Raw genomic sequence first — 114,971 nt, forward strand, 5'->3', positions numbered from 1 at the left:
CCCCAAAATTCTAAGGGCCTTCTGGTGCACTTGTGCCGTATGTTCGGTGGCGATGTGGTGGAAGGTGCATGAATCAGGTCAGAACCCAGATATGATGGGTCCTGGCCTAGATTGCTAATTCCTATGTTGTCTTGTTTGGGGCGGAACCTCCTCAGCCGCAGCCTGGGGGGAGTCAATCAGGCAGTTGATATGCCAGGTAGATGGAGGTCTGGTGGCCTCCTAACTGGTAGATTTGGTGCCCACTTGGGGATCCAGGCCTGGGTCCTGTCCTAGATCCCCAAACAACACAGTCAGCATAGGGGTGGATGCAACCCCCTTTACAATGGTGCTGCTGACCACCTTTAAGCTTGTCCAATGAAGAAAGATTGGGTAGAATGGGCCTATAGTCTCTGGAGTTTAGAAGAATGAGAGATGATCTCAATAAAACATGAAAGATTCTGAAGGGGCTTGACAGGGTAGATGCTGAGAGGTTGTTTCCCCTGGCTGGAGAGTCTAGAATTAGGGGGCATTGTCGCAGGATATGGAGTTGGCTATTAAAGACTGAGATGAGGAGGAATTTCTTCACTCAGAGGGTTGTGAATCTTTGGAATTCTTTACCCCAGAGGGCTGTGGATGCTGTGTCATTGAACATGTTCAAGGCTGAGATAGACAGATTTTTGGACTCTAGGGTAATCAAGGGACATGGGGATCAGGCAGGAAAGTGGAGTTGAGGTCAAAGATAAGCCATGATCTTATTGAATGGCGGAGCAGGCACGAGGGGCCCTATGGCCTACTCCTGCTCCTATTTCTTATGTTCTTAAAATTGCACTGCTGTAAGCATAAAGAGCAGCTAGCCACTATCGCTGGGTAGATCTCCCATTTGTGAGGAAATATTACTGACTTAACTTTTGGTGATCTGTTGTGTTCTCCATCCTGGTTAAATGCTGTGCTAAAAGTAACATTCTGGTCAAAGTTCCAAAGGCAGTTAGTACTGAAACAGAGACTTAGAATGGGTCCTACTCTGTTCGTTCAGGTACTAGACTACTGTGGTTATGCCTGAGGCAAGAATTGGGGGAGCGCAGAGATCTCGGAGGGTTGTAGGACTGGAGGGGCGAGGTCATGGAGGGATTTGAAAACAAGGATGAGAATTTTAAAATCAAGGCATTCCCGGACCGGGAGCCAATGTCGGTCTGCAAGCACAGGAGTGATGGGAGAACGGGACCTGGTGCAAGTTAGGATACCGGCAGCAGAGTTTTGGATGAGCTCAAGTTTATGGAGGGTGGAAGATGGAGGCCGGAAGATGGAGGCCAGCCAGGAGACCATTGGTATAGTCCAGTCTGGAGGTAACAAAGGCATTTATGAGGGTTTCAGCAGATGAGCTGAGGAAGGGGCAGAGACGGGCGATGTTATGAAGGTGGAAGTAGGCGGTCTTGATGATGAAGCGGATATGTGGTCGGAAGCTCATCTCAGGGTCAAATAGGATGCCAAGGTTGCAAACGGTCTGGTTCATCCTTAGACAGCATCCAGGAAGAGGGATGGAGTCAGTGGCTAAGGAACGGAGTTTGCGGCGGGGACCAAAGACAAAGGCTTCGGTCTTCCCAATATTTAGTTGGAGGAAATTTTTGCTCTTCCAGTCGGACAAACGACGTGACAAATGAGAGACAGTGGAGGGGTCGAGGGAGGTGCCTGTGAGGTAGAGCTGGGTGTCGCAGCATACATGTGGAATCTGACACTATGTCTTCGGATGATGTCACTGAGGGGCAGCATGTAAGTGAGAAATAGGAGGGGGCCCAGCATAGATCCAGCACAGGGGACTCCAGCGGTAACGTTGCGGGAATGGGAAGAGAAGCCATTGCAGGTGATTCTCTGGCTACGAGTGGATAGATGAGAATGGAACCAGGCGAGTGCAGTCCCACCCAGCTGGACAACGGAGAGGCGGTGGAGGAGGATGGTGTGGTCAACCGTGTCAAAGGCTGCAGACAGGTCGAGAAGGATGAGAAGGGATAGTTTACCATCATCACAGTCACACAGAATGTCATTTGTGACTTTGATAAGGGCCGTTTCAGTATTATGACAGGGGCGATAACCTGATTGGAGGGATTCAAACATGCAGTTGCGAGAAAGATGGGCACAGATTTGGGAGGCGACAACACCCTAAAGGACTTTGGACAGGAAAGGGAGGTTGGAGATGGGGTGGTAGCTTGCAAGGACAGAGGGGTCAAGGGTAGGTTTTTTGAGGTGTGATGACAGCATTTGATGGGGAGGGGGACAGTACCTGAAGAGAGGGAACCGTTAACAATATCGGCTAACACGGGGGCCAGAAAGGGACGTTGGATGGTCAGCAGTTTAGTGGGAATAGGGTTGAGGGAGCAGGAGGTGGGTCTCATGGTCAAGATGAACATAGACAGACGAAGTGAGTGTGCAAAACAGTAGCGTTTGGAGTTCAGTGTGGAGAAGTGTGAAGTCATCAACTTTGGAGCCAAGAAAGTCAGATCAGAATATTTTCTTAATAGATCGAATCGGGCCAGGACCTACTCCGTTAATGGTAGGGCGTTGGGGAGAGTTATAGAACAAAGAGATCTAGGAGTACAGGTTCATAGCTCCTTGAAAGTGGAGTCACAGGTGGATAGGGTGGTGAAGAAGGCATTCAGCATGCTTGGTTTCATTGGTCAGAACATTGGATACAGGAGTTGGGATGTCTTGTTGAAGTTGTACAAGACATTAGTAAGGCCACACTTGGAATACTGTGTACAGTTCTGGTCACCCTATTATAGAAAGGATATTATTAAACTAGAAAGAGTGCAGAAAAGATTTACTAGGATGCTACCGGGACTTGATGGTTTGACTTATAGGGAGAGGTTGGATAGACTGAGACTTTTTTCCCTGGAGAGTAGGAGGTTTAGGGGTGATCTTATAGAAGTCTATAAAATAATGAGGGGCATAGATAAGGTAGGGGAGTCTATAACGAGGGGACATAGATTTAAGGTGAGAGGGGAGAGATACAAAAGGGTCCAGAGGGGCAATTTTTTCACTCAAAGGGTGGTGAGTGTCTGGAACGAGCTGCCAGAGGCAGTAGTAGAGGTGGGTACAATTTTGTCTTTTAAAAAGCCTTTGGACAGTTACATGGGTAAGATGGGTATAGAGGGATATGGGCCAAGTGCAGGCAATTGGGACTAGCTTAGTGGTATAAACTGGGCGACATGGACATGTTGGGCCGAAGGGCCTGTTTCCATGTTGTAAACTTCTATGATTCTATGTGACAGATTAGGAGTAGTGGAGGAGCAAAGGAAATTTTGTACATAATTTTTTGTATATTAAAAAGCAAACAAAAACTTCACTCAGCAACAGCTAGAAAGAGTATGTATAGGACACACAAGGTTGGTGTGCCATCTGCATATGTCAATCGTTAATGCTTGTGGCAACAAACTAGTGGTTTATTTCCCATAAACAACTTTTATTTGACTACATTTCATACAACATTTTACAAGGCTGAATACAGTATAACATCTTAAGAATTAAAGAAAAATGCTCAAGGCTCAGAAGTTTTTTTTTATTATGCTGTGAAGAATTCTGTGATTTTTTTTCAGTGGCAATCAGCAGTCATCACTTTTACTTCCAGTACAAAAAATTGATCAAACGTTTCACTATCTTTTGACTGGATTATTCGACGCAGAACGCACAACGCAGAATCTACCCCTCTAACTTCAGGAATTTCCAGCTCTGGCACAATTACATTCTCTGCAGCCTGTTGCTGAGTCTTTCAGAGAAGAAACAATTTCTGCACTAGTCTTCTCTCTGCAGATATCAAGGTCATCATCCATCGAAACAAAAAGATCGAACTCCGCCTCAATCAAACCTTTCCATGCCGAGTTCTTTGGCAAGCTCATTAGCTTTAGCTTTCAACAGGTGGGATTTTCTGAGCTCGTGTGATTAAACCTCCTAAGCAGCGCTTCATCAACATCGGCCATCTTACTTTCACATGTCCCTTTCCTATCCAAGTTCTCATTTCTTTCCCAGTCCTTCGAGACCTCCGCTTTTCTTTTCAGAATTCTGGAAACCTGAGACTCAAACGACACGCTTCTCTGCGACTAGCTTTTGAATCCTAAATTCCTTCACTCTTCAAAACATCCACTTGCACCCGCAATGATAAACCCTAACCCTAACCCTAATGCTTTTTTTTTGCTTAGCCATCTGGAAAACGAACTTCCATTCCTCCCTCACCCACACAACACTACGAAACAGGTGGGAACCAGGTCGAACCGGTTCTTAGGTTTGACAACTGAACTCAATCAAATTGATAGGTCAAAGCCTCAGGTTTAAAGGTGACAAGTCTCGTTAAAGCAGGATTTCTGCACGCTATATTTGCATATAAGGGGGAATTGCAATAAAACAAACTTTTCACATCTGGAAGTATAGGGGGAAAAATGGGACTTTAGAAATGGTTGCGTTAAAATGGGAATTGCAATTAAGTGAGTTCCAAATAAATGGGCACGACTGCACGCAATTTTTGTTTTATTTCCTTTTGTGTCAGGTTCTAGCTAAAAAAAACGACCTAATTCTGGCCTCTTGCAAATCCCCGATTTTCATTGCTCCACCATTGGCAGCCATGCCTTCAGCTGCCTGGGCTCTAAGCTCTGGAATTCTCTCCCTAAACCTCTCCACCTCTCTCTCCTCCTTTAAGACGGTCCTTAAAACCTACCTCATTGATCAAGCTTTTGTTCACCCGTCCTATTATCACCTTATGTGGCTCGGTGTCAAATTTTGTTTGATAATGCTCCTGCGAAGTGCCTTGGGACGGGACATTTTACTACATTAAAGGGACTATATAAATGCAAGTAGTTGTTGCTATATCTGAATTCCCAGCTCAGGCCAAGATCGGCTTTCTATCAATCTCTGTTAGACCTGACCAATTCTTAACATGGGTTTTTCTCTTTTTCTTAACTCTGACTCTAGCAAGTGGAATCTCCACCTGGAAACCAGCTCAATCAGAACAGGTGTGAAGAAGTCACAAATGTCTAAATTAATTTTCATTGTCTGAAGCACGAGGGTTTAAATACCCCATCTGAATCCTAATCTACGACCCTTTTGTGCTGTGAATTAAACCCCTAGAGCCACATTTAACTCAATGGTAGCATTTTTAATCTGCATCAGACCAAAGATTCCCCCTCCCCTGTGGCAGCATAGTCAGAAATCTCAAAATGTGACACTGGCAAAGGAGTCCAGAAAAACCCAGATGGCATCTAGCTACATCACTGTCATGGCAGTTTGGGTAGGAGATGTCATGAAATGAGGTGCTGGTGAATTATTTATCTTTTTGTTGGTTTGCATTTCAAGAGCGTGAGACTGAGACGAGGGTCACAGATAGTGCAGCGCACAGAATCGTAGAACTTGTTCTGTTTTCCGCAGAGCAGGATATATTCAAAATATGTCAGAGTTAAATGAATGAGATTCATCAGATCCTGGAGCATGTAGAGAATAAATTGTTGATTGAAACGTTTTTCTGTGATTTTCTTTCCCCTCTCTTTCCTTTCTGGGACAGGTTTTAAGTCACTTATACCATTAATTAATGGAGCAGTAGCCACTCTTTACAAAAAAGCATTCTTGAAAATCCCTCTCTACAGCAGGAGACAGCAATTATGTTTATATATTCAGCAAAACTCAAATGTAGTGTAGAGTCTGAACTGGTTTAGTTGAACAATTTCCATATGAATTTTTATGTCTATGCAATACTACGCTGACATTACAAAATACTAAACTCACTTTCTATTCTCTTATCTCATAACTGGATTTGAGTTGGTTTGTGGGCGATTAGGCCAATTGAGTTGGTTTACATTAACTTCAGCCATACTAAAGAAAAAAGAAAGCCTTTCACGACCTCAGGACGTCCCTAGGTGCTTTACAGCCAACAAAGTACTTTCGAAGTGTAGTCACTGTTGTAATGTAGGAAACGCGGCAGCCAATTTGAGCACAGCAAGGTCCCAAAAACAGCAATGAGAGATAATGACCAGATCATCTGTTTTTAGGAGTTGGTTGAGGGATAAATATTGGCCAGGACACCAGGGAGAACGCCCCTGCTCTTCTTCGAAGTAGTGCCATGGGATCTTTTACACCCACCTGAGGGGACAGACGGGGCCTTGGTTTAATGTCTCATCCAAAAGACGGCACCTCTGGCAGCACAGCACTCCCTCAGTACAGGCACTGAGGTGTTGGCCTTGATTTTACACCCAAGTTCCCAAGTGTGACTTGAACCCACAACCTTCTGACTCAGAAGTGAGAGTGCTATCAACTGAGCCAAGGCTGACACCTGACACATACTGAGGTCTATGGGTATGGTATATAGTGTAGAGGATGAATTGATTGAGCTGAACAGTTTCCATGTGAATTTTTATTTAAAAATATAAATATGAACATAAGATAGTCACTAATAAATCCAATAGGGAATTCAGGAGAAACTTCTTTACCCAGAGTGTGGTTAGAATGTGGAACTTGCCACCACAAGGAGTAGTTGCGACGAATAGCATAGACGCATTTAAGGGGAAGCTAGATAAACACATGAAGGAAAGAAGAATAGGTTATGCTGATGGGGTTAGATGAAGTAAGGAGGAGACTCCTGTGGAGCATAAACAGCCGCATGGACCTGTTGGGCCGAATGCTGTAAATTCTTTGTAATGGCAGGGCAATACTATACCAACATTGCAGAATCTTGTGGGAAGGAGGGAGGGAGAGCCGCCATGTGTTCCGCAAGTCTGGTAGAGTTTAGTTCGGTCTAAATGCAAAATATTGGGTTAATTTTCTGTTTAAACGACCTTTGGGCCACAACAAATGTCCCAAAACCCTGGTAATATTTAGGAATGAACAGGGGAATTTCACAATGAACTGGACAACATACAAACTGCAAAGACCATGCAATAACTAAAGCATCAAGCAGAGTGCAAGGGAACGGCAGCACATCCCATTCAAGCCCACAACTGACTCCCTCTTCCTCACCTCCCCGATCTGGATTTAGTTCGTGTTTCATCACGTCTTCAAAACTCTATATAATTTTAAACGATCAATGGAAATGCTGCGAATTTCCACAGTTTTTAAAAACCCAACAACACGAGGGCGGTTGGCCGCGCGCGGGAAAAAAAAAAGCACATTCAAACCGCCTGACGGTCGCAGCGCGCGCGCATTCCCCAACCGTCGCTCAGCGAGGGGCCGGTAAAAAGACACCGCCGCTTCCCCTCACGGCGAGGGGCCGGTAAAAAGACACCGCCGCTTCCCCTCACGGCGAGGGGCCGGTAAAAAGACACCGCCGCTTCCCCTCACGGCGAGAGGCCGGTAAAAAGACACCGCCGCTTCCCCTCACGGCGAGAGGCCGGTAAAAAGACACCGCCGCTCCCCCTCACGGCGAGAGGCCGGTAAAAAGACACCGCCGCTTCCCCTCACAGCGAGAGGCCGGTAAAAAGACACCGCCGCTTCCCCTCACGGCGAGGGGCCGGTAAAAAGAAACCGCCGCTTCCCCTCACGGCGAGAGGCCGGTAAAAAGACACCGCCGCTTCCCCTCACGGCGAGGGGCCGGTAAAAAGACACCGCCGCTTCTCCTCACAGCGAGAGGCCGGTAAAAGACACCGCCGCTTCCCCTTCACGGCGAGGGGCCGGTAAAAGACACCGCCGCCTTTTCCCCACTGATCACCGACGCTGGCCTCCGACAGTCCGAGCGCAGTCACACTTAACTCGGGAGTTTCTCCTTCATCTAACCAGAATAGCCCTTTGATTTTTTTTTTTGCGGCGTAAAGGAGGAATCGGGTTATATAAAAGTTACCATAAAGTACACGTTAGTGGCTCCGGGGTTGACCGAGCTACGGTGGAGGTTGTGTTCGTCCACGCAGTCCCTAACAAATTTCCGGTTGGTGATGGGGATCGTTATCGCGTCGCCGGGCGAATAGAGGAAATGCAGCGATTGCAGCAAAAAGACTCGGATGGCTACCGCCGCCATGGCGGGCTGGCGTGGGCTGGAGCCGAGTGTTTGTGTGTGTGGGGGGGGGGGGTGGGGACACCGAGTGAGAGCGGCAGGGTCCTGGGTAACAGTACCGGCGCCGGCCAGTAGGAGGCGCAACAACCGCCAACTGGCCAACCTTGGCACATTGGGACTGCTTGACCAACCAAAAAAGACCATGGTCCACCTGCTCTGCCTTCCCACCATCCTGGTGATACAAGGATAATGGGAGTTGTTGACTAATCATAGCAATCAATCCGTTATCAGTTAGCCTACTTCAGACCCAGACAGGACTGGAGAGCTTTGGGAACATTGAAATGCATAACACTGTGACAGGGCTAGACAGACTGGATGCTGGGAGGATGTTTCCCCTGGCTGGCGGGCGGGCGGGTTTAGAACGAGGGGGTCACAGTCTCAGGATACGGGGTAGGACATTTAGGACTGAGATGAGGAGAAATTTCTTCACTCAAAAGGTGGAATTCTCTACCGCAGAAGGCTGTGGAGGACAACTCACTGAATATATTTAAGAAGGAGATAGATAGATTTCTAGACACAAAAGGCATCATGGGGAATGAGGAGAGAGCGGGAATATGGTATTGAAATAGAGGATCAGCCATGGTCATATTGAGTGGCGGAGAAGGCTCGAAGGGCCGAATGACCTACTCCTGCTCCTATTTTCTATATTAACAATAGGTCCAAAGTCACCTTTTCTCTCCCAAGCATACTACACTTGCCCCATGTCACATCTCAAATTACTCATACACTGTATCCCAAAATAATATTTTCTGAAAGAAATCGATCTGATTTGCATTTGAATGAATCAATACCAACTGCTTCCACCATCGCCCCAGGGAGCCTGTTCCATAGATTAATCAGTCGCTCACTGAATTTACCATTTTGATACCATTTACAATCTGACATGTACTCCCATAAGATCAGCTCTCAGCCACCTCCTTTTGAGGCTGGAAAGCCCAAGTTTCTCCAGTCTTTCTTCATAACTCAGATCTCTTAAGACTAGGAATCAGTACTGTAGCTCTTTGCACTGCCTCCAATACTTGAATGTCTCCCTTGTGTCTTGGTGACCAGAACAGGACATGTGATGTCAAAATGTGATCTGACTAGAACACTATATAGTTTGATCATAACTTCCTCGAACTTGTTTTGGCTATATAGTCCAACATTTTATTGACGTTACTCATTGCTGCTCTGCGTTGGTTGGACTGAGTCTACTAAGATGACAAGGTCTTTTGCAACCTCCTCCTCAAAGTTACAACACATTCATGAAGTGTGCGCTGCTCATTTTCCTTCTAGGTGCAGTATTTTACATTTGTCTGTATTCAATTTCATCTGCCATTTTACCCTCCTTGGTACATCCTAAGGAATATACCCGACGTCCTTTGCATTGCTTTTATATCCTTTATATAATAGTGTGCCCAAAACTATGCACAATACTGCAGCTGTGGCCTAACTGATCTGTATGACTCAGCTATTCACTGGAAAAACTCATTTAGCCATCGAGGAAGCTCGATTTCTTTTTCTGCAGTTTCCAGTAACTTCTCAAATTTGTCTTAGTAACCATGAATTTTTCATAGTTTGCATAAAACAACCACAATGCAGCTTGCAGTAATGTAATCATTAAATTAATATAATTTTTGATTGATATAATATAGCCTGAAATTTCCATATGACTATGGAACATATCTGCAGATAGCAAGAATGCAACATACAGGATACTGAAGTTACAGGATAAGTTTCCTTCTGCCTTTTATTTCTGGAGTACAGAGTATATTAAGGGGAAAGGGAAGCCACCTTGGGAACCTGTGTTATACTGCTGTATAGCATATGCTATGCTATTCGGCAGTCAAAATTTTAAGTAATGTTGGACGATATTCTTTTAGTAAACATGGATTCAATTGATATCAATATTGAGGAGCCAAGTATCCACACTAAAATTCATTCTTGGGATATGGGCGTCACTGGCAAGCCCAGCATTTATTGACCATCCCTAGTTGCCCTTGAAAAAGTGGTGGTGGGCCTTCTTCTTGAACAGCTGCAGCCCATGTAATGAAGGTACTCACACAATGCTGTTAGATAGGGAGTTCCAGGATTTTGACCCAGCCTCAGTGAACAAATGGCAATTTACGTACACGTTGACATGGTGTGTGACATGGAGGGGAGCTTAAAAAGTGACAGTGTTTCCATGCACCTGCTGCCCTTGTCCTTATAGCTAGTGGAACTCGAGGGGTTTAAGAGGTTATGCCGAAGAAGCTGTGGATCACGTAAAGAGTACACACTGCAGTCATGGTACCCCGTTGGTGGAGGGAGTGGATGTTTAAGTTGGATATGGTGTCGATGCAGCAAACTGCTCTGTCCTGAGTGGTGTTAAGCTTCTTGAGTGGTATTGCAGCTGCACTCATCCAGGCAACTGGAGAATATGCCATCACACTCCTGACTTGTGCCTTGTATGTGGTGGAGATGCTATAGGGAGTCAGGTGAGCCACTCCCTGCAGCCTCTGACCTGATCTAATAGCCATGGCATTTACGTAGCTGGCCCAGTTGAATTTTGGTCAATGGTGAACCACAAGATTTGGGGATTCAGTGATGGTAATGCAATTGAATGTCAAAGGGAGGTGGTTAGGTGCTCTCTTGTTGGAGATGGTCATTCCTGGCACTTGTGTAGCACAAATGTTACTTGCCATTCATGAACCTAAGTCTGGATGTTGTTCAGGTCTTCCTGGATCCGGGCATGGACCGCTTTATTATGAGGAATTACGAATGGTGCTGAACACTGTAATCATCAGTGAACAGAACCACTTTTGATATTGTGATGGAGGGAAGATCATTGATGAAGCAGCTGAATATAGTTGGGCCTAGGACGCCCTGAGGAACTGCAACATTATCTTGGGACTGAGATGATTTATCTCCAACAACCACAACTATTTTCCTGTGTGCCAGGTGTGACTCCAACTACTGCAGAGGTTTCCCCCTGATCCCCATTGATGCCATGATAAATCACTTGACGTACTAATAAGTGTTACTGTCGGTATCAACGACAAAGGAAAGAATAGGGAGGAGGTCCTGCTAAGGGAGTATCAGGAGTTAGGAACTAAATTGAAAAGCAGGACTTCCAGGGTAGTAATCTCAAGATTATTACCTGAGCCAAGTGCGAATTGACATAGGGACAAACAGATTAGGAAAGTAAACACATGACTGAAAGATTGGTGTGGGGAAGAGGGGTTCCTTTTCATGGGAAGCTGGCACCAGTACTGGGAAAGGAAGGATCTATACCATTGGGACGGGCTGAATCGGGCTGGGACCAAGGTTCTAGCGGAAAGGATAAATAAGGTGGTTAATACGACTTTAAACCCATGGTGGGGGGGGGGGGGGCAGGGTTCTAGCAAAAATTAGTAAAAAAGGTAAAACAAGAGTAAGAAAAGGGGACCAGAGTAAAGTCCAGGCCATAGTTGTAGAAACCAGAAATACTTCAGGTCTGGGAAACAATAAAATAAGTGAAATAAACGCAGCGGGAGTGATACATAAGAAAATGATAAGGTTAAAAAGTGTAAAAGTAAAAGGAACAACTATTAAAGACGATTTAAACTGCCCGTACAGCAACGTACAAAGCATCCGAAATACAATGGAGGAACTGGTGGCAATAACCCAAAGCGAGGAACCAGATGTAATAGGAATAACCAAAATATGGCTACATGAAGAACAGGACTGGCAACCAAATATTGCAGGTTATAACTTAATCAGAGAGGATAGGGAAGGAAGAAGGGGATGGAGTAGCTGTACTAATTAGGGATAACAATGGCAGTAGAAAAAAAGGACATAACTAACAGAAGGATAGAAACAGAATCCATATGGATTGAAATAAAAGATAAGGGATTGATCACACTAATAGGGTATACTACAGACCACCTAATGGTGGAAAGGAGGTAGAGGAAGAAATATGTAAGCAAATATGTGAAATGAGTAAAGGGCATGGAGTAATAATGGGAGATTTTATCTACCCCCAAATAAACTGGCAAGTGGTAGGTAAAGGGGTACAGGGAATAGAGTTTTTACAATGTGTGCAGGACCTAATTTCACCCAGTATATAAAAAGCCCAACAAGAGAGGAACCACTGCTGGATCTAGTAATGGAAAATGAACCAGAACAGATAAGAGAAGTAAGCAGAGGGGAACATTTAGGCAGTAGCGATCACAACTTAATATGGTTTAAGTTAAAGATTGAGAAGGACATCAAAGACCAAAGTAATAAATTGGAAAAAAGCTGATTGAGGGGATGAGAATGGAACTAGGAAAAAAAAACTGGAAAAATTTACTGACAAAGAAATAGAACACCGGTGGGAAACATTTAAAATGGTAATCAAGAGTGTCCAGGAGAAATATATCCCACTAAAAAGCAAGAACAAACTAGCAAGTATTGACACACCTTGGATGAATAAAGAAATAAGGGCAAAATTGAAATTAAGAAAAAGGCATACGCTAAGAACGTAGACAACAAAGGAGAGGATGACAAAATAAGTTTTTTTTTAAAAAAATTAGGAAGGCAAAAAGAAATCACAAAATTAAATTATGAAGGAATATCAAAAAAAAAGTTAAGTATTCTACAGACACATAAATAACAAAAGAAAAATCAGGATAGGGACAGGGCCACTAAAGGGTACACACGATAAACTCACAGGCAATGACGTGAAATGGCAGAAATATTAAATAATTACTTTGCTTCAGTATTGACCAGGGAGACTAATATGGTGGGCATGACATTAGATGAAGAGATCAAAAAAGATGTAAAGACATTTAAGATAGAAAGGGGAGAGATAATTGATAAACTAATCAAACTTAGAGAGGATAAAACCCCAGGTCCAGTTGGATTGCATCTGCACATACTAAAAGAGGTTAGGGAAGAGATAGCAGAGGCACTATTACATAGATATAAAAATTCATTAGAAAAGGGAGTAGTGCCAGAGGACTGGTGGACAGCTAATGTTATTCCTATATTTAAAAAGAGAGATAGAACAAGTCCAGAGAACTATCGGCCAATTAACTTAGCATTGGTGGTAGGAAAGATAATGGACACCACACTCAAAGATGTAATAAACACCTGGAAACCAAAAATATAACAAAGAATAGTCAGCATGGATTTCAAAAGGGAAGGTCATGCTTGACCAATCTTATTGAATTCTTTGAAGAAGTAACAAAGTGTGGACAATGGCAATGCATTAGGTGTAACCATAAGACCATAAGAAATAGTAGCAGGAGTAGGCCATTCGGCCCCTCGAGCCTGCTCCGCCATTTAATGAGATCATGGCTGATCTGATTTTTACCTCAACTCCACTTTCCTACCCTTTGACTCCCTTGCTGATCAAAAATTTGTCTAACTCAGCCTTGAATGTATTCAATGACTCAGCCTCCACAGCTTTTTGGGGTAAAGAATTCCAAAGATTCACGACCCTCTGGGAAAAGAAATTCCTCCTCATTTCTGTCTTAAACGGGCGACCCCTTATTCTGAGACTCTGCCCCCTAGTTTTAGATTCCCCCATGAGGGGTAACATCCTCTCAGCATCTACCCTATTGAGTCCCCTCAGAATCTTGTATGTTTCAATAAGATCTCCTCTCATTCTTCTAAACTCCAATGAGTATAGACCCAACCTGTTCATTCTTTCCTCATAAGACAACCCTTCCATAACCGAAATCAAACTAGGAAACCTTCTCTGAACTGCCTCCAATGCAAGTATGTCCTTCCTTAAATAAGGGCACCAGAAATGTACGCCGTACTCCAGGTGTGGTCTCACCAGCACCCTATACAGTTGTAGCATGACTTCCCTGCTTTTATACTCCATCCCCCTAGAAATAAAGGCCAATATTCCATTTGCCTTCCGGATTACCTGCTGCACTTGTATGCTGACATTTTGTGTTTCGTGTATGAGGACACCCAGATCCCTCTGTACCGCAGCATTTTGGATTTTCAAAAGGGCTTCGATAAAGTACCGATAGTTAACTCATGACTAAGGTCAGAGCATGTGGAGTCAGGGACAAATAGCAGAATGGATAGCAAGCTGGCTACAAAACAGAAAACAGAGAGTAGGAGTTAAAGGTAGTCACTCAAACTGGCAAAAGGTGTTCCACAAGGATTGGTGCTGGGACCACTGTTGTTCACCATAAACATGAAAGATTTGGACTCGGGACTCGGGAATCGGAAGTACAATTTCAAAATTTGTGGACGGCACCAAATTAGGGGAGGGTATAGTTAATTCCGAGGAGGACTGTGACAAAATACAGGAAGACATTAATAAACTTGCAGAATGAGTGTGTAATTGGCAAATTAATTTCAATATAGATAAATGTGAGGTGGTACATTTTGGTAGGAATAATGAGGCCACATAGTCCTTGGAAAATAAGCATCTAAATGGGTTAGAGGGGCGGAGGGATTTGGGGTACAGACACACAAATCGCTAAAAGTAGTGATGCAGGTTAATAAGACCATAAAAAAAACAAACCAAGCACTGGCGTTCATTTCTAGAGGGATAGAATTGAAAAGCAGAGAAGCTATGCTAAACTTGTACAGAACCTTGGTTAGGCCATACTTGGAGTACTGCGAACAGTCCTGGTCTCCACACTATAAAAGGGATATGAAGGCACTGGAGAAGGTGCAAAAAAAGATTTACTAGGATGATACCAGAAATGAGAGGTTATACCCATCAGGAAAGATTGAATAGACTGGGGTTCTTTTCTATAGAAAAGAGAAGACTGAAGGATGAACTGATAGAGGTCTTTCAGATTATGAAGGGGTTTGAAAGGGTAGACGTAGAGATGGTGTTTCCACTTGAGGGGGAGACCAGCACTAAGACAGTCACTAAAAAATCCAATAGGGAATTTGGGAGAAACTTCTTCACCTAGAGAGTAGTAAGAATGTGGAACTCGCTACCACAAGGAGAAGATGAGGCGACTTGTACAGATGCATTTAAGGGGAAGCTAGATAAACACATGAGGGAGAAGGGAATAGAAGGATATGTTGATAGGGCTAGATGAAGAAGGGTGGGAGAAGGCTCAAGTGGAGCATAAACACCAACATGGGCCTGTTTCTGTGCTGCACATTCTTTGTAATTATTAGGTGATAATCAATTGGAGACCTCAATGATTTGACACAACATCAGATGCATTATTAAACCTAAAAAAGTTTAATTGATATTAAATTGTACTTTTGATGGCATAACATGGTAATAATGTTATAGGTGTGATAACAGTACAATAAGAATCTAAATCTTGCATGTACAATAGCATCACAAAAATGTTAGTAATGTTTTCACAAAAGTGATCCTAACATTTTTGGATGACCCCGAGTGATTAATGGTTGATCAACGCAATCATGCATTTGTCTCATTAATTGTTTAAGAACCAAGCTCCAAGGACCCTGGTCTTTAGGTTGGTGTTCATTTTGTGTTAAGTTAATGCTTCTCAAAATGAATTTAATAGTCCTCAAATGCTATGATGCAAATTGACATTAAAAGCTATCAAACCTATTCTCAAGCTTCATTTCCTTTTTGTTTAGTCATTTCAAAAATCATTGTAATTCTTTCTGGATGCCTGTTTCAAATAAAAGAGTCTAAAAGTATTTTAAGAGTCCTATATAAAATGAATTTAGGCAGAGTTAATCCAGTCCTAGTGAGCGTGAGCCACATCACAAAATTGCCCCTAATTTGGCAATCTCAGAGAAGCTGGTTTGCAAAATGAAAAACACATCACACTGATTCAGTATGTGTGCTCATCTGAAGTTGGAGCTAAAGTGCATTATTTAAGCATAGAACAAGGAGCTTTGGACTGCATATAACTGTACAATGCTTGACCTGGAAATGCTTGACGCTGACACTGAATGTTTAAAATGGAAAGAATTCCATTCTTCTGTGCCAATATCCCTCATCTTAACAAGCAGAAAAATTCACAAGAAAAAGTCAAAATACAAAAAAGATCAAAGTATGTCTCCATAAAACCTGAATCATAAAAAAAAAACAAATCCAAGCATTTCTTAAAAGCAAAAGCTCAAAACTTAAGTAGCAATCAGTTGCTGGTTGGAAAGGGGAAGATTTGAATTCAGGGCTTTTCAGCCCTTCTTCATATATCTGTCCGGCTCTGGAATATTGTGGCAAGGTGCCAGCAATATTCCTCCTGGATCCCCCCTTCTGGGACAGCACCCCAGTTGAGTCGAAGTAGCACAGGCAGTCGCCTAACATATGGAGATTAGCCCGATCCTGAGAATTCTCACGGTGTTATCGTTGGGGCCATTGATGGAAGTTCTATCCCAATGCACTTCCATTGGCTCATCAGGAATTTTGAGGCTACTGTTTTTAAGAGTATGTCTACATATTTTGTGTTCGCTCAGGAAATTTGATGAAAGATAATTTCCATGTTGTCTAGTAAGAACTGAAAAATAAAGGAGAGATCACTTTGATAGGATTGTACTACAGACCCCCAAATAGTCAACGGGAAATTGAGGAGCAAATATGTAAGGAGATTACAGACAGCTGCAAGAAAAATAGGGTGGTAATAGTAGGGGACTTTAACTTTCCCAACATTGACTGGGACAGCCATAGCATTAGGGGCTTGGATGGAGAGAAATTTGTTGAGTGTATTCAGGAGGAATTTCTCATTCAGTATGTGGATGGCCCGACTAGAGAGGGGGCAAAACTTGACCTCCTCTTGGGAAATAAGGAAGGGCAGGTGACAGAAGTGTTAGTGAGGGATCACTTTGGGACCAGTGATCATAATTCCATTAGTTTTAAGATAGCTATGGAGAAGGATAGGTCTGGCCCAAAAGTTAAAATTCTAAATTGGGGAAAGGCCAATTTTGATGGTATTAGACAGGAACTTTCAGAAGTTGATTGGGAGAGTCTGTTGGCAGGCAAAGGGACGTCTGGTAAGTGGGAGGCTTTCAAAAGTGTGTTAACCAGGGTTCAGGGTAAGCACATTTCTTATAAAGTGAAGGGCAAGGCTGGTAGAAGTAGGGAACCTTGGATGACTCGGGAGATTGAGGCACTAGTCAAAAAGAAGAAGGAGGCATATGACATGCATAGGCAGCTGGGATCAAGTGGATCCCTTGAAGAGTATAGAGATTGCCGGAGTAGAGTTAAGAGAGAAATCAGGAGGGCAAAAAGGGGATATGAGATTGCTTTGGCAGATCAGGCAAAGGTGAATCCAAAGAGCTTCTACAAATACATAAAGGGCAAAAGGGTAACTAGGGAGAGAGTAGGGCCTCTTAAGGATCAACAAGGTCATCTATGTGCGGAACCACAAGAGATGGGTGAGATCCTGAATGAATATTTCACATCGGTATTTACGGTTGAGAAAGGCATGGATGTTAGGGAACTTGGGGAAATAAATAGTGATGTCTTGAGGAGTGTACATATTACAGAGAGGGAGGTGCTGGAAGTCTTAACGCGCATCAAGGTAGATAAATCTCCGGGACCTGATGAAATGTATCCCAGGACGTTATGGGAGGTTAGGGAGGAAATTGCGGGTCCCCTAGCAGAGATATTTGAATCATCCACCGCTACAGGTGAGGTGCCTGAAGATTGGAGGGTAGCAAATGTTGTGCCTTTGTTTAAGAAGGGCGGCAGGGAAAAGCCTGGGAACTACAGACCAGTGAGCCTGACATCTGTAGTAGGTAAGTTGTTAGAGGGTATTCTGAGGGACAGGATCTACAGGCATTTGGAGAGGCAGGGACTAATTAGGAACAGTCAGCATGGTTTTGTGAGAGGAAAATCATGTCTCACGAATTTGATTGAGTTTTTTGAAGGGGTAACCAAGAAGATAGATGAGGGCTGTGCAGTAGACGTGGTCTACATGGACTTCAGCAAAGCATTTGACAAGGTACCGCATGGTAGGTTGTTACATAAGGTTAAATCTCATGGGATCCAAGGTGAGGTAGCCAATTGGATACAAAATTGGCTTGACGACAGAAGACAGAGGGTGGTTGTAGAGGGTTGTTTTTCAAACTGGATGCCTGTGTCCAGCGGTGTGCCTCAGGGATCGGTGCTGGGTCCGCTGTTATTTGTTATTTATATTAATGATTTGGATGAGAATTTAGGAGGCATGGTTAGTAAGTTTGCAGATGACACCAAGATTGGTGGCATTGTGGACAGTGAAGAAGGTTATCTAGGATTGCAACGGGATCTTGATAAATTGGGCCAGTGGGCCGATGAATGGCAGATGGAGTTTAATTTAGATAAATGTGAGGTGATGCATTTTGGTAGATTGAATCGGGCCAGGACCTACTCCGTTAATGGTAGGGCGTTGGGGAGAGTTATAGAACAAAGAGATCTGGGAGTACAGATTCATAGCTCCTTGAAAGTGGAGTCACAGGTGGATAGGGTAGTGAAGAAGGCATTCAGCATGCTTGGTTTCATTGGTCAGAACATTGAATGCAGGAGTTGGGATGTCTTGTTGAAGTTGTACAGGGCATTGGTGAGGCCACACTTGGAGTACTGTGTACAGTTCTGGTCACCCTATTATAGAAAGGATATTATTAAACTAGAAAGAGTGCAGAAAAGATTTACTAGGATGCTACCGGGACTTGATGGTTTGACTTACAGGGAGAGGTTAGACAGACTGGGACTTTTTTCCCTGGAGAGCAGGAGGTTAAGGGGTGATCTTATCGAAGTCTATAAAATAATGAGGGGCATAGATAAGGTCGATAGTCAAAATCTTTTCCCAAAGGTAGGGGAGTCTATAACGAGGGGGCATAGATTTAAGGTGAGAGGGGAGAGATACAAAAGGGTCCAGAGGGGCAATTTTTTCACTCAAAGGGTGGTGAGTGTCTGGAACGAGCTGCCAGAGGCAGTAGTAGAGGCGGGTACAATTTTGTCTTTTAAAAAGCATTTGGACAGTTACATGGGTAAGATGGGTATAGAGGGATATGGGCCAAGTGCAGGCAATTGGGACTAGCTTAGTGGTATAAACTGGGCGACATGGACATGTTGGGCCGAAGGGCCTGTTTCCATGTTGTAACTTCTATGATTCTATGATTCTATAAACTATGCAACCAATTAATTTTTCCAGACATCAAAAAGCAGTTGTTTGATAAAGTGTCACCTCCTCCCCTCCTCTTTCCTCAACCACACAAAACCTTAATGTTTAGGGGAATGCAAATCTGAAATAAGCAGAATGATGGAAGAATGTGAATTACAGATAAGCAAACATGTCTGGATATTTTTGTTGTAGAACATACACTCCAATGACTAAAGCAATAAGAGACAATGGCCTTATTGCTAAAACAGCAATACAGTATTGGTCACATAAGGAATCTGAATCACCTGCCAAAAATAAAACAAACAGAAGTAAGTTTGTTAAGTAGACAGTTTGCCATTAAGACACTGAAATAAATCATTTATAGTTTTATATCAAAAACATACTCACTTGACATCTCAAGTGTCGTATTCCCTGGTAAAAGAAAAAATGTAAACAAATACATAATATTAGTGAAAGTGAAGAAGCTTTGTTTAGCGCCAGAATTACTGAGTTGACTTGTCGGTAATGCAAGTATGAAATATCACACTAAATTATACAAAGAGAATTAGGTGACTCAAACTTACTGCACAATTTATTTTCACACCGATCTTTAAAGCATTTACTACATTCTTTTCCTTTTAAATAAGGACGTGTTGGATAATTTCCGCTGCAAGAAAAAGAATGGTACATAGATATTAATAGATTATAAATATTAAAAGCCATCTAAAAAGAATCCAATATTAAGATACTTACGCTGGTCCATAATCACAAACAAAAATGGTTGAACCGGCAGCAGAAAAACCAGCAATTCCTGATGGACAGGTATGAGCTGCACAGCCAACTTTGTAACTTGATGCCCATACAAGCTTGAAATAAAAAAAGGGGAAAAAAAATCATGAGTTATGATATTCTGCTTTCAAACAAAACATGCTGAAATCATAGGGGCAATTTCAACCCTACCCAATTAAAATCGCCCAGCTTACTTATCAGCCTGAAACTCACCGTTCCGAATTTTAACCTGCTTTACTGAGCAGGTGGCAAGGACACACGCCTAAAGCCAGCAGGGTCCTTCTTTAAATCTGTGTGTCGGGTCCTGACTGCACTTTTAACTGGTGGCTTTCCCTCCAGATGAAGACACCGGGAAGAAGAGCCCGGGTCAGAAGAGGCCCAAACAGGTAAGTTTTTTTACTTTACTTGTGGGCCAGGAGGATCAGGAGTGCTCCTCCGGGCTCCACAAAGAAAACTTAGGACTCCCCTGCCCCTCCTTCCCGAATGCAAGACCCCAGCGAGATGGCCTCCAATGCCGATCCTGTCATCTACAGGTGAGGCTTCTTACATTTCCTTTACATCTCCACCACTATAACTTTGCAGGCCAGTCATTACACATCTGGCACCACATTTCCCAATGTTCAGTGCACCTCATGTTTCAAATGGGGCACATAGTTGTGAAGCCAATGATGTTGGCAGTTGGCTATCTTTAAAGAAAATTACAAAAGAGTAATAATCAGTAGCTGATAGGAAGTTCTTTCTTTTGGTTACTTCAGATTCCTTTAAATTTTAAATTCCACTGCTGTTCTCTTTGAAATCAAAGGTATAAGTACTGGTATTATATACAAACAAGCATATATTTAGAAAAAAATTATTAAATTGTAGTTTGGTTGGATATATGCAGATCATGTTATATTGATAAATACCTCAGCTTCATTGCAAACACAGTCTCTAAACAAGTCACCAACTTGGGGCTCTAAACTCAACACATTGATTAGTTTTACTTTCTATAACACGTGAAAAAGCATGGACAAAAAAGAGGAACAAACTGCAGTGGATATATGATAACCACATGATGCAAATATTGTATTGTGAATTATATCTGCCCAGCCTCTTAATGTATCTCTTGAATGTTGTAGATAGACTGGTATGCCCCTACAAAAGTTGTTTAAAAAACATAAATAGGTAGCCCAGAGTGAGCCACATGCAACACATAAATTTGGATGCAGAGTGCATGGGTAAGAGAACTTAATTCTGTAAGACCCAGATGCTTCAGGATATGACAAGATCAGCATGTCCAAAATAACACAGAAATACCTGCTTCTAACAATTTCAAATACATGGAAGTTAAAACATGGAAACTGGTCATTTGGTCCAACCAATCCAGGTCGGTGTTTACCATCCATGTGAGTAAATAGTCCTAATCACATTTACTCGCCCTGCACCCATATCCCCTTATAAAAGTTTTAATATTAGAGCTAGGCCATAAAGGAGTAAAATCATGAAGCACTTTTTAAACACAAACGGTAGTGGAAATCTGGAACTTGCTCCCCAAAAGGCTGTGAATGCTGAGGATTAATTGAAATTTCCAAGACTGAGATCAATAGATTTTTGTTAGGCAAGAGTACAAGAACATAACAGGAGCAAGAGTAGGCCATACGGCCCCTCCAGCCTCCTCCACCATTCAATAAGATCTTGGCTGATTTTCAAACTCAACTCCACTTTCCTGCCCCATCCCCATATCCCTTGATTCCCCTAGAGTCCAGAAATCTATCTATCTCAGCCTTGAATATACTCAACTCCAGAGTAGAGAATTCCAAAGAGTGAAGAAATTCCTCCTCATCTCTATCTTAAATGGCCGACCCCTTATCCTGCGACTATGCCCTCTCTAGTTCTCGACTCTCCAGCCAGGGCAAAACAACCTCTCAGCATCTACCCTGTCAAGCCCCCTCAGAATCTTGTATGTTTCAATGAGATCACCTCTCATTCTTCTAAACTCCAGAGAGTATAGGCCCATTCTACTCAACCTCTCCTCACAGGACAACCCTCTCATCCCAGGAATTAATCTAGTAAACCTCCGTTGCACTGCCTCTAAGGCATGTACATCCTTCCTTAGATAAGGAGACCAAAACTGCACACAGTACTCCAGGTGAGGTCTCACCAAACACCTGTACAATTGTAGTAAGACTTCCTTACTCTTGTACTCCAACCCCTTTGCAATAAAGGCTAACATGCCATTTGCTTTCCTAATTGCCTGCTGTACCTGCATGCTAACTTTTTGCATTTCTTGTACCAGGACACCCAAGTCTCTCTGTACACCAACATTCAATAGTTTCTCACCATTTAAAAAATATTCTGTATTTCTATTCTTCCTACCAAAGTGAATAACCTCACATTTCCCTTCATTATATTCCATCTGCCACCTTCTTGCCCACTCACTTAACCTGTCTATATCCCTTTGCAGACTCTTTGGGCTCTATTTTAGCACCTGCGATCGGGTGCGTTCCTAGCGGGGGGACTATGAAAATCGGGGATTCCCGGGGCGGGTCGGGAGCCCGGCTTCAACCCGCCCCATTTCCGGGTTCCCCGCTGACATGCGTGCGCAGCCCCCGCATGTGGGACTCCCGCCGGCAATTAAAGCCGGCGGGGTGCCACTTAAGGTATTTATTTTGGTATTTCAGGTCGTTTACAGACCTGATTAACGTGATATTTTAGGAGGGTTGGGATTTTACAAACAACTGGGACTGTTTCCCGTACTGAGGGAAACACTCCCAGTTCAAATGGACGTGTTGCAGCCATCAGCCTGTGGCAGCTGCAAAGGCCCATTTGACAGGTGGGGGGGGGGGGGGGAAGGGGGAGGGGGAGGGGGGTGGGGGGTGGGGTGGGTGGGGGTGGGAAAGAGACCCTCACTCATTGCAGGAGGTCACTCTGTCACTTTGGACAAAGTTTGGCCTCCACCACCCTCCTCCTAACAACAAAATTCACCAACTTGCACACTTACTCCGGGGTCCAGACACATGTACCGACCTTGCGGACCCCCTCAGATGTACATCGTCCAGATGGGGGCCGCCGTAGCTGCAGTCATGACCTCCTCGGAGGGCGAACAGCATCACCAGCCTCACCGTCCACCTCTGACACGTGGAGCTCCACAACACAGTGCTGTGACACATCCACCTGCACAGCAGGAGGGAGGGCAACCGCAGAGAGAGATGCGTCGCAGAGGGCACTACCCTCGCCACAGGGTCCACAGACCGAGGATCAGCTTCCTGGACCTCTCTGAGCAGCAGTGCACACGGAGGCTCAGAGTCACTCGACATGTAGTCGTGGACATCTGCAGCCTCCTTCATGCCAAGCTGCTCCCGGTTGGCCCGAGCACCATCTTCTTAACTGTCGCTGTCAAAGTCACCACTGCCCTCAACAACTTCTCCTCCGCATCCTTCCAGGGTGCCACCGGGGACATCGCCGACGTCTCTCAGTCGTCTGCACAAAAGAGCCCCGCAAATACACCTACACCCACTCTGCAGTGACACAATGGGTGGCATCAGGTGTGGGTCTTCATTGTAATCCTCAGGAAAGGGCATTATTGCACAAACCGGACAAGATTCGCAAAGACATGACAGTAGTGGTGCCAATATAATATGTAATGTGAGTTGCTCAGAAATTAAATATAAGTAAAAACCATGACAAACCCTCAAACACACTTGTGCATCCCCTTCATGCTCACGACACGTTTGCCTTACGCTGCCTACTGCACATATGTGATGCATGCCCTGTGGCTGCAGCACAGGTAGTGGCAGGTTGAGTGAGGCTGACTGTAAAAGTGGTGCATGAGAGGGTGAGTATGAGATAGAGCCACGAGATTGTATGAGGATTGGGTTGAGTGGTAGTGGCGGGATGAGTACTGGCGAGGTGAGTAAGTGCAGGTAAGATGAGGATGAGGTTTGAGTGGGTGTGAGGAGTGATGTGACAGAGTAGCGTTGGCTGTGAAGAAGGAGATGTGGGGTGGGGGCAGTGATGTGGCAGACGGAGTGTAGGGGAATGAGTAAGTGTACTCATTTTGGCTGACCTACTTAGGTCATTGCAGCGCCTCCTGCACTGTATGCAGGTGCGCGATATGTTGGTGGTGCAGGTGACCTCCTCTGCCACCTCGAGCCAGGCCTTCTTGGTAGCAGAGGCAGGCCGCTTCCTCCCACCCGCCAGGGGGAAGATCTCTGTCCTCCCCCTCCTCCTCACCCCATCCAATAAGAGCTGGAGTGAGGCATCATTAAACTGGGAGCAGCCTTCCCCCTGGGCTGCTCCATGCTGTAATTTTTCCTATTTCTTGCAGCATCAGTCAGTGGAGGACTGCCCCTTTAAATAGAGCTCCTCCAGCTGACAGACCTTACTGCGCATGCGCAGTCCGCCCGACGCGCAGATCAGCAGCGGGGAACCCGGAACAAGAGGTAAGTGGATCCAATCAGCCTGCGATTGCGCGCGGGGCAGACTGATTTCACCGGGCGCGTTACCCACGCGCCCAATCGCACCCCTGCCGCGAACCCGCGGCCATGGTAATATCGGGCCCTTTGTGTCCGCCTCACTGCTTACTTTCCCACCCAGCTTTGTATAGTCATCAAACTTGAATACAATACACTCGGTCCCTTCATCCAAGTCATTAATATAGATTGTAAATAGCTGAGGCCCAAGCACCAATCCCCACTAGTTTCAGCCAGCCAACCTGAAAATGATACGTTTATCCCTACTCTCTGTTTTGTGTCTGTTAACTAATCCAATATCAAGGCATGTGAAGCACGGGCAGGTAAGTGGAGTTGAGGTACAGATCATCCATGATCTAATTGAATGGCGGAACAGGTCTGATGTTCTTGCCACTTATAATCTAGCTAGAGAACATTATGTTCATTTATGGGGATGCTGAACCTTAAGAGAGAGTGAGGGAACAGACTAGCTGGATAGATTTTTTATGTTAACTACAAAAGCAGCCGTTTCACAAACAGACTTTTCGCACTGAATACAAGAGTTGTTCATTTTCTACGGTCCATATTCATCCTAACTTGTGCCTGACGCCTCCCAACATTTGGTACTTCTCCTTTGGCCAGATGGTGGTGGAGCTCAGCTCAGATCACCATTTCTCACTAGTGGAAGTAATGGCAGTCTGAGTCACTGACACTTCAGTATATGGTGTTGGGAGCATCATTGGCATGCAACTTATTCATGGTTTATATAATTGAATGCTAAAAGAACAACTGTATATCATATGCCTAAATAATTTATTGCTAAGAAACTAAACTGTTGTAGAATAATGCTACTATTTTTGATTATCATTTTGACCTGTGAAGTTATTCGTACAAAATAGATTACCTGGGTGTAATGGCCACATACACCTGTGCATCTACGTGAATCATACGCATAAGCATTTACTTCATTATACCAACTTGTTATTGCACTGTTGACCTTTAAAGTGGAACCTGTTGTGACATAGATATTTTCTCCAACAGGGGTGAATACTGGATGAAGTTTTCCTGGCACTTTCAGGGCGCTGTTGTGTTCGAACTTGCAGTTCTTGCTCCATTCAAGGGCTGCTTTAGCAAGAATCCTATCCCAGGACTAGAATCGAAAAGAAAAACATCAAGTAAATTAGAGAAATGTGGCCCAGATTTCAAAAACTGTGCAAGTTCTTTATTGGCTATTTACTCAAAGTTGCTCTTATACTCCCATTACATCGATTTGGACAATATTAACATTTAAATTAAGGAATAACAATGTAAATGGTTTAAGTGCACATAGTTTCCATCACTCCTAATACTTTAGAAGGATCAATAATGGAGGTCTCAAATGACTGAGCAAATTTGGTGCAGATAAACACAGAGCAATCCAGCTGATAGACTTCATTGCTTTATTTAGTATCATGTTAACAATTATTATGGATTTTTGGCAAGTCAAATTGTTAAAATGGTTTTAAACATGAATTTTAAACAGGATGAAGTAGTTAATAAATATGATTTGAAACAAAAATAGTGAAAAATAATGTAAAAGCAACATTAACCTATAATTTTAAGTTTAAATGCCAATTATTAATGCTAAATGAAATCACTGATCTATCAGTGAACATTTATATATGGGTAACAAAATGTACAGTTGGAATAAAATCTCATAAGCCTGGAAATTGGTATTGGCATTATAAAGAATGCTTGCACTATTCGTGGGCTAGACGACAGTAATTTCGGGAGTGCAGAGTATCGCGCACCCAATGCCTGTTATCGTATGCTACCAAATTACTGTTGGAAGTGGCTTGTTGGCACAATGGCACTGAAGACCTGCGTTAGACTTATTTAAGTTGCATCAAGAAGGTCACAGATGCATTATTCAGCAGGGCCAACAATGTCCTGCTGCCACCAACAACAGTATGATAGGGCAGCACAATTCTGCAGATCTGCTGGTTTTCCAGAAGTCCAGGAAGAATCATTGATTGTCTCCATGTTGCCATTAGGCCTCTGCGCACAATATGATGCTTTTAATCCATCAATGTGCAGCCAATACGTAGCTCCCAGCCAAGAATATGCAAATGCCTGCTCAGTTGGGAGCTTAATTTTAAGGCAATCATTTGTACCACCCATCTTTTCCTGTATTCCTTCTTTATTCCAACCATTGACCATAAATACTCAGCACAATGTTGCTGGCTGCATAATTTCACTGCCAGCCTGTCGAGATTGCGAAAGTAATAGACCTCTATGTGGTATGTATCCCAGTGGCTTGCATTTGAGTTAGCCACATGCAGTGCTGTTTTGGCTGTCTATCCCTGTACGCTTTCTGGCATATCTACTGTCACTTGCACAGGGATGGTTGATGGCCCAGATATAGATCAGGTGGTTAGCTCTCAGGATGGTAACTGTGACCACAATATGCATACCCTGCTACTGGGTACTCCAACACATCAGTGATCTGTCCCCCAGAGCAGAACTTTGCAAAGTTATGCTGTGAATCCCTTGCTTAAACATTCTTTGTAACCATTCTCCAAGTATTCTGGAGCTGCCACTGATGGTGTTAGGTGAGGAATTCCAGGATTTTGACCCAGCAACAATGAAGGAATGGCAATATATGTCCAAGTCAGGATAATGAGTGACTTGGAGGTGATGGTGTTCCCATGATTTTGTTTCTTGGTGATAGAGGTTAAAGGGTTGGTAGGTAATGTCGAAGTAACCTCGACGAGTTGCTGTGCATCCTGAAGATGATACATACTGCAGCCATAGTGTGCCAGTAGTGAAGGGCTTGGATAATGGGAGTAACAGGGGCACCAATCAAATGGATTACTTCATCCTGGACGGTGTCAAGCTTCGAGTATTTTTGCAGCTACACCCATCCAGGCGAGTGATAATATTCCATTAAACTCCTGACTTGAGCCTTTTAGATGGTGAAGAGGCTTTGAGGGGTCAGGAGGTGAGCCATTCACGGCAGAGTACCCAGCTACTGCTCTGCTCCTGTGTTGTGTTGAAAAGGCTGGTCCAGTTAAATTTCTAGTCAATGGTGATGCCCCCCGCCCCAAGACTGTCGATGCTGGTGATTCACGATGGTGGTGCTGTTGAAGCCAGGAGGAGGTAGTAGGGGCTTTTTGTGTTGGAGATGGTCATTGCATAGCAGTTACATGGCAAGAACACTACCTGCTATTTCTCAGCCCTCAGTCTGTGTTTCTTCCTCAACTTCACTATCTAGATCCCCCCAGAGTTTATATAGCTTTGCAGGGGTGCTGGTTGTTACACATGGTGCTGTGGGGTACAAGCTTGCTTGGTACATTGCCCCTGCCTTCAACCTGTCCTGCATTCCTGTGAAAAGGAAAACACAAAATCTCAACATGCTTCCTCAAGTACCCACACTGAAGCATTGCTTTCATTGTATGATGCACTGTGGTGTTACTTAGGTTGAATGTGCTCAGTGGAAGCCTCTGACTTCACCCTTCCCATTCCCTTATTACTTTCCCAACAATTTTGAGGGTGGTCTCCTTAAATAGAGTCAGAGTCTTGTAGGGGGTCCCAAACAGTACAAGTGCAACATTCCTCCCACTGGTTGAAGACCATTTTGTTTTGCAAGTAGAACAGTATTGAGATAATTGAAATACATAGAGCAGTGATATCTTCAGTGTCATATTTCAAGCATTCAAGAAGGACAAGGGCAGCAGGCGCATGGGAACAACACCACCTGCACGTTCCCCTCCAAGTCACACACCATCCCGACTTGGAAATATATCGCCGTTCCTTCATTGTCGCTGGGTCAAAATCCTGGAACTCCCTTCCTAACAGCACTGTGGGAGAACCGTCACCACACGGACTGCAGCGGTTCAAGAAGGCGGCTCACCACCACTTTCTCAAGGGCAATTAGGGATGGGCAATAAATGCCGGCCTTGCCAGCGACGCCCACATCCCGTGAACGAATTTTTAAAAATTTAAATTTTTTTTTTTATTTAACTAGAATTTCACCCTGTTATGCTGATGCCAGTATCGAACTGGTTATCATACTGATTTGCATGGGGAAGCAGGAAAAGATTAGAAATTTGGAAGGGCTGACATGTCCACTTCTGCCAGGTGCTTCTCAGGCATATTGTCCACTTACCTTAGCAGATTTCTTCAGATACACCATCTTATTTCTTACATCCTTCCAACTCCTGTTGGTTCTGGACATAGCATAGACCACCCCCACCCCACCTTTAAAAGATTTCCTCCCTTGCCTGCTGCACAGTTGCTTCGGGGCAGAGAGATGGCCACCCATTCCATAGACTGTACTCATCCTTTCTCACAATCCTTCAAGCACTGCAAAGTGTTTTTTTTTTCCATTTGCCGTTTACATTCCATATTGCTGAAACTCCCAGAATTAAAAACTGAACTGTCCTCCCATGCACTATTTTTATGGTTTAATTAGCTCCTGAACACTGTTTATAGGTCCTGATCCTCATTAGGGATCCCGCCTTCCACTGGATGACTTGCTGTAGGGGTTTTATAGATCACCAAAGCAATAAAAATGGGTAAGGACGCTGGAAAAATGTAAGAAAAAGCTCAATCATTCTCAGCACACAAAGCAATTTCTAGGCTATAAATTCCTTTGCTCCATCTGAACAGCTAAGATTTAATGACCTTGTACCGTTAGAATGGAAGTCAAGGTTATGATCTAATGCTAAAGGTCAAATCCTCTGCAAGACAAGTTAGCGGTTTTCCGTTTTGATAATGGGACTGCCATCGGAACAGTGGACTTCCTGTTTGCTGAGAAGTATCTCTCCCCGTCAGTGCTAAATATGGTTGCCAGTCTCCTTTGCTTGCACCGACAATTTCTAGTTTCTACATTTTTATGTTCAATCCTGATTTCCTCATTTACCGATGTTCCCACATTCAATGGATAATCTGGTGCAAATCTCCATACAATGATAACCACAAAGCCATGTAATCTGTGACACTACCGTGCGGTACTGAGAGAGCGTTGCACTCCGTGGCACTATTCAAAGAGCAGGAGAGTTCTCCCTGGTACCCTGGCCGATATTTATCCCTCAACCCCAACATCAATAAATGGATTATCTGGTCATTATCATATTGCTGTGCGCAAATTGGCTGCCACAATTCTTACAACAGTGACTACACTTCAAAAGTACTTCATTGGCTGTTATGTGCTTTGGGACGTCTTGAGGTCGTGAAAGGTATAAATGCAAGTTCTTTCTTTTATTTTTCTTTCCCATCAGGATTTGGACCATTGGCATTATGGAATAATGATTACCATAGTTCCTTCAGGCTTATCACTGCAAATAATAACTGAAGATAAACCAAAGCAAGGCAGAGAAAAGGCATGCACAGGTCACAGAAAACGTACTGCAAACCTACAATGAAAAAGCAAGGGAAGAATATCAAAACAAAAAGTAACGAAGGCGTGCTTATGGACACACCTAAATAGTTGAAATGAATTCTCTCTCAATACACGCACACTGATGGAAAACAAATCTAAACCGTTTCATTGCTTCCGAACTCTTGCATTTATAGAAGAAAACCACAATATTTACAGGAAATATGAAGTTAAGAAGTGTAGAAAAACTGTTACCCCGTTGTTAGAAATCAGGTTCGTAGCCAATGGGTGGAGCACCTAGCCCATATCTTTCAGTCTTGCACAGAGAGTAAAAGGAAATGAAATGACACTAATGTGATATCGTTTTGTTGTGCATTTACAAATAGTTTCATAGAATCAAAGAATCTTATGGCACAGGAGGCCACTCGGCCCGTCGTGCCTGTGCCAGCTCTTTGAAAGAGCTGTTCAATTTCGTGCCACACTCCAGCCTTTTCTCAATTACCCAGCATATTAGTTCTCTTCAAGAGTTAGTTTGAAGCTAATGCCTACAGTTCTACCCAGATAAACTACTTCAACAAAATTATTCTCGCTGAAACGTTCGCACAACAAAACGAGGAAAGACTCAATTCACAGGAAATATCACACCCCCAATCTGCCCATTTATTTGGCAATGATTTCAATTGCTATGAAAACATCACAGCATCGTAAAAACAATCTAAGATTAACTGGGCAATTTCTCCATACCATGTACAGCATGTTGCTGGCGGGTGGATTTACTCTCGAACGATAGAAATTATGAGCACTGACACACTCCTTGATGAAATCTTCATTATCAATGTCAATTGATGCTTCGACACCAAAAACAGCCGAGTAAAAAAACATGTTAAGTAAAACCCTGGCGAACAACCGCCTCCACGTTCGGACAACCATGTTCATAAGTTAAACTTCCGTAACTTTGAAACAGGAAGTTCCCCAATTTCAAGCCAAAATGTGCCGTGGGTTGTGTTGCGAAACTTGATTGCAAGAGAGACACACTTTTAAAATGAAATGAGGGCGGGGCATTTCACTTCTAACTTTCAGATGAAAAAAAATAGGTACTTACTCTCCTACGAAACCACGCCGTTTGGGCTGTGCACACAACCAATGTCTAGATACTTATTACACAGCCGTCTACCTCTGCTAAAACACCTTCACTCACTCACAATGATCTGGAGACGCCAAGCTGGGGAATACTCCCACTGGGTAGAAGGTGCTTTAAAATTATATACGTGCCAACCTCGAAAACTGGCAAAAGTTTTAAAAACAATTCGAACACCCGCCCCCCTCCAGATTTGTGAACATTCCTTCCAAATATGTCCACCAACTTGTGCTACGTTCTATAGGGTCTTGGAAAATTCTGAATTTTTGCATCGAAAATAGTGCATTCTAGTTAATTTTAAACATTTCTATACTTCACCATTTATAACTTTTATCCTTAAAAAAAAAAGGATAAATGAAGTGGCATTTGGATTTTTAACAGACCAACTAAATCATAATTTCCCCCAAAAGCTACCTTAACAGTGACTATCTTGTGTCCAACCCCACCCTTTCCCCAGTTCACAGAGGTACTCAACCCCCTCTGGCCCACAGAGACACTGTATTCTCCTAACTTCCCAGCCTGTTCACTGAGATACTTTCTCCTCTTGCAACCTTCCCAGTTCATGCTGGCACTCTACCTCTCCTCCATCATTCAAGCTGTCGCTCTTCCCCAACCCTCCCAGTTTAAGCTGCCACTCTCCTCCCTCCCTGATAACATTTACACTCTCCTTTTCTCCCTCCGAAGCATCACTCCTAACTTCTCCCCTCTTCCGGCCCCCATTCCCTTCTTCCCTCTACTTCCTTTTCCTAAGTGTCAGCTTGGTTCAGTGCTAGCACTTTTGCCTCTGGGTACAAGCTCCACTCCAGCACATAATCTAGGCTGATAGTTCAGTGCAGTACTAAGACAGTACTGCATTTTCAGGTTGAATAATTACCTGAAACTCCTTCTGCGAATGTAAGTGAACCCATGGCACTTTTTCAAAGAAGAGCAGGGAGTTCTCCCAGTGTCTGGCTAACATTTAACCCCTCAGTCAACATAATCAAAACAGATAAACTGGTCATTCATCTCATTGCTGTTTGTGGGACGTAACTGGGCATAAATTGGCTGCTACGGTTTCACTACAAAACAATAGTAACTGCACTTTAAAAGTAATTCATTGGCTGTGAAACATAGAAACATAGAAAATAGGAGCAAGAGTAGGCCATTCGGCCCTTCGGGCCTGCTCCGCCATTCAAAATGATCATGGCTGATCGTCTAACTCAGTCCCCTGTTCTCGCTTTTTCCCCATATCCCTTGATCCCTTTAGCATTAAGAAATATTTTGGGATATCCCGGAATATGTGAATGCAAGTTCTTTTTTTCCTCCCCAAGTGCTGCTAATACTTGAAGTGATGTTAATACTTGAAGTGATGTGGCTGCCCATACTGTGGGCAGAAATACCTATTCTGTTGTGAATTTCTGCCTATGCTGTGAAACAGCTGAGTCTCTCTTGAAATAACAGCATAACTGTAATTCTGTGCTACTATGAATAGTCGATGATTCTAAGTATTAAGAATACAAGCAAGATAATGTTACGGTATGAAAGTAAATCCTAAGATTGCAAGAAATCTGGCATTTAAAAATGACAGAAAGATTTCAAATTAAACATCTAGAAAAGAAAAGAAACAGTCTTCATAGCTCATTTGTTGATTAGAAAATGCTGCCAGGTACTTAAATGCTATTTGCAGACTTACTGGCCTTGTCATATCCTGAAGTGTCAACTTCCTCATAATTAGGTATTTCTCTTACCCTTAAACTCTACATCCAGTTTGTCTATTCTGCATGTCCCACTCTTGGCTCACACATTTATGTTTAATGGCCACTTTTACTCAAGGGCAATCCAATTGATTGACAACACTTTAGAGGTACACATAGAGATGAGGTGGATAGAATTCAAAATACAGATTGAACTATTTACATCACATGGCAATATTGAGAACACATTCAGGGTGTTTTTACCCCTTTTTGATTACGCTTTTTAGTAAGACCAATTGATAGCTCCGTGTAGCAGTGAAGAGTTACGCCCTGACCACGAGCCTCAAGAAAAGAAGTCATGTACCAGCCAACACCAGGAAAACCATAGTACTCATCAACTGCATGCCACTGACCACGACATCTCACTTCATCTGTTTGGGAAGTGTGCTTTCAAATTATGCACTCATTGATCACAAATTATAAGCACATATCAGGTCTACAAGCTCAACGTGCAAATATCTATCTGATTGTGTGTGGGCACACCATGGCATGACCTTGAAAACCAAGCTGAAGGTTTATATAGTAATAACACTTGTAATAACAGTTCCAACTCTCTTGTACAGCTGCGACGTGTGGATATGCTGCAGGCATATGTGAAGGAATTTGACAAATTACATATGCCTCACCTGTGATCAATATGATGTGGAGTTGCCGGTGATGGACTGGGGTTGACAATTGTAAACAATTTTACAACACCAAGTTATAGTCCAACAAATTTATTTTAAATTCCACAAGCTTTCGGAGGCTTCCTCCTTCCTCAGGTGAATGGTGTGGAAATGGAATTTTCGAATCCTTCGCATTTGAAAATCACAGAACAATGCCTGGTGATTACTGCCCGTTGCCAAGGCAATCACAGTGAGCAGACAGAAAGGTGTCACCTAAAAGGCCACCGAATATACAAACCCCCAAAAAAAAAGAGAGAGAGAAGGAAGACAGTCAATGACCCGTTATATTAAAAACAGATAACATTTGTTCGCTGGTGGGGTTACGTGTAGTGTGACATGAACCCAAGATCCCGGTTGAGGCCGTCCTCATGGGTGCGGAACTTGGCTATCAATTTCTGCTCGACGATTTTGCGTTGTTGTGTGTCTCGAAGGCCGCCTTGGAGTATGCTCACCCGAAGGTCGGTGGCTGAATGTCCATGACTGCTGAAGTGTTCCCCGACAGGGAGAGAACCCTCCTGTTTGGCGATTGTTGCGCGGTGTCCGTTCATCCGTTGTCGCAGCGTCTGCATGGTCTCGCCAATGTACCATACTCTGGGGCATCCTTTCCTGCAACGTATGAGGTAGACAATGTTGGCCGAGTCACAGGAGTATGAACCGTGCACCTGGTGGGTGGTGTCCTCTCGTGTGATGGTGGTATCTGTGTCGATGATCTGGCATGTCTTGCAGAGGTTACCGTGGCAGGGTTGTGTGGTGTCGTGGACGCTGTTCTCCTGAAAGCTGGGTAATTTGCTGCGAACGATAATCTGTTTGAGGTTGGGTGGCTGTTTAAAGGCGAGTAGTGGAGGTGTGTGGGTGGCCATAGCGAGGTGTTCGTCATCATTGATGACATGTTGAAGGCTGCGGAGAACATGGCGTAGTTTCTCCGCTCCGGGGAAGTACTGGACGACGAAGGGTACTCTGTTGGTTGCGTCCCGTGTTAGTCTTCTGAGGAGGTCTACGCGATTTTTCGCGTAGATTCATCGATCGATAGTTCCGACGGGCCACAGGAGGTCTACGCGATTTTTCGTGTAGATTCATCGATCGACAGTTCTGACGGGCCACAGCGAAAAATCGCGTAGACCTCCTCAGAAGACTAACACAGGACGCAACCAACAGAGTACCCTTCGTCGTCCAGTACTTCTCCGGAGCGGAGAAACTACGCCATGTTCTCCGCAGCCTTCAACATGTCATCAATGATGACGAACACCTCGCTATGGCCATCCCCACACCTCCACTACTCGCCTTTAAACAGCCACCCAACCTCAAACAAACCATCGTTCGCAGCAAATTACCCAGCTTTCAGGAGAACAGCGTCCACGACACCACACAACCCTGCCACGGTAACCTCTGCAAGACATGCCAGATCATCGACACAGATACCACCATCACACGAGAGGACACCACCCACCAGGTGCACGGTTCATACTCCTGTGACTCGGCCAACGTTGTCTACCTCACAATTGCCAAACAGGAGGGTTCTCTCCCTGTCGGGGAACACTTCAGCAGTCATGGACATTCAACCACCGACCTTCGGGTAAGCATACTCCAAGGCGGCCTTCGAGACACATGACAACGCAAAATCGTCGAGCAGAAATTGATAGCCAAGTTCCGCACCCATGAGGACGGCCTCAACCGGGATCTTGGGTTCATGTCACACTACACGTAACCCCACCAGCGAACAAATGTTATCTGTTTTTAATATAACGGGTCATTGACTGTCTTCCTTCTCTCTCTCTCTCTTTTCTTTTGGGGGTTTGTATATTCGGTGGCCTTTTAGGTGACACCTTTCTGTCTGCTCACTGTGATTGCCTTGGCAACGGGCAGTAATCACCAGGCATTGTTCTGTGATTTTCAAATGCGAAGGATTCGAAAATTCCATTTCCACACCATTCACCTGAGGAAGGAGGAAGTCTCCGAAAGCTTGTGGAATTTAAAATAAATTTGTTGGACGATAACTTGGTGTTGTAAAATTGTTTACAGTGATCAATATGCACAAAGAAAGAAATTGCATTTATATAACGCCTATCATGACCTCGGGACATCCCAAAGCGCTTAGTAGCCAATGAAGTACTTTAGAAGTGTAGTCACTGTTGTAACATAGGAAACATGGTAGCCAATTTGTGCACAGCAAGGTCCTACAAACAGCAATAAGATAATGACCAGATAATCCGTTTTAATGGTGTTAATTGAAGGATGAATATTGGCCAGGATAGCAGGAATAGCTCCCCTGCTCTTCTTCGAAATAGTGCCATAAGATCTTTTACGTCCACCTGAGAGGGCTGACGGGGCCTCAGTTTAACGTCTTATCCAAAAGATGGCACCTCTGACAGTGCAGCGCTCCCTCAGGACTGCACTGAAGTGACAGCCTAGATTTTATGCTCAAGTCCATGGAGTGGGACTTAAACCCACAACCTTCTCACTCAGAGGTGAGAGTCCTACCACTGAGCCACAGCTGGCACTTTAAGTCATGTTAAACTTTAGATTTTTTTTTGTTATTTTTCTTGTGTTGTATGCCAAGGGCCATTTTTCCTGCTAATGTGTAGTACCTTACATTTATCTGTATTGAATTTCATCTGCCATTGATTTACCCTTTTGCAGAATTTACCCAACTCCTTGTGTAACTCTATAGTTGCTTCATTGATCTTGATTAGCCCTGTTCCCCTCCACCTAGTTCATTGTCTTCACCATCAAAGCCACAGTTTCCAAATATCTTCCAGCCCTTGGACTAATTCTCTATAAATACCAGGTGAGGCTGGTCACAACTTTTTGAATTCCGACCCGAATGCTTCAAGTTTCAAGTCATAAGCAGTAAGAATTACTGTATCAGTTAATGTTTTACAGTATCACAGTACATACGAATTTTAAGTTCTACACACGATAAAGTTTTCCTACTGAGTAATGGCACTGGTGTCTCTGCCCAACAGTGCCATTTGTGCTGTCCTGTTAGCAACTCAAATGCCTGTGAAATTCATGTAATCGTTCAATTAAAATATTCCTGATTCATAACTGATATTTCATCTCTATTCGTGGTCTGCTGTATATCGACCAGCCTGGATTTTAACCCTGAAGGTAGTGTAATGCAAAGACAAAAATACACCATGGACAGAATATTGCATTTTTCACTGTGATCACCAACACTGCTTACAAACCAGTATGTGGAGATGCCGGTGATGGACAATTACAAACCAGTAGAACCATGATTAAAGTGAAGCTCAATAAAGCACAGATTTTTGGGTCAGTCATATTCAAATACTGCACTGTAGATATCTAGTGTTCGACTATAAGCTGAAAAACAGCAAGAATTCCCCTGTGGTCATAAGAGGCAGTAACCTGAAAAATACCCTCAAGTCATATAACCTCCCCACTGACAACTGTGAGGACAGGATACTGGAAAGGCTATGGTGCACAATGCAGTGTGTGCTGGTGTGTCTCATATTGAATCGAACGGAATTGAGCACGGTAGAAAACTTCAAAAACAGCAGTTGCAACAACCAATCCCAATCAGACCATCCTACTCTATTACTAGTCAACCACATAAGTGTATACATAAATCGGTATTCTGATTGCACTTTGTTCTCGTTTCAGATTTAAAGCTTATTTATATGTCTTTCTCTATTGTATTTTGTTTTCACATATTCTGTTTGTGTGGACCTCTCCTGTGAACCCCCCGCCCCGCCAATTTTCCCCATTTGTACATTCCTTTGTCATTTTTATACCTTTGTGTTATCTCACTGATGATCTTTCACGTCATTTCATAGCCTTCTATTAAGTCGTTTTAGGCCAGCTAACCCATCAAGTACCTCTATGAGATTGGTGTGGCTATTGATTGTCTCCCCTTCTCTTTTTATAACCTTACCCCTACCTTATATGGTTATGGAGAGGACAGCCCTGCCTGACTCCAGATTTGATCGGAAAGCTTTCTGATTCCCACCCGTTGATTTAAACGGCGCTACTGATGTCTGTGTAGAGCAGTTGGATCCAATTGCGGATTTCCTCCCCAAACCCCATTTTGGAGAGCACGTCCATCATGTACGTTTGGGATATTCTGTCAAAGGCCTTCTCCTGGTCCAGGCTGATCAGGCATGTGTTCATCCCCCCTGTTCTGTACGTAGGCGGTCGTATCCCTGAGTAGCACCAGGCTATCAGAGATCTTCCTGCCGGTCATCAAGCTGTGCGTAGACCCTCGGTACACAAACATAAAGTGTCACTACGTGCTGAGGTTCTATCTGTCCCCGGTGTTGAGAAGGATGGGCCTGGCCACGCTGCCACGGAACGCTCCGTCCAGTTGGACCGTTCCGCCCCACCTGTCCTTCGTCGAAAAGTTTAAGCAAGAAAACACCTTTGACCACAAGGCGATCAGCAAGTGGTCCGCACGTAACGTCCTCGAGACCCTGCGGGAAAAGGAGATGGTGGATCCTGTCGGTTGGTTCCCTGAGCAGACTGTCAATGTCATTTGGCAGAACGCCTCATCACCAGAGCTTTCAAACAAGCACCAAGACCTAACTTGGCTGGTGGTGAGAAGGGCCCTTCCCGTCAGATCCTTCATGCACTCCCAGAGTCTCAGCGCCACCGCGCGCTGTCCCTGAGGAGGCTGCGGTGGAGACGAGACCGTCATCCATCTCCTTCTGGAATGTGCCTTTGCAAAGAAGGTCTGGAGAGAGATGCAGTGGTATCTGTCCAGGTTCGTCCCGAGCAGTTCCGTAACACAGGATTCTGTGCTCTATGGGCTGTTCCCTGGGACGCACACCGAGACGGACATCAACTGCTGCTGGAAGACCATCAACTCGGTGAAAGACGCCCTTTGGTCTGCCCGAAACCTGCTGGTCTTCCAGTGCAAGGAGCTGTCCTCGACCGAGTGTTACAGACTGGCACATTCCAAGGTCCAGGACTACGTGCTCATGGACGCAATGAGGATGGGTGCGGCCGCCGCAAAGGCTCTGTGGGGAAAGGCAACCGTTTAGAGCCTTCCCGCCATTGTATACCGAGGGGCTGCAATCAGGGAAAAACCCCCCTCGGGCAGAATGTAAAATTCAAATTGATGTAATGTACCTGTAATGAATCTGCAACGTACCTGTAATCAATATTCTGTATTGAGTGTAATGCAATGAGGCACCCTAAAGTGCAACTGTATTGTTGGAATCATTTGAACTGTACTTGATGTAACCTGCAAATTGTATAATCTGTATTGTGTACGTTTGGAATGTGATATGACAACTGTATTGTCTGTATTGTTGCAAATTTTATGCATAAAATATATCTTTTGAAAAAAAATATGCAGCAACTATAATCCTTAAATACAATCTTTTGTATTTAAAATGGATTTAAAAATTGGATCCATAAACGTGCGTAGCATCAAATTGATTACGCGATGTGCTGCGACCCTGGACTACCTGTCCAGGGTCAAGCGGGACCTGCTGTTCTTGCAGGAGTGTGGGATTCCGCGCCTCAGCAACTACCAGCAGTGGTCACGCACGTGCACCCACAGGCAGTCGATCTGGTCAGGAGGCAACGATAGTCGTTCCTCGGGCCTGGGGTTTCTGCTGCGAGGAGGTCAATTCACCATCGCTGAGGTTAAGGAGGTGGTGGGGGGGCCGCCTGCTTGTAGCAGATATTCTGTACAAGAACGTCCCACTCCGACTGATCAATGTGTACATCCCGACCCTCTGGAACGAGCGGATGGAGGTCTTCCAGCATCTCCCAATACTCCTGGCGACCTGCAGGCCGGTCGTTCTCGCCGGAGACTTCAACTGCATCATCGATGCGGCTGGACGATCCAGCAGGGACAGCGATATACTAGACACCACGTCCAAACTCCTAATGGAGGCGGTGAAAGATGCAAAGCTTCACGACGTCGTCAGCAACCCTGCAGATGGAGTGCCGCAGAGTCCCCAATGCTCAAGGTCGGATCCGCCGACGTCCAGCCGGTGTTTTTCTCTGACCATTGGCCGACTGTCAATCGCAGGAGGACCAGAGGGTGGGCAGGGGGATATGGAAGCTGAACGGGAGATTATTGACCCCAGAAAACATCGAGGAACTAAAGAGGGATTACACAGGTTGCAGAACCGTGAAACCCCTCTTTGACTCCACGATGCACCGGTGGGAAGTGATCAAGGCCAACATCAAGAGGTTCTTCATCCTCAAAGGTGTTTAGAAGGCGAGAGAGAGACAGCAGGAAGTGTCACAACTCCAGAAAAGTATGCAGGATCTGCTCCAGCTGCAGTCAATGGGGGTCGATGTCGGGGAGGAACTCCGAGAGGTGAAGGGCCAGCAAACCTCGCTCTTCGCCTCCGAGGACTCAAAGATCATCTTCCGGTCCAGAGTCTGCTCCGTGGAGCAGGGCGAGAAGTGCTTGGGCTTCTTCTTCCAGAAGCTGCACAGGAGAACTCTGTGATCAGCAGCCTGAAGGAGGAAGACGGCTCGCTGACATCTTTGCAGGCCGGCATACTGAGTATCAGCAAATTCTTTTATGCCGGGCTGTATGACGTGAAGCCCGCAGACAGCATGGCCTCCCAGTCCTTCCTGTCCTCTATCAAGGAAGTCTTCGAGGACAGCGAGCGGGAGAGCATGGATCGGCCACTAACCTTGGACGAGCTGACAAAGGCCGTCCAGTCCTTTGAGAAGAGTAGAACTCCTGGAAGCGATGGCTTACTGGTTGAGTTGTATTTGGCTCTGTGGGACTGGATAGGCCCAGACCTACTGGAAGTGTACGGCGGTATGCTTCTGGCAGGCAGCATGTCAGAGTCCATGAGGAAAGGCATCATCACCCTCATCTACAAACGGAAGGGGAAGAGGGAAGCAATCATAAATTGGCGACCCATTTCCTTGCTAAATGTTGACGACCAAATTCTGTCTAGGGTCATCGCCAACAGGCTCAAGTCTGCTCTGGAGTGGATGTTTCACCCGGATCAGACCTGTATTGTACCGGGCAGGAAGATCTCTGATCGCCTTGCGCTGCTCAGGGATACGATCGCCTACATGCACATCAGGGGGGTGAACACCTGCCTCATCAGCCTGGACAATGAGAAGGCCTTTGACAGAATATCCCATACGTATATGATGGATACGCTCTCCAAAATGGGGTTTGGAGAGGGAATCCACGATTGGATCTGACTGCTCTACGCGGACATCTGTAGCGCAGTCCTAATCAACGGGTGGGAGTCAGAGAGCTTTCCAATCAGATCTGGAGTCAGGCAGGGCTGTCCTCTCTCTGCGGTCTTGTTCGTACGTTGTATTGAGCCGTTTGCCATGTCCATCATGAAGGACACAGGTATCGGGGTGGGGGGGTGACGATCCCAGGCAGTGGAGGCTCTCATGTTAAGGCCTCCCTGTAAATGGACGACGTCACCGTTTTCTGCTCCGATCAGCAGTCGGTCCACACACTGATGGGCATCTGTGACCGTTTCGAGCTGGCCTCGGGGACCAGAGTGAACTGAAGTAAGAGTGCGGCCATGTTATTTGGCAGGTGGGAGGCCCGTTCCCTTGTCCCCTTCACCGTCAGGTGCGACTACCTGGAGGTGCGGGAGATCTGGTTCCGGGGGGTTTGCACAAAGAACTGGGAGGCAGGGATCGCCAAGGCCAAACAGAAGCCTGGTACGTGGGTGGGGCGACCCCGCTCCATAACCGGCAGGAACCTGGTGATAAGATGTCAGGTACTCGCGGTGCTGCTCTACGTGGCCAGGGTCTGGCCCATTCCCCACAACTCCGCCGTCACAGTCACCTGAGCTATCTTTCACTTTGTCTGGAGGTCCAAGGTAGAATGGGACCGCAGGGCCACAATGTACAAGACCCCAGACAAAGTGGGGGAAGAGCGTCCCCAGTACGCTCACACCGAGTGTCTCTACGTGCTGAGTTTCCACCTGTCCAACACACCGAGAAGACTGGGTCTGGCCACACTGGCCGAGCAGGAGCAGGATGTCCCGTCCAGCTGAACCGCCCCCACCCCACCTGTCCCAGGTGGAGAAGTTCCTGAGTAGGAACCCCTTCGACTACAAGGCCGTCAGAAATGTCCTAAGAGTCCTGCAAGGAACGGAGAGGGTGGACTCGGTCGGTTTCTTTCCCGACCAGATGCAATTTGGCAGAATGTCTCATTGCTGGAACTGACCAACAGGCACCGGGAGGTAGCCTGGATGGTGGTGAGAAACGCCCTCCCAGTGCGGTCCTTCCAACATGCAAGGAATCTCAGCGCCACCGCGAGCTGCCCTCAAGGCTGCGGCGGGGAGGAGACCGTTGTCCACCTCCTGATGGGCTGCCCCTTTGTGCAGAGGGTGTGGAGAGAGATGCGTTGGTATCTGTCCCGGTTAATCCCAAACAGTTCGGTGACGCGGGACGGGCTATTCCCCGGGACGCACACCGAGACAGATATCACCTGCGGCTGGAAGACCATCAACTCGGTGAAGGAGACCCTTTGGTCCGCCTGAAACCTGCTGGCCTTCCAGCTGAAGGAGCTGTCCACGACCGAGCGTTGCCGACTGGCACACCCCAAGATCAAGGAGTACGTGCTGCGGGACGCACTGAGGCGAGGTGCGACCTACACAAAGGCTCTATGGGGAAAGGCCACCCCACCTTGTGTTGTACACCATGAGTCAATGTGTTTGAATTGTAATAATGAGATCGCTTTGTGTACGACCAGTAGTGCTTTGGTTTGAATTATACTGGTTTTATATTGTGATATTTACCTTGAACTGTGTGGACCTTCAGGATTCTATGAAATAAAGTGTATTTTGAAATTTTAAAAAAAGAGGATGCAGCAACTGAGAGAGTCTGGTGAACCACCCAGTTCTGGTTTTAAAAAAAACAATGTTTGGTGGAAAAGCGCCTGAGTTTCGAAACAGTTCCAACTGGTCAGGCAAAGCGCGCTCCGTAGGGGTGGGAGAGGGGCGAGGGGCCGAGGGGGAGAGGGGCCGAGGGGGAGAGGGGCGCTCCGCTGACCCGCCGCGGGGCCGTGAGTGAACGAGTGAGGGGCCGGGCCGTGAGTGAGTGAGGGAGGGGCCGTGAGTGACGGAGGGAGGGGCCGGACCGGGGGGGGCCGTGAGTGAGGGGCCGGACCGGGGAGGGGGCGTGAGTGAGGGGGGGGCGTGAGTGAGTGAGGGGCCGGACCGGGGGAGGCCGTGAGTGAGGGAGGGGCCGTGAGTGAGTGAGGGAGGGGCCGTGAGTGAGTGAGGGAGGGGCCATGAGTGAGTGAGGGAGGGGCCGTGAGTGAGTGAGGGAGGGGCCATGAGTGAGTGAGGGAGGGGCCGTGAGTGAGTGAGGGGCCGGACCGGGGGGGGCCGTGAGTGAGGGGCGGGGCCGTGAGTGAGTGAGGGAGGGGCCGTGAGTGAGTGAGGGAGGGGCCGTGAGTGAGTGAGGGAGGGGCCATGAGTGAGTGAGGGAGGGGCCGTGAGTGAGTGAGGGGCCGGACCGGGGGGGGCCGTGAGTGAGGGGCGGGGCCGTGAGTGAGTGAGGGAGGGGCCGTGAGTGAGTGAGGGAGGGGCCGTGAGTGAGTGAGGGAGGGGCCGTGAGTGAGTGAGGGAGGGGCCATGAGTGAGTGAGGGAGGGGCCGTGAGTGAGTGAGGGGCCGGACCGGGGGGGGCCGTGAGTGAGTGAGTGAGGGGCCGGACCGCCGCCGGGCGGGGCCGTGAGTGAGTGAGGGGCGGGGCTGTATCGCCGCCGTGGGGCCCGTGAGTGAGGAGCCGGACCGCCGCCGCCGTGGGGCCCGTGTGTGAGGGGCCGGACCGAACCGGGCGGGCCCGTGTGTGAGGGGCCGGACCGCCGCCGCCGTGGGGCCCGTGTGTGAGGGGCCGGACCGCCGCCGCCGTGGGGCCCGTGTGTGAGGGGCCGGACCGCCGCCGCGGGGGAGGAGGCCTATCGCGGAGATGTCGATGGCTCAGCAGACGGCGCTGGCCCTGTGCCTCTTTATTTGTGTTTTTGTGGTGATTCCAAGGCTATTTCTGGGACCTGGCGGAGGGAAGGAAGCCGCGGCGCGGTCAATGGGAGCGGCCCATCGCCCCCCAGGTACGGGGACTGGGAGAGGCCTGACCAGGGGTCGGGGTGGGCTCTGACCAAGGGTCGGGGTACAGGGTCTGACCAGTGGTTGGACCAGTTGGGAGGCACAGACTGCCAGTTGTCAGATTAGCACCAGGTAGGGGTCTCGGGCTGACCAGGGGTCGGGTCAGGACCAGGTAGGGGTCTCGGGCTGACCAGGGGTCGGATCAGGACCAGGTAGGGGTCTCGGGCTGACCAGGGGTCGGGTCAGGACCAGGTAGGGGTCTCGGGCTGACCAGGGGTCGGGTCAGGGCCAGGCAGGGGTCTCGGGCTGAGCGGGGGTCGGGTCAGGGCCAGGCAGGGGTCTCGGGCTGAGCGGGGGTCGGGTCAGGACCAGGTAGGGGTCTCGGGCTGAGCGGGGGTCGGGTCAGGACCAGGTAGGGGTCTCGGGCTGAGCGGGGGTCGGGTCAGGGCCAGGCAGGGGTCTCGGGCTGAGCGGGGGTCGGGTCAGGGCCAGGCAGGGGTCTCGGGCTGACCAGGGGTCGGGTCAGGGCCAGGCAGGGGTCTTGGGCTGAGCGGGGGTCGGGTCAGGACCAGGTAGGGGTCTCGGGCTGACCAGGGGTCGGGTCAGGGCCAGGTAGGGGTCTCGGGCTGACCAGGGGTCGGGTCAGGGCCAGGCAGAGGGGTCGGGTCAGGGCCAGGCAGGGGTCTCGGGCTGACCAGGTGTAGGGCCAAAGTAGGGAGTTGGGAGAACTCCCCAGCTTTTCTTTGAATAGAGACTGTGGAATCTTTTACTTCTTAAGAGGGTAGGTGAAGTCTGGTTAACGTCACACCCGATAGCTGGCACCTCCAACAATGCAGCACTCCCTCAGTACTACACTGGACTGTCAGCCTGGATTATGTGCTCAAATCTCTTGTGGGACTTGAACCCATGACCTTCTGACTCAGAGGCGAGAGTGCGACTGACTGAGCCAAGCTGACCGAATAGGTGTTTATGTTCTAACAGTCAAACGCATGTATAATGCAATGGTAAGTGATGTTTTCTCCAAGATACAGCCTACGCCATTGTTCCGCTATGCTCGGAGACTATCTTGGTAAACTTGTTATGTGTAGGGTTGCCTGGTAACTAACTAGCGGTAACATACTCTCCTGATGCAGCGGTGAAAAGCAGCAATTTGCTAGCTTACAGGTAGCCTCTCTGTGTTTATCTGTTCGTTTCCAGACCAATGTAGTTGCTTTCTCTGCTTTCTTGCTACACCTGCTTTTTTTTGTGTGGCCTATTATAGCTTGTCCTTGCTCCACTGACCAGCTCCTTTTCTATACCAAAGGTGCATTTTGTTCCTTTTTAGGCTTTATTTCCTCTGGCTAAAGTTGAAGTAGCAGTGCTTGGTGAGTGAAGAGTTAATTCAAATGAATTTGCCTATAAAGCTGTAGGGTTAATTCCTGATGAGATTTTTTTACCTTTTGACAGTAATTCCCACAACATTTACTGTCGCATGTCATTATACGCTGTATTCAGGGATTTTGATGGCTAGCGAGTTTATGCACACACGTAGTTTGATTGGATTTAGAATCACAGGCCCTGAAATTCCTGGGGTTGGACGGGACAGGAAGCCTAACAAAATCCACTCGGGGCGGCCAGCAATTTGGGGTTCCACCAGGTTTCCACTCTGTTCAGACTGGATCATTAAATTCCGATAGAGGGGACCGTGGGACGATCTTCTGTTCGCCTACCCCCTTATGTCAAGCAGGTGTGTCTTTGGGGGGAATGGGGGAGGTGGTTCCTGGGTTCTCTTCGAAATTTCACCCATTATGTTCTCTATAGGCTTCACTGGAACTCATGCCAGCTGAGAGCTGGCATAAATCCCACTGAGGTCTTTTTCAATAAGGCCCAAAACTTTTATGAGGGAAAGTTAATCAATCCTGGAGGGTGCCACTGTTGCATCTTTGTAGGTGTGATGTGCCTGCTCTGGCCGTGCAAATGACCCCCTCCCGAGGATTTGGGACAAGGATCTCTGGCTTTAGGGCTTGGGCGGGCGCAGATTTGCTCTAACTCACTTGCGTGGACCCTCGAATTTTAGGGCTATTGAATTTTACAGCACAGCAGGGGGCCATTTGGCCCATCGCGCCTGTGCCTGCTCTCTGAAAGAGCTCTTTGCTTAGTCGTGTTACCCTGCCCAATCCCCAAACCCTTCAAAATTTTTCTCTTTCAAATATTTATCCACTACGCTTTTAAAAGCTATTAAAGATTCTGCTATCACCCCTGTTTTTGCATTCCACGTCCTAACAACCCTCTTTTTAAAAAAAAAAGTTTCTAACCCCGCCCTTTTTCATTTTGGGGACAATTTTAAATTTATGCCAACTCACCGACCAGTGGGAATAGTTTTTTTCCGATTTACTTCATCAATATCGCTCATAATTTTGAACACTTCTATTAGATCTCCTCTCAAACCCCTTTGATCTAATGAAAAGATCCTCTGCTTCTCTAGTTTCTTTTTACAGTAAAATATTAGAAGCCTACTTTTGATGCACCAAGTCATTTTAACAGTGGCTGAAATCCTGTCTTCCTTTTATATTTATGTGCTTATGTATTGCATACTTTGCATGGCTGAATTTGACTCTTTCAGTGCATGGTATCACTGGATGTATGGAGTGTCGCGTCATGGTGAATGGTTTTATTGAATCTCCTCATTTGATTCGTATTGCAGGTCCTGGAAGAGGCCAGCCATTGAACGCAAACTCCCAATCAAAAAGTCCCAAAGGACCACCTAATCTCAGGATGACACAGATGAGAAGTGTAATTCAAAAAGAAGCAAATGGTGAGAAGACTCAGGGAAGAAACAAAGGATTTGCTTTCCAGTTAATGCCACTTTATGTGATAGGAATAGGTGTATACGCAGTTTACAAACTTGTGCAGGTAAGCGCATCACTGTAGTGCACTTTATAAATAAGATATAATACTGTAACTAAGAATGCTTGTGAATGCTGCTCACCTTTAACACTGAATTGGAAAAGTGTTAACATTTCCCCATTTTCACAAAATATTAACGTTTTCCCACAGGCTAAGATAATAATAGTGCAAATGCAACTGGAAAAGAATGATGTGCTTTTTGTACTGTGTTGATCCACGCGTGTTGGACTTTTTGTTTTTTTGTCTGTGATATTTGTTTTCCAGTTGTAACAAAACGTGTTAGTTATTTGGCAATGTAGTATTTATAATTTCACAACTAAATATAATTTACAATATGCAGCAGAATGGATGGGAAGTTGGCTGAACAGAGGGTAATGGTTATTGGGTGCATTTTGGACTGGAAAGATGTAAACAGTGGTGTTGGACAATGTTAGTCATTGATCTCAATATATATAAATAATCTAGACTTGGGAACAGAGAGCACAATATCAAAATTTGTAGATGGATCAAAAATAAGGAGTGTGGTTAATCGGGAGGAGGACTGTAATTGACTTTAGGAGACCGTAGATAAATAATGGGATGTTTATTCTTTATTTCAGTGGAGGTGTTGACCCATAACCAGTTAAAACCACTGCTGAAATAGCGTAGAAAGGATTCACAGATGCACACGTTAAGCATTTGTACCTGTTATCCCATAGTATAATTTCAAAGCCAAAATCTCTTGAAGGAGCAGGTTTTCCAGGGATCATTTTCCCTGTAGGATTGCCTATTTTATCCCTGGTACTGAAAGTGGAACATAACTTCATTTAACAAGTGCAATCCACAGCGCCAAAAGAAGGAAAGAACTTTTATTTATATAGCACCTTTCACACCCTCGGGACTTTCTAAAGTGCTTTACAGCCAGTGAATTACTTCTTGAAGTGTCGTCGATTGTAAGCAAGCAAGGATGCCAATTTGTGCACAGCAAGGTCCCACAAACAGCAATGAGATAAATGATCAGGTAATCTGTTTTAGGTGGTATTCATTGAGAGGTTACTGTTGGCCCAGATACCAGGAAGACTCCCCTGCTGTTCTTCAAATAGCGCCATGGGATCTTTTATATCCACCTGAGCAGGCCTTGGTTTAAAGTCTCAGTGGAAAGAGTGTTGCACTGAAGTGTCGGCCTAGAATATGTGCTCTAGTCCTGGATAGCCTGCTTTCATTTTACAGAGAATGCAATCTAGAATTTGCTGCTTCCGAAAATCAACAATCTAGCTTTCCATAGGAGGAAAAATAACTTGCAGTTCTTAGTAAGTTTTTTATAGAGCTAGCTATACTACTTATCGTTTGAAATATTTTTTCTGCATTTTCAGATTAAATTCAATGAAAATGAAAAATTAAGTAATAAGAAAAATAAGGAAGTTGACAAGAAGAAGAAAAATACAGGTATATATTAAGCCAATAATGATGCAGGTAATTATTATTTGTGAAAAATGCAACATTTCTGCAATGAAACCTGATGCAGGTTGTCACACAGCATTGATTTTGAAAACTGGGTTAGTCAGTACCGATGTCCACATTTACACAGCTGTCTGTGTTGGTGAGCGTGACCTTTCCTGCCCTGTAAGTCTGGTGCCAATTAGCAAAACTGCTTGGATTCTTCATTGCTTGTCTTAATTCCTTATAAATATTTATTCTGAATCTATGCTAATGCATGCTGGTAAATTTTATTAACCAGACTGCACTAGAAAAACTTGCCATACATTAACCACTGTGCAGAATTTAGAGGGGTTGTGCCAGACAAAGGCAGCAGGTGCATGGGGACAGCATCACCTCCAGGTTCTCCTCCAAATCACAGCCATCCTGACTTGGACATATGTGCAGGGCTACGGGGATAGGGCGGGGCAGTGGGACTAGCTGGATTGCTCACGCGTAGAGCCGGCGCGGACTCGATGGGCCGCATGGCCTCCTTCCGTGCTGTAACCTTCTATGATTCTATATATTGCCATTCCTTCATCGTCACTGGGCCAAAAGTCTGGAACTCCCTACTTAACAGCACTGTGGTAGCACCTTCATAGGAACAGGAGTAGGCCATTCAGCCCCTTGAGCCTGTTCTGCCATTCACTGAGATCATGGCTGATCTGTATCCTAACTCCATCCTACCCTTGGCTAGCAAAAATCTAGCAATCTCAGATTTAAAATTATTAATTGAGCTGGCAGCTACTTCTTTTTGTGGGAGAGTGTTCCACACTTCTACCACCCTTTGCTTAAAGAAGTGTTTCCTAACTTCTCTCCTGAATGGCTTGGGTCTGATTTTAAGGTTATGTCCCCCTGTCCTAGACTCCCCCACCAGTGGAAAAAGTTTCTCTCTCTACCCTATCAATTCCTTTCAAAATCCTAAAAACCTCAATCATATCATCCCCTAACCTTCTATATTCCAGAGAATACAAGCCTAGTTTATGTAATCTCTCCTCATAATCTAACCCTTGGAGCCCTTCACCACACGGACTCCAGCGGTTCACCACCACCTTCTCGAGGGCAACTAGGGATGGGCAATAAATGCTGGACTTACTAGCAACGCTCACGTCCTGAGAATGAATTTTTAAAAAAGGCTTTTGGGGAAGGGGAATGGAAATCTCTTGGTCCTGCACTGAAGTGTCAGCCTAGATTATGTGCTCAAGTCTGGAATTGGGCTTGAAGCCCATGACCTTCTGACTCAAGAGGTGAGATTGCTTCCAACTGAGCCACGGTTGACCCCTGTATAGTAATATTAATACTTAGACTGCACGCAGCTCTAGAGATTTTTTTTTAAAGTAACTTCAGAAACTTTTTGCACTAGAAAATCAGCTTTCTGAACTGGAGATACGTTTGTCACAGACAGAGAGAATGCTGGACTCTTTAGTAAAAGAATTAGATCCACTCACCAGCTGGTAAGTGATTGTTGCTGTTCTACTGGAGTTTTTTTTTGTTTCTGACATCAAATATTCGTTCACCTCCATGGCATCGTGCTTTCATGGTTCCCTCTCATAGTTCCATTCCTACCTCCAGCAATGCCTTCTCCTTTTGTGTCCACATGGTCACCTCCAGTGTGCCCCAAGTTTCAATCCTTGGCTCCCCTCCTTTTCGTCATGTCTGTTGAAGATGTCATCTATGAGCGTGGAGTCAGCTTCCATACCTATACGTTGGCACCCAGCTTTATCTCTCTGCCATCACCCTTGACTTCATGGTTGTTGCCTTGCTGATACTTCACGATGCGCAACCTTAGTGTGCTGTTCGTCCCTAAGATGAGCTTCAAATCCCATGTGCAGCCCATCGCCAAGACTGCCTAGTTCCATCTCCACAACATCTCTTGCCTCTGCAATGGTCTAATCACCGACCCCTGTGCTCTCCCTAGGGAAATTCCAACTCATCCAAATCTCTGTTGTCTCCAACCCTATCCGTCACTAGGTCCCATTCGCCTATCATACTAATGCTTACCAGCCTCCATGGGCTCCCATCCCTCAACACATTTACTTGAAAATCTTTGTCCTTATCTACAAATCCATTCGTATCTTTGCTGTACCCTACCAATATTGCAGCTCTATCCCTATTCACACACACACTGCCCTTCTGAACCTGGACCACTGTGCCGTTCCCCACCCCAACCCACTCCACTCAATTTCATTGGTGGCAAAGCCTTCAGCCATCATGGCTTGCTCACTGGAGCTCCCTTGTTTCATCTCTTCCCACTTTAAAAGAGGTCCTCTAAACGCACCTCCTTGATTTTGCCTTTGGTCACCTCTCCCAACTCTTCTAATCCCTGCCTGTTTTCCACATTCCCCACTTCCCACCCACCCATGAAGTGCCTTCACTATGTTAAAGGAGCAAAATAAGTTGCTGTCTTCACCCCCACCTGGACACAGCTATCCACATCAGTGATTAAAGTGGAATCTGTTTAGTAGGGGTCCTCTAAGGTTGCCACCTTTTGCTCAGTCCCCAAAACCAGACAAGGACATAGCCATACAGTTAATTCACATTTGATCGGTCCACTTTTGCTCTTCAAATCCCCCCCATCTGTTGTGCGTTTAGTAAGGACTGAAGCTCTGGTTATTTAATAAAGTTGCATTTTATACTCTGTATTGTACCTCTAGTTATTGGGAACATAGGACAGTACAGGACCGGAAAAAACTCTGCAGTCCATCTGGCTGGTCCCACAGATAGTTATTAGGTAGGAAAATCTCAGTACTAAAACTATTGTAAACTATCTAACTCAGGTTGCTATTAATCTATAACCACATGTATGCAAACCTTTTATGGCAGCTCGTCATCTACTTTTCATGGACAGACAGGATCGCAGCTTGAGCCTGTCGAACAACTCTCCTTTTAAAAAAAAAGTCTTAAAACATAGCAGTAACTTCTAAATTGGTCTCTATGTCAGATAACTGAGCCACGTGTAATAGTTTATCTCCTGAATGGATTGGCGTTTGTTGGACAGGAACAAATAACAGTAGCAGCACAACATCGGAAACTCAAGACAAAGGAAGAAGCAGGAGAGAGGGGCAGGCCAGGAGAGAGGGGCAGGTCCAGGATTTTACTGTGAATGGAGATTGGCATAAATAACTTTACACTTTTTACACTATCAGCTGTGAAAAGAATCAGTGGGAATCTATATGAATGTAAACAGTGTCTGGGCCAGTGGAGTGAATCTATATTATGTTTACACTATTGTAACAAATTAAATGAAAATCACCTTCAGTCGTGTTGAATTTGTTTTTTCCACTGTGACTCACTCTATTCATAACACACAGCTGGAGCAGGAATTAATCTCCTGTATGTGATACTATTTACTCTCTCCTGTGTGAATATATAGAGAGCAGACTGATTGGGTAGGAGAGAGAAGCACATTAGTTGGGGCAGGTGGGGAGAGAAACATATTTGCTGGGGCATGTAGGGGGGGTGGAGAAGCACAAGGGTTGGGTGGGTGGGGGAAGAGAGGCAGCACACTGGGGTCTCTGGTGGAACTAAGTCAGGTACAGTTACTAAAGGCTGGAACCGTGTTTCACCATTGCTTCACGTCCATTGAGAGAAGGAGGGAAGGAATGTCCAGAGTGACATTTCACGGTTGACCTGCAAGGTGGCACATTTAAGTTGCCAAAAATTGGCTCGACCAAAGTAACTAAACTTTCCCTTTCTCCACCCAGGGCTAAGCTCAGTGGAGGTAGAGATTTGAAGTCTTGTCTTTAATTCAATCCCAACACAGTAGTATTGTAACTAGCAGCTACCCCTAACTTGACCTTTGAATACCCATGGCTGCTTGATGTATTTATATCACACTAAGTTTTTGTTATTTTTTTAGGAGTTACCTATGAACATTTTTGTTTTCTATGATTAACTTGGCTAAAACTCGTTAAATTGCACAGTTTACATTCAGAAAATATAACACGGTTACAAAATTTTGATTAAACAAAAAAAAAGCATTGATTTGTGCCAATGAAGGGTCCAACTGTTTTGTTTTAAAAAGAATGAATACTTGGAAGTACTGCCCCAATTCCTAGTAGCTCTTACAATTACAATTAGTTGTAAACTGTGCAATGTGATGCTTAGCTTGCAAGAAGACCGCATTTCCTATGTGATTATATTTATAAACAGCTCTGCCATATAATGCCTTTTACCCTGCTTAACTTTACCAGTTCAGTCTTATCTGTTGCCTTGTATTCACCACAGTGTCGATGCTGTCGCTTTTGAGCAGAAGAGTGAAATTATGACGCAGCTTCAGCAAATAAGACAGCTGATGAAAGAGAGGCAGCCGTCTAATATTGATGGTAAAATGATTGGTCTATGTAAAGTTTTGAGGTTTTAAAATAATTAAAATGAATTAAAGTGCATCACTATCTTAGTTACACTTGTGGATGAGTTCCTCATTTGAATGCCCCTGTCATGTATAGTTTGCAGCTCCTCCTTGAAGTCGCTCTTTAAAACCTATCTCTTTGACCAAGCTTTTGGTCACCTGTCCTATTGGCCCAGAATTTGCTGTCAAAATAACGGTGAGGCTAACGACACTCACCGTTATTTATGCGCGAAACGCACAGCAACTTCAGGCGAGGGCAGGTGCGATGTTAAACGTGAAAATCCAGAAGTTGCTGCCTGAGATGTGCCGCTCCACCGTTAGCTTCATGAAAACGGCATCACGCTGCCTGCCTCACCGTTCAAATGCATTGAACAGCGTGAAGTTCCTGTACTTGCACGTTAAATACGAACTAAACTCATAACAAAAAGTTAGAGCTTGTCCATTTCAGTCTAAGTACCTTTTTAACGGTGTGATAAATGTTAGTTACTGCCAAACAACCTCTCTTGCACTGAAAATTAACTATTACAAGCGTGGAGTCTCATTCCTTCAGCTTTTAATTGTATTTGGGAAATTTTTTAATTTAAATTTTTAAAACTTTTTTTTCTCTTTTTTTTCCCTCTCTTAATCCAGTCTTGCTTTCCCTCTTTATTTCTCTTTCTGTATCTGATTTAACATTGAATTCACTATTCTAACTTACACTTCCTGGTTCAGACTCTGCGCTGTTGATTTAACAACCCTTCACTCTGGTTAAGGAGCTACACAGCTGCTTGCCCTGTTCACTCGGGTCCCAGATGCCCTGTAGGGGGCGTCGCGCTGTTTCCATCTCTCACTTCCAGCAAACTTCCAGTGTAAAAATCTCATGGAAAGTGAAAGGGTGAGTCTAACTAACAGTGGGCATCGTTCGTTCAAAATGTCCTTTTGAAAGAGATGGTACTTGAAGAATTAAAGGGGCAATGTAGAAAGTATTCTTTAAAAAACTGAAACTAAGTTTTGTCTTATGAAACTGTGGTACTTTCATACCAGGGAAATATAGTTTTATATAATTAATTAAAAAATATATTTTCTGTTCAGAATGGTGATTTAAACGTTTTCTCCCAACTCCAGAGGAACTGGTTCCCGTCTCTGAAAATCTCGAAGAATTTGTCCAGGATATTGAGATAAAGACACAACTGAGCGAAAGTCAGGCCTTTGCAGATAATGAGGAAGAGCTGTTAGAGGATATTGATCCAATAACTGGCAAAGTGACTGCATCAGCATTTTGTGATGAGACCGAGTCTGTGCACAGCATCTCCACAGAGGACAGTGAGGGGGATTCTGAAGCCTTTGGGGATTTGTCAGAAACCCGCCGACCCATGGAGTTGAGGAGACGGAACAAAATGTATGAGTTTTGAGAATTTGAGCTAAAGGTCCCTGTATAGATGTTATCATTGTGTGGTTTGCAGAAATATCAATCTGTTGCATGTGATTGTTGTATCACTACTTAAAACACAGTACGGTAGTTCATAATTTTAATCAATTTTGTAATATATACAAAAGCATAGAAGTACCATACAAATTTGATGTAGCTAACATCACTATTTACTTGTTCCATGGTAGTGATAATGATCTTGATTTTCTTTTTATATTAAAAACTCCCTGAAGAAAATATGTCGTATTGTATTATTTGGGGCTTCTTGCCCATCTAAGTTCTCGTTAGTAAATTAAACGCACATAATTGCCCCATTCATTTATCAAATGCAGGACTCACAACCCAGAGATATCAATCATGCTTTTTGAGTGAGGGATGTATGGTGTATTAATTATTCAAGTACATAACATTTTAATCTTGTATTATTTGAGTAATCTATACCCAAATTAATAGTCACCAGGAGGAAAAAAATAACATGCGCAAACTCCAAAATGTATTTATTTCAACAGTGATTTTGCAGCCTCCTGGCCTCAGCCCCAATCTGGCTGCCTTCCAGGCACAGCCCTGATCCCACTATCTCCTGGAATCGAGCCCCATATTCCCTCTGGATTCCCAGCCCTGGGTCCCAATCTTTACACCTCCAGACAACAATAATATTGAATGCAAGTAAAACTACCTGTACAAGTACATGCTTCTGTCTCTTGTTCTCTTCTCCTCCTTTCTTCCTAACTCTTTGCCTCTGTCTCTTCCCATTTCTGTTTTTCATGTTTCCTTTTGAATGGTACATAGTGGGTGGAAAGGAGCTAAGCTCTGGAATTCCCTCCCTAAACCTCTCTGTCTTTTTACCTCTCCTCCTTTAAGACACTTTTTAAAACCTACTTCTTTGACCAAGCTTAAGATTTTTAACAAGATAGTTATATAGTAGTCATTCACCTGTAGCGTGTGAGCAGTCAAGACCAACTATAATCTTTAGCTGAAGCCGTGCGTGGCACCACTTCGATTTAAAATTATCATCTTTGCTTTCAAATCCGTCCATGGCCTCGCCCCTCCCTAGCTCTGCAACCTCCTCCAGCCCGACAACCCTCTGAGATCTCTGCACTGTTTCAATTCTGGCCTCGCGCATCCCTGATTTTCATCGCTCCACCATTGATGGTTGTGCCTTCAGCTGCCAAGGCCCTAACAGGCGGTGAGCGCGAAATTCCTCTGTTTGCGCCTCCAGACAATTGCCAGGACTGCCACACTGGACAATCTCCCCTTTACCCCTTTTTTGACAGCACCTCCCAAACCCGTGACCTCTACCACCTAGAAGGACAAGGGCAAGCAGGCACATGGGAACAACACCACCTGCACGTTCCCCTCCAAGTCACACACCATCCCGACTTGGAAATATATCGCCATTCCTTCACTCGTCGCTGGGTCAAAAGCCTGGAACTCCCTACCTAACAGCACTGTGGGAGAACCTTCACCACACGGACTGCAGTGGTTCAAGAAGGCGGCTCATCACCACCTTCTCGGGGGCAATTAGGGATGGGCAATAAATGCTGGCCTTGCCAGCGATGCCTGCATCCCATGAACGAATAAACAAAAAACCCACTGTCTTCAAAGTAAATTCCTCACACAATTATTTCCAAATCCCAGGTCTGGTTGTTACATCTCATCTTTCTTTTATATTTGTAAAAAAATGGATTCTGAAGTGACATCTTTTAACACATGGGGTGAGACTCCTCAGTGATGCTTTTGCCAGCAATGCAAAGAGAGAGAGGAGAGGGGAGGTGAGTGGGACACTGTGAGAACAACAACCTCTGCTTCCCAGTTGCAGGGTGCGCATGGGCACTTGGATCCCGGAAGTGTTGCCCCCCCCCCCCCCCGTGGAGCGAGCGGGCGGTCGTCGTGGCAACGCGTGGTGATTGACGTGGGGCAGCCGAGTGAAGACGCCGCCAGGTGCGGTGGAAGGTGGGCGTTCGGCCCAGGCCTCGGGGCGAGTTTTTAAGAGCCGGCGACAGGTAGACCGTGACCGGAGCGGCTGGCCAGCCAGTCAGTCAGTCCTGTTTGCTTCCTGCCCTCTCAGGTAACGGGAGCTGGGCCCAGGTTTGTAGCATCACCTGTGCAGCAGCCACCCACCCACTTCCTGTGGCTTTATGATGTACATTCAATCCATTGAAAAAAAGATTTCAGTTGACTATTTTTTTTTCGCTGCCTTCATTTTACAGCATTGGCCATTTTATTTAAATGGATCTGGAGGTAAAAGGCATTGGTGCAACACCAAGAAATCAAGTCCAGGGGAACTCAACAAGGCAGAAATCTGCACAGGTAATCCCAACAGGTGCATCTGCAGATGTTTGGATGTGGAATGCTTCTTTCTGGCTATCAAAAAATATTGTCCCCCCCACCTCCAAATAAAATAACTCCGCATTCACAGACAGTAGCTCTGCAGAGTTTTAGATATTTAAATCTTAAAAGAAGCTGAAAGACTTTTTTTTGCCCCACTTTCAAAAGTCAGTTACTGAAGATGATAATTAAAAACAGAAAATGCTGGAAAACACTCAGCAGGTCAGGCAGCATCTGTTGGGAGAGAAACAACAAACAACAACAACGTGCATTTAGATAGCGCCTTTACCATAGTAAAAAGTCCCAAGGCGCTTCACAGGGTTGTAGGGATGGAGGGGGTTACAGAGATAGGGAAGGGTGAAGCCAGGGTGGGATTTGAACACAAGAATGAGAATTTCAAATTCGAGGCGTTGCTGGACCGGGAACCAATGTAGGTCAGCGAGCACAGGGGTGATGGGTGAATGGGATAAAAGCAGTTCAGCTTTTATTATTCACTGCAGTAAAAATGTGATCTGCATTTTCAAGCAAGCAAGCTGTGTAGCTGCGGTCAGCTCAAAATTAAAAAAAAAACACATTTTTGGTGGGAGAGAAAACTTGTTCATAAGGTAATCTATGAGGATTTTAAAAATCTGCCTACCTCAGGCCTATGCACAAAAAGTATTGTAGGCATGCATGGTTATCTAGGTAAACACAGTCCTCTGGACAGTAAGTCTATCGATGTGAAACGGGAACGCTTTCAACCCTGAAAGGGAAGATAACTAGGCTCACGGCTGCCAGCAAGGGGGCTGTGTAACCGGTATTGTAGTACGATTCATTACTGAAGAGCACGAATTTAGCATGGGATAATTTATAGAGTTACAGTGAATGAAATTCACAGAAAGTAACACTGCCCATTGATGATCAGAAATAGAAGCACATTGCTGGGGCTGGTAATATTTCAAATGCAGGGAGGTATCGGTAAAACCACTTATTCATGACAGCTTGACAGGAAAGAATGGCCTCAGAGTGTTGAGGTCAATTTTGGTCACATTATTAGTCAAAGCCTGCATCGATTTATTACACAGGGCCTCGTGGAGTGCTAATTTTCCACACAATTTCAATAAACACTTAGACTTGAAACCAATTTAAAATCTTCAGTTAACTGATGAAAGGTCATCGACCTGAAACATTAACTCTGTAACCTTCCTCCCCCTGTAATCTCCTACAACCCCCCGAGATCTCTGCGCTGCTCCGATTCTGGCCTCTTGCGCATCCCTGATTTCCTTCACCCCATGGCTCTAAGCTCTGGAATTCCCTCCCTAAACTTTTCCGCCTCTCCACCTCTCTTTCTTTAAGATGCTCCTTAAAACCTACCTCTTTGACCAAGCTTTTGGTCACCTGTCCTAATATCTCCTTTATGTGGTTTGGTGTTGAATTTTGTTTGTTGTAACGCACCAGTGAAGCGCCTTGGGACGTTTTACTACATTAAATGCACTATGTAAATGCATGGTGTTGCTAATTCTTGAAATTGTGCTAGCTAAAGCTGAGCACAAGAAAAATGTGATGCAGTTCATTGTGTTTATAGATTTATCAATGGATTGCAAATGGATACTTAATTAAGCAGCAATAATCTTCACATAGAATTTGCAGCAATTTACTAAGTGTAATTTGAAGGTAAAATTATTTTTTGCATTCATGTACTCTTTAATTCTCTATGAAAAGGAATAATGAATGGGAAATATTAAAATAGTGACAGATAAGAATATAAAATATATAGAACATAAAAGCAAGGAAGCACAAATGCAATTATATAGAGGTCTGGTCATACCTTATTTGAATATTAATCCAGAAATTAATGGTCGGAAAATTAGTAGTGCATAAATCGAGCACACTGCCTGATTCTCCAATCTGAGCTCCCTTATAATTAAAGCTAAGCCAGTTAAAAGCAAATGCAGGAAAAACTTCACACACACAGTGCTGCACTGGCAGAGGTGACGTCTTTCAAATGAGGCGTTAACTGAGGCCCCGTCTGCCCCTCAAGTGAACGTAAAAGATCCCATGACACTATTCAAAGAGGAGGGGAGTTCTCCCTGGTGTCCTGGCCAACATTTATCCCTCAACACTAAAACAGATTATCTGGTCGTTAACACATTGCTGTTTGTGGGCAAATTGGCTGCTGGGTTACAACAGTGACTACACTTCAAAAGTACTTCATTGGCTGTAAAATGCTTTGGGACATCCTGAGGTAATGAAAGGCGCTTCAATTGAAAATAAAAAAAAATTGAAACACACTGCCCAGAAGGCCATTGATTCAAAGTGAATTTGATGTGTTCAAAAGGGAGATAGATACTTGGGATGTAAAGGTGTTGAGGGGTATGGTGAAAAGGCAAGGATTTATGATTAAAAGCTAGAACCAGCATGGCTAAGTAAAATGGAGTGGACTCAATGGGCCAACAGCCAGTCCTGGTCCTAAGCTTCTATGAAAGAAAAGTAATCAAAAATCAAATTTCGTTAATTAAATAATACTTTGTAACTCAAAAAACTGCACCTCAATCTTCTGAGGATAGCCTAGGAGGAGCAGTTAGACCGTTGATCTTTAAATAGCGTCTTAAAACTGTAATTCATTTACCCTCCTATTTGAATGTTTGGTGAGAATGTATAAAGCTTAATATAGAAAGTGTGTTAGAATTTATTTAAAACATTGCTAATTGGTTATCTTTTTAATCATCGTGGTTACTGCTAATTCATCACACCTGCTTTGGATTGTTTTTCGCACTGCTTTTACATTACGCTCACTGCTAGCTCATGAATCTCACTGTTAATATATCAGGGGCCGGATGGCCTACTCCTGCTCCTATTTCTTATGTTCTTATATCGCACACATTGTTGGTTTATTTTGCTCACTGCTAATTTTGGGATCACTACCAGCTCATTTAGCTTACTGCTAGTTTATTTTGTCCATTACTAGTTTACTTTGCCTACTACCAGTTTATACGATCGCTACAGGTTCATTATGCTGACTGATAATGGCATTTGAGTCACCAACCTTCAGTAATTAGTTTTAACAATATAGTAATTATTTTTAACAATCTAGAACCTCACTCACCTGACGAAGGAGATAATCTCCGAAAGCTTGTGATTTTCAAATAAAACTGTCGGACTATAACCTGGTGTTGTAAGATTGCTTACCTTTGTAAACAGGGTTGGAGGATATATTCCAGAGATGCTTATGGTCCTCGTCCTGATGAGTAAGTACCTATTATCAAACTAATTTATTGATATCATTGCATTTTTAACTTTGTTTTCCCCCACAAGGCCTCTCATCTTCGCTTGTCTCATGTGGGACAGTAAAACTGTGGTTTTTCTCCACGTTCGCGACCTCAGGTTGTCTTGCTGTAACCAGCTGACAGGAAGTGGTGCTGCGGTACGTAGAGGAAGATCGTACTATCTGCCCAGTTAAGGACAGTTGCTGGTGTCACACTGTCATTGAGCTCAACCAGGCTTTTGAGACAGTTTTCATTTCCTCAGATTTATTTCTGAGATTCATCATTTCCTTTGTCACTCAGAATGTCTGTTCTGTTCATTTTTTTCATTTATATTCATCTCTCCCTCTCTCTTTCTCTCCAACTCTTTTTCTCTCCTCTCTTCTGTATGGCTGTCATACAAGTTCTTAGACTTGCTTTTTTTTTTGCCGACTTCATTTTTTTAGGGGTTGTAGCAAGATGGGAGGCAACTTGTACTGGGAACAGATAGGAAGTGGGTGATGGAAATTTTTTTGGTGGCAGAGGTGTAGAGCCCCAGGAAGGGAATATGAATCAGGCCAGGTGAGATTAGAGGGGTGGGCCGGGGGGTTGCAGCTATAAGGAAGCAAAGTGTTGAAGTTGGTGCATGGGATGGAGTGAGCAGAGAAGGTGCAGATATGGAGTGCTTTGGGAGAGAATGGCATTTCGGCGCACTTTATGAGTGGGGTGGGGGGACTGGGCTCTGCAAATAGCTGTTTGTGGGGAGAGCTCTGATGTGGAGTATGGGAATACTCTGAGGTGCCAGGCCCTGGTATCGCTGTGGAGGGCAGGCAATTGGTGACTAGGAGTTATCAAGGTTTCAGGGCTGCCAATGGAACACTCGAAACTGGGGAATGGGAGCATTTAGAAGGGAGTTGGGAACACTGGCATTGAACTGGAGTGTGGGGACACTTGGGAATCTAGCAGCACTGGAGCTGGTGTATTGGAGCATTGGTGGGGATGTGGGATTTACTGGTGGGGGAAATGGGTTTTGGGGCAGTTGGAATCATGGGCTGGGAGCACTGAGGTGGGAGGTGGAATCAGGAGACCTTGGGTGTGAGGCTGGAAGTACTGAGAGAGAGAGAGAGAGAAGGGCTCGGGGAGGCAACAGGTGCTGGCCAAGAACATGGCACACGCATAGGAGGGGAGCAGGTCAGAGAATACACCAAGAAGCAGTGACTGAGAGAGGGATAGAAGGGCTGGGCAGGAGTGGAACCACAGCACAGTCACTGGAGCCAGAATGTTCTTGTCTTTCCAGAATTACAGTGGGACTTTGGTGATTCTTGAGGTACGATTAAACTGCGACTATCGTGACTCTTGAGTGAAGTTGGTGGAGCAGAGCTGGTGTTTATGCTGAGCAGTCAAAACATGGAGAGGAAGGCATTGAGGGCCCATCTTTGGCATTGCTCTTCTGCGATCCAAGCTGTCAAGTAAATGGGTGGGAACACTTGCAGATAAAATGTTCTTTTTGCAACTGTGAGCTTTGAAGGGCTGACTGCCCATGTGTTAAATAGTTGTTGGTGTATCAAAGAAGGTTTCTAACTCTCGTAAAAGACCATTATTGTCACTTGTGACTTATGGGGCATTTATACTTTTAAAAAAAAAATTTCATTCTGGGGATATGGGCAGTTGCTAGCAAGGCCAGCATTTATTGCCCATTCCCTGTTGCCCCTCGAGAAGGTGATGGCAGGCTGCCTTCTTGAACCATTGCAGTCCGTGTGGTGAAGGTGCTCCAACAGTGCTGTTGGAAAGGGAGTTCCAGCATTTTGCCCCAGCGCCGATGAAGGAATGGCCGATATATGTCCAAGTCGGGATGGTGTGTGACTTGGAGGGGAACTTGGAGGTGATGGTGTTTCCATCCGCCTGCTGCTCTTGTCCTGCTGGGTGGTGGGAGGTCTCGGGTTTGGGAGGTGCTGTTGAAGAATCCTTGGCGAGTTGCTGCAGTGCATCCCGTGGATAGAACACACTGCAGCCACGGTGCGCCGGTGGTGGAGGGAGTGGATTTTTTAAGGTAGTGGAGGGTCTGCCGATCTGTACTCCTGTAACATGCTCTTTCTGGTAAACGTATTGCAGCGTTATTTTCTTCATTTCAGTGTGCCTGTGTTAGACTTGAGGAGACTCGGCGATTCAGACAGCGAGGTGAGCAATGATTCGATTTCTGAAAAAGAATTTTTTAAATGCCATTGTGGTTTCGCAATAGATTAGCAGGAGTCCAGAAATGAGACTGTTTGCTTTTGTTTTTAAAACTTTCCCTAATATGGATTAAAACTACAGCTGTAGTTCCAGAGTCTGCCACTGACCTAAATTCAGATTTTGCCCAACGTTTAAAGAATGCTGGCTTCCTGAAGCATACGCTCTTAATGTTCTGGCTTCATAGACAAAGTAAAAAAGCCTTAACACCAAAATAGAAATGAGCAGATTGTTTCGACAGGAATTTTGCTGTATTACCTGCTTTAATTTTTTTTTCTTGCATGTTTTTGCAACTTTTATGTGTTTCTTCAAACCTGAACACCATGGTTTGTACAGCTAGCACAGATAGGAACAGGAGTAGGCCATTCAGCCCCTCGAGCCCGTTCAACCATTCAATTAGATACCGGCTGATCTGTATCTTAACTCCGTCTTCCCACTTTGGTTCCATTTCCCTTAATATCCTTTGCCTAACAAAAATCTATCAATCTCAGTTTGGAAATTTTCAATTGACCCCCAGCCTCAACAGCTTTTTGGGGGAGAGAGAGTTCCAAATTTCCACTACCCTTGTGTGACACACTTTTAGAATGTTACACCACAGAAACAGGCCATTCAGTGCATCAAGTGTGCACTGGTGTTTTACTCCATAGGTACTGTCTAATCTGATCTCACTCTCCCACTCATTCCCTATGCCTTTTTAATGTTCCGCTTTATAAAAGGAAATCCGTTGCTTGAAAAATACTCATGGACTGCAGCGGTTCAAGAAGGCGGCTCACCACCACCTTCTCGAGGGCAATTGGGGATGGGCAATAAATGCCGGCCTCGCCAGCGACGCCCACATCCCATGAACGTGTTAAGAAAAAAAAACTCTCCTTCAGCAACGGTTTGTGCCTGAGAATTCCGCATTCTAACCACCCCGTGTAAAGATTTTTTTCTCTAGCCACCCTTTTTATTCTTTTTGCCATCATCTTAAATGTGCGTCCTTTCAAATAATCGTAGAAGATTGCGATTTTCAGTTTTCTTCATTAGAGTAATTAAAAATATTGGCCCTATTTCCAATATTGGCTCACTGTCATGGCCAATATTTATCCCTCCGCACAAGCCTCCTCCCACCCTACTTCATCTAACCCTATCAGCATTCCTTTCTCCCTCATGTACTTATCTAGCTTCCCCGATGAATTATTTGTGAAGTGCTGTCGTTCTGTAGGCAAACAGGACAGCCAGTTTGCACGCAGCAAGGTCCCACAAACAGCAAATGAATGAATAGCCAAATAATCTGTTTTTGGTAGTGTTGGCTGAGGGAAGAACATATGGCCAGAACACCGGGAGAACTTCCTGCTCTTTATAGAGTCATAGAGTTATACAGCACGGATAGAGGCCCTTCGGCCCATCGTGTCCGCGCCGGCCATCAGCCCTGTCTACTCTAATCCCATATTCCAGCATTTGGTCCGTAGCCTTGTATGCTATGGCATTTCAAGTGCTCATCCAAATGCTTCTTGAATGTTGTGAGGGTTCCTGCCTCCACAACCCTTTCAGGCAGTGAGTTCCAGACTCCAACCACCCTCTGGGTGAAAAAGTTCTTTCTCAAATCCCCTCTAAACCTCCCGCCTTTTACCTTGAATCTATGTCCCCTTGTTATAGAACCCTCAACGAAGGGAAAAAGCTCCTTAGTATCCATCCTATCTGTGCCCCTCATAATTTTGTACACCTCAATCATGTCCCCCCTCAGCCTCCTCTGCTCCAAGGAAAACAAACCCAATCTTCCCAGTCTCTCTTCATAGCTGAAGCGCTCCAGCCCTGGTAACATCCTGGTGAATCTCCTCTGCACCCTCTCCAAAGCGATCACATCCTTCCTTTGTCGAGTAGTGTCATGAGAACTTTTACCTGAGCAGAGAGACGGAGCCTCGGCTTACTATCTCATCAGGGAGAAGGCCTCTACAACTGTGCTGCATCGAAGTAGACGACAAATTCTAGAACTAGGTGGTATTCGGAGACTCAAAGTATTGGTGGCTACAGAAGAGTGGTGAACTAGGTTGGACATGTAAATAGGACAGAGGGTAAATGATTCATGTTGGTGGATTAGGTTCACTCTAATTGACAGCCTAGATGAAAGCAAAGCCAATGTGTGTACAGGGTCACTGTGCCTATTAGGGTTTGACCTTTTGCTGAATATTACATCCAGTATGAGTATAGGAAATGTGCTCATATCTCAGAAATTTAAAACAAATCCATTTACTATTGTGGTACAGTCCCCACTGCTTAAACCGCCCATGATTAAATCGGGCAAATACCGCAAACCATGAGCCATTACCACGATCGTCGATTATAAAATCGCCACTTACAGCGAGTTAATCGCACCAGTTATTTCGGGCAGAGACAGGTGATCACCTCGTTGAGGTGCAACGTTGTACCTGTAGAACTTCTCGGTTATGGAGCCAGACAGGGTGTTCAGCTGAAGAGAAGCTGGGCGAAGATTGTAGAATCTTACAGCACAGAAGGAGGCCATTCGGCCCATCATGCCCGTACTGGCTCTTTTAAAAGAGCTACTGAATTAGTCCCACTCTTTTTTTCCCTCCACTCCCCAGCTCTGCAAATTTTTCCTTTTGAAAGTCACTATTGAATCTGCTTCCACCGCCCTTTCAGGCAGCGCATTCCAGATCATAACAACTCGCTGCGTAAAATAATTTTTCCTCATCTCTCCTGGTTCTTTTGACATTTATCTTAAATCTGTATCCTCTGGTTACTAACCCTCCTGCCACTGGAATCAGTTTCTCCCTGGCTACCCTATCAAAACCCTTCATAATTTTGAACACCTCTATTAAATCTCCCCTTAACCTTCTCCGCTCTAAGGAGAACAATCCCAGCTTCTCCAGTCTCTCCACATAACTGAAGTCCCTCATCCCTTGGTACCATTCTGGTAAATCGCCTCTGCGCCCACTCTGAGGTTGACTGATCTCTGCAGACAGTATCAGTTATGGAAGGGCAAGTGAGGAGTTCACATTTCTTTGCCATGTCCCGCCAGTGTGAGAATTGCGTGGAACGTTACACGATAACTATGGTGTATATTACACCAGAGAAAAGTACAGGGGGGCCAGAATTATAGAGTGCGGAGTTCCAGCAGTGCCTCCCAGGTACCCGATCAGTGCAGGATGGTTCAGGTATAAAATTCTCATTCTTGTTTTCAAAGCCTTGTTTTCAAATCCTTCCATGGCCTCACCCCTCCCTATCTCTGTAACCTCCTCCAGCCCTACAACCCTCTGAGATCTCTACGCTCCTCCAATTCTGGTCCCTTGCGCATCCCCGATTTTAATCGCTCCACTATTGGCGGCCGTGCCTTCAGTTGCCTAAGCCCTAAGCTCTGGCATTCCCTCCCTAATCCTCTCCGCCTCTCTCTCCGCCTTTAAGACGCTCCTTAAAACCAACCTCTTTGACCAAGCTTTTGATCACCTGTCCTAATATCTCTTTATGTTGCTCCAAATTTTGTTTGATAATCGCTCCTGTGATGCGCCTTGGGATGTTTTACTATGTTAAAGATGCTATATAAATGCAAGTCGTTGTTCTATTCAGCGATGGGGGAGATTAATGTGTTTTGAAGTATAAACCGTTCAACATGTATAGCGGGCAAATCGTGTTAGCACCAACGCTATAATTGTTGTTCAACATAAGAAATACTGAACCTCATTAAGATTCCTATTGAGTAATACCACTGTGAATCGTGTCCTTGCAGAATGATTTATCCTACACACCTGTTACGAAAGGACATCCTCGTTTAGCGTCTCCGGATTCTACCTCGACTGTTAGCTGGGGTACACCCTTACCAGCTCCGTACTCCCCGCACCGGCCCTATCAACAGGTCTGTTTGTTACAGGAAATGGCTGACACGGTGTGCACGTTGCAGTACTTGTTTTTATTTTAAACTGTTCTTAGTGAGCTGTAATGGAATCATAGCATCATACGGCACAGAATGAGGCCATTCAGCCCATTGTGCCTGTGCCGCTTGTTTGAAAGAGCTGTCCGATTAGTTCCATTTCCCCACAGCTATGCAAATTTTTTCTTTTCAAGTATATATGCAATTCCATTTTTAAAATTACTATTGAATCTGCTTCCGCCACCCTTTCAGGCACTGCATTCCAGATCGTAACAACTCGCTGCGTAAAAAAGATTCTCCTTATCTACCGTCTGGTTCTTTTGCCAATTATCTTAAATCTATGTCCTCTAATTACTGACCCTCCTGACAGTGGAAACAGTTTCTCCTTATTTACTCTTATCAAAACCCCCCTCATAATTTTGAACACCTCTATTTAATCTCTCCTCAACCTTCTCTGTTCTAAGGAGAACAATCTCAGCCTCTCTAGTCTCTCCACATAACCAAAGTCTCTCATCCCTGGTACCATTCTAGTAAATCTCCTCTGTACCCTCTCGAAGGCCTTGACATCTTTCCTGAGTGTGGTGCCCAGAATTGGACGCAAGGAATTGGGATAAATTGGATGTCTAGTCCCTGCCTTTCACATGCTGAATTTGCATTCCTGCAGTCTAATGCTGCATTCACCTTACAGCACTGCTGCTAGCAGTATTCCTGACATTAGCGTTGTGGGGTGAAGTAGATGAGATGGTGTGCTGCTCCCACTGAGAACCAACTATAGAGATGATTTGTGCTAGTGCCACTTGGTGGTGGGGGGCAGTGTCACAATCATTAGCAATATAAACATAGAATGATAGAATGGTTACAGCACAAAAGGAGGCCATTTGGCCCATTGAGCCTGTGCGACACTTTGTAAGAGCAGTCCAGTTAGTCCCATTCCCCCGCTCTTTCCCTGTAGCCCTGCAAATTCTTTCCCTTCAAGTATTTATTCAATTCCTTTTTGAAAGCCACGATTGAATCATCTTCCACCATCCCTTCAGGCAGCGCATTCCAGATCATAACTACTCGCTGCGTAAGATTCTCCTCCTCTCCCGTCTGGTTCTTTTGCAATCACCTTAAATTTGTGTCCTCCGGTTCTCGACCCTTCCGCCAATGGGAATAGTTTCTCTTTATTTACTCTATCTAAACCCTTCATGATTTTGAACACCTCTATCTAATCTCCTCTCAACCTTCTCTGCTCTAAGGAGAAAACCCCAGCTTCTCCAGTCTATCCACATAACTGAAGTCCCTCATCCCTGGAACTATTCTAGTAAATCACTTTTGCACCCTCTCTAAAGCCGTCACATCCTTCCTAAAGTGCAGTGCCCAGAATCGGACGCAATACTCCAGCTGTGGCTGAACCAGTGTTTTACAAAGGTTCAACATAACTTCCTTGCTTTTGTACTCCATGGGCTTCATTTTAGCACCTGCTATCGGGTGCGTTCCTTCTGGGGGGGGCTCTGAAAATCGGGGAATCCCTGGGCGGGTTCGGAGCCCGGCTGCAACCCGCCCACTTCCGGGTTCCCCACAGACGCGCTGACGAGCGCGCATAGCCCCCGCATGTGGGAATCCCGCAGGCAATTAAAGCCAGTGGGATGCCACTTAAAAGTATTTACTGAGGTATTTCAGGTCATTAACTGACCTGATTAAGTGAATATGTGAGGAGGGGTGGGATTTTATAGACAACTGGGACTGTTTCCCATACTGGGGGAAACACTCCCAGTTCAAATGGACGTGTTGCAGCTGTCAGCCTGTGGCAGCTGCAAAGGTCCATTTGACAGGTCGGGTGGGGGGAGACCCTCACTCATTGCAGGAGGCCACTCTGTCACTTGGGACAAAGTTTGGCCTCCACCACCCTCCAACTGACAAGAAAATACACCAACTTGCACACTTACCCCGGGGTCCAGAGACATGTACCTACCTTGCGGACCCCATCAGATGTACATCTTCCGGATGGGGGCCGCCATAACTGCAGTCATGACCTCCTCGGAGGGCGAACAGCATCACCGGCCACGCCGTCCACCTCTGACATGTAGTCGTGGACATCGAGGATGCTACCGGGACTTGATGGTTTGACTTACAGGGAGAGGTTAGACAGACTGGGACTTTTTTCCCTGGAGAGTAGGAGGTTAAGGGGTGATCTTATAGAAGTCTATAAAATAATGAGGGGCATAGATAAGGTCGATAGTCAAAATCTTTTCCCAAAGGTAGGGGAGTCTATAACGAGGGGGCACAGATTTAAGGTGAGAGGGGAGAGATACAAAAGGGTCCAGAGGGGCAATTTTTTCACTCAAAGGGTGGTGAGTGTCTGGAACGAGCTGCCAGAGGCAGTAGTAGAGGCGGGTACAATTTTGTCTTTTAAAAAGCATTTGGACAGTTACATGGGTAAGATGGGTATCGAGGGATATGGGCCAAGTGCAGGCAATTGGGACTAGCTTAGTGGTATAAACTGGGCGACATGGACATGTTGGGCCGAAGGGCCTGTTTCCATGTTGTAACTTCTATGATTCTATGATTCTATGATTCTATCTGCAGCCTCCTTCATGCCGAGCGGCTCCCGGTTGGCCCGAGCACCATCTTCTTACCTGTCGCTGTCAAAGTCACTATTGCCCTCAACAACTTCTCCGCATCCTTCCAGGGTGCCACCGGGGACATCGCCGACGTCTCCACAAAAGAGCCCTGCAAATACACCTACACCACTCTGCAGTGACACAATGGGTGTCATCAGTTGTGGGTCTTCATTGTGATCCTCAGGAAAGGGCATTATTGCACAAACCAGACAAGATTCGCAAAGACGTGTCAGTAGTGGTGCCAATATAATATGTGATGTGAGTTGGTCAGAAATTAAATATAAGTAAAAATCATGACAAACCCTCAAACACCCTTGTGCATCCCCTTCATGCTCGCAACACGTTTGCCTTACGCTGCCTACTGCACATATGTGATGCATGCCCTGTGGCTGCAGCACAGGTAGTGGCAGGTTGAGTGAGGCTGACCGTGAAAGAGATGCATGAGAGGGTGAGTATGAGATAGAGCCATGAGATTGTATGAGGATTGGGTTGAGTGGTAGTGGCGGGATGAGTACTAGCGAGGTGAGTAAGTGCAGGTAAGATGAGGATGAGGTTTGAGTGGGTATGAGGGGTGATGTGATAGAGTAGTGTTGGCAGTGCAGAAGGAGATGTGGGGTGGGGGCGGTGATGTGGCAGATGGAGTGTAGGGGAATGAGTAAGTGTACTCACTTTGGCTGACCTACTTAGGTCATTGGAGCGCCTCCTGCACTGTATGCAGGTGGGCGATATGTTGGTGGTACAGGTGACCTTCTCTGCCACCTCGAGCCAGGCCTTCCTGGTGGCAGAGGCAGGCCGCTTCCTCCCGCCCGCCGGGGGGGATGATCTCTGTCCTCCCCCTCCTCCTCACCCCATCTCATGATACCTGGAGTGAGGCATCATTAAACTGGGAGCAGCCTTCCCCCTGGGCTGCTCCATGCTGTAATTTTTTCTATTTGTTGCAGCATCTGTCAGTGGAGGACTGCCCCTTTAAATAGAGCTCCTCCAGCTGACAGACCTTACTGCATGCGCAGTCCGCCCGACGCGCAGATCAGCAGTGGGGAACCCGGAAGACCAGGTAAGTGGATCCAATTAGGCTGCGATCACGCGGGGGGCTGACTAATTTCACCGGGCGCGTTACCCACACGCCCAATAGCCCCCCCCACCGCGAACCCGCAGCCCTGGTAACATCGAGCCCCATGCCTCTATTTATAAAGCCCAGGATCCCTTATGCTTTTTTAACCGCTTTCTCAACCTGTCCTGCCACCTTCAAGATTTGTACACATATACCCCAGGTCTCTCCATAATTGTACCATTTAGTTTATATTGCCTCTCTTCCATTCTTCCTGCCAAAATGTATCACTTCGCACTTCTCTGGGTTAAATTTCATCTGCCCTGTGTCCGCCCATTCCACCAGCCAGTTGCTGTGCTCTTGAAGTCTATTACTATCCTCCTCACTGTTTACTACACTTCCAAGTTTTGTGTCATCTGCAAATTTTGAAATTGTGCCCTGTACACCCAGGTCCAAGTTATTAATATATATCAAAAAAAAATTGGTGCCTTGGGTGCAGGCTGGTGCTGGGGTGAAGCACTGCTTGGCCTGTTTAGATCTTGCCCAAATCTACTGCCATTGGACAAGCCACAGTGACCAAAGTATAGTGCAAAGTACAAATTTAAAACAAATTGTGTGTGTGTGATTTTTCCAAAGCCTAAGGAGACCTGTGCTCTCTTAATTGGAGCTAGCTTTCTGACTTCACATTTCCTCTTTTTTACTTTACGCCTGCTTTGGGACGGACGCGAGCAGGAATTGTGACGAGGAGCTGTTGCTCTGGCCTCTTGACCTCTGCCGCCACTTCCAGAGCTTTCCGCTGGGGGTCACGGCAGACGAGGGTTCGGGTAGGCGTGTGCAAATTATAGGTTGATGGCAGGAAAACGTTCTCCAACGTATTTCCCACCATTAATGCCTTAGCAACACTGGGTGTCGAGAGCGCCATCACATTCCGGACAGTTGTGTAACTAAGGAAACACTTCAGCAGTCAAGGACATTCAGCCACTGATCTTCGGGTAAGCGTTCTCCAAGGCGGCCTTCGAGACACACGACAACGCAAAATCGTCGAGCAGAAATTGATAGCCAAGTTCTGCACCCATGAGGTCGGCCTCAATCGGGATCTTGGGTTCATGTCACGCTACACGTAACCCCACCAGCGAAAAAAAGTTATGTTTTTAATACAACTGGTCATTCTCTCTCTTTCTCTTCCTTTCGGATGTTTCTCTCTCTCTCTCTCTTTGGTTCTGGCCGTTTGTATATTCAGTAGTCTTGTATCTAATGTCTCTCTGTCTGAACACTATTCAATTCCTCTGTCTGATTGCCTTGACAACGGGCAGTTGGAAAGATTATCTGTAATCACCAGGCATTGTTCTCTGTCTATATATGTGGTAAATTTCAAGGAATCCCACACACACCTGACGAAGGAGAAAGCCTCCGAAAGCTTGTGATTTTCAAATAAAACTGTTGGACTATAACCTGGTGTTGTAAGATTCCTTACTAAGGAATTGGAGATAGAATTCCAAAGCAAAACAAAAATTTTTTAGTTAAATTTTATTCAGCTAGCAGGGTGGGAGCCAGATATTTTACCCCCTCTCCTTCCACCCCAACCACGGCAGATGGCCTGACAGCCCCCTGAAATACTGCCAGGAGCCCCCCTCCCACCAATATTCAAGTTAATCTGGCCCCAGAGCAGACACAGTCCAACTTCTACAGAGAAAGGTTATGGGATTCAAGGCAACTGAAATTCCCAAAAATCCCAAAGCTCTCACCCATTTATATAATGTAGGTGGATAAGTGACAGTAAAATAAATGGTTACACCTTTTTAAAGAAAATAATAATGTAGAAATCCATGGTTATATTCAGGTGAAATTCATTTTTGTGAAATTATACTATTTCAGTTGTAATTACCAGAAAATTGGTTGCACAAATATAAAAATTGCATGTGTGATTTTTTTTTTCTTAGCTGGTAGAATCTCTCCAGTGCTCTGGGAGCATATATTCCCGCACTCCCTCCCCTCCCAAGTTTGCACATTGCAGAAACTGGCATAATGATATGGCCTATAATGGAATTAGCTACTATTTATTGAATTGTAACCTTTCAGCTATTTAAATAGGAACAGGAGTAGGCCATTCAGCCCTTGAGCCTGCTCTGCTATTCAATTAAATCATGGCTGATCTGCACCGCAGTTCCATTTTTCCACCTTTGCTCTATATCCCTCGATAGAAAGAAAGATCTTGCATTTATATAGTGCCTTTCACAACCATAGGATGTCCTAAAGTGCTTTACAGCCAATGAAGTGCTTTTGAAGTGTAGTCACTGTTGTAATGTAGGAAATGCAGCTACATGCACACAGCAAGCTCCCACAAACAACAATGTGACAATGACCAGATAATCTGTTTTAGTGATGTTGGTTGAGGGATAAATATTGGCCAGGACACCGGGGAGAACTCCCCTGCTCTTCTTCGAAATAGTGCCGCGGGATCTTTTACATCCACCTGAGAGCGCAGAGGGGGCTTTGGTTTAATGCCTCGTCTTTTACCTAACAACAATCTATCGACCTGAGTCTTGAAAACTACCCAGCATCCGCAGCTTTTTTTTTGGGTGGGGGGGGGTGGTGGGGAGAGGGGAGAGGGGAGGAGAGTGTTCCAAATTTCTGCTACCCTTTGTGTGAAAAGGCGCTTCCTGATTTCGCTCCTGATATTTCTTGCTTCTGGAAATATATCTTTTTTAAAAACAATACTTAATTGAACTGTGTGCATTCAGCCATGTCCGGTGGAAGAGTTGACCGTACCTGAGACTCTGCCTGCCCCTTGTGAGAGGTACAAGCTGAAGTACCAGCAATACGAAGAGGAGATGAAGACGAGTTACAAGCGATACGCCCAGCAAATGGCACAGAAGACCAAAGCAGACCCTTTGCTTCAGCAGCCCCCACCAGTGGTTCTTCAGACGCAGGTACTTGTCTAAGGGGTAGCAAAGAAATGAAGCTTCCCTTTGGCTCAGAGCAGGTTTGCAAAGCTATGACCTCTGGTGAGTTGCCAGGAATTGTGGAGGAGCAGAGAGATTCAGGGTGTCTGTGTACAGAAATCACTATTAACTAGTGGACAATTCAAAAAATAATTAAAAAGGCTAATGGAATGTTAGCCTTCATCTCAAGGGGGCTGGAATGCAAAGGGGTGAAAGTTAAGCTACAGTTACATAAAGCTCTGGTTTGACTCCATCTGGAGTATTGTGTTCAGCTCTGGGCACTGCACCTCAGGAAGGACATATTGGCCTTGGAGGGGGTGCAGCGTAGATTCACCAGGATGATACCAGGGCTAAAAGGATTAAATTATGAGGGCAGGTTGTATAGGCTAGGCTTGTATTCCCTCGAGTATAGAAGATTAAGGGGTGATCTAATTGAGGTGTTTAAGATGATTAAAGGATTCGATAGGATAGATAGAGAGAAACTATTTCCTCTGGTGGGGGAATCCAGAACAAGGAGACATAACCTTAAAATTAGAGCCAGGCTGTTCAGGGGTGATGTCAGGAAGCACTTCTTCACACAAAAGGGTAGTGGAAATCTGGAACTCTCCTCCAAAATGCTGTTGAGGCTTGTTAATTGTATGATTTGTATCAATTAGGGTTAATTGTATTCAGGTGGTGGGTATCGATTGGGGGCTCTCTTGGATCTTTTTTATAGGCAAGCTTATCTAGGGTATGGAGTGTGCAAGAGGAAACTCCGTGAATAAAGGCTTGAAAGTAGCTAAAGACCAGGCTCTAGTATTCTTCCCTTCACCACATGGCTGTCCAGTTTTAACAATGCTGGGGGGTAATTGAAAATGTCAAAATTAAGATTGATAGATTTTTGTTAGGCAAAGGGTATTAAGGGTTTCGGAACCAATGGAGTTGAGGTACAGATCAGCCAGGGTCTAATTGAATGGCGGAACAGGTTCGAGGAGCTCCTGTTCCTATGTTCCCTGGATTGATGTATTTTTTATTAAATTTCTCCACTGTTAAAAGGAACCTCCAGCTGATGAAGTGACTCCCAAGGACCTGACGATTCTCGACGAGAAAGCGATACTACAGCAGTGTTACACCAGCAAACCATACACCCTGCAGCAAAGTATGAGGAAGTTGGAAGCTGTGAGTCGGCTGTTAATTTACTTTTTAAAAAATACTTTTTTTCAATTCTTTAGATCCCCTTGGGTCATATTCCATTTACCAGCCACAAGAGCAAGCACGTCACCTGCTCTCAGGCCCCTGCCCCTGCCTCTGCCTATGTGGTTGTGAGAACCTCCCAGGGTGTCTTGTCATCCACATTTTCCTTGTATCTTGTGGAGAAACACACCCTCTGTTTGGCTATTTTTTTTGAGTCTGAAATTCTTAATTTTTTTCCCTCTTTCCTTCTCTTAACATCATTTTAATAAAGAAAGAAACTGCATTTATATAGCGCCTTTTACGTTCCCGGGACGCCCCAAGGGGTTTACAGCCAACGAATTACTTCTGAAGTGTAGTCGCCGATCTAATGTGAAAGATCCCATGGCACTATTGGAAGAACAGAAGGGTTGTTCGCCCGGCGTCCTGGCCAACATTTATCTCTCAACCAAAACAGATTATCTGGTCACTCATCTCACTGCTGTTTGTGGGAGCTTGCTGTGCATCAATTGGCTGCCGCAATTCCTACATTGCAAAAGTGACTACACTTCAAAAGTACTTAATTGGCTGTAAAAAGCTCGGGGACACCCCAAGGTTGTGAAAGGCGCTGTATCAATGCAGGTTCGTTCTTCCTTTTGAGCAGCCCAGTCTACGGTCCCTATACGGCCGAAGTTCATAAATTTCAGGCAAAGTCCTTGGGCCATTGGAGTAAGGGGCTCACGGTTTAGATGTTCAGATGGTGACGAGCAGGATTCAACACTCGCGCTCGCGGGTCAAAAGAGGTGAGTGTAAAATGATTCTAACTTTGTACGTAGGAGGATCTTGCAGCAGAGAAGAGAAAGCAGGCAGTCGTGGACCAAGTGTTGGCGGATCACCTTTCCAGGTAAGTAAGAGGACTCTCCGATGCCGACTTTCAGAAAGATCCGGGCAGAAAAATCTTTCAGATATAGATAACTATTTCGGGTTTCTGTTCTGCGCCTCATCCACCTTTGATTACTGTGAAAGGGGGCATTTCTGCTGAAAGGTAATTTAATCCTCCTTTTTAAATATATATATACTTGTGATGGTACTTTTGAAAGATGAGTTGTTGAAGTAGCTTTACACTTAGAGCGCTCAAGTTTAAAATGGGTAATGCACATCTCTTGTGTATATGGGAATTGTTTTTTTTGCTGTGCATTGGAGCAGTAACAGCGAGTTTAATATATCTTAGAAATTACTTGTGTTTGTCAGGTGGTTTCATTTCACAACAACAACAACAACAACAACTTCCATTTATATAGAGCCTTTAACACAGTAAAACGTCCCAAGGCTTTTCACAGGAGCGTTATCAGACAAAAATTGATACCGAACTAAAGAAGGTGATATTAGACAGGGTGACCAAAAGCTTGGTCAAAGAGGTAGGTTTTAAGGAGCATCTTAAAGGAAGAGAGAGAGCGAGGCAGAGAGCTTTAGGGAGGGAATTAGGGCCTAGACGGCTGAAGGCACGGCTGCCGATGGTAGGGGGCAAAGGAAGTGAGGGATGGACAAGAGTTGGAGGAACACAGAGTTCTCGGTAACATTCTGCACCTCGTGTAAACTGTTTGTACACGTGCATGCTCACTTTCTAAGAGGAACAACAAAAATGTTAATTGCTGCAATTCTGAAAATAACAAACTGCTGGAATACACAGCAGGTACATCGGCACCTGTAAAGACAGATGGGGGGTCTACACCCGCATCGTTAATCTATTGCGCTTCTATCTCCAGATGCTGATGGACCTGCTGAGTGTTTTTATTTGAGCTTCAGACGTCACGTAAATGTCACCTGCTGGTGGTCCGTACACTGAGCACGTTTCAGGTACCGAGGGATCGCTCTTTCGAACAGAGACGCGATCAATTGGATAAAGTCGAGCAAGAATTGGAAGCTTGTTTTGCTTTGGGTGTTTTTTTAAAAAAAAAGAGACTCACAGATTTGAAACAACACTAGCCTGCAAACTGTACATGGCGATGTTGTTCTCTGTAATGTGTACTTGGGTATTGTCCTGTGTAATACTGTGCAGGTCATTATTGAATAAAAAATGTGTTGGGGGAAATACTTCAGTCTTTCACGATATCGATATTTTGGCTACAAAACCATCAGCCATCTTGGGCCTGTTCTCTGGAACTCTCCTCTTAATTTCTCCCTTTATCTATCTCTCTCTCTCTAGCACTTTTTCTTTTTCTCTCTCTCTCTCTCTCTCTCTCTCTCTCTAGCTCTCTCTCTCTCTCTCTCTCTAGCTCTCTCTCTCTCTCTCTAGCACTCTCTCTCTCTCTCTAGCACTCTCTCTCTCTCTCTCTCTAGCACTCTCTCCCTCTCTCTAGCACTTTTTCTCTCTCTCTCTCACTTTTTCTCTCTCTCTCTCTTTCTCTCTCCAGCACTTTTTCTCTCTCTCTCTCTCTAGCACTTTTTCTCTCTCTCTCCAGCACTTTTTCTTTCTCTCTCTCTCTCTCGCACTTTTTCTCGCACTTTTTCTCTCTCTCTCTCTTGTACTTTTTCTCTCTCTCTCTTGCACTTTTTCTCTCTCTCTCTCGCACTTTTTCTCTCTCTCTCTCGCACTTTTTCTCTCTCTCTCGCACTTTTTCTCTCTCTCTCGCATTTTTTCTCTCTCTCTCGCACTTTTTCTCTCTCTCTTGCACTTTTTCTCTCTCTCTTGCACTTTTTCTCTCTCTCGCACTTTTTCTCTCTCTCGCACTTTGTCTCTCTCTCTCTCGCACTTTGTCTCTCTCTCTCGCACTTTGTCTCTCTCTCTCTCGCACTTTGTCTCTCTCTCTCTCGCACTTTGTCTCTCTCTCTCTCGCACTTTTTCTCTCTCTCTCTCGCACTTTTTCTCTCTCTCTCTCGCACTTTTTCTCTCTCTCTCTCGCACTTTTTCTCTCTCTCTCTCTCTCTCTCGCACTTTTTCTTTCTCTCTCTCTAGCACTTTTTCTCTCTCTCTCCTTCCTGTCTCAGTGTCCATTTTATATTTGGCTATTTGTGAAACACCATTTGAATGTTTCTTTGCATTAAAGGAATTACTCAAATGCAAATTGTTGATATGAATTACCAGCCTTACTGTATTCTGTGATGATTTTCTTCCACAACAGGGCAGTCATCAGTGATCCAGGACAAGATGCAAGCAGTGCTGATCTGAGTCAGCAGCAAACAACACTTCCTGGGCTTGGCTCTGCACCCCTGCGCTTTAGAAATAGAAAACTACATCAAACCAAGTATGTGTTTATGGAATCGTTTAAGACCGAACTCAATTCTTTGTAAATGCAACGATAAACATTACGCATGGTCAGGCGTGGCTCAGTGGGTAGCACTCTCGCCTCTGAGTCAGAAGATTGTGGGATCAAGCCCCACTCCAGAGGCTTGAGCACAAAAATCTAGGCTGACGCTCCCAGTGCAGCACTGTGTGAGTGCTGCACTGTCGGAGGTGCTGTCTTTCGGATGAAACGTTGAACCGAGGCCCCATCTGCCCTCTTGGTTGGACGTAAAAGATCCCATGGCGCTATTTCGAAGAAGAGCAGGGGAGTTCTCCCCAGTGTCCTGACCAATATTTATCCCTCAACCAACATCACTAAAAACAGATTATCTGATCATTGTCACATTGCTATTTGTGGGACCTTGCTGTGCACAAATTGGCTGCCGCATTCCAACAGTGATTACAATTCAAAAGAAAAAGTATTTAATTGGCTATAAAGTGCATTGAGACGTCCTGAGGTCGTGAAAGGCGCCATATAAACGCAAGTCTTTTTTCTATGATTAGTGAGAGGCACAAAGTTCCTACGTCCCTATAAACAAGTAACTGATTTGCTCATATGGATTTTCTCTTCTTGAAACATTTTTAAATTTCCTTCATTTTCCCCCACCCCATTTAAGTTGGAGGGTGATTTATGTTAAGATTGTATCCAATCATTTGGAGGTTACAAATGTGGGCAAAGACACTACACAACCTTCTGAATCAAAGACGAGAGTGCTACCACTGATCCGTGGCTGACACTTTTAGATTGAAAGTACTTTCTCTTGCCAATATTGTTCCTTTTTAAAAACACTACATTGCATTTTCCTGGGCAAATTCTTCTCATTGGGTAAATGGTTTCAATTAAGCAGTGGGTATTCCTGTAAATTTTTTTTTAGTATCCAATTTGCACTTCCACACCAACTTTTATTGAGGTCAGTTAAATCTTTATTATACGTTTCTCATTAACTTTACTACAGCATTGTCGACACTTGCGATTTTATTAATGATTTATTGATTTTTTTTTTGCACTATTCTTTTAATGTGCATGACTGGAGTTGAGAGAGCGCGAAACAATTCTTTGTCTCTTTCGCTCTCTTCTATCCATGTAAATCCTGCACGTTGAAACAATGGTGTAAAATCAATAAGTCATTACCAAAATCGGAAGAACTGAGTAAATATCTGGAAAGGATGCAAAATTCCACAGTTCTCGTGAAAACTTTATGCCCCGGGATTTACACCGACCCTACTTACTTACGGTTGTGAAGTATCGCTGTTACAGGAACGTAAAAGACAGGTGATAGGAAAGGCTTTCAGGCCCACCATTGCTTACTTGCTCCATTAGACGGTGCCACCTCTTGCCATCCTCCCCAATCACCAGTCATGCTAACTCCTGGGGGATGTGAGAAAAAACAGGAAACCCTACGGGTTTCAGAGAAAAATGGGACCATCCTTCCCAACAAGGCATCCTCCTCAGAGGCGGTACAACGAAGGTTCACTAGATTGATTCCTGGGATGAGAGGGTTGTCCTATGAGGAAAGGTTGAGTAGAATGGGCCCATACTCTCTGGAGTTTAGAAGAATGAGAGGTGATCTCATTGAAACATATAAGATTCTGAGGGGGCTTGACAGGGTAGTTGCTGAGAGGTTGTTTCCCCTGGCTGGAGAGTCTAGAACTAGAGGGCATAGTCACAGGATAAGGGGTCGGCCATTTAAGACTGAGATGAGGAGGAATTTCTTCACTCAGAGGGTTGTGAATCTTTGGAATTCGGTACCCCAGAAGGGTGTGGATGCTGAGTCGTTGAGTATATTCAAGGCTGAGATAGATAGATTTTTGGACTCTAGGGGAATCAAGGTGTAAGCGAGGAAAATCTGGAAGGTAAAACAGAACTAACAGACTCGGGTGTTACCCAGATCAATAGTTTATTACGAGTGCACACTGGAGAACAATCTCAGCCACCCCAGCTGGAGACCTCGTTCTCAAAGGAAAAGTGGCAATACAACTTAGTTTATACAGTTTATTAGACAACACCCACTAATTACTAATGGGGGTGTATACATGGAAATATTGATACATCATTGGTTTATAGGGTTAATCAATCAGCTACTAGGCCTGCCCTTTGAACTCGAGTACCCCCTGTGAGAAGCTTATAGGCTGCAGAGGCTTCACTCTAACTTCGCATTCTTGAGCTATCTCTTACCCTTGTTATCACTATAGGGAGGTTTCTTCAGCAGGAACATGGCCTGCTTGACTACAAAGCTCTATTGAATTATGCAGCCAACTGACTCCTTTTCCAGACCATCAGCAGATGTTTCATCAATACGCCTTTGTACTCTTATCAGGAACAGACCCCTTCTAAACATTCCTTAAGTAAAGCTTGGAATGTCCTTGGTCAGCTAAACCTATCTATGTTAGTTTGAAAAGGGCTAACATAGTCAAGTATCCCATGGTGCTTTGTGTTTTGTTTCCAGCCTAACAAGACTGAATGGTACCTCTCAGACTGTTTTATACCGGCGAATTGGGGCCCACCCCTTTATATCCCTTAATGCAAATTTTATCCCTACACAAGGGATATGGAGATTGGGCAGGAAAGTGTAATTGAGGGCGAAGATCAGCCATGATCTTATTGAATGGCGGAGCAGGCTCGAGGGGCCATGTCGCCTACTCCTGCTCCTATTTCTTATGTAAAGAAACTCTATAAGACCACGGTTAGCAATGATGCTTCGCTAACTAACTTGCCCCCGCCCCATAAGTCCCAGTTCCCTTAAGAACATGGGATTGTCCCAATACCAGAAAGGGCTGCTATGCATTGGGCCGGACCCAAAGGTGCAGCGGCAGTTTCTTGACTTCTCCCCCATTCTTCTGGTGTTATAAACAACACACTACTTAAGTTAACACAAAGGAAGAATGCGTCAAAATGCAAGAGGACATTAACAAACTTGCAGAATGGGTGTGTAATTGGCAAATGAATTTCAATATAGATAAGTATGAGGTGGTGCATTTTGGTGGGAAGAATAAGGAGGCCACATACTGCTCGGATAGTAAGAGTCTAAACGGAAAAGAGGAGCAAAGGGATCTAGTGGTACAGATACACAAATCACTAAAAGTAGCGACGCAGGTTAATAAGGCCTTAAAAAGGCAAATCAAACACTGGGGTTCATTTCTAGAGGTATAGAATTGAAAAGCAGAGAAGTTGTGTTAAACTTGAATAGAAACTTGGTTAGACCACACTTGGGAGTACTGTGCACAGTTCTGGTCTCCGTATTATAGAAAGGATGTAGATGCATTGGAGAGGGTGCAAAAAAATATTCACAAGGATGATACCAGAACTGAGAGGATATACTTATCAGGAAAGGCTGAACAGACTGGGACTGTTTTCTCTAGAAAAGAGAGGCTGAGGGGTGACTTGATGGAGGTCTTTGAGATAATGAAAGGGTTTGATAGGGTAGACGTAGAGAAAATATTTCCACCTGTGGGAGGAGTCCAAAACTAGAGGTCATAAATATAAAATAGTCGCTAATAAATCCAATGGGGAATTCAGGAGAAATTTCTTTACCCAGAGAGTGGTTAGAATGTGGAACGTGCTGCTACAAGGAGTAGTTGAGGCAAATAGCATAGATGCATTTAAGGGGAAACTAGATAAGCACATGAGGGAAAAAGGAATAGAAAAGTATCCTGATAGGATTAGATGAAGTAGAGAGGGAGAAGGCTCGTGTGGAGCATAAATGCCAGCATAGACCAGTTGGGCCGAATGGCCTATTTCTGTGCTGTAGTTTTGATGTAACTTGATGCAAGTTTAATGTTTTTTTTTGCCTCAATAGGGTGAAGACAAGTTCAACGTTAACAGAAAATCTGCTCTCAAACAAGCTGCGTTTCGATGCCCGGATTATTTCAAGGTATACTGCAGCCTTATCAAACTTTTCACTGTTGTAACTATATGTGATTAATGGGTTATTTATCTCATTAAACTTTCAGTATTGCTTCTCTTTTAAAATGTTGCAGGGTATGTATTCAATGCCTGGCTTGTGAAACTGCACAACAAATTGCATGTTCTGATATTTTCAGAGAATGTGGAAATATGTGATTTAATTGGAATCAATTAGGAAACAATTGGATGCTGTGTTGGGAGATCTGGATAAATAAACTCGGATGATCGGAATGACCTTCCTTGTCATGAAGGGATGACAATTGTAAACAATTTTACAACACCAAGTTATAGTCCAACAAATTTATTTTAAATTCCACAAGCTTTCGGAGGCTTCCTCCTTCCTCAGGTGAACGGTGTGGAAATGAAATTTTCGAATCCTTCGCATTTGAAAATCACAGAACAATGCCTGGTGATTACTGCCCATTGCCAAGGCAATCACAGTGAGCAGACAGAAAGGTGTCACCTAAAAGGCCACCGAATATATAAACCCCCCCAAAAAAAAGAGAGAGAGAGAGAAGGAAGACAGTCAATGACCCATTATATTAAAAACAGATAACATTTGTTCGCTGGTGGGGTTACGTGTAGTGTGACATGAACCCAAGATCCCGGTTGAGGCCGTCCTCATGGGTGCGGAACTTGGCTATCAATTTCTGCTCGACGATTTTGCGTTGTCGTGTGTCTCGAAGGCCGCCTTGGAGTATGCTTACCCGAACGTCGGTGACTGAATGTCCATGACTGCTGAAGTGTTCCCCGACAGGGAGAGAACCCTCCTGTTTGGCGATTGTTGCATGGTGTCCGTTCATCCGTTGTCGCAGCGTCTGCATGGTCTCGCCAATGTACCATGCTCTGGGGCATCCTTTCCTGCAACGTATGAGGTAGACAATGTTGGCCGAGTCACAGGAGTATGAACCGTGCACCTGGTGGGTGGTGTCCTCTTGTGTGATGGTGGTATCTGTGTCGATGATCTGGCATGTCTTGCAGAGGTTACCGTGGCAGGGTTGTGTGGTGTCGTGGACGCTGTTCTCCTGAAAGCTGGGTAATTTGCTGCGAACGATGGTTTGTTTGAGGTTGGGTGGCTCTTTAAAGGCGAGTAGTGGAGGTGTGGGGATGGCCATAGCGAGGTGTTCGTCATCATTGATGACATGTTGAAGGCTGCGGAGAACATGGCGTAGTTTCTCCGCTCCGGGGAAGTACTGGACGACGAAGGGTACTCTGTTGGTTGCGTCCCGTGTTAGTCTTCTGAGGAGGTCTACGCGATTTTTCGCTGTGGCCCGTCGGAGCTGTCGATCGATGAGTTGCGCATCATATCCCGTTCTTACTAGGGCGTCTTTCAGCGTCTGTAGGTGTCCATCGCGTTCCTCCTCGTCTGAGCAGACCCTGTGTATTCGCAGGGCCTGTCCATAGGGGATGGCCTCTTTGACGTGGTTAGGGTGGAAGCTGGAAAAGTGGAGCATCGTGAGGTTGTCCGTGGGCTTGCGGTAGAGTGAGGTGCTGAGGTGCCCGTCTTTGATGGAGATTCGTGTGCCCAAGAAAGAAACTGATTCTGAGGAGTAGTCCATGGTGAGCTTGATGGTGGGATGGAACTTGTTGATGTTATCGTGTAGTCTCTTTAGTGATTCCTCACCGTGGGTCCATAGAAAGAAAATGTCGTCGATGTATCTGGTGTATAGTGTTGGTTGGAGGTCCTGTGCAGTGAAGAAGTCCTGCTCGAACATGTGCATGGAAATGTTGGCGTATTGGGGTGCGAATTTGGTCCCCATGGCTGTTACGTGTGTTTGGGTAAAGAACTGGTTATTGAAGGTGAAAACATTGTGATCCAGGATGAAGCGGATGAGTTGTAGGAAGGCGTCTGGAGATTGGCTGTTGTTGGTGTTGAGTATTGATGCTGTCGCAGCGATGCCGTCATCGTGGGGGATACTGGTGTAGAGTGCCGAGACGTCCATCGTGGTGAGAAGTGTTCCTGGTTCAACAGGTCCGTGGGTACTGAGTTTTTGTAGAAAGTCTGTAGTGTCGCGACAGAAGCTGGGGGTTCCCTGCACGATGGGTTTCAGGATGCCCTCGATGTATCCAGAGAGGTTCTCACACAGGGTTCCGTTGCCTGATACGATAGGACGTCCGGGTGTGTTGGCTTTGTGTATCTTTGGGAGGCAATAGAAGTCTCCCACGCGGGGAGTACGTGGGATGAGAGTGCGTAGGATGTTTTGAAGGTCTGGATCGAAGGTCTTGATCAGTTTGTTGAGCTGATGGGTGTGTTCTTTGGTCGGGTCTGTGGGTAACCGTCTGTAGTGTTCCTGGTTGTCCAGGAACAGCCATGGGGACCAAATTCGCACCCCAATACGCCAACATTTTCATGCACAACTTCGAGCGGAACTTCTTCACTGCACAGGACCTCCAACCAACACTATACACCAGATACATCGACGACATTTTCTTTCTATGGACCCACGGTGAGGAATCACTAAAGAGACTACACGATAACATCAACAAGTTCCATCCCACCATCAAGCTCACCATGGACTACTCCTCAGAATCAGTTTCTTTCTTGGACACACGAATCTCCATCAAAGACGGGCACCTCAGCACCTCACTCTACCGCAAGCCCACGGACAACCTCACGATGCTCCACTTTTCCAGCTTCCACCCTAACCACGTCAAAGAGGCCATCCCCTATGGACAGGCCCTGCGAATACACAGGGTCTGCTCAGACGAGGAGGAATGCGATGGACACCTACAGACGCTGAAAGACGCCCTAGTAAGAACGGGATATGATGCTCGACTCATCGATCGACAGTTCCGACGGGCCACAGCGAAAAATCGTGTAGACCTCCTCAGAAGACTAACACGGGACGCAACCAACAGAGTACCCTTCGTCGTCCAGTACTTCCCCGGAGCGGAGAAACTACGCCATGTTCTCCGCAGCCTTCAACATGTCATCAATGATGACGAACACCTCGCTATGGCCATCCCCACACCTCCACTACTCGCCTTTAAACAGCCACCCAACCTCAAACAAACCATCGTTCGCAGCAAATTACCCAGCTTTCAGGAGAACAGCGTCCACGACACCACACAACCCTGCCACGGTAACCTCTGCAAGACATGCCAGATCATCGACACAGATACCACCATCACACAAGAGGACACCACCCACCAGATGCACGGTTCATACTCCTGTGACTCGGCCAACGTTGTCTACCTCATACGTTGCAGGAAAGGATGCCCCAGAGCATGGTACATTGGCGAGACCATGCAGACGCTGCGACAACGGATGAACGGACACCGCGCAACAATCGCCAAACAGGAGGGTTCTCTCCCTGTCAGGGAACACTTCAGCAGTCATGGACATTCAGCCACCGACCTTCGGGTAAGCATACTCCAAGGCGGCCTTCGAGACACACGACAACGCAAAATCGTCGAGCAGAAATTGATAGCCAAGTTCCACACCCATGAGGACGGCCTCAACCGGGATCTTGGGTTCATGTCACACTACACGTAACCCCACCAGCGAACAAATGTTATCTGTTTTTAATATAACGGGTCATTGACTGTCTTCCTTCTCTCTCTCTTTTTTTGGGGGTTTGTATATTCGGTGGCCTTTTAGGTGACACCTTTCTGTCTGCTCACTGTGATTGCCTTGGCAATGGGCAGTAATCACCAGGCATTGTTCTGTGATTTTCAAATGCGAAGGATTCGAAAATTTCATTTCCACACCGTTCACCTGAGGAAGGAGGAAGCCTCTGAAAGCTTGTGGAATTTAAAATAAATTTGTTGGACTATAACTTGGTGTTGTAAAATTGTTTACAATTGTCAACCCCAATCCATCACCAGCATCTCCACATCATGAAGGGATGAGGCAGAGTATCTTAAAAATGGACTGTTTCCAGTAATCGAGGGGTCCAGAATGAGGGGGCTGAGACAGAAGACAAAATGTAAGAGATTTAGGACAGAGAGCTGAAGAAACATTTTACACAGAGGGTTATGAGGCAGTGGAGTGTCTTACTTTAGTTAGTTATTGAAGCAGAGACCATTTTAAGAACCGGTTAGATAGATAGTTGAAGGAAAGGGGAATAATGGGATATTGGAATAGGGCAGACACGGGATTAGGATACTGCTCGTGTGGACCGGTTGGGCCAAACGGCCCGTTTCCCTGTTGTAATTTCTGTGTAATTTGTAACCTTTATTTAGGCAGCATAATTTTTCTTTTTTAGTAAAATGTTTTTTTTTAATCTGAGAAAGATTTGAATTGTCTTGTTCTAGAAGGTTTCATTAAACTTCTTAGTGATCGAATGCTGTGAATAAGCAGATACTCTACATGTTAGCTAGATATCACAGAAACAAAATATATTAACGACAGCAACTTGCATTTAAAGAGCGCCTTTAACGTAGTTAAAATGTCCCAAGGCGCTTCACAGGAGTGTTATCAAACAAAATTTGACACTGGGCTACATAAGGAGAAATTAGGACAGGTGACCAAAAACTCGATCAAAGAGGTAGGTTTTAAGAAGCGTCTTAAAGGAGGAGAGAGAGAGGCAGAGAATAAGGGTCAATAAGGGTGATTCTATTGATCCATTGGGGTGCGGGGCTGGTAAGGAGCATATTTCAGGAAATCGTGGTTGCGTTTTAACGTAAACGCACCCCTACAAGCACCACTTGGCACGTTGGACTGCGGAATCACTCCTAATAAGACACATGCTGGAAATACATAGGCCCATCAGTATCTGTCAATCGTTCTGACAAAAGCCTGCACCCAGTTAGCATCTATTGTGATGAATAAGGAGTTTATAGTCATATTTCCAATAATAAGATCGCTCATAGACATTTATATGTGAGTTACTGCTAGCTGCTTCCTCAGGTTGCAGAGAATGCACATTACAGTCTGGTATGCAAAAAATGATTTCAATGACGTTATTTCAAAGAAGCATTTCCTGATGCCTCACCATCTGCTGAAGTGTTGGCCGATTCCCACTTAGGGTAGAAGATTGTCAGGCTAGGGGATGTCTTTGAACTTTACTCTGTTTGTGTGGACAAACAATCTCTTTTTTTTGTTCTGGGAATCAAGGGGTTAGGTCTGTTGGGGGCTGGGTGATTCTTTGTAGTCCACTTGATGGACTGCGTTGTTGCTGGTAGCTAACTGGGGTGCTTTTTATTTTTATATTTGGCAGCCTTCGCTCAACTCGATAGTCTTTCTGAAACCCTCATAGATAGGGCAGCCCATCGACTCTGGAGTGAGCCAGGAGGAACACCCATATAACCAGAACAACAGTAACTAGCATTTAATGTAGAGAATGTCCCATGGCGCAAAACAGAAGTATAAGGAAAACAGACACCCAAGCCAAAGGAGGAGAGATATTAAGAAGGGTGACCAAAAGCTCGGTCAAAGAGGTTTTTAAAGGAGATGGACCGTATTTCAAGTTTCAGTTTTATTTCAGTGCCTTTGTTGTTTTCTATATCCCAGAGGAGGAATGTTTAAGCATATAATTACTGAGCATCTCCTGTTTGTGCTACTGTTCATTTACCTGTTTAACGTTGAATAAATCTGCCAGGGTAATGGCGAAGGCACGGTCTGATGGAGTTTATTATTCTGCCCATTGGAAGTTGAGGAACCAACTTGGTGGAACCTGATAAATGCAGTAAGCCGAAATTGGGCAGGCACGCTCCAGGTCATAGGGACCGTGGGCTCGCTTACAGGAGCGGTCTGTGACCTTGAACCGGCAGAAAATATCTAGTGTAAAAGCTCATAGAAAGAAAAGACTGTGCTGTGTATTTCTATCAATTCTGTTTTTAATGAGAAAGCCACATTGGTCGTTAATGGCCTCCTTCTGTGCTGTATGACTCTATGATAACGATGCAAAAATTTATATGCTCCATGCTTTCTAGCTAAAAGATAATACTTTGGGGTTAATTCCTTGAGGCCTCGCGGTGAGGATGGCTTGGAGAATGGAGGCTCCCACCCGAGTATTATAGCCCAATCTCCGACCCGCACTGGGTCCAGCAAGGCTCCGTACCGATATCGTCACCTAACTCGTGTGCACGTTTCTTTTTAACCAGAAATGGACGGGATGCGTGCAGAGAGCTGATTGGTTTCTTCTTTGCATTCGATAAGTCTCTTACAGTTTATGAATATCGTCACTTTGGGAAAAACAGGTACGTCTCCTTGTACAAGACAATGGTACCAAAGGTAATAAATACTTGGAGCACAGATTGGATCCCTCGGGAGTGTGCCTGCTTTCTATGGTTGGTAATCTAATTCGGTCTCTTTGGAGCTGGATCATGGGACGGTTTTTTTTTCTGGTCTACGTTGACTGTTTCTTCATCTGTAACAAACACCTGAGGCCAAATTTTAAACAAACAGCTGATGTGAAATTAGGCTTCTAATCTAATGCATCACCATAATTGATAAGAGTAGAAATATTTATTGTGATTTGGGCTTTTCCAGGAAGAAATAAAGAACTTGCATTTATATAGCACTTCATACCGAGGTTGTGAAAGGTAATTTTTGAAGTGTAGTCACTGTTGTAATGTAGGGAGTCGTGGCAATCAATTTGTGCACTGCAAGCTCCCACAAACAGCAATAAAGGACCAGATAATCTTTTTTTTTGGTGATGTTGGTTGAACATAAGAAATAGGAGCAGGAGTAGGCCATTCGGCCCCTCAAGCCTGCTCCGCCTTTTAATAAGATCATGGCTGATCTTTGACCTCAACTCCACTTTCCCGCCTGATCCCCATGTCCCTTGATTCCCCTAGAGCCCAGTAAACGATCCTGAAATTCTTGTGTCAAAATATACACCCTGACTTGAACGTTCATAGTCACTGGGTCAAAATCCTGGAACTCTCTATCTAATAGCACTGTGGGAGAACCTTCATCGCACGGACTGCCAGCAGTTCAACAAGAAGGCCCACCACCTTCTCAATGGGCAACTAGGGATGGGCAATAAATGCCAGCCTTGCCAGCGACGCCCACATCCCGAGAATTAACTTTTTTTTTTAAAAAAAAGGTAATGCTCAGATTGGACCAGTGTTTGTGTTGGGAAGTTTCTACATCAACTCACATTTTTTGTGCCATATCCCACTGGCTACAGCTTGTCAACTGACTGTTGAACCAGATTATCACTCCAGAGCCTGGTTACACCCACTCTCTGCATTAAAATCGGAACCGAGACAAAGGAATATGAAAAGGTGCCTTTCATAATGAAGCTTGTTGATCAAATCTAGAGTTCAAAAATACAAGAACTGCCTGATATAATCTTTATGCCCGTGAAATAAGACAAGTCTGATAGAGTGATTGCTACCCGCCCCCCTGCCAGAGTAGGCCAGCCATTAATGGTAGTCGTAGATACAATGTTCAACAATCCATCTTGTCCGAATGAAATGGTGTCTGCACGTGAGCCAGAGAATGCGTACGTCACCCGCTAGACAAAGTTGAACATTCCAGAAAGTATAGGAGACATTTTAAACTTCTCACAATCCTGCCAACATCAACTTGCATTTGTAGTGCGCCTTCAACATAGTAAAACGTCCTAAGGCGCTTCACAGAAGCAGAATTGGACAAAAATTGACACCGAGCCAAAGAATGATACTAGGATAGGTGACCAAAAGCTTAGTCAACGAGGTAGGTTTTAAAGGAGGAGGGAGAGGTAGGGAGGCGAAGAGGTTTAAGGAGGGAATTCCAGAGCTTGAGGCTTAGACAGTTGAAGGCACGCCAATGGTGGGGTGAAGGAAGTTGGGGATGCACAAGAGGCCAAATTATGAAATCCCACAGCACGATATATGGGGCGACCTCCCGCGGCTTCTCCCGTTTTCCTGCCGTAGGTTTGGCAGAAGTCCTGTTTTACGCTCGTAAATGGGGTCTCTCGTGATTAGAATCAAGGCAGATCTCTCATCTGTCACATATACTAAAAGCGATTTCCCCCCCATGGCTGACACTAACACACTGCATCTACTTTGGCCTGTGCTGCACAAAATGGATATGTCTTCACGATGCAGCCCTGTAAGCACAAACATTTCTAAAAGGAAATAGAGGGTCAACACTAGGAATTTACTTGTACCTTCTGCTTTGACGACTGTGTTCGTTTACAGTCTCTCAGAATTTCTGATGGTAGAAATGTGTCTCTTTTTCAGGACAAATGCACTTCCATTCATTCAAAGGGGCATCTACTGTCACCAGTATGGTAGGCGGAAGAGAAGACCGTATGATGTTGGTGATTTCTGCGTGGTAGGTAGCAGAATCATAGAATGTTACAGCACATCGAGTCTGCATCGATTTTTTTTTTCTCCACTTTGCTACTCCCCAATCTCTTCAATATTTCTCTCTTTCAAGCGACTGTCTAATTCCCTTTTGAAAAGAATCAATGCTTCAACAATGGGTTTGTGGCAGAGGATTCCACATTCTAGCCAACGTGACTTCTCAAATCTCCCCTCGTTCCTGGCGACATCCGAGTGAGTCTGTACTTGCTTTATATTCTTCCAATAATGGTATACCCAAAACTGCACGCAGTACTCCACCTGCAGCCTAGCAAAGAAAGAAAGAAAGACTTGCATTTATATCGAGCCTTTCATGACCTCAGGACGTCCCAAAGCGCTTTACAGCTAATGAAGTATTTACTGAGGTGTCGTCACTGTTGTAATGTAGGAAACGTGGCAGCCAATTTGCGCACAGCAAGCTCCCATAAACAGCAAAGTGATAATGACCAGGTCGTCTGCTTTAGTGATGTTGGCCGAGGGATAAATATTGGCCAGGACACCGGGGAGAATTCCCCTGCTCTTCTTCGAAATAGTGTCATGTGATCTTTTATGTTCACCTGAGGGGGCAGGTGGGGCCTCGGTTTAACGTCTCATCTGAAAGACGGTACCTCTGACAGTGCAGCACTCCCTCAGTACTACACTGGAGTGTCAGCCTAGATTTTGTGCTCAAGTTTCTGGAGTGGAACTTGAACCCACAACATTCTGACTGAGGCGAGGGTGCTACCCACCGAGCCACGGCTGACACCTAATTTCAACAATATCTCCTTACCTTCGTAGTTTTTGCCTCTAGTTACAAAACCAAGAATTCCATTTGCCTCTTTATGGACTTATCTACTTGCGTTAATACCTTTTTATAATGACCTGTGTATTAATTATCATTTTACCTTTTAGTTGAGGGTACGGTCTGTCCAATTATCGTAAGAACACAACTGGTTCACTAATGTCCTTTTTAGGGAAGGAAACCTGCTGTTCTTACCCAGTGTGGTCTATATGTGACTCCAGTCCCACACCAATGTGGTTGACTCTGAAGTGGCCTAGCAAGCCACTACCATCGGTTCAAGAGGAAGGCCCACCATCACCTTCTGAGGGCCATGAGGGTTGGTCAATATAAGCCGGCCTTGCCAGCAATGTCCGAGAATGAAGACAGTTTTTAAAAAATCCTAATTAGCCTCACTTCGGCTCATGTGCATCTTGTACAATGATAACATTTCCAATTTCCTTCTTTTCTGTGCCAGGGTACTAATCTGACCTTTCTGACAGCGCAACACGTTGGTCTCCCAGCGAGTATCCAAGAGAAACAGTTATTAACGTTACGGATCATCGACATTGATGAAACGGCAAAGCGCTCGTTGCTGTAAGTACTTGAAGAATCTCTATCATCTGCAGTTCTTCTGCTAAACTCATTAAAGGAAGTAATAAGTCATAGAGAAAGAGTCAAGTATCAGCATGAAAAAATGTATCTGAATGCAGTTTCTGTCGTGGAATTTGTTTTGAAGTGACTTTCACCCTGTAGTAGTTAATTGGGAAATTGTAGTGAAGAACCCAACAATTTGAAAGCTGGTGTGATTGACCGGGAGATTCAGCCTAGCTTGATAGTCCAGTTTAGGCTTCTGCCTTAGACAGAATGGTGCTGAATATCTGAAGAATCATCAGATGCTTAAAAAAGCATATGGGATCCTGGGCTTTATAAACAGAGGCATAGAGTACAATAGCAAGGAAGTTATGTTAAATCTTTATAAAACCCTGGTTAGGTCTCAGCTGGAGTATTGTGTTCATTTCTGGGCACCAAACTTCAGGATGGATGTCAAGACCTTAGAGAGGGTGCAGAAGAGATTTACTAGAATGGTGCCAGGGATGAGGGATTTCAGTTATGTGGAGAGATTGGAGAAGCTGGGATTGTTCTCCTTAGAACAGAGAAGGTTAAGGGGAGATTTGATAGAGTAAACAAGGAGAAATTGTTCCCAGTGGCAGAAGGATTGGTAACCAGAGGTCACAGATTTAAAGTGATTGGCAAAAGAGGCGACACGGGGAAACATTTTTTTAAGCAGCGAGTTGTGATGATCTGGAATGTGCTGCCTGAAAGGGTGGTGGAAGCAGATTCAGTAGTAACTTTCAAAAGGGAATTAGATAAATACTTGAAGGGGAAAAAAAAAATGCAGGGTTATGGGGAAAGAGTAGGGGAGTGGGACTTTCAATGGGCCGGCACGGACACGATGGGCCAAATGGACTCCTCCTGTGCTGTACCTACTATGATGATATAAGATGCAGCAAGGAAAGACCATACATGTTGGGTCATGCTGCCCTTTGTATGTCACCAACCATCCGGTCACAGAAGGTATCGGTGGAGGACGTGGGAACATTCGGAGTCCCGTCTCCCTATCGGCCAAAGTCCAGAGTACATGGCTGAGGAGGGTAGGGTCCTTGTACACCAGTCACTGAAAGCAAACGTGCAGTGCAGCAAGCAGTTAGGAAGGCAAATGGTATGTTGGCCTTCATTGCAAGAGGATTTGAGTACCGGAGCAAGGATGCCTTACTGCAGTTATACAGGACCTTGGTGAGACCACACCTGGAGTATTGTGTGCAGTTTTGGTCTCCTTACCTAAGAGAGGATATACTTGCCATAGAGGGAGTGCAGCGAAGGTTCACCAGACTGATTCCTGGGATGGCAGGACTGTTGTATGAGGAGAGATTGGGTCGACTTGGCCTGTATTCACTCGAGTTTAGAAGAATGAGAAGGGATCTCATTGAAACATATAAAATTCTGACAGGGCTAGACAGACTGGATGCAGGGAGGATATTTCTCCTGGCTGGGGGGTCCAGAACAGGTGGGGGTGGGGGGGGGAGTCACAGTCTCAGGATACAGGGTAGGACATTTAGGACTGAGATGAGGAGAAATTTCTTCACTCAGAGGGTGATGAACCTGTGGAATTCTCTACCACAGAAGGCTGTGGAGGCCAAGTCACTGAATATATTTAAGAAGGAGCTAGATAGATTTCTAGACACAAAAGGCATCAAGGGGTATGGGGAGAGAGCGGGAATATGGTATTGAGATAGAGGATCAGCCATGATCACATTGCATGGCGGAGCAGGCTCGAAGGGCCGAATGGCCTACTCCTGCCTATTTTCTATGTTTCTATGAAAGGGAGAAAATGTGGATTGATAGAAAACCTTGGCAGGGAGGAGGGAAGAGGCAATGTCTTATTCTAGAGACATGTATATAGGTGTATTTATATGTATGTATGTGCGTGTATATACATAGACATACATACAGCCATATACATATATGTAAGTTACATTTATAAAGTGCCTTTAATGTAAAACGCATCAAGGTGCTTCACAGAGGACAAAAGTGCACAGATCAGTATCAGATTTTGTGATAGAAGTTAATAGCTAGCAGACGAAGACTCTAACTGCAGATATCATACAAAATATCTATCCTAGCCTTTTATTCCTTTGATTTTAAAATGCAACTTTTTTCTCTTTAATTAATTTGTTTCAGAACCAGCGGTAATCAGGGTTTGAGTAAGCAGGAGATTGACGACAGAAATATCTTCATGTCTGTGCAAGGTGAAGATAAAGGACATACCTGTGATACAAAAACAGTAAATAATCCTATCAAAACCAACCTGTCTGCAGTGATCGGTCTTAATCTGCTACTTATGATATGTAGCGATTTTTTTTTAAACTTAAAACCTTTTCATTACTTAACTTTTCCTTGCAGATGTTGGTTCAAAATCTGTTGTGCATTTTCCCAAGACACTCTTTCTTTCTTTTTATCACTCCTTCTTCTTTTAAAACCTATTATTGCCTAGATGATTCAGCTGGTGAGGAGACAGAATTGAATCAGTGTTGAGCAGCTTGTATCCCATCTTTGCTTTACTCAAATTTTGCACATCGCTGAATTATGCAAGTACGGTTCAATTAATACACAAAAGCCGTGAGACTTTACCGCAGGGCTGTCCAAGCTTCTTATCTTTGTGGATTGCTTAGGTGCACACCTCACAGGCCGCACAATGAAATTTAAATCAATGTTCCAGTTAATTTGCTTTATTCCTAGAGCTGCAGATACTAACAGATTTTGGTCTTTTGAATTAGGATTTATCTACTAGTGAAGCAACAATGCTGAGAACAGCCCTTTTCAAATTTCCAGGTCATAGAATCATACAGAACAGAAGGAGGCCATTTGGCCCATCGTGCCTGTGCTGGCTCTTTGAAAGAGCTATCCAATTAGTCCCACTCCCCTGATCTTTCCCCATTGCCCTGCAAATTTTTCCTTTTCAAGTATTTATCCAATTCCCTTTTGAAAGTTACTATTGAATCTGCTTCTACCACCCTTTCAGGTAGTGCATTCCAGATCATCATAACTTGCTGCGTTAAAAAAAAAAATTCTCCTCATCTCTCCTTTGGTTCTTTTGACAATTATCTTAAATCTGTGTCCTCTGGTTACTGACCCTCTTGCCACTGCAAACAGTTTCTCCTTATTTAATTTATTTAAACACCTCTATTAAATCTTCCCTTAACCTCCTCTGTTCTAAGGGGGCCCACAAAATTCAGAGGGCAAACCAGCAAATTAGAAAGGTACAACTAAAGAGCTTGAGTGATGAGAGTGAAGGCGGGCTTAGAAATATAAGAAGAAAATATATTTTGCTCCAGAGCATCAGGACTTTGCTCCAATGAAATTGGATGTGCCCACTAGATCTGATTTTCTCTCTCTCTCTCTCTCTCTCACTCTCACTCTCTCTCACTCTCTCACACTCACACTCACTCACACTCACCCCCCACCCCCCTTTGCACATGTGTCATGCTCTAGATATCGCACTTTGCTACAGATACATAAAAAATAGTTACTGACCTTCAGTAACTGACCTGGGGCTTAAATTTTACGAGCAATTTACTGACCTCTAATTGACCTCCCTGCAACAGTTGCCTTGTTTCTCACTGGGAGTAACCAAGGTTAGCAACTAAACCTTGCACCTGACTAGCCGCGAGTATTCTTGATCATTTTGGTTGAAGTGAGAAAATAATCATTAAAAGTTCTGTCGCAGGTAGGAATTTATACAAATTTAACTATCTTTCTTTTCTGTTTGTTTGTTTGTTGCTGTTACTAAAGGACTGTTGAAAGAAAAGCTCGAGAGGAGAGGAGTTCGCACCGTGACCGGTTTGGGACGATTCTTCCGTCAGCGCGATCCGTATGGAAGTGGAGTCCTGGGGAAAATGGAACTGAAACAAGCTCTGAAGGAGTTCCACCTGGAGCTGCCCGATAAGGTCAGGACAAATCGGAGTCTGATCGCGAGCACACACGAGGTGTGTCTGATGCCGCTGTTATGTACAAACGAGATGATTAACCGCTGTGTTCTGTGATACGAGCGAGTTTTCCTTTAAATTCATTCTCGGGATGTGGGCGGGTCGCTGGCAGGACCGGCATTTATTGACCATCCCTAAGTTATCCTGTGGTTTGATGCACTGGATGTGGCTTGCTAGGCCACTTCAGAGGGCAGTTAAGAGTCGACCACGTTGAGCCACCTACAGGCCTAGACCGGGCAAGGATGGCAGGTCTCCTTCCCCTAAAGGACATTAGTGAACCAGATGGTTTTTTACGACGATCCGACAGTTTCACTTTTACTGATGCCAGCTTCTTAATTCCAGACTTTTTTAAACTGAATTCAAATTCTCAAACTGACGCGGTGGGATTTGAACTCACGTTCTCTGGATTACTAGTCCAGTAATATAATGAAAAATGACTGACACTCGCACATATCTTGGTATCGTCTGCAAACTTGCGGGTCCTTTCACCCAACACCTACAGATGATTCTCATTGAACAAATAGATCCAGTACAAGAGAAAAAAACCTACAGCTGTCAAACAGAAGAGGACTGTTGTAAATGAAAGCAGTGACAACATTTGCTGTTGTGATATAATAGAACGCGGATAAACTTGACATGGCCAGTGACAAAGAAGTGATCTGACGTTTAAACTGTAGAGTACTGATTCTACACGTAATCCCTGCTGGGGCCTTCTGGAGATGCGCTGACCAGAGAGAACCTTGGGATACTGCTTGACCCTTGAACTGCCCACCCTTCCCCACGTCCATTCCGTTACCAAGAATGCTTTCTTCTATCCCCCGTGATGTCAATCTGCCTTTGCCCCGCCTCTCCCCTCTGTTACCGAAACCATATTCCATGCCTTTATTACGATGAGGTTAGACTTCTCTATTGCTTCCCTATCTCCGCAAACAACTCATTTTAGCGTGCCCTCCCCAACCCAAAGTCCCAGACTCCCATCAACCCAGACCTTGCCCTGTAGTTTCTCGTGTCCCAACGAATTGACTTCAGAATCCTCCATTCTTACCTTCGGAATCTGCCACGCCTTCACTTGCCTTACCTCAGCGATCTCCTAACCCTAACCCTAATCTGCCACGCCTTCACTTGCCTTACCTCAGCGATCTCCTGTAGCTATGTGTCAAAATATGTTCCCTCCGCTCCTCCTACAACAGGTTACATTTTCTTCCCCACACCCTTGGCTCCACCTTTTGGTGGTCACTCTTTCAGCCACTACGATCCCAGCCCGGTGGAACTCCTTCCCTAAGTCCCTCCGCCTTACTGTCTCCGAGAAACCATTCTCTTCCACCATCCCTTGGTTTCCCCTCACCAACTTTTTCCCTTCTGTTTATGTCTCTTTCTATTTTGTTAATAATACTAATGATCATTGCCCCTCTGAACTTTCCACTTGTGTTCCTCCTAAGTTACCAGTGCACTGTTCTATACTCAACCTTACTGTATTGAAATAAAAACACATTGCATGTTCTCCTACTCTAACTCCTTCCTCCCCAGGTACTCCTCACATCCCTCAGCCTTTCCTTCCTCTTCCAATCTGCAGGCTTTTAAAACCGAAAATACTGGTGTGCCCTGCACAAAGGGCGTTGGCTTCTCAAATTATTAAAAGTGCAAAAACAATTACTATACTAAATGACTCAAAACATTTACACTGCCACTAACAAATATTAAATTGTTCTCATGAATTCCTTATATGGAGGTTAATTTTTGTGATACACTGAGGCACTCGAAACCTGTTCTAAAATTGCATTATATAGTTTATCAAAAATGAGGAAGTTTAAAACAGCAGGGTACTTAAAATGACACTAAAAGTATGCATAAAATTGTCTCTTTTTGTAGGATTTTGAGGCTGTTTGGCTTATTCTGGACCAGGACTGCGATGGTCAAGTAGATTATTACCAGTTTATTCGGGCCATCATTGGAGAAATGAATGAGTTTCGTAAAGCGTTCGTTCGGAAAGTAAGACCGTTATCTTTCTGTGTATCATGCTAATATTAGGTTGGAAGAGCTGGTCCATAAACTTGGGCCTAAATCAGGCTTCTGTTAATATTAACTTAGTTAGTTAATAATAACTTATTGAGGGTTTACTTTCAGATAGAAAGCTACAGGCTCCGAACTACTTTATATCTAATCAGAAAGATTTGCCATTCAAACAATGCATTTTACATCCTCAGGATGTCCTGAAGATCTTTACAGACAATAAATTACTTTTGAACTAGTCATTGTTATCTTGTAGACAAATAAGAGAGCCAAATTACGCACAACCGGGTCAAGAAAGTTAGAGTGTAAGACAATGGGAGTAATTTTAACTTTGGCCGCCCATTACTTCATTGACTGTAAAAGAAACTGTGAAGGGGTGTTTAATGGGCAATGATCCGATACCACATCAAATATGATTAGCAGTCTGACAGGCCGCGACGTGAACGCTCCTTCCGTGGCTGCAGTCATCTTCATACCAGCTGATGAGGTAGTTAGTCCTGTACGGAGGGAGGGTTTAATGGGCTCCTGCAACCCATGTGATGAGGGGGGGAGATCACCCACACCCATTGGACACGAGTATCCCGCTGGATGTCAGCCCAGAATTCAGAGCCGGAGCTCCCGTCTCCACTTGCCGGGACTGTCTGTAGTGGGAGTTTGGACCCTGCACCTTCTGACTCCAAGGCGATTATGCTACCACTAAACCAAAGGCCCGCTCCATGGTAACTTGGATGAGAGACTATCTCTAGTACAGAAGTATTATATTAAAAGAATGGGCTAATAAATGGAAGTCAGCATGGATTTGTTAAAGGAAAATAGTGTTTAACTAACTTGATTGAGCTCTTTGACGTAACGGAGAGGGTTGATGAGGGTAGTGTGGTTGATGTTGTGTATATGGACTGTCAAAAGGCATTTGATAAAGTATCACATAATAGACTTGTTAGCAAAATTAAAGCTCAGGGGATTAAAAGGACAGTGACGCGTGGATACAAAATTGGCTAGGGCACAGAAAGCAGAGAGAAGTGGTGAACAGTTGCTTTTTTTAGATTGGAGGGAAGTACACAGTGGTGTTCCCCAGGGGTCAGTATTTGGACCACTGCTCTTTTTGATATATATTAATGACCTGGACTTGGGCATACAGGGTATAATTTCAAAGTTTGCAGATGACACGAAACTCGAAAATGTAGTAAACAATGTGGAAGATAGTAACAGACTTCAGGAGGATATAGATAGACTGGTGAAATGGGAAATACATGGCAGATGAAATTTAACACAGAGATGTGTGAAGTGATGCATTTTGGTAGGAAGAATGAGGAGAGGCAATATAAACTAAATGGTGCAATTTTAAAGGGGGTACAGGAACAGAGAGACCTGGGGGTGTACATATACAAAGCTTTGAAGGTGGCAGAACAAGTTGAGAAGGCTTTTTTTTAAAAAAAAGCATATGGGATCCTGGGCTTTATTAATAGAGGCGTAGAGTACAATAGCAAGGAAGTTATGCTAAACCTTTATAAAACACTGGTTAGGCCTCAGCTGGAGTATTGTGTTCAATTCAGGGCACCACACTTTAGGAAGGATATGAAGGTCTTAGGGTGCAGAAGAGATTTACTAGAATGGTACCAGGGATGAAGGGACTTCAGTTATGTGGAGAGATTGGAGAAGTTGGGATTGTTCTCCTTAGAACAGAGAAGGTCAAGGGGAGATTTGATAGAGGCGTTCAAAATCATGAACGGTTTTGACAGAGTAAATAAGGAGAAACTTTTTCCAGTGGCAGAAGGGTCGGTAACCAGAGGACGTAGATTTAAGGTGATTGACAAATGAGCCGGAGGCGACATGGGGAAACATTTTTTTACGCAGCGAGTTGTAATCATCTAGAATGTGCTACCTGAAAGGGCGGTGGAAGCAGATTCAAACGTAATTTTCAAAGGGGAATTGGATAAATAGTTGAACGGAAAAAATTTAGAGGGCAATGGGGAAAGAGCAGGGAAATGGGACTAATTGGATAGCTCTTTCAAAGAGCTGGCACAGGCACAATGGGCCGAATGGCCACCTCCTGTGCTGTACCTACCATGATGTTCAATGCGTTATGCTGGTGTGGTGTTTAAACTGGACTGTCCTTTCAAGACCAGGAAATACATTTGCTTTAAGTAAACACAGTCTAGGGTCACTCGGAGCTTAATTGTGCTTTGGCCAGGTAACTGCAGATTGGAATGTGCTTGTCAGTTTCAGGTTGCACTTCAGAAGCACTTGTCATTTTACGATTATTCTGTATCTGTAACAAAGTGTGTCATTGGTGTAAGTAGATGTACCAATTTTAATATATTAAATTAAATCTGTTTTTGTTGGCTAATGAGATATTACAGCTTTTATTTTTAGCCCCTTTTATGTCACTTGTGTTATATCACTATTTATTTTCACAGGCCCACATGAAGCTTGATCCTAATAAGACTGGTAGCATCTCTGTGATTGATATTAGCAAGTTCTACAGTGCAAGGAAACACCCTAAAGTCTTATCAGGTAATAAATTAAAAGTCTGTTCCTGATGTACATCTTTTGTCCTAGTAAATATTCACTGTTACTTTTAGAGGTACCAGAATGGGCTCTGTACATCAGTGACCTTGTCTACATTTGACTCCTTCACTTAAGAATGCCTTGTCTACAGTGAGCAAATTAGACAATCAACAAAAATTAGACCTGATAAGAGATTTATGAGCTTGCTGTAAGGAAGTCAAGAACTTCACAAAAGAAAAATGTAACTACACCAATGTACGTGAGTTTTGTTCTAATATGTAGAGCATGATCAGATGGACTGAATGTTATTTGCTGATGTGTCGTTCTCTTTACCTGCATCGGGCACTGATTTATCTATTAAATGGCGCGAAACAAGATTCATACCACCGACTAATTAATCAGCAAACTGGTATCAGCGTGCTGGAGTTTTTTAAAATATTTGATCTTGGGATGTGGGTGTCGCTATCAAGGCTGACATTTATTGCCCATCCCTACTTGTTCCTAGAAGACAGTGGTGGGCTGTCTTCTTGAACCGCTGCAGTGCTTGTGGTGATGGTGGTCCCATGTGGTGTTAGGCAATTCCAGGGTATTAGCCCGGCAACAATGAAGGAACAGCGATATATGTCCAAGTCGGGATGGTATGTGAGTTGGAGGGGAACTTGGAGGTGATGGTGTTCCTGTGACGTTACTGCTTTTACCCTTCTCAGTGGTAGAGGTCGCAGGTGAGTAAGGTGCCGTCAAGGTAAGCTTGGTGAGTTGCTGCAGTGCATCATGTAGATCATACACGGGGGGAATCATAAGATGCGGCTACATAAAAAAAATCTGTATTGTGAAGTGTGGAGCAAAAATATTTCTTGCTGCGGTGTCAATATGATTGCTGTATTTATGTGGGCAGTCAGTGTGCTGAACTCCTAGCACTGGCTGTGCCATACAGGTGTCCCTATAGCTTTGTGCTATTTTACATTGGATATGGTCACCAGTGATATTGGGACACAAATTGGAACACCAATGTGCTGTGTCATAAAGCGATGGGATGCCGGTTGAACCTTTCGCTCCACTGAGCATCCTATCTCAGTATCACGGCTGAGGGGAGACCTTCTCTGGGAAAGCTAGAAATACCGAGGGAGAGTCACTGCGCTCTTGCACGCCTTACAGTGTTCGGATCCAGCCTGGCATTGGTGGACGACAGGTTTCTGAGCGCTGCCCATCTCCAAGCTCCTCCCCGTTTGGTTTTCCTGTTCTCACTGAAGGGGCAGGACCAATAAAATCTTCCCCTAAATTAAAACAATATTTTAACGCCAACGTTTGAAGTTTTGGAAGCTGGACTGGCTTTTCTTCTCTAGATCTCTTGACACAGGAGCAGGGCAATAATTTGTTGAAGCACACTGGATATGAGAGCTGCAGGGGCTCTGGTTCGGGGCTGCTGGCCTGGTCCAATAATGTTCTCTTTACGATCCCGTTGCAGGAGAATCTTCGGAGCAGCAAGTGCGGTCAGGGTTCCTGGATACTCTACAGGAGAGCTGCAGCAGCCGTGAGGAAGTCACTTACTGTGAATTTGAAGCTTATTACGAGGGACTCAGCTTTGGAATCCCAAACGATGAAGATTTCGCCAACGTGCTGAGAAATTGCTGGGGGGTGTGAGATAGGAGAATGTAAATGGCAAAGCCAGAATGACCGTTTTTCCTGTGCAAGATATTTTACGTTGATGTGCCTTTTGTAAAACGTGTTAAAGCTGATTGTAGCAAAGAATCCCATTATAATGCTATGAAATGCCTTGAATTTTCAGTCAGTCGAGGTGTAGATCTATTACCCTTAATAATTTTTTTTTTGAGATGTCAAAACATCCAGGATAGATTTCCCAGGTGGGGTACTAACAGTTCCCAGAAGGAAGCCCTCCTGATTGTATGTCCATTAATTAATTTAAGGCTGCATTTTGTGACACCACAAGTCCCGGCCAGAATGGAGGTGATTGGGTAATTCCCTCGTCAATCACGTCTGGAGACCGCACTGCTGTAATGTGTATTATGTAACAATCCTCCACTCACCTCATTTTGCTGGAGAAATAATCCTGCTCTATCGGGAGATTTTGCTGTTGTTTGTGGAGATTCTGTTTAAATAGACTCTGTTGCTGTAAGTCCCGCTCCGCCTCCAACTCATTTGCTGACACAGTGGTGTCAGTACTCACTGTGTTAATTTAAATGAACAGAAAGATTCAGGCAGGGTCCCTTACGTTCGTGCGCTTCTCCCCGCTCGGTTTTTCTGTTCTCACTGCGGGCGTAAGACCAGGAAAATCTCCTGCCCCCCCCCCCACCCAAAATTCTAACAACACTTTAGTGCCAATGTTTGGAAGTTGACTGGCTGCGTGTGTTCTTGTCCAGAGCACTTGACGGGCAAGCAAGGCAATTTACTTCTTCAAAGCCACCGATACCCTAAATTTTGAGTGTTTAAAGTTCCAGGAATTTTAAACAGCAATATTATCTATATTATAAAAGCCAAGCTGTTGCTGGTGTTTTATAACTTTGTAACACTATTCACTGTACTACAACAGCGACTACACCTTGTCGACTGTAAAGCGCTTTGAGACATCCTGAGGTTGTGAAAGGCGCTACATACATGCAAGTCTCTCTTTCTTTCTTTCTATTAATAAGTTTAAGTACAGAGTCTATATCAAAATCTGTGAATGTATTTTCAATGGCACCTTGACTAAGCACAGAGGAACCTTGGTTACCTGGAGTCTGAAGTGTCTGAACGAGATTGGGCTATGCATTTTGTTCCTTTTTGGGGGGGGCAAAAATGGCAGACTTAGTGTATGATACAAGGTTTTTCCATTACACATTTCAATGACACCTTGCATAGAATTTACAGCACAGAAACAGGCCATTCGGCCCAACTGGACCATGCTGGTGTTTATGCTGCACATGAGCTTCCTCTCACCCTACTTCATCTCACCCTATCAACATATCCTTTCTGCTCCTTTCTCCCTCTTGTGTGTATCTAGCTTCCCCTTAGATACATCCATTGCTATTTGCCTCAACCATTCCTTGTGGTGAGTTCCAAATTCTAACCACCCTCTGGATAAAGAACTTCCTCCTGAATTCCCTCTTGGTTTTATTATAAATTTTAGGAATATAAAGTGGTACGACTTGCCACGATTAAATAGGGTTCCTGTTTGAGCGAGGCAGTTGGTGTTTCTTCATCTGATTTTCAGAAACCCCGGCACTACGCTGAGTAAAAGTGTGCTGTTTCGAGGATTCTCGCAACAATTCAGATGTACTTGCCTTCCCGGAGCGATGGAGCAAAACTCGCAGCCCCCACCCCCCCACCACCCCCGTCGAGCTGTTCTAGTAAATGCTGCGTAACAACAGCCACCAGAACAACTGCAATGACCTTTAACTTAGAAAATAGTTGCAAGGTGCTTCACAGAGGCGTGAGTTTGCTGGGCTAAAGGAGGGGAGGTGTCCATTCGGCCCATCGTGCCTGTACCGGCTCTTTGAAAAGAGCTATCCAATTAGTCCCATCCCCCTGCTCTTTCCCCATAGCCCTGTAATTTCTCCCTTCAGGTATTTATCCAGTTACCCTTTTGAATGTTACTATTGAATCTGCTTCCACCACCCTTCCAGACAGTGCATTCCAGGTCATAGCAACTCGCTGCGTTAAAAAAAAAATGTTTCTTCATGTCGCCTCAGGCTTTTTTTGTCGATTGCCTTAAATCTGTGTCCTCTGGTTACCGACCCTCCTGCCACTGGAAATGGTTTCTCCTTATTTACTCTATCAAAACCGTTCATGATTTTGAACATCTCTTATCAAATCTTCCCTTAACCGTCTCTGTTCTAAGGAGCACAATCCCAGGTGACCGAGAATTAGCTCAAGTGGAGCATTTAATTGATTACAAGCTTTGTGTTCCTTGTCATCTATTTACTGTGATTTTATTTGTCGTTATGTGCTCATCATTTGGTATCGATACGCACTCAAGTGACAGCTCACCTGATGACTGCTGTAGGAGACAGTATTGGTGTCACTAGTGTGGGATGGACTGCCCCTGTCTCCCTAGCTTGGAATACTGCAGTCACTTTGTTCAGACGGGACTAATATATGTTTACAGTTAAATTTCAGTACCCATTTTCAATTTGTAAAAGCCTTCTTTGAATGAATAACATAAAACGTGGGGAAAATACAAATATTGTCCATTGAAATATTAGGCCTGTTGTGAGGTGTCTTACCACCGCAAGTGATCGTCCGAACAATACAGGCATTGTGCCTGATATTTTTTGATATAAGCTTGTAGTGGGTGAGGAAATATCTTCTCTAAAGTCTGGAGACTTTGCCCTCCTGCTCCCCCTTTCGAGACGGAGATTGATGGATTTTTGTTAGGCAAGGGATATGGCGTTAAGATGCAGATCAGCCATGATCCAGTTGAATGGCAGAACAGGCTCGAGGGCCTGAATGGCCTACTCCTGTTCCTATGTTCCTAAGTAGGAGGTACTTAATTTTCCATTAAACGGTATAATGGTGGTGTATTATATAGAACTCCACCTACCAGTGCCCCAGCTCACCAATCCCGCAAATACCACTGAAAACATGAGGGGCCTGTCAAACATCAGCATTTTACTTGTTACTAATGAGTTAAGTGTACTTATTTCTTTTAAAATGCATCGAAACTTACTATGAAAACAGATAATTGAATTTCTCATGACAATATCCGAATAATATTTGACACTAATCAGATGCACGAGGTATATTTATTTTGATAAGTTTTTCTCTCCACCTATTGGATGTAGTGTTGATTTTATTGCTGTAATTTTAAATTGTAACTTAATATTTTTAAAATTATAATTGAGTAATTTGTCAAATGCATATTTTTTTGATGAAAATATTATCAATTGTCCTCCACATACTAAAGAATAGGTCATCAACAAAGGAGGGGAAGAATCTGAAAGTCCCTTGTAAACATTTTTTGAAGTCCGAGGTGCGAGTGCTACCACTGAGACTTCCTACTCTCGTCTCTGACTCAGAAAGTCGCGGGTTCGAGCCCCACTCCAGGACTTGAGTACACAATCTAGGCCGACACTCCAGTGCAGTGCTGCACTGTCAGAAGTACCGTCTTTCGGATGAGACATTAAACCGAGGCCTCGTCTGCCCCCTCAGGTGGACGTAGAAGATCCCTCGGCACTATTCAAAGATGAATAAGGGAATTCTCCAGAGGTCGAGGGCAATATTTATACCTCAACCAACATCAAAAGCAGTTTAATTGGTTGTTTATCTCATTGCTGTTCGTGGGACCTTGCTGTGCGCGTTTTGTCAGCCGCGTTTCCCCGTATTAAAACCGTGACTACGCTTCAAAAGTATTTCATTGGCTGTGAAGTGGTTTAGGACATCCTGAGGTACTGAAAGGTGCTATGTTGATGCAAGTTCTTTCTTTCAATTGGCAGTGCATGTAGGCATCAACTTGTATGCAAATTGAGGGAGCAGGAGTGAGGTTCAGCTTGCTTGTACTGATGGACCTGATGTTGCTATCAACATGGTAATCAGTGTCTTCCTAATTGTCCCCATTAACATCAAGCCTGAGTTAATGCTGTTTTGCGCTGAGTTACAGACTTGGCTGTGCTCACCTTAAGGGGAGTGCTGCTCCCCTTGTCAATTTTCCTCGTCTAAGTCCTGCTCCTCTGGCACGTGCGAAACCGCACAAGTGAACCACACTGAGCCCTCCGGTCAGGCAAGTATATTTACAGTGATAGACGTTTCTCCATACAACACTGGTAGTGAGACGCCTGAAAAATTCCTAGCTGGGAAACGGGGCAGTTGCTCTTTGGTTCCACTAGATCTGCACCCGTGCACCGGCCGGTCTAGAAAGAGAAAGCAGCGCCACCCTTTACTGCCAGCTCTTCCCAGCCCATACGACCGATAAGTCGAACACAATGCGGGCAGTTAACAGTCCCACCCTCAATGGCTGTATACAAAGTCAGGAAGCAATCAAATGCATAGTCAGCACATCTCTCACCTGGAATCTTAACGGGGAGCAACAAGCCAAGGTGGTCATTGGCTGACTGGGGGGGTGGGTTTGCAAGTTAATCACTAATCTCAAATTAGGGGTTCATTGCAACCCCAAATTTACCATGAGGGGAGCACTTCCACCCTGGCTCTTCCAAGTTAGTGCCTACGATTACATTTTCTCTCTCAGCTTTGCGATTATGATATAGGCTGGTAATGTACAAGCAATGGCCCGCTGGTTAATTCTGGCCCGTGACGTGACCTGATCTTATCCAGCCTGCGGAGCTCCAGCTTTTGGTGTCGCCCTTTGGTAGAAACAGCTGCTCTGATGGTGGATTTGTGGAAATTAAAAATAAAATCATGGATTGCACTTTCAGCTTTCTCAGCAGGAGCGCACTAGAACTCCCGACCTAACATCATGTGGGAGTAACCTCCAGTACCACAGACTGCAGCGGTTCAAGAATAAGGCCCACTACCATCTTCTCAAGGGGCAACTATGGATGGGCAACAAATGCTGGTCTTGCCAGCGACACACCTACACCCCAGGAACGACAAAAAAAATTATTCTGTTCCTTCATCTGTTGTACTCATTTGTTTATTTTTCTCTCACTCTGTAAAGCCTCTTGATACATTTTTCAGATTAAAGATGCTATATAAATGCAAGTTGTTTTCTGGAACCCCCCCTGTAAACCTCTCTGTCTCTCTACACCTTTTAAAAACCTCCAATAACCCCTATCCCTGACTAAGTGTTGGGCTACCCTCTTCTAACCTTCTCCCTTACCTTCCATCCTACCTATAATTCATTGTCGAAACTTAACACGATACCAATGCACTAACACACTCAGACCAGTATCACAAAGGGAAAAGTTTTACTTTAATTGACTTGTATACAAGGGAAGCTGTATTCTGAACAACCTCTTCACTGAACAATGGAAACAGTTCACATTGATACAGTTTAATTAGTAATGTCCACCTGTCATAGAATATGGGCGTACATGGACATTCTTTATTGGTTCAGGTAGTTGGTCAATCAAGTAGTGAGCCTGCTCCCTCTGGACGTCCATAGCTCATTCTTATATTGGCACGTAGGCCTCGTAGGACCGAGCACATTATCCTCCCTACATTCTTGAGCTGGTTATCAGTAGGACTGAAGTCAGTCTCAAGGCCACATGGCCTCTCAAGAAACTGTATTCTCATTATATTTTATAGTCAGCAATACCCTTATCTGCTCGGGGGGCCAGACGGTACTAAGCACCTGCACAGCCAACTTAATTATCAACATACCAAGGCTTAAACGTAATTACACAACTGTGTCTTTCTGTGTGTGTGTGCTGTAGCTACCCCATTATGTGAGCCAAAGAGTTAACATGGTCAAATATCCATCATGTGGAGATGCCGGTGATGGACTGGGGTTGACAATTGTAAACAATTTTACAACACCAAGTTATAGTCCAGCAATTTTATTTTAAATTCACAAGCTTTCGGAGGCTTCCTCCTTCCTCAGGTGAACGATTTTCACATCGTTCACCTGAGGAAGGAGGAAGCCTCCGAAAGCTTGTGAATTTAAAATAAAATTGCTGGACTATAACTTGGTGTTGTAAAATTGTTTACAAATATCCATCATGCATTTCTTCTTTACTATGGTCAAGTAACTGTTCATGCATTTCTACATCATACAAAGAATTACGTTGTATTTACAACACAGAAACAGGCCATTCAGCCCAACAGGTTTATGCTCCACAGGAGCCTCCTCCTCCCACCCCTACTTCAATAACCCTCTCAGCATATCCTTCTATTCCTTTCTCCCTCACGTGTGTATCCAGCTTCCCCTTAAATGCTATTTCCCCTCAACTACTCCTTGAGGTAGCAAGTTCCACATTCTAACCACTCCTCCTTAAACCTGGTGCATTGCCTTTCTGTTAAATGTCCAGTGTCAATGCAAGTTGCTCTTGTCGCTGGAAGTATATTACAGCAATTTGCATGATGCAAATAACTCAGGGCCGAGTCCAGGGATTTTGCTGGGTTGGGGAACTCATCGAGTTGCGCAGGCGCCTGCGGATGTGGCCCGGGGAGAGGAGATTGTAGCAAACGTTGACATTCGGCGTAAAGAGGCGCACCGGGGGCGGGGAGGAGACTCAATGCAGAGTGTTAGACCGTCTGCATGCGTCCTTTGGTTGCATTAATCCATTTTTTTAAAAAATAGTTCGCTGCGGTGTGGGCGCCGGGGGCCGGTCCAGAGTTCCTGCCCCGCGCTCCGGGCTCTGCAACCTCCGCGGAAACGCGATGCAGCGCCCGGGCTCGGTGCAGCAGAAAATCCCCTGCGCCTTCGCCACCGAAGTAAGGGATGAGCCGGCCACGAAACGGGCCAACCAGGTAGGAAACGGGCGCTGGGCAGCAATTGCACGGTCCCCAGTGCAAGGCTGGAAAGATGCGGCCCCCATCTCAAGACTGCATTCATTTTAAAGCTGGGGGCAGCATGGACCCCCCCCATCATCATCATCATCATCATCATATCCGGGGCAAAGCTGCAAACTTAAGGGTTTTACTTTTAGTTAATTACTTGCAATTTAATGATCTCACCACTTGTTATCAGCATTTATGCTATTTTTAAATTCTCATCCTTGTTTTCAAATCCCCCCACTGCCTCTCCCCTCCCTGTCTCCGTCACCTCCTCCAGCCCGACGACCCTCCGAGATCTCTGCCCTCCTCCAATTCTGGCCTCTTGCGCATCCCCGATTTTCATCGCTCCGCGGTTGGCGGCCGTGCCTTCAGCTGCCTAGGCCCCTAAACTCTGCAATTCCCTCCCTAAGTCTCTCCACGTCCCTCTCCTATTTTAAGATGCTCCTTAAAACCTACCTCTTTGACCAAGCATTTGGTCACCTGTCCTAATATCTCATGTGGCTCGGTGTCAAATTTTGTTTGTCATAACACTCTTTTGAAGTGCCTTGGGACATTTTACTACATTAAAGGCGCTATATAAATGCAAGCTGTTATTATTTCTACTTCAGGGTGATGCTAAATTTGCATTTACCTCTCTGATCCCCTCAGGCAATCGAAACATGTCCAGGAGATCACATGGACCAAGCATTATCTATAAAGACATAATGGTCATTGGTCAAGCTACATGGACCAGCACAGAATGCTGCTCCCCGAGAGTGCGTTTATATTATCATAGCATCATAGCATGTTAACAGCGTAGAAGGAGGCCATTCAGCCCATCGTGCCTGTGCCGGCTCTTTGAAAGAGCTATCCAATTAGCCACACTCCCCTGCTCTTTCCTATAGCCCTGTAAAATTTTTCCTTTCAAGTATTTATCTAATTCCCTTTTGAAAGCCACGATTAAATCTGCTTCCACCGCCCTTTCAGGCAGCGATTTTCAAATCATATCAACTCGCTGCATAAAAAAATGTTTCCTCATGTCGCCTCTGGTTCTTTTGCCAATCACCTTAAATCTGTGTCCTCTGGATACCGACCCTTCTGCCACTGGAAAAGTTTCTCCTTGTTTACTCTATCAAATCTGCCCATGATTTTGAACACCTGTCAAATCACCTCTTAACCTTCTCTGTTCTAAGGAGAACAACCCCAGCTTCTCCACATAACTGAAGTCCCTCATACCTGGTACAAATGTAGAGTCAGAACAAAGTGGTTTCTGAAAGCAGTCTGAATCCAAAATTTGCAGGGCTGCGGGGAAAGAACAGGGGAGTGGGACTAATTGGATAGCTCTTGCAAAGAGCCGGGACAGGCACGATGGGCCAAATGGCCTCTTTCTGTGCGGTAAGATTTTACGATTCGATGAGGAACGTTGCTGAGGACAATAGGAGAAATCCCTGTTCCTCTTTGAATAGCGACAAGGGATTATTTTTGTCTGCCTGTGTACTATTCCAGATCTCTCTGTTGCTTTTTTTTGGTTGAGAACCTGGTACAAATGGAAGCTTTAATTGGACAGGAAGCCAACGTTCCGTTTGTGAATGCTTCTGCAAAGGAAAGTGAAGGAACTGTTCAGCCAGCTGGTTTACTTTGTGCCCAGGACCTGCACGTTTAACCAGCCCCACCACTGAATATTTCCATGTTTCGAAACTGGCCAGATTGATTGATTCGATCTGTTCGTACTCCATTGGGACGGACTCTGTTCTTAAACTTGTTTTCAGTCTTTCAGAGTTTTGGCCACCGGACAGCTGAGTCTGAAGGCACTGGAAGCAGATATACACCATGCGATCGCCACAGAGAAAGTGGACGGGACCTGCTGTTATGTCGCTAAATATAAAGGTAACGTAGCAGATGTGCCTTGGGCGAACGTTCATTTTAAAAAGAACGATGGGCTGTTTAATAAAATATTTGTGCATCGCGAAGTTGAGAAATCTACACAGCGATTCTGTGTTTCCCTCTGTCGCAAGAATCATCGAATGATACAGCCTGTGCTTGCTTTTTCAAAGAGCTATCCAATTTGTCCCATTCCCCTGCTCTTTCCCCATAGCCTTGCAGATTTTTCCCTTCAAGTATTTATCCAATTCCCTTTTGAAAGTTACTATTGAATCTGCTTCCACCGCCCTTTCAGGCAGCGCATTGCAGAGAAGTCTAACTGCTAGTTATGTATTATCAAATCTTTGAATAAAAACTTTTTATGTTGGTCAGAAATCCCCACTCTCTCCAAAAGAGGTGATTGTCTTGCAGCTGTCTTTGTGAACTTGTTTCACCTTTCAGTAAAAGGGACTAATACTACAGTAATGACCAGTGTTTCAGGATGTTCACTGCAGTATGGTCAGAGCTCATTAAAATGCTAACTGTAGCCTACTGTTTCATTTGGATCCATATTCTGTTTCCGGCATTATATCTTTTTTCTCACTGAATTTCTGTGCTCGTCCAGATGAGGGATGTTAGTGCTGGGGAATGGAATGTTTCCTCATTTCAGGCAAGTGGTGTTTGCATCGCGCACTGCCGGGCCAGGTCAGGTATAGCGCGGCTACATGCAGAGTGAAGCTCCCTCTTTTCTGCCTCGATAATGTACCTTAGCTTGAACCACGGAGGAGCGCTGTCCATTGCAGCAGTGTGATAACAGGCCAACCATGCTGTGGTCTCGTGAGGGAAAACTGCCAAATTTAAGGACGGTTTTGTCTTGCGGGTTAGTGCCCACTCGCTAGAAGCTGCGTTGAGACCGGCAAACTCATTTCATGTAGGGTCCTTGCAGCCAGTAGACAGAACTAACTTTCATCCCTTCAGTCTGGGCTGGATTTGAATGCAAGTCCCAAAGGCCTTCATCTTATTCACTGCGCCAGCCGATCCTTCATCTGACCATTTGAAGATGAGGTAATGTAGCAGTTGAGCTTGTCCTTATAATACAGGCTTTAACACTCAGTAATTCCTCCTCACTCAACCATTATCCAGTAACATCTGCCAATGGATCTGAACTCCTGTAATGGTTTTGCTTCACTGGTTTGGATGCTGGTGGACCTGTTTTGATAGTTAATGCACTACTATGTTATTGTGACAATAAGAAGTGGTAAGCTCTTTTGAGAGAGCTGATCGCCCTCCTTCTCTGCTGTAAAGTTCTGCAATTCTAAACCTTGTATCCTTGCTGTGTAGCTTCAACTAACAGGTAGAATTCAGTTGGTTGATTAGCTTTTGTTTGGTGATTGTTGTCAGATTTGCCCTATCTCTGGGCTCGGCTGGACAGGAAACCTACCAAACAAGCTGAGAAGCGATTCAGGAAATTTCAGTCTTCTAAAACCAGCACTGGTAATGAAACTCCTTTTCCCTTCTCCATGTTGTGTTTATATCAACAGTTTACTGCAAATTTAAAAATAAAGCACTTTGCCATTTCTCCCCAGAGAATAGATTTGAAGAACCCTCTTGCCTATTAGAGACGTTTTGACTCGATTCTGCCTTCTCCTCTCCCTCCCAACAATGACCTGACATTTTCTATTAGGAACATAGGAACAGGAGTAGGCCATTCAGCCCCTCGTGCCTGCTCCGCCATTTGATAAGATCATGGCTGATCTGTGATCTAACTCCATATACCTGCCTTTGGCCCATATCCCTTAATACCTTTGATTGCCAAAAAGCTATCTATCTCAGATTTAAATTTAGCAATTGAGCTAGTATCAATTGCCGTTTGCGGAAGAGAGTTCCAAACTTCTACCACCCTTTGTGTGTAGAAATGTTTTCTAATCTCGCTCCTGAAAGGTCTGGCTCTAATTTTTAGACTGTGCCCCCTACTCCTAGAATCCCCAACCAGCGGAAATAGTTTCTCTCTATCCACCCTATCCGTTCCCCTTAATATCTTGTAAATGGGAGGGGATTGACTCAGTATTATCTCTGTAACCTCCTACAACTCTGCGTTCCTCCAACTCTGGTCTCTTGTTCACCGCCCTGTAATAAATTGGATCGCCCGGTGGTGAAGGATGGAATACTAGAGCCTGGTCTTCAGTTGCTTCCAAGCCTCTATTCACATGACCCATTCCACACTCTAGATAAGCTCTCATATAAATTGATATGAGAGTTCCCAATTGATACGCATCACCTGAATACAATTAACACTAATTGATATAAATCATATGGATACAATTAACACCCCCACCCACCATTGGGCCCTGAGCTCTGGAATTCCCTCCCTAAACTTCTCTACCTCTCTCTCCTCCTTTAAGATGCTCATTAAAACACATCTCTTTAACCAAGCATTTGGTCACCTGTCCTAATATCTCCTTATGTGGCTCGGTGTCAAATTTTGTTTGATAATCGCTCCTGTGAAGCGCCTTGGGACATTTTACAATGTTAAAGGCGCTATATAAATGCAAGTTGTTGTTCTTGAACAGCTTGGAGGAGATTGCTATGCTTCTGTGTCTCCCCCCTCCCCCACCCCCCCCCTCCCTCCCAAAGCTGGGATTCACAGAATCAGAAAATCCTGGCCCTTGTGTATATATCTCTCTATATAAACAGTAACCTGAGCAACTTGCCATAACAGAGGGCAGGTATTTGACGAGACAGAGTTATGTTGGTGACGAAGGAGATAACGTCCTGTGCAGCTAACTGATGGAACAGCTGAATAAATGTTGTGGCTGCGCACAAATTGGGCGCAATAACATGGGCTGCTGTGACGGGAGCTCGCTTTACTCTTCAGAGTTCACTTGGAACCTTGACGATGACTTCAGGAAAGTTCCGGATTCCTGGATCCCCGCCCATGGAGTGGTCCAATTAAAAGGCCGGTCGCAGCCAGATGAAAATGGGCACATTCCTGGTACGAGGCGGCAAGTTTTTATTTACTAAACAGCAATGCCGTTCGATTCTTGGAGTACACTTGATAAAAACCCAAACTTAACTGACGTTCCTCCTTTACCCAACACTCCCAAGGTTGGATTCCGGTGGAGAAGGATTGCAAACCGTACTGCTGGCACGTCTCCGCCGTGAATTATGAAACTGGATCAGCGCTGATTCTGAAACCGTGCTCTGAGAAGAATCTTCTAGAAATTACCACTATTCCATTAATGGAGCTTCTTGAACAAACGCTGGAGCTTGTAGGAACACACATTAATGGCAATCCATACGGTAGGCAGATGTTTGCTTTCTCTTGTGTTTAATTTTTAATCTGACCCCTTGGCCTCCCCTTGTTTGGGTGACACCCGTGGCTCAGCACTGTCGCCTCTGAGTCAGAAGGTCGTGGGTTCAAGTCCCACTCCAGAGACTTGAGCATCAAATCCCACTCCAGAGACTTGAGCATCAAATCCCATTGCAGTGCTGCACTGCCGGAGATGCCGTCTTTCGGATGAGACGTTAAACCGAGGCCTCGTCTGCCCTCTCGGCCGTTTAATATCGAGTCCGATAGATGGCACCTCTGACAGTGTAGCACTCCCCTAGCACTGCACTGGAATGCCAGCCTGGATTTTGTGGTTCAAGTCACTAGAGTCGGCCTTGAACCCACAACCTTCTGATTGAGAGGCGAGAGTGCTACCCACTGAGCCAAGGCTGGTACCTGAAGAGATGTGGGTTGGAAGAGTAGATCAGAGAGATTTGGATTGGAGAAGTGGCTGGAGTAAAGGCAAGGAAAATGATTCAAAAACTTTATGAAAAAATACAGGGTGGGCAAAATGATTCTTTATGTATTTACACGGATAAATGTAATTCCTGGTATGAGATATCAGTATTGTACAACAAAGGAACTTCACCAACATTGCTCCCTCAACCAATACCAGCAAGGTGAGATTAACTGGACCTTCATCCCATTTGTTGTTTGTGGGACTTTGCTGTGTGAAAAAATGGCTGCAGCAGTTGCCTACAAAACACTTCGAAAGTAATACATTAGTTGTGAGCACTCTGGGATGTCTTGAGAATGTGAAAGGCGCTATATAAATGCAAATTCTTTTTTTCACCTGCATTTATATGTCAACTTCTCAAAACTGTAGCTGGGGAAAACTTTGGATAGGGAATTTTTTTTTTATTCGTTCATGGGATGTGGGCGTCGCTGGCAAGGCCAGCATTTATTGCCCATCCCTGATTGCCCTTGAGAAGGTGGTGGTGAGCCGCCGCCTTGAACTACTGCAGTCCGTGTGGTGAAGGTTCTCCCACAGTGCTGTTAGGAAGGGAGTTCCAGGATTTTGACCCAGTGACGATGAAGGAACGGCGATATATTTCCAAGTCGGGATGGTGTGTGACTTGGAGGGGAACGTGCAGGTGGTGTTGTTCCCATGTGCCTGCTGCCCTTGTCCTTCTAGGTGGTAGAGGTCGCAGGTTTGGGAGGTGCTGTCGAAGAAGCCTTGGCGAGTTGCTGCAGTGCATCCTGTGGATGGTACACACTGCAGCCACTGTGCGCCGGTGGTGAAGGGAGTAAATGTTTAGGGTGGTGGATGGGGTGCCAATCAAGCGGGCTGCTTTGTCCTGAATGGTGTCGAGCTTCTTGAGTGTTGTTGGAGGAGAGGGAATGCATTGTCGTGATCATTTTGGTTGAAAATTTGACATGCATTTCCCATTTTTTACTTGTGGGCTTCTTTTTGTTAAATTATTGACAGGAGGACTTTTACCCCCCCCCCCCCCTTTAATCCCTTGGTTTGATGTGTGAAATATTGAAGTGTTGGGAAACAGTCAGAACCAAGTGTGGCACTGGCAGACTTCACTTTTAATTCTGTTGCAGGGCTGGGAAATAAGAGGCACCCTGTCCATGTCCTGGTTCCCCATGGATCCCTGCAGATCGAGAAACCCCCGACACTTAACCTCACCGATCTGATCACGTGGTTTGAGGAAAGCCAAGAGGGGAAAGTGGAAGGAATTGTGTGGCACTGCACAAACGGAATATTAATTAAAGTGAGTGAAAGATCAGAGTTTAGTTCATGCACTGTTGGGGGGAAAATAAGATGAAGTATTCTTAATATTGTGGTTTGAGCTTTTAAATAAAGTATATTTACCCTAATTGCAAAATTAAGTGAGAGCTTGAAACGGCACTTGTTTAACGACCAATCGGTGATCGTCCTCCTGGGAGGGAGGGTCGAGGTATAAAGATTCCTTTGGAGGGTGCTAGTTCCAAGATGGCACACCTGGCAGTGGATATTCGGAACCTAATCCACCATGTTTGACGGACTGGGTAAACATTTGATACCTGAGCCAGGCAGGTCAGCCCTACTGGGGATACTGGCTCGGTAATGGGACCTGTCGCTTCCTGCGGGAATTCTTGCCACTCTGCTGCGGCGGACCCTGCGAACCAGTGTTCTGAAGACTAGGGTGGTCCTGGGTGGACGGGCAGAAAGGAAGCTCACCAGTGCTGGCAGGCTGCGTGATTTTAGCTGGTTAAACTCCAGGAGTACTCACTTATTCTTGGTTCTGCTGACTTGCACCCAAGCTTTCTGGATAAGAGAGGTGTGTCCCAGTGGGTAAACTGTGCGCGCGTTCTTATCAAATAAACAGAAACCGCAAGGTTTGGGTATCTCAGTACCTTGAAATTGTGATTCATGTTTTTTCAGTGTTTGTAACTTTTGAGTTCCATTGTCTTATGTTGTTGGAGAGAATGTATTTGCTGACGTTTTGCTCAGTGGATGAATGATTAACCTCGCCGTGCTGCCCAGACCTGACCTCACGTCTCTCTGGCTTAGCGCGAGTAGAGCAAAGGTTCCTCACAGCCTTGTGTAGAACGATGACTTTGAACCCATGGTCTAACGTTCTGCTGTTCACCAATGGGCTTCTTCCAAATCTCATGTGTTTTTACATATAAAAATGTGGAATAAACTGAATGTTGCAGCCGTGGCCATGAAGTAAAGATTCACCTTTCTAAACGCTCAACGTTTACCTTCCTCATTTTCAGATTCATCGTCACCACCTGGGCTTACAGTGGCCTTTGCCAGACCCGTATTTGACCGCCCGCCCTCTGTCCATTAGTGTTGATCTAACTACGTGTGAGTGGGACTTTGAAGCAAAATCATCATTCCTGGTCCTTGCAAAGCTCAACGGGAAGCAGTTTGACCATTTTAAAGACATTCCATGGGATGAGGCTGGAAGTTAATGTGACGTTACCACGTGATTGGCCAAGGAGGGCTGGTTGAGCAGGTTGGCGGTTTAAAGGCAGAAGTTGCTTACCTGTCGGAAGGACTCGGGGGGGGGGGGGGTGGGGGGAGGGACTACTTTTGGGTCGTTGGGGTTTGTCTGCCATGTCCTAAAGCTGATGCCCTTGTTCTCAGTTCTGCCCTTGGGTTGTTGCTAACTAGAATGCTAAAACATTTGTAATACATGAGGACTGAAAATGGTGGTCTGCAGCATTTTGATGCTCTGCAGGATGGTCACATAACCTCGTGAAGAAAAATCCCGAGCCGGGCACAAGCCAGTTACGCAGCTCATTTACGTCGATGGATTAACTGTACTCTGCTATTTCGACAAAACCCATGTTTGATTGTTTAAGATTAAAGATCCAATCACAACATTGAACCTGACTTCATTTCCTCAAACTATACAATCCTACAAGGTCCATGTGTGTAAGCATTAACTGCATTTAGGAGTAAACTGTTAGATTTTTTTTGTCCTTTAACGCAGCATGTTATCGCTGTTTCGATCTTAAAAGTTGTGACTTGGCTGTGTTGCTCTTAGAAAAATGCGTGTATTAAATCTCGCTCTTGGTTTGTAGGATTTAAAACTTTGTTCAGTAGCTGCAACGTTATCGAGAGTGAATTAGTGGC

General features: G+C 44.9%; 4 protein-coding genes across 7 annotated transcripts; 3 read left to right on the forward strand and 1 right to left on the reverse strand.

Annotated features, from left to right (window-relative positions):
• Positions 1–18,837: 18,837 nt before the first annotated feature.
• On the reverse strand, positions 18,838–30,489 carry LOC137334936 (glioma pathogenesis-related protein 1-like). Its single transcript, XM_068000028.1, has 6 exons — positions 30,289–30,489; positions 25,090–25,335; positions 19,720–19,832; positions 19,551–19,633; positions 19,375–19,398; positions 18,838–19,271 (listed from the first exon to the last, which is right to left on the reverse strand). The coding sequence occupies exons 1-6, from the start codon at positions 30,478–30,480 to the stop codon at positions 19,141–19,143; spliced, it is 789 nt and encodes a 262-aa protein (XP_067856129.1). The 5' UTR covers positions 30,481–30,489; the 3' UTR covers positions 18,838–19,140.
• A 12,227-nt stretch (positions 30,490–42,716) lies between these two features.
• ccdc107 (coiled-coil domain containing 107) lies at positions 42,717–53,441 on the forward strand. Of its 3 annotated transcripts, XM_067999301.1 has the most exons (7): positions 43,725–44,108; positions 44,429–44,468; positions 45,788–45,996; positions 47,343–47,415; positions 48,809–48,899; positions 51,673–51,770; positions 52,901–53,441. In XM_067999301.1, exons 1-7 carry the CDS (start codon positions 44,094–44,096, stop codon positions 53,185–53,187), a joined length of 813 nt encoding a protein of 270 aa, XP_067855402.1. In that variant the 5' UTR covers positions 43,725–44,093; the 3' UTR covers positions 53,188–53,441. The 3 variants fall into 3 exon arrangements, with proteins under 3 accessions (XP_067855401.1, XP_067855402.1, XP_067855403.1); XM_067999300.1 differs by lacking the exons at positions 43,725–44,108; positions 44,429–44,468 and adding an exon at positions 42,717–43,109; XM_067999302.1 differs by lacking the exon at positions 44,429–44,468 and having other exon boundaries at positions 43,734–44,108.
• Positions 53,442–55,126: 1,685 nt separating this feature from the next.
• On the forward strand, positions 55,127–103,123 carry caps2 (calcyphosine 2). 2 transcript variants are annotated; one of them, XM_067999304.1, is made up of 18 exons: positions 55,127–55,292; positions 55,415–55,514; positions 58,713–58,759; positions 60,886–60,931; positions 64,707–64,832; positions 71,240–71,428; positions 72,476–72,598; positions 73,426–73,493; positions 75,712–75,834; positions 79,670–79,744; positions 85,825–85,920; positions 87,895–87,988; positions 89,253–89,371; positions 91,517–91,584; positions 93,128–93,282; positions 95,191–95,310; positions 97,749–97,845; positions 99,305–103,123. In XM_067999304.1, exons 2-18 carry the CDS (start codon positions 55,434–55,436, stop codon positions 99,478–99,480), a joined length of 1,803 nt encoding a protein of 600 aa, XP_067855405.1. In that variant the 5' UTR covers positions 55,127–55,292; positions 55,415–55,433; the 3' UTR covers positions 99,481–103,123. The 2 variants fall into 2 exon arrangements, with proteins under 2 accessions (XP_067855405.1, XP_067855406.1); XM_067999305.1 differs by having other exon boundaries at positions 55,127–55,272.
• Positions 103,124–105,865: 2,742 nt separating this feature from the next.
• On the forward strand, positions 105,866–114,723 carry rlig1 (RNA 5'-phosphate and 3'-OH ligase 1). The gene is made up of 7 exons (XM_067999306.1): positions 105,866–106,200; positions 107,976–108,093; positions 109,468–109,560; positions 110,942–111,058; positions 111,172–111,366; positions 112,946–113,115; positions 114,107–114,723. Exons 1-7 carry the CDS (start codon positions 106,111–106,113, stop codon positions 114,302–114,304), a joined length of 981 nt encoding a protein of 326 aa, XP_067855407.1. The 5' UTR covers positions 105,866–106,110; the 3' UTR covers positions 114,305–114,723.
• Positions 114,724–114,971: the final 248 nt, after the last annotated feature.

Source organism: Heptranchias perlo, chromosome 18, assembly GCF_035084215.1.
Source record: "Heptranchias perlo isolate sHepPer1 chromosome 18, sHepPer1.hap1, whole genome shotgun sequence".
Lineage (NCBI taxonomy): Eukaryota > Metazoa > Chordata > Chondrichthyes > Hexanchiformes > Hexanchidae > Heptranchias > Heptranchias perlo.

What these genes read in the sequence shown, in the direction of transcription:
- LOC137334936 (XM_068000028.1), bottom strand. Translation starts at nt 30,480, where the DNA reads ATGAACATGGTTGTCCGAACGTGGAGGCGGTTGTTCGCCAGGGTTTTA. An exon ending in CCAGCAACATGCTGTACATG is followed by an intron (nt 25,336 to 30,288) that starts GTATGGAGAAAT and finishes TTTCGATTCTAG; the next exon opens with TCCTGGGATAGGATTCTTGC. An exon ending in TATGTGGCCATTACACCCAG is followed by an intron (nt 19,833 to 25,089) that starts GTAATCTATTTT and finishes TTTTATTTCAAG; the next exon opens with CTTGTATGGGCATCAAGTTA.
- caps2 (XM_067999304.1), top strand. Translation starts at nt 55,434, where the DNA reads ATGGATCTGGAGGTAAAAGGCATTGGTGCAACACCAAGAAATCAAGTC. An exon ending in TATGGTCCTCGTCCTGATGA is followed by an intron (nt 58,760 to 60,885) that starts GTAAGTACCTAT and finishes TCTTCATTTCAG; the next exon opens with TGTGCCTGTGTTAGACTTGA. An exon ending in TCGGCGATTCAGACAGCGAG is followed by an intron (nt 60,932 to 64,706) that starts GTGAGCAATGAT and finishes GTGTCCTTGCAG; the next exon opens with AATGATTTATCCTACACACC.
- ccdc107 (XM_067999300.1), top strand. Translation starts at nt 42,971, where the DNA reads ATGTCGATGGCTCAGCAGACGGCGCTGGCCCTGTGCCTCTTTATTTGT. An exon ending in CAGTTTACAAACTTGTGCAG is followed by an intron (nt 45,997 to 47,342) that starts GTAAGCGCATCA and finishes CTGCATTTTCAG; the next exon opens with ATTAAATTCAATGAAAATGA. An exon ending in CAAGAAGAAGAAAAATACAG is followed by an intron (nt 47,416 to 48,808) that starts GTATATATTAAG and finishes TTTTTGCACTAG; the next exon opens with AAAATCAGCTTTCTGAACTG.
- rlig1 (XM_067999306.1), top strand. Translation starts at nt 106,111, where the DNA reads ATGCAGCGCCCGGGCTCGGTGCAGCAGAAAATCCCCTGCGCCTTCGCC. An exon ending in CCACGAAACGGGCCAACCAG is followed by an intron (nt 106,201 to 107,975) that starts GTAGGAAACGGG and finishes ACTTGTTTTCAG; the next exon opens with TCTTTCAGAGTTTTGGCCAC. An exon ending in CAAACGGAATATTAATTAAA is followed by an intron (nt 113,116 to 114,106) that starts GTGAGTGAAAGA and finishes CCTCATTTTCAG; the next exon opens with ATTCATCGTCACCACCTGGG.